The 102,804-nt window shown below is 37.7% G+C and overlaps 2 protein-coding genes across 9 annotated transcripts; one reads left to right on the top strand and one right to left on the bottom strand.

Annotated features, from left to right (window-relative positions):
• The first annotated feature begins 410 nt into the window (after positions 1-410).
• USF3 (upstream transcription factor family member 3) lies at positions 411-27,527 on the top strand. Its single transcript, XM_026713330.2, has 6 exons — positions 411-547; positions 13,203-13,264; positions 15,078-15,106; positions 16,347-16,429; positions 16,934-17,030; positions 18,510-27,527. Exons 1-6 carry the CDS (start codon positions 437-439, stop codon positions 24,872-24,874), a joined length of 6,747 nt encoding a protein of 2,248 aa, XP_026569115.1. The 5' UTR covers positions 411-436; the 3' UTR covers positions 24,875-27,527.
• Positions 27,528-31,335: 3,808 nt separating this feature from the next.
• SIDT1 (SID1 transmembrane family member 1) lies at positions 31,336-97,305 on the bottom strand. Of its 8 annotated transcripts, none has more exons than XM_087926179.1 (27): positions 97,078-97,190; positions 96,392-96,976; positions 91,575-91,696; positions 88,353-88,523; positions 82,321-82,366; positions 76,315-76,416; positions 74,583-74,666; positions 72,069-72,162; positions 71,262-71,333; positions 70,699-70,792; positions 68,476-68,510; positions 65,537-65,608; positions 62,977-63,125; positions 61,391-61,464; positions 56,535-56,601; positions 54,797-54,870; positions 53,802-53,925; positions 52,912-53,029; positions 51,516-51,652; positions 50,040-50,145; positions 42,199-42,213; positions 40,383-40,459; positions 38,864-38,910; positions 37,087-37,192; positions 36,271-36,381; positions 35,322-35,435; positions 31,336-32,647 (listed from the first exon to the last, which is right to left on the bottom strand). In XM_087926179.1, the coding sequence occupies exons 2-27, from the start codon at positions 96,596-96,598 to the stop codon at positions 32,585-32,587; spliced, it is 2,481 nt and encodes an 826-aa protein (XP_087782305.1). In that variant the 5' UTR covers positions 96,599-96,976; positions 97,078-97,190; the 3' UTR covers positions 31,336-32,584. The 8 variants fall into 8 exon arrangements, with proteins under 8 accessions (XP_087782305.1, XP_087782304.1, XP_087782309.1 ...); XM_087926178.1 differs by having other exon boundaries at positions 68,473-68,510; XM_087926183.1 differs by lacking the exon at positions 96,392-96,976 and having other exon boundaries at positions 68,473-68,510; positions 97,078-97,305.
• Positions 97,306-102,804: the final 5,499 nt, after the last annotated feature.

A 102,804-nucleotide genomic window follows, 5' to 3' on the forward strand; every position in this document is an offset into this window, starting at 1 on the left:
GAGGTTGAGAAACGCCGTTTTAGAGAATGGTATGAATCAAGTCAAATATCCACTACATAAGAAGCAGAACGGACTTGTGCTTAGAACTGGGGACAGCCAAAAATTGGCAAAGAAACCGAATCTGAACTGACTTCAAGGGCTATCTCCAAACACGCTTCCGCTCCTCGTCTTTCAGAAAGGGTCTCCGCTCCTCGCTCCGAATCTCCCCGCGACCTGCCTCCGAGGCAGTTCCGATTTCTCCTCAATCTAACCCATTGAACGTCAATCTCAAACCTGTGGGGCGCTCATTGGCTGGCGCTTCGACCAATGAAGCGCTCGTGGGCCGGCCTCGCCTTTCTCCAAGCTCGGTGGCCTTGTTCTGGATCGCTGATTGACAGAAGTGGGCGGGGAATCGGTCGCGCATTGGCTGTTCAGAGAGGGATGGGTGGGATTTTGTATGAGTGCACACAGGGATACGGGAGTGGGGGAGGGAGCGGCGAGGCCTCCCCGGAGGAGGATGGTCCCCTCGGTGGGGCTGCAGCTGCTGAGCCCACCCTATACTCCGTCGGTGAGTCCCTCCGGCCAGGGTCGCAGCAGGAGGACCGGGTGGCTGGGCGAGAGGCCCTCCAACAGCCTGGGCCTGGGGGGTGGATGGGAGGTCTGGCCCAAACTACAGTGGCTCCGCACCCGAAATATCCGGGGTTCAACTTCTGCCCATTCTCCGAGTGCAGAGCTCCGCGGGAAGCCTCTCTGGGTTCGTACCAGCAGGGCTTTCCCCTTCAGTCTCCGCTTCTGAGGCTTCCGCAGACCTGGTTCATAGAGCAAAAGACGTTGTCATCTTCCCTCTCTCCGGAGCCCTGTGGCAGGACCTGGTCTGTCCTTTCAACTGGAAAACCTCGGGAGCTCTCCAGAGGCCCGTAGGAAATAAAGGGAGTTGAGCTAGGTCTACTATTGACATGATGATGGAGTTCCACAGAAGGCAGCGCAGGCTACACCTAAAATGAGGAGTGGATCCTAGAAGGAAGGTATCGGTAGGAAAGGTTAGGAAACACGCTCAGGTCCGGAAATGGAAACGTTTTTGTTACTCTTTATTTACGTGATGTTTATCAAATATCCATCTTGATAAAAAATGCAGTTTGAGCATTAGATCCTTACCCCAGGGAAATGATAAAACAATGAGAAATACTTCGGACAGGCCAGTAGAAGGTGGTAATCTGAAGGCTCTCAAGACCACCAAGGCAGACCTGGAAATGGAATGAGAACTCCAGGACTGGAAAAACAATGCCTGGGAATAGATAGATGATGGCAAATGATCCATGCTGAAATGTTTGGTTGTAGGCCTGAAAATGCACACTGTCGTTGAGACCTGAAATCTCAATGACTATGCATGCCTTTTGACTTCTTCCAAGGGACTGGATCCAATGACTTCTTCCAAGGGACTGGAAGAAGTATCAGAAATGGGATAGGAAAGCTTCTGGGAAATGAATGAATCCTTAGGGATGGATATATCACTATTCCCAAGTGCAAGAAAGGGCTGGTCTTTTCAAATCTATATTATTTGGTGCTAATCTCTTATCTAGTACATTATATCACTGGGTTTACGTATTCATTCTCCAAAATTTCTTTCCCGGTGACTATTCCAAATATCACTTGAAATACGCTGCTTTTTAGAAGATTGGGGCTGTTATGTTTTTTAATCTGCATTTTGACAACTTGGTTATAGGATGTGGCAGACAAAATTTTCAAAAAAAAATATATTTTTAAATAGCAAGATTGAGTACAAGTGGACATACACCTGTGTCACAGTCAAAGTAAGACATTATAAGAAAATACTATTTTTCCAGAATACTGATTTAGAAGTTAGTAGAAATATACATCTGTAAATTTCCCAAACAGCATTAGTAAATCTCATTTTACTACTATAAGCCATAAACACTCAGAATGAGGAGGTACTGTACTGCACATCTTCCTTTATTAGGTATAACATCTTTAAAGCTGAAGGAATTATTCTAAAAAGAGACAAGATTTGATTGATTGATTGGATGGATGGATGGATGGATGGATGGAAAGATGTTTTATTACAAGCACAAAACCATATGTAACAAAGTCTGTAGCCAATCCAATAAGGACAATGTTATCCGTAAAGCACGACTAGACAAAACATAAAGCCAGAAAACAGTAAAACAAGACTGAAATTAGTGTGTAAAATCATGTAAATGCAGTAGCATAAAAATGGAATCTGAAATGCAAAAATAAAATATATATTAAAAGGCAACTGGTTAGTAAAAGGGATCACTGTTTTAGTAGACAGCAGAAAAGCTGATGATGATAGGTAGGCAGCTAGGAAAATAAAATATTATAAGCTATTGCCCAGTTTGGAAAATGCTTCTTTGCCTTAAAGGTTCTGTTGCTGGATCCCACCAGCAGATTTTCCCCATTCATTCCTCTGAATGCTGCATGAGCCTGTTGACATGATTTCTTTCATAAAAACCAAGGCAAGAAGATACATCGCCTATCTTTTTTAACCTCAGGCTTTTAAATAAGCATTTGGTAACTAGAACTGAGAGGAAAAAATGTTTTGAATATGGGCACTTGAAACTGAATATTCAAGACAAAATGGAACTTAGTTGGTACACACTTGCCTCATGTTTTGAACTAAGCTAAATGATAGCTTAAATCACTTTATCTTGCTTGGAGAGATCCTGTTGAGGTGATCTTGTTAATACTGATTTGGGACTTCATGATAATCCTGTTCTAATTATTATTTAGCTTCAAAAACTCAGACTAGATTTTTATTAATATTTTTGTGTTAGATGGGATAATGGTGAGCAAATCCTGGAAAAAACTTCTATAATTCTATTGCCATGGAAAGACAGATATTTGGTACATTTTAGACTTATTGGGGTTCAGATGTACTCCATCTGGGGGAACCTGGTGGCTGGTATAACAACAGAATTAATGATTAGCCCCAGGATATCGATGGATCTGGATTATTTTCTGATAGGTTCAGTGGCGCCAGACTAGGAGACTGGAGTTTTGTTTCTACTTTAGGTATGAGCCAGCTGGGTGACTTTGTGCCAATCCCACACTCTCAATTCGATTCACCTCACAGGGTTGTTATAGGAAAATAGGAGGAGGAAGGAGTATTAAGTATATTTGTTACCTTGACTTATTTATCATCACCATTCTAACCATTGTCTATCCATTGCAGGATGAAGACCTCTTCTATATGTTTCCAACCAATACATTTTTGAGCTTTCTTTTGCCAGTTGGGCCCACAATAGTTGCTGATGTCATCACTCCATCTTGTTTAGGTCTCTTGTGGACACTTTTTACCAAGTGGAATGCATTCTATGATTGCTTTAGTCCACCTGCCATCAGTTCTTCTTGCTATGTAACCAGCCCCATTTCCATTTCAATTCTTTTACTCTTTTAATGACACTGTATATTTCCTTTGTTTTCTAATTCATGTACAGGTCTTCCTATCTTGTCTTCTGATGCCGAGTATGTATCTTTCCATGGCTCTTTGTACCACTCGTAGCTTTTCTTTGTGAGGTTAGTGTCCATGTTTCACTGGCATGTGTTAGAGTAGGCAGCACACACTGATCGAAAATGTTTTTCTCCAGGAATAGGGGGAGGTTCTTGAAAATTACTCTTAACTTGCCAAATCTCTTCTAACCACATTTAACATGCTGTTCAATTTCCTTTTTTGTATCACCTTACATTGAGATCTGTTGGCCGAGGTCTATGTACTGGTCTATTGCATCTAGTTCTTCTCCAGATATTAAGAAAATATTTATTTGGTGAATTTATTAAATATAACCTAGCTCTTTTTCAGGTTTATTTTTAAGCCAAATTGTTCTCCTGCTTTGTGCAGCTCTTATATGTGTCTTCGTAGCTCTTCTGGGTCATGTGAGAAGAGAATGCCACCTACAAATCTTAAGTGATTCAAATAGGTGCCATTGATTTTTATTCCATCTTTTGCCCAGTCTAGTTTGCAAAACACATCTTCAACGCAAACTGAGAAAAGGATAAGTGATAATTGTATCACCTTTTCATACACCTTGTTGTATGTTGATTTCCACTTTAAGATAATTAAAGCAAATTGTCACTATTGTTTTTTCATATATTGATTGTAGTAAGTTTATGTAAGCAGTGTCTATGCCTTGGTTGAGCAATGCATTGATTATTGCTTGCTGGAATACTGACTCAAATGCCTTTTCATAGTAAATGAAAGCTATGCATGGAGGCATGGTATACTCATTGTGTCTTCCAGTGACTTGCTGAACAATCCATTGATCCATTGTGCTGTAACTACTTCTGAACCCTGCCTGCTTCTTTGGCTATGCATCATTTAATATTCTCAATACACTTTGTTATTATTTTAGTGAAAACCATGTAGATAACTGAAAGAAGGCTTATTGGGCAATAATTATTTAAATAATCTTGGGTCCCTTTGTTGTGCATAGGAATCATTTCAGCATTTTTCCATGCATTGGGTATTTTTTCTTCTTTGAGGCATCAAGTATAATTTTGCCAGCATCTTGTATAAATTACGACCACAAGACTCAACACTTCAACTGTAACACAGTCATTTCCTGAAGCTTTGCCATTTTTCATTGATTTTATGGCACTTGATACTTCCCGTACTAGAATATTTGGCATTTCCTCTTTTGTGGGTGTTGTTACTTTTGAATGATGTTGATCCTTGTATAGCTCTCAATAGAATTTTACAATTATTTCTAACATTTCCTGTCTTGTCCTACGCAGAGCCATCTTCATGTTTTAATGAAAAACTTTTTTTGTATTTTATAAGCTTGCATTTTGCTCTATTAATCCCTTTGTTTTCTTCAATTGCTTTTTTCACAAGCTTCATGTTAAACTGATGTGTTTCTTTGTGGATATATTTTCTTATGTTCTTGTAAAGTTCTACATATTCCAGTTTATTAGTTATTTATAAAAACAATAAAGGCAAGATATAAATAAAATCAATAAATAATCCTAACAATCAATATGTCTAAACTTTATAAGGAGAAGTCTGATAAGGAAATTGTAGCTATAATAGTATTAGTACTATTTGGAGCTATTCTTAAAAATAATTCATGTACTTCGATTATTTCAACATCTTAATTGGCTACTGGTTTGCTCTACTCCATAGTTTGTAGCATTCATTATGATTTTTAAATACCTGTTTGACTTTGGAACATACCATTTGAAAGGTTATATTCTCCTTTATGATCCATCTGAGTTGTAAGATCCTCAAAAGAGTCTTTTTTGGTTGACCTTTACCATGGTATAAGGAATGGTTATAATTGATAATTGATTGCAATCACAGATGCAAAGAAGTGGTAACTTTCCATAGTGAGTAAAGAACAAGGCTTGATGGCCTCAGGCAGCATACCGATACAGTTATGAGAAATTTGCACAATTTTTCAAGGATAAAATCATATAGAATAATGCTGGCATTGACACTGTATTGGACAATATAATTATCAAATTTATATACCTGGGGTGTCTAGTGCACCATATGAATATATGAGTCAGTTTTATTTTTTCCTTTCTTAAAGAAGGGGTGATGTTAATGGAAGTAAATCCACTATTTAGTTATTGTACCTATTATTATTGTATGTTCCTGCCTAGAATGCTCATTCTAAGTATTCCACTTTGCAAGTGGAACACCTGTCTTTAACAAGAAGAGATCCCTACCTTCTTAATAGAGACAGTGATAATCTTAATTAAGAATTTGCATGCTTGATTATCTTTAAAAAATAGTGATTTATGTTCAACATTCCTATGTATCCAAGCTATTGAGAGAATGGGGAAGTTGTATCTCTTAATTCCTGGGAGAATATGGATAACCTAGATTGTTTCCACTATGGGTTTAGATCTGGCTTTGTGCAAAGATGGCTTTGACCACTCTGAAGGATAATCTGTATTAATTATACAGATAGCAGGCCCAGGATGACACTTATGGAACTTGTTAAAAAATTAGATGCAGGTGGGACAAAAGGCAATTGCACTTTATTAGAATTAAAATTATTTTATTGGCCAAGTGTTATTGGACACACAAGGAATTTGTCTTGGTGCAAATGCTCTCAGTATACATAAGATACATTCATCAAGACTCAAGAATCATAAGGTACAACACTTAACAATAGTCATAGGGTACAATAAGCAATCAAATCATACTAGGAATCAGTCATTATAAATCGTAAGGATACAAGCAACTAAGTTACAGTCACAAGTGGGAGGGGAGGGGTGATAAGTGATGAGAAGATTAATAGTAATAGTAGTGCAGATTTTGTAAATAGTTGGACAGTGTTGAAGGAATTATTTGTTTAGCAGAGTGATGGAGTTCGGGGAAAAAAACTCCTTGTGTCTAGTTGTTCTGGTGTGCAGTGCTCTATAGCGTCGTTTTGAGGGAGGAGTTGAAACAGCTTATTTAAAAATTCCAGAATTAGGAGACGCACAATACAGTCTCCATCTCTCTTACCTTGCACTCTTCTCCTAATTACAGCATTTTAATACAAATTCAAATATTTGTCTTATATATTCTGTTGCAGCAATGAAGGATAGTGTCCCACAACAATTAACAATATTTTTATACTCAGTTAACAAGTTTCAGAAGTGTAAATAGGAAGATATTTAAACAATGGTAATAAATGTAAATATTATTGTAATGGAGATCCTTTAGTGATTGTGGTGAGGAAGTACCTAAATGGAGAGAGTAAAATTCAGTATTATTGAGGATAGATAACAATGGAAGAGCAGGGTGGGGAAATTGAAGAGTAAAACAATAAGAGAGAAGAAAAATATATAGAGATACAGGCTTTTCTTTTTCTAAAACCCAAAATGTCCATGAATAAATGTAGTAGTATAAATAGGACAGCAACCAGAGGGGTGGGGGGGGGCAATAAAAGAAGGAAAGATAAAGAGGTATATAGAAATATAAAATATCTCAATGTTTTTTAATTCTTTGATTATGGCAGTGTTTCTTAAACTTTTTGCTTTCAGGACCCCTTCCAATTTTTAAAACCTATGGAGTATCACAAAAGAGTTCTTGTTTTTATGGGTTATATTTATATTTTCTGAATTATAAATTAAAATTGCTGCATTTGTAGAATATATATTTATTGAATCATGTAAAAATAAGATTAGCCCCAATAAGTATTAACATAAATATTTTTCATGAAAAACCTATTTTAATAAACAAAAATAATGAGAAGAGTAACATTGTTTTAAATTTGTGCAAGTATCAATATCTGGCAATAATTTTGATTTTGCAAATCCTGAGAAGGTCTTGAGAACCCTCACTGGTCCTCGAACCACTCTTTAAGAAACACTAGACCATAGCATTTTTGAGAGAGAAGCTAGAGAGGACAGTGCTGCTTTGCAGTAGATTCACTCTATTGCTTGAATGTTATCAGAAGATAGTACTGAGATACTTCTGCTGGGTAGAATAGTGCAGAGGAATCTTGTTAGGTTCCATCTCAAGTTTGTATTATTTAAAATCTGTATGAAGCTGATGGGAAAGTTCATGTCACTAGTACGTCAATGATACACAACTATAGTTCTTGATTGGCGAGGTTAAAATGAACAAATAGGTTTCAGAAAGGGACAGATCACAATTGACCAATACTTTTATTTTACCTTGCTTCAAAAGATATCAGCAGTATTACAGAATGTTTTAATGTAGCATTTGTGGATTAGGCCTTTGATTCAGTATACAGTAGGTATGGACATTAGCCAATATTGATGCAGATAAAGATTTAGTGTATTTAGTATACTCAGTTATATTCTAATACATTTGCCCAAGTGAAAATAAGTTAATCTGTGTTGCTAATAGTATCAATGAAATGAATACTACAAGAAGGCTATATTGTCATAACCATACTGTGTAATCTTTATATAAATTCAGTAGTATGTTATATATTGGGTTTAGAGTTCTTCCCTCTATCTTTAGGTTCTTGGAATTTTTATTATATGATGAGGATTATGATTCTTCTTTCAATAATAACAATTGAATAAAATAATGTTTTCAAAACGTAGGTTATTGTGCTGAGAAATATCTAGAGGTTAAGCATATAAAATCCAAAGTTAGGAGAAATGATCTAATATTTAAATAGTCTATTGGAGAAGCCACCACAAAACAGTTTAAACCACTTAAATATTTAGAGTAATACTCAATAAAATTCTTTGTAAACTGTATATAGTAAAATGTTACCAATTAAAACAATTTGGACTATCATGATCTTTTTGTCCTACAAAAGGAGAACAATTGCTGGCACCAAGCACTAAAATTGTTCTCCCACAAATGCTTTAAGCAAAAAAGATGGAATGCCTATTGCATGAGATCTTTGGAAAACACACAAATTCAGTACTGTAATGTACTGAAAAATTATTTTCCATAACAATGTCTAATCATTTTGTTTTTTGATTACTGTTTCAGAGAGGACTTGAGATATATCTGTTGGCCCCACTAGATAAATCAGGCTAAGAATGAACTTGACAGGATAGCTAAAACTACTTTTATTGAGATTTGGTATAAAATAGAAGCTTGAAAGTCTGTGTTGTTTCTTCTCCTTTTTATAGTTTAGTGACTTAGGGAAGCATCTGTCTGACCTATTTCCAAATGTTATTTGGACATCCTAGACTTTAAAAATGCTTTAGCCCCTTTGGTTTAAGGGCTATATATCTCTGTCAAGGTAATATTCAGTATATAAAATACTTTTTTCAGTATTTTACAGTGTTTAAGTGTTTACTTTTTCTATTGCTGTTAAATGTCTGACTAAGCTGTAAATAAAGTAAATAGTAAAAATAGGCCTTGTAGATGCCTTTCTCATGTTCTATAAGGGAGATCAGTTAGCATTTTGGGAAAAGATTATCTGGTCCTGAGAAGGCGGAAAGATTAAGAAACAATTTGTTTAGTATATAATGGAGACTGTTGGAAGAGCTGAAAGATTAGGAACAGTTTGTAATGGAGAAAATATGTCTGTATGGTTACAACCTAATGGGATCAATCACAATCATCAGATGGAGCAGAAAGAATTGCTCTAAACTGGAAATTTCTAGACAGCCTACCATTAAATAATTGATCTGCAATTATTTTTTTTCTCTTATGAAAAAAGTGACTGATAAAATTTAAAACTGATTTTTTAGAGGAACAAGTCATATTTTATCAGCTCTGGAAAGATTATACAAATGCTAATAATAACTGTTCTATTGATAAATTGAGTGTTATGTGTAACTTGTGATTGAACATTGACTGTACTATTCTGGGCTATTCTATTATATTCTTTACAGAGTATTAAAAATGAAAAATACAATTAAAAAGTAATAGGAGAGCACTATGCCCTGTGTTATTCCACATCGATGAAATTACACCCTTAAACACTGTTCCACCTTGATTATAGATTAGAACTGTCCACTCAAGAAAAAAGCCACTGTAGAACAACCCCTAATTCTTGCTGACTAATGATGCTATGATCAAGACAGAGTATCAAAAGCAACTAAGAATTTTAAAAGGACTAGGAAGGATACAGTTTTCCCCATCAAGGGTTAGATGGTCATCAACCAATGTAATAATATTAATATTATTTCCATCTCATGGAATCTAGATAATCCATATCTTCTACCAATATCATTATCACTTTTTGAAGCTTGAGTTACTCCCCTCCCTTCAGCAAGTTGGTGATTAAAAGGAAGTTTGGCTGTATTCAAGGAGAGCTTTTTCAAGAGATATCACATAAATGCCTCTTAAAACAAGTGGCATTACAAGCAAGCATTGTCAATTCCCCTAATCCAGCCAATTCCTTCCTGCCTGGGGGAACTAGGAAAAGCATGAATCAAGTTGCATTTGGCAAACTCGTCTCATAGACAGAATCCTATCCACTTCCTTGAGCTTAATGAGCTCAAAAGTATCCTTGATTCACAAGACATGCACAAGACCATGTCTAATTGACATTTAGCTCTAGGACTTTCTCCATCAAGAAACCTGCAAAATTATACAGAGAGCCTGCAGATACCTTATCCCATCTTTGAGCAGGGTGGACATATAAATATCTTGGGATGTAATCAGGACAGAGAAGAATACACACTACCCAATAAAAATCTCCTTGGGAGCCTCCCAAGTCCACTAAAAGAGCAGTGAGTTCAGTAAGAGGCTCCCTCCCCAGCTGTCACTCAGTGAACATACTTCAAAAGTTATTGATCAGTCTGGTAGCCCTGTTTCTTCAGCATGTCACCCTGAACCTTAACTGCAGTCAAGCCTCACCTTCACCACAATGCCAATTTTCTGCCAGTATTCTTCCCTCGGTGATAGCAGAAGCAGCACTCTTTTGTCCTCTAATGAAAAATTCCTCTTTTACAAACTGCAAGCCTGGAGTAACATACTACAACTAGCCACAGATTAATAACCTAATAGCTAACTAAAATATCATCTTAAAAAAGAAGCCATTTTGATTTTCAAGAGATGGTGAAATAATAACTGCAGTTCTCTCTTTAAAAAATGTTCTTGGCTCTGTCTTGGATTCCGTTTAACTGTCACTCTTGTTTTCAGGACTGAGTTTCTCTCCCCTCACCCCCTTATTATTATTTTTCTCTTTTTCCTTTCATTTGGTCCTCCTTTTGTTGTTTTCTTGTGCACTACTGGCACTACTATATATTCTTTTCCTTCTTGCTTCTCTCTCAAAATAATTTCACAAGGGATTGTTTCTGTTCCTCAGTCCCTCTTGTATGGCTCTGGGAAAAAAATCAAAGATGAAAAAAGCACCCTGAAAGATCCCAGAAAAGGTCAAGGCAGAACCAGCATGGCAGCTATTTGATGAATGTATGCATAAAAATAAAGGTATGACTTACTTATGCATGAATGGGCTGAAATATATGTCCTAAAACAGGAATTATTTCAGCTACATTATTTTAAATATATATGAAAGTAGGAATGTATAGGATGGTAATAGTTGTTGAATGCTAAGCTCCAATGAATGGTGGTAATGAAATGCAATTCTGCGCGCGCGCGCACACACACATGCTTTAAACTGTGTACATGTACATGTAGCAAATTAAAAAAATCTGAACATGTGATTGATTTGATTGTTTCTGATAAAAGATTAAGAGATTGATTTTTTTTCTTAGAGCTCCAAAGAGCCCAAGATAAATAGAATGATAATTGCTGTTGATAGTATTGTATTCTTCTCTATATGGATAACTGGGAAAAATAACTCTTGGTGAACTTCATGAAACTTGGAAAGTACTTGTATCTGCTATGCTTATATTTACATTTATCACACGGACCATAATTCTGTCCTTTGTCTTCTTTCAGAAAGTAGTAATGCTCTCCTCTTCCAGCTCTGTATTCTTGCTGCTTTATACCCATTGTCTTGTTTTCCTACAGTAGCCTAAAAGTGATTTATTAATTGCATGGTAAAGAATATCTTCCACTGAGCGTGTTCCTCCATGTGATAGTTCTCTTTAAGGAAAGTTACTTTCTTGAATAATTTACTATTGCTCTTGTATTCAATTCCAAAAACCCTTGTCCACTGTTGTGAGCTGAAGAGTGGCCACTTGTTTATTCCATTCTCCTTATTTTTTTTTCCTGTGCTTCTCTATAGATTTTCATTTTATAAATGCTTTATGTATGTTCCATTTCTTTTAGGCAGGGAAAAAATAATAATTTTTCCTTCTGTTCCTTATGTACCCATCACCTGTATAAAGATTCATTTCTGCATGTTTCTTTTATTGGCTAACAGTTAAGCTAAATACAAAACACTTAAAAGGAACTTTTAATAGGGATTTCCCATTTATTTTCAAATTATTTTCTAACTGAAATTTGTCCTTTGTTCAGTTATGTATAGTTTTGGCTTGACTTCTGTTGGTATATTTAGCATGAAAGTGCATATGAATTTCAATATCATGTTATTGTTTGTTAAGTACATATATCTATGTTCTATTATGGTTTATGGAGTTTTTGATCTAGCATTATTTATGGTAGTAGATTCTTGATATGCATGCAGTAATAATATTTGAACTGATTTCTTTTTAGATAGAGAAGCATAGAGAAGCATATAAGTTTATCTAGTAATATATTAGAACTCCCTGAATTGTTTGATTTGTTTTTATGTTTTCAGGCAAGTTTTTCCTTTTTATTTTTTTTTCCTGATTAATATTTGCATATCTGTATTGTTATCAAGCATTTCAGATATATATTTTTTGATTATATATATATATATATGTGTGTGTGTGTGTATTCAAAATAGTGTATTTGAGAAAATGTTAACAAGAATCAGTGACATGAGTGCCAACCAATATGCCATTCTTATGTAGATTAATATTGGGTGATACAGGTTTTATTAACTAATAAAAATTAGACTCACTAAAGTTCCTGCACACATTTTACACTAAATATAAAATTGAATGTTGCTATTACTTTAAACATTCATGACTCAGAAATAGGGCTTTTTAGTCAGCCTTCTCATGCCTTTGTTGTGACCACTGGATGCAGTATCCCAAGCGTGGGCTCACCAATGTGTACTATCACTTAATATAATCCCTCTATTGATGTAGCCCAGGTCTGTGTTGGCCTTTTTGACGGTTGCAGCACAATGCTGGTTCATATTTCTGAAGTGGTAGTTCTACTAGGACACCTAGATCCCTCTCATAGGCACTACTGTTGAGTCAGATGCTGCGTATATATACCTTTGCATTTTTTTTCTTGCCAAAGTGCAGGAAACACCTTTTCCCCCCCACTGAACTGCATCTTGTTGGATAGGATCCAGTGTGTAAGTCTGTCAAGATCCTTCTGAGGATATCTTCTGAAGTGTTAGCAGTTCCCCCCAGCTTTATGTCATCTGCAAATTTGATGAGTTCCCCCCCCCCTAGATCATTTATGAAAATATTAAAATAAAATATAAACAAGGCTTTGGTATTTCAGACACGCACTAGTAAGCCAAATGGTTTGGTGGTAGGTACAAATAATATATGGGTAGTTAAATAGAGATACTTTACATTGTTGCTTCTGCTTCAGTGTTCAGTGAATAGGTATATTAACACCTTTGACAGTTTCATTAATAAGTTGATTGTGCTAATGTAAAATTATTTCAAAATTGTAGTGAAAGATTGCTAGAAACACAGATATAAAAGCTTGCTGAAAAACCATGCATTTTCAACTGTAATGAGAATTGATATAGTAGCTTCAAAGATGGTGATGAGTTTTTATGTTTTCCTAGATTCTTTTGCCTCAAACTATGACAGAGATGACAGAGAAAGCTCCTCTTAAGAAGCAGCACCGGTATGTTTTCAAGTTGCAAATAAGTATATGGTACAATCCTATCCTTGCTTCAGAGGAATAAATGATACTGATTTGAGTGAGATTGCATTGACCCTGTGCTTTGATTAATTCTCCGTTCCAGCCTCTGGAGGAAGAGATTGAAGACTAGAATAACCACAGAAAGGAGGGTGTTCTGACTGCAGGTTTCTGCTCACCCCATTTTTTTAAAACAGCCTGTACATTTGAAAAGGATAAAATAGGCATGAAAGAAGTAGGGCTGAGGAGGGCTCCAATTTTAATTAAACTATCATATTCTATTATTTTTAACAAAAATGAAAAAATACTGAGGTGGCCAGATACTACAAAAGTAGAGGAGCTATCAGTCAACATGATGAATAGTGGTGAACTATAACAGACTATGCTTTGTTATATTATCTGAGCTGTTATTTATCTGGAAGTGGCTTAACAGTAGTAGCTGTTAAGTAGCAGTACTGTCTGACCTGGTTTAATGTAGCATGCATACATATCAGTAATACTAGAATTTAATCTAGCAAACAAATCCATTTATTAGTTAAATGGTTCAGCAGGAATTTACTGCAAAATATGGGGGAGGTGGGAGGTGTGTGTGCAAAAATATACTGCATATAGCTCTCCATCCATTCCATGCCAGTGTGAGAAATATGCCTTTGTGATATAAACAGTTATTGCATTTTTTTTTATATGAAGTTTCTTGGATTTCTTAGAAAACTGAATACAAAAGCATCTCCTTTGAAACAACCCTAAAATCAGATTAGTGTCCATTTTGCTACATTTTAGAAAAGCAATTGCATTTTTAAAAAATAGACATGGAACTGCTAGTAGCGAGCCTCCACCCAGAGTTGTTCTTTGCTGCTTGCTTGTTCTTCAAATGCAGATGTTTTTGTAATTGCAGATGTAGCTATAAATTGTTTTGTACTTTCTAAATGTAAGCAACCCAGAGTCCTTTGGGATTGGAGGAGATAAACCTAGATCAGTTAATCAATCATGTGGTATTTGTGTACATGTACATATACATACACACAGTCGTTTTAATAGATTTGCAGGGACAGTAATTGAAAAATAAATTATTTGGTGTAGCATCTATCAGGATAATAGAGTGTTTTTCACATGACACCCTTCTTTAAGAAAAAAAGGAAATGCAGTAATGAAATGCCAAATCTCACAAGGTTGCCAGTTACCAGTACATTTCTGCATTCCTGCCATGACAGGGCCAAGCTTTTCTAAGGTCCAATACATGATTTCTATTCTATTCAGATTTAAGAATAAATGTCATTGAAGTAGGGATATATGGAACATTGGCAGGAAAAATGTTCTGTAAACTTGTTTTTATGTAAGAAATTTATAGGTATAAAATTATATTTTAAATTTATGTAACATAATCCCCTACTCTGGTACACAAAAAAATCTATCGATTACATATGCATTTATAATGTTTCCCCTGTTCCTTATGTCTATAATATTTGCTAACACTACTGGTTAATATTTGTTAACACTACTGGTGACATAATAGTGATCCTTATTGTAGCTTTTGTTCATAGCTTGAAGTTCCACAAGAGAATCAATTTTAAAGCCTCATTTTGTGCCTGTTTTATGTATGCAATTTTGTGCATATTTTGTGCGTGTATGTTTTAGGGAATATATATTTTCTTGTGTTAAAAATAAACAGGCTAATTAGTTATATGCTACAATATTCACTGTGTATAGATGGTTGTCAGAATAGAAGAATATTGTTTTACAAATGGTTATGGATTTAATACTTTAAATAGCAATAAATAGTTCATATTTTTTTAAACAGGAAGAAAAACCGTGAGACTCACAATGCAGGTAAGAATTTAGTAATAATTTTTATTGAACTTTAAAAATACAAAGACAAACTAATACAAACTAAGAAAAATGCAAAAAGACCAAAATATGTGTGGGTATGTGAGACTTCCTTACTCTTCTGAGTTGAAATCCACGCATATATATCATTTTTCTGAATTATTATTTATGTGTCTCTTTTAGCTATTGAAACATCAATGAGTTTCATTGTGAATCTTGTGTAACATCATTAACGAATCCTATCAGTTTTAAATCTGTGTTCAAAACAGCCTCATTCTCAGTTCTATCCTTTTCTATCTCTTCTTTTGAACCTGTTTATATATTCACAAGCAATCTTAAAAGAAAATTCTGAGTACACTTTCGCCAATTATCCTTGAGTTCTTCCAGAGTTAAAATACTTTCTGCCATTGTATATTAATGTGTCTGCATCTTAGTTATAATTTTTAGTTCTTTCTGATTACCTCTAGTAACCAGGTCTTAAATGTTCTTCTCTAATCCTCATTTTCTAAGGGAAAAATTTCTTACACTTAAATTCAAAATCTTCATATATTTTTATAAGATTTTAAACATACCATAAGAAATATTCTTGTAATTATTTCTTAATTTTTTATGGTCAATCTGACCTCTTAGCCCATTTAAAAACTCTTTAAAATCAACTTTCTAATAACCCCTTTGCTGCTTATTTCTGATTTTATTCTTTAAGCTCTTAGACTTACATGAAATTTTTTTTACCTAGGAAAATCACCCAGCATAATAAAAGTTGTCCTTCTGAAATTTCTTAATATTCAAAAAGCAGTTTACAAGTCACTTCCAGGGGAAGTGATTAAGTACAGAAGTAGGCAAACCCAATATCTCTTTGAAGGCTCTGAACCGCAGTTTGGACAAAATGAATCTTCCAGCATCCAGAGCTCTAAAACCCATCAGAGACACCTGATGTATAGTCTCATTGCAGGGAGCATCTGTATGAAGAATTATGGTAGATCCCAGAGCCTCTCCTTATTCTGAAGAGGAATTCAGGGAATTGATTCATTCTCTAGCTCCTTTTTCCACTGCATCAACTCCACAATCATGAACTCATCTTCAGCTGACCATGTTTCTCATTTGGAAGGAACTTTAATATTGGTGGAATCCAGATGATTCTTTTAAGTATGCAAAACCAAAGACTATCAAAACAGAAAAGAGTTATTATTTCCAAGCAAACTGTAATTATAAATATACCTACAATGGGTTCTGTTTTTTATAGTGGAGCGGCATCGAAAAAAGAAAATCAATGCTGGTATAAACAGAATTGGTGAGCTAATTCCATGTTCTCCTGCACTGAAACAGGCAAGTAGGAACTTATATTAATACCAGCTGTATTACCAGCTTTAGAGTTGATTCTTCTAATGTCCCTATTCAAACAATCAAGACTTGGGATTAATAAATTGAAAATATAGTCAAGTTTTAATTGTGAAATACAATTAAATATAGTGTCTTATTACAGTTAGCTTGTTTAGTGACTACCATTGTGACTGGCAGTTCTGTCATTAAGTGAAGTGGCTATCAATCTTTTAAAAATATATATTAACAAAAAAGATTATGTGGAAGTTGGATGAAATTGATTATAATTTTGAAATTGTCTAAATCAGTTGCAATAGGAGATATATAAAAAACTTCTAAGCAAAAAAGCTATGAAAAATTTTCTGGAAAGATTTTTGTTTTGTGAAAGTTTTCATTATGTAATACATTATATTAGCATGGATCGGTGGTAGTGTTAGCTTTATTAGATTTAATGTTTTGTTACTTTTTCCTTTGGACATTATAAATCAATTCAAAATCTCTCCTTTACAGAGTAAGAACATGATTCTGGATCAAGCATACAAATACATAACAGAAATGAAAAAGCAAAATGATGAACTCCTGTTGAATGGAGGAAACAATGAACAAGGTGAATAGATTATTCTATGAATGTAACGTTTTATAGCCTTTCCTTATTTATCTGGGGCTGCTGCAGAAAGCCTTATGGACCATCACCAAACAAAATGAAGTACCACACTGTCTTCCTTCTGTGACTGAATTATTTCAAACTATTTCCACTTTAGGAAGAAGGAGGCTCTGTTGCTACAAGGTGGTAAGCTTTCAGTTTATAGCATTGATAAATATTCTAAAATATTCCACTGTTACTGTATATCTGTGTTAATATTTAATAAAAGTAATTAGCAAATGAAGCTTTTACTATTCTCAACATTATATAAAATTGGCACACTTGTTTTTATTGCATACAGGTTTTAAAATAAAGGTTTGCGCTGCTCCTCCTTTGGTTTGTAACTATTAAAACTTTCCAGCAAATTCAGCACTGTTTTTCCAAATCTTTATGGTTCAAATTATTATTTTCTTTGATCTAATAATCTAATAGAAATAAAGTTACTACTAATATTTTAATTAAAATATTGGCTCATTTTACTTCTTACTACATCTGCCTTGGTATGAGCTAGGATTGTTGCTTTCTTGGAAAGAGTTTTTATGTGAAAAAAATCATACAGGTAATCCTCGACTTACAACAGTTCATTTAATGACCATTCAAAGTTACAAGGTGATTTATGACCATTTTGTACACTTATGACCATTGCAGCATCTCCATGGTCATGTGATTAACATTTGCATGCTGACAACTGATTCACATTTATGACAGTTGAAGTGTCCCGGAGTGATTTTATCCCCCTTTGCTATCCTCTGAAAAGCAAAGTCAATGGGAGGAAAAGATTCACTTAACAACTGTGTTGCTAATTTAAAAACTGTAATGATTCATTTAAAAAAATGTGGCGAGAAAAGTCGTAAAAAGAGGCTCACCTCACTTAATAAATTTCTCACTGAGTAACAGAAATTGTAGGCTCAATTGTGGTTGTAAGTTGAAGACTACCTGTAGTTAAAAATAGGAAAGCAGATCTAAGTCTAATGTGTAATTAATAACTGAGATTAACAGCAATTTAATTATTTTTAAATTTTATCCCATTGTATTAGATCTATATTTTCACCCAAATTATATGCCAAGAATAGGATCACTAATTTCTTTATATTAGAATCTTTAGGATTTATTAGATTTTACTGCATATTGTCATTGATTATCCTGTAACATTTAAATAACCATTTTCTTCAATAGGAAAGTCCAATATGAATTTGAATAGTAATAATAAAAACAACAGAAATAGTTCCTTTTTAAGAGGGCCTCTACACCTGCACTTTTTCACACATTAATCAGGAATGAGGCACTGGATTAAACAGGAGAATGAATACAACCCCAACTTCACATAGCAATTTGGATAATAGCAGGGACAGGCTCAGCCAAGTGCCATCAACCATTTAATCGACTAGATTTTTCTCCGCTTTTTCCTAATTAGCATTTAACTTCTTACAATTCTCTCTGCAGCTGAAGAAATAAAAAAACTCCGGAAGCAATTGGATGAACTCCAGAAAGAAAATGGGCGCTACATAGCATTGTTGAAAGCTAATGACATTTGCCTTTATGATGACCCTACCATCCATTGGAAAGGGAATCTTAAAAATTCAAACGTTTCTATTGTAATTCCGAATGATCAGACACACAAGAAGAAAGAAAATCTGAAGAATACAAATATTTCTGTTGTTATCCCCAATGATCAACTGCAAAAGAATATCATTGTATATTCCAATGGCAGCCAGTTTGGTGGAAGTAACCAGGGGCCATCAGTCCAAGGAATAACTTTTAATATAGGACATAATTTACAGAAACAGACAGCTAACGTTGTTCCTGTCCAGAGGACTTGCAACACTCCTGCAACCATTTCTAGTATTTATTCAACAGCAATCAAATCAGGTATTCAAACTTCAGTTTCATCATTAGTATCAGGCCTACCAAATACAGACAAAAAAACTCTTGAGCAATCTACCTCTGAGGACAAGCAAGGCACATCTACCTGTACAAGTGCTGCCAGTTCTGTGAATACCTCGCAGCTAGTAAGACTGCAGAGTGGAAAACAAATTTCATCACAAGATGAGAATGACATCTCCAAATCTAAAAATAAACAAGGGAGTTTGAAGCTGATTGAGGAAACAAGTGTACCAAGCCCCAGCCTTTCTTCCAGTGTTAGTATAGATGTGCTTCATTGTCAACAAGAAAATATACCAACAGAAGTGGGTTCAAGAAGTGGGTCTCTAGGAAGCTGTGTAATTTCTGCCGCTGACCCAGCCTGTGCTGCATCTATTGGAAAGGCATCCACAGGAAAGGTCTTCAAAAGCCTAGATGATAGAGCTCCAGAAGAAACCCCAAAGGCTGTAACAGAATTGAATATAGCGCCTGCTACTACTGTAGAGAAATGGTCTTTTCCCAGTTCTTCAGGTGTTGGCATTCCAGAATCAAAAAGCATTGGTAATCTTATGAGAATCACTTCAGCTGGAAATACCCAGACCACCTGGACTACACTGCAGCTAGCTGGAAGCACTGTTCAGCCTCTAAATCATACTCCATCCAACATAATGACAGCCCTTTTAAATGAGCCAATTAATGGTGCTAGTATTATAGCTTCCACTCCAAACAAGATTCTGGCCAATGCCGCTGGTTTAAATAACCCCCTAATTCCAGATGAACACCCAGTTGACCAATTGGTTGTTGGCTTGCCTTCCTATCCATCTTTACCTATTCAGCCACTAATTAGTAAGACACAACCTAGAGCACAAATAGCAAGCAGCCTCCTTCCCGTGAATCCAGCCATGCAAGTGATTCAGGTGTCTCAGCCAATAACCTCCCCTATCAATACATCACCTATTAATCAGAACATTGTAATTCTCCAGCCTCCTAATGCTAATTCCTGTCCTCCAGTGCTGAGAGCTGAACTCCCAAATCAGACTGTTAGCCAACAGATTGTAATAATACAAACTGCTAATCCAAATCCTCTCTCTTTTTTCTCAACACCACCAGTTGTTAAAATGCCTGTGAATGGAACAAATTCTGGCAATCTTATACAAAGTGCCTCTGGCCCTCATATGTTTGGTGGGAAACATCTTGTTCATATTTTACCAAGACCCTCCTCTTCAACATCTTCTTGCCTGACACAAACATTTTCTGTTTCAATGTCTAACCAAAAGCTTCCACAAACCATTTCTTTAAATGGACAGTTGTTTGCATTAAAGCCTATGAAATCCTGTTCTGGAGATTCAGATCAAACCCCTATGCAAATTATTCAGCCTACCACCAGTGAAGATCCAAATACCAACATTGCCCTCAATGCATTTGGTGCTTTAGCTAACCTCAATCAAAGCATATCACAGATGGCTGGCCAAAGCTGTCAACAAGTGTCTGGCAATCCATCTACCAACCCCAAAACTGTTAGTAGCCAAACCACACCAATATCTCCTGCTTTGCTAACAGTGACAGTACCTTCCTCTTCAGCTGCTGAGAGTTCTCGATTAACCTGTACTTCAACTTCACTAGACATTTCTCCCCCCAAAGCTGCTAGTTCGGGTTCAAAATGGTCTAATAAAAATGCAGGTACTAAGAAAACCTCAGTAGCCAGCAACAGCCTTGCATGTCAAGTAGATCCTGAGAAAGAATGCAAAAAAATTGATAGAAATATGACAACTGCATCTGAACATTCAGGAAGTGACATATTGCTTGAAAATATGCCTGTTTTGCAGTGCTTAGCTGTACCACAGGCAAACTGTAGAATATCACAAAATGATATACATGCTTCTGATCCTCACACCAAAGATAGACTGAGAGCTGAACAGAACATGGAATCTACTCTGACACCTGATCTGAATGCAGCTGGAGTGCCTAGGTCATTGTCTCTTGAATCATCCTTGTTGGGTCAATTTGAGGTAGTTCCTGCAATTTCCACAGACCGTGCTTCTCCACCTCTTCAAATATGTAAATCTCAAACCAACTCAACAGCAAATTCTAAGTTATCAGAACTATCCAAATGTATATCCACCAGTCCTTTACTACCCTCTTCTTCAGATTCTCCAGTGACAATTTCTCAAATTTCTGAGACGTCAGTTTCAAATAGAGAAACAAATACAGAGAATGTTCCCAGAACAGAAGTCTCAGAGATCTGCAGGATGGAACAAAATTGTTCCATTGTAATGCAGGCCTCAGATTTATTGGAAGAACAGGGCCTAACCAAAATGTTTTCAGAGTTTAATAAAGTAGGAGATGTACAAAAATCCTTTTCAGTAGAGCACCCCAGTTTTTGTACCCAAAGCACAAAATCAAATATCAGCTCAGATGATAATTTGGGAAGGAAACAAGAACTCTTGCTGATAAATGCTGAAGAAGAAAACCTCACACGCTCTAATTCTTGCACCTCCGACCAGGAAGCTATCACTGCAAATAGGCAAGTAGATTCCCCCATGTCAACTAGTTCAGGTAGCAGTTGTGGGTTTTCTGTTGCATCCATGTTGCCAGATACATGTAGAGAAAATGTTTCCAACAGCACTTTGGTGAACACACATAGCACTTGTTCATTTTCAGAGCAAACAGATATTGTAGCACTGGCTGCAAGAGCAATTTTTGACCAAGAGACTCTTGCAAAAAATACAGGAACAGTGTCAGGAACCTCTATTTCCAAGGGTAGTAAAGTAACACCTCTAGGAAGAGACCAACCATTCAAAGCTCACCCAGTGAAAAACACTAATCAAATGGAAACGGGGCCAAACAATTTCAGTACCCAGAATTCAATGCAAATAAACATTGAGTTGTCTGCAGAGAAAAGTTGTTCTGTTAGACTGGAAATGGCTGATACAGCTTTGCAGATTCCAACTCCACAACCCTCAAACACCTCAAGCTTGAATGTGAATAATCTCATCCATCCAACGTGCATCATACATCCTCCAGTAAGCTGCTCAGGTGTACCATCATCTTCAGATCGAACAACTGTTTCTGTATCTGGGACTCCATCTGTCCCTGCTAATTCATATATGACTCAGTCTCCAGGACATTCTCCAAGGTTGATGGCAGAGTATCCTTCAGAACAGTTATCTGCTCTTCAGACTAGTACGATGCAAGGTCCACAGATATGTGAACCCCATTTAAAGCAGCAAAGACAAAGCCGCAAAGAATCAGCCAAGCGTTCTGTTCAAGATGATCACATGCTTTCTACATCAAAGAGGCAGAAACATTGCCAGACAGCTCCTCTACAGCTTGAAGACATGGCTCTGTTGAATCAAACAGCTGATGATATTGAGGGTCAAAATCAAATCCGTGTGAATCCGATCGCCCCCAACTCATCTAATCTTGCAGTATCAGTGAGTAATCAAGGACATACCAATGGCCATAGCAGGTTATTTCAAGCCAGCAATTTTGTGTCACCTACTTCGAGGCAAGCTGAAGTTCAATGTAATTCTCATCCACCTATCCTTGATCAGGCAGGACAACATCTGCAGCCTATCCAACATGCTCTCTCTCAGAGTATGGCTCATCTTCAGGCTAATCACCCATATATAAAACCGCAGCAACAGCAGGCTGGACAGCTAAGAGAAAGGCATCAATTGTATCAACTTCAGCATTATATTTCTCCTGCAGAAAGTTCTGTACACTCTCAAACCCATATTGCCCATCAGCAAAGACTATTGCATCAAGAGGCACAGCTGCAGAAAAAGAGAAGTCTAATTCAAGCCACTCAGCCCACTGCACTTACTTTACAGCAGAAGCATCATGGAAATGACCAATCACGGTCAAAGAGTAGCCAGCCACATCCCCATCACTCCCAGATTCAACAATTGCAGCAGCATTATCCTTCTTCCCAGCCTGAGAAGAATTGTGAGAATTCTGCTTTGAGTAGAACTCATAGCCACCCACGGAGCCATCCAAGTCAGGACATTCTGCATCAGCAGTCATCAGATGTGGGCAGCAGACAGCCAGGTTCTGGAGTTCCTTCTGAACATGTCTCAGGACATAGTCAGATGCATAGAATGTTGAACTCTAGGGCTTTGGAGCAGCAGATAGTGTCTCAACCTAGTATTGTCTCTAGACCAGATGTTCCCTGTCTCCCTCATAGGCAAGAAAGAAATAGAGTTAGTAGTTACTCTGCAGAGGCACTTATTGGAAAGTCTTCATCTAATTCAGAACACAGGCTAGGAGTATCCATGCAGAGCTTCAAAGTGTCAGATCATCTTGAAATGAGAAACTATGCTGATATATCCAGGAATAAAGAACTGGTAATTCATAATACACAAAGTCGTGTATCTGTAGATCATCCACTTGGATCAGACATTCAAAGGCTCTCTGAGTGTCAGACATTCAAGGTGAATGCCATTAACCAACAGCCTACAGGTAATTTTGATGTGCAATCTTCAAGAAGTAATGAAATAAGTAACTCTCTCAGGGGTATGCAGACACAGAGTTTTCGACTTGCCCAAAATGCTGGACCACCAATAGACAGACAAAAAAGGTTGTCTTATCAACCAGTTCAAAGCATTTCAGCAGGAAATCCTCTCCCTCCCCAAAGAGACAATGAGAATACATGCCACCAAGGATTCATGCAGAGTTTACTTATTCCTCATCTTGGAGATCAAGCAAATGGAAGCCAAAGACCAATTTCAGAGCATCAGAGAAATCCACAGTGTGCCAGTTCCTCAAATGTTGATTATAATTGTGCCCCAGCAAGAGAAAGTATTCATATTCGGAGGGAAGGTGATGATCAGAACAGAGAAAGTTGCGACATGTCTCTTGGTACTATTAATAGTAGGAACAATGCTTTAACTATTCCCTTCTCAAGTTCTTCTGGAGATATTCAGGGCCGTAACTCAAGTCCCAATATTTCTATCCAGAAATCTAATTCCATGAGAATAACAGAGAGCCATGGAACAAAAGGTCACATAAATGCCTCAGCTTCTAGCAATGTACATGGAGCTACGCGTCTTCTTCACTATGCACCAGTTTCTCGTGGGAATGCTGACCAGGTTCCTCCATCTGTTCGTCAAACCAATTCTTCAGCCACTGATCGATCGAGACATCCTTTACAGGATAACAGTGGCTCTAAAATTCGCCAGTCTGAAAGGAATCGTTCTGCAAATCAGAGGCATGGGAATGTGTTTGAACCTTCTCTTCCCCAAATCCCTTTATCCACTGGTGGAGGAATGATCCTTGGACGACAGCAGCCTACCCTTGAAAAAAGGGGCAGCATTGTACGATTCATGCCTGAAGGGCCACATGTCTCTCATGACAGTACAGCTGTTGATCAGCACACTCTGTCTCAAAATTTTGGATTCCCTTTTATTCCAGAAAGTGGAATGAATCCCCCAGTAAATGCTAACACTTCATTTATTCCACCAGTAACTCAACCCAATGCTACCCGAACAGCAGCTCTGATTCCAGTTGATCCTCAAAATACATTGCCATCTTTCTATCCACCATATTCTCCTGCACATCCCCCCCTGTCTAATGACATTTCAATTCCTTATTTTTCTAACCAAATGTTTTCTAATCCAAGTACAGAGAAGCCAAATGGTGGAGGTTTAAACAATCGGTTTGGTTCTATTTTGTCACCTCCCCGACCAGTTGGTTTTGCTCAGCCAAGCTTTCCTCTTTTGACAGATATGCCTCCAATGCATGTGGCTAATTCATCACACTTGTCCAATTTTAATTTGACTTCGTTATTCCCAGAAATAGCTACAGCTCTTCCTTCAGATGGATCAGCAATCTCACCATTGCTCTCAATAGCAAATACATCTGGTTCTGACTCTTTGAAACAATCATCAAATCGGCCTGCCCATAATATAAGCCATATTCTCGGTCATGACTGCAGTTCAGCTGTGTGAAAAGAACGGGAAGGGGTGAATTTTTTGGATGCCCATTTTTATCTGTGTAATGCATATATACTTGTATAGATTTGGATTAATCATTTGTAAAGATTTATAACAATCACTCTGGAATCCTTTCATTTGCAGGTTATTCTTGGGCTTACACATAAACACTCAGATTGCTTATGCATCTCTAAGTGCAAACTAGGTGTTAAAAATTTAACCTGTTTCAGCAGCCTATGATAATGTGACACTCTTCACCCTTCTATTGTAACCATCTCTTTGAAAAATGGGACTAGGAAAACAAACTGAAGAATTGTATTTATAATCCTTGGAAAATAATGTTTTGCACGATGTATGGAGAAAATTTAGATCAATTTTAAAAACTGATATAAGCATCTCTTTGTTATAAATTATTCAGTTTCAGTTTAATGCCATGCTTAGTTTCTGATAACCTCTATGAAACCGTATGGAAATCATTGCTTCATTTTCAAGATTTCTAGTTAACAGGAATAGAAATAATAATGTAGTAATTTCCTCCCAATCAATATAGAATTCATTCTTTTTGCCACTGATTACCATGTGCTTTCTCAGGTATTGGGTTGTTGTTGTTTTGTCTTTTGTTGTTTAAAACCCTCTTAGGAGATTTCCTCCCCTCCCCTTTTTTTACATTTATTATTTTAAATTTTCTCTAATAATAAGAAACTAGTAAATGTTGATATATGAGGCTGCAAAATGAACAGGAAGTTATAGATGTTTGTAGGCAAACTAATTACATATATAAACATAATTTTGTCAAGTCAAAGGAATTATGATGAAAGAATCACATGGTATTTAGTGGAATGATGGTCTTGACAGTATGAGAATGAAAGTGTCTCTGTCTCACACACACACGCACACGTACATACGTACACATGCACCCAGTTGATTTAGCATTCCAAAACACTGGGTCAAGCAACAAGGAAATATTTTTGTCAGGCTCAAAACAATTTTAGTACACCACTTTGATTTTTTAAACACACTATTATTGTTTCTATTTGTCTCTGCACACAGCTGATGGCAAAGTTATGATGGCATCAGTACATCACTCTCTAAGGTATTTTGATAAATTGCTAATTCTTTGTTTCTTTTATAAGGTTCTACAAAGCCCAATTTGAGGCAGAGACTTTACTTTTGATAGTAGGAATGAAGAAAGTCTTCCTACAATGAGTGGCTAGAGATGTTTGCTCTTAAAAGTATTCTCCTGTATTTCCAGGATTTACTGGGTTAGAATTTTTGCAGAACATGTTAACAGATCAAAGAGTTTATACAAATAGGGCTAGATAGTGTATAGTTTTACTTTCTTTTTCTTCCCTCTTATGAGTTGGCTATGCTACTGTTTACAGAAAACAAATTCCTGCAATCATATTAAAAGGATGAAAAAAAAACCCAGATAAATGCATAACAAGTAGTGCGAATGAAACAGTCGGAAGTGAATTGGATAAAAATATATTGACCAGCTGAGGAAATCAGTTTCTTGAAGAAATTTTCTATGCAATAATGTGTGCTTTTATGATTTCTGAGAATTATTTTTTTTTCTGAAAATTTATTGGAAGCGTCTGATGCACAGATGAAAAAAAATGCACGTAAATGGCAGAGTATTTAATTAATAGGAGAACCTGTATTCCCTTTTCATTGAGACAGCTGTTGTGCAAAGAGGGAGCCTTGATTGAAGAATATGATATTCTGCATATTGGCTTGTGTAACAATTTTTGTGACAGTAGATTAAAAAAAGTATTGAGACTTTCATATGTATTTATATAAACCAATAGTTACTTTCTGAGCATTTATCAGTATTTCTTGTTAGAATTTTTGGTAGATGTCAGTATAGACTATTACTAGTATTTTGCAAGTGCATTTTCATGCGGAAATATATTTTCAATATAGCTCTTGGTATTGCCTGCAGTGGTAAAACTGCTATTGCAGATAAATTTAGTTTTGATTATTAAAAGGGATTGTGATAAGCAAAAGAGCACCAGCTCCCTAATGAGATTCCATGTACTCTGCAAATCCCTTTTTTCTTATTTCAGGTAATAGTGCCCTTCAGTTAAAAATGGCATGAAGAAATCTTTAAAGAATGCTTTTAACATTTTGAAATTATTAAAATATTAATATTCTGTCAATTTATCTTAAATTATTTCAGGATTCTAACTTTAATACAAATCTCCCATTGTATGATCTCATAAATTCTGTGATCTTATCACATTGTCTTATTGACACTGATCTGATTTGAAGCTTCTCATATGCTAGAAAAGCTCATAAAGCATTGGGGACTTCTGAGATTTATAAAATCCGTAAGATGTCAATTTTTGGATGCGTTGATTGATCTTTACTTACTACTTGATTGATCTTTACTTACTACTAAGTTGCTATAGGATGCAATAGTGGATGAATCAGTTGAAAAAATGGAAGCTATAGATCACATGGGATGTATGTTTATAATACCTTAGAGTTTCTGTTGGGTATAGATAGTCACACCTTGTTCTTTTAATGGGAACAGTTAAAGAGAACTTGCTGTCACACAGCACAGTAGCCTACAGGTTTACATCCTGCAGTCACACCTTTCTTTTGCTGCTCTCCTTCAAGGCAGTTTCCTTGTGCACATAGAAGACAAATAAAACTTTTGTCTAAACTTTCTCTTGTTTTGAAATTAAGAAATGTATGATGATTGTGCTACACTTTTCAGCAAATTAAGAATGTATGTTTATTGTACATTCTGTAATATTCTATCTACTACTTAAGGTCCCCCAGAAATTTTCAAGATTTTGAAGATAAACTTGTAAGGAACGTTTATTATTGTAAATGAGGTTTTTTTTTTATTTTAACATCTTTTACAAGTTGAATGCATTTGTATGTAAATACCTGCAACATTGATTTTTTAAAAAAAATTCTCAGATTTTTATTACATGTAAAATTATATTGATTGTAAACATTGTATAGATATAAACAAAATAGTATTTTATTTTTAAACATGTACAGTTTGTGCACTATCATTTTGTGTTCTGCTTGTGCTTTGTAATTCTTCCCCTACAGGAAAAACTAAAAGCAAAACCAATTATCTTACATTTAAATACCCAAAGTTTAAGATTGTAATTTTTAAAAAGGTAAATAACTAAAAGTCGAGCAATTCTGTCTGTGGTTTCCCATTAGTTTGTTCCAATTTTATTTCTCCAACTGCTCGGCCATAGTGAGAACCTCAAAATAGCCAGGCTGATTCTTGGACACAACATAAAATGTTGTCAATAGTGGGTCATTGCTTTGATTGCTATGCAAAGACAGCATTGCTTTGATTGCTATGCAAAGACAGTCAGTAGTTTGCTGATAGTTTTCAGATCTATTGATCAGCAAATTGTTTAAGGGTAGGAAAAGACATTTGGGGCTGCTACATTTTTAGAAAATGTGATTTGGAGTACAGTGTGTTTAGGCTGTATAATGCTTTGGCTTGATTCCAAAAAGAGACCTAGAAAAAGTGTTTTTCAAACGTGACAACATGACTGGCTCTGATGCAGGCACTCACTGGGTTTTTCTTCTCCCTAGTCTCTGCGGTCACTCTAGCCTTCTCTGTGCACTGGGCCTATAACCTGTCAAAGTGTTTGCAGCGTGACTACTATTGTGAGACAACCCAGGAGCACAATACAGTGCACGCACAGAGGCTTTGTCTTTTAACAGTGGTTTATATACAAGACTGCTATATATAATGTGTTTATATACATGTTAGGCACACACCAGGCAAGCAATCAGTCTTCATTACTCTGCACAGAGAACTACAATGGAAATAGAACACAAGTAAAGAGAGATCTCCTCTCATGGCCACCTTTCTATAGACAGCTTCTTCTTCTTTTTTTTTTTGTATATTTTATTTGAGTTTTCACAAAGAGAAAAAAAATACAAATAAAACATCTTTTTTGAAAGCAGCATAATCCCGGGTTACATTTCTTCGTACAGACACAAATTCAGGTTCATGCTCATTTTTATATTCTATTCCATATCTTATTACTATTTTACATTACATTCAAATCATTGTATTTATATTTTTTGTCTGTCCTGTTTCGATTATCTATTATCTTTTCTCATTAAACAAAATTTCTCCTGTAGTTACTGATTGGAGTATGACGCCTTTATATCTTTTCCCTAAAGTTGTAACATTCAATATAATAAATAACTTCCATTCGGATTCTGCTTGGTACATTCTTAAAATACACACTGTATTCTTAAAAAAAATAGAAAAAAAATTATAAATGTATATAATTAAAACAACATTCCATTCCAATTCAATTAATTAATTAATTAATATTAATATTAAAGTCTTAACATCTTTAACATTACTTTTCAATTAAATATCATACTTCTATGGGAACAATTATAAGCTTATAAAAATTATAAGCTTTCCATAGTTAATTCCCCCCCTTCACTTATATTTTATAAAACATTAACTAATTAAAATGTTCCCGTTCCTTCCTAATTCAATTTTCTCATTTATTTTATTTCACTTATTTTATTCACAAACATTTCACTAAATTACACTATTTTATCCCTCATTTTAATCATATGTTGTTTCCAATTTTCTAAAGTTATTTCTATTACTAATATAATAATACAATCTTATGTACCTTTACAGAATCCCTTTTTCAGTTAGATTTTCATCCTTATCTCTAAATAGGTCCTGTTTCTCTATATCTTGCTCCGGTCCTTTGTAACTTCTTTTCCTTTCCTTCTTCCCTCTCTTCTTCTCTCTCCCCTTTTTACCCCCTTGTCTCTCTACCTCTATTTCTCTCTTCTGTATTCCCCTTTTCTGTTGCTTTCCAGTGTTATACTTATTTTTTGAATTATTTTTCTTTTCTTTGGTTTTTTTTTAAGTCTTAAATTCTCCATTCTCTTTTCCCCCTTTCCTTTTTCTTCCCCACATAGAATTACTTGTTCATTAAAGATGGCTTCTTCTTTGTCCCAGTCTTCTTGTTTTGCAGTCTTTTCTTGTTGTTTCTCTTAGTTCCAAATCTCCATTTCTAAGAATTGAAAGACGAAGCTTGTGCATCTTCTTTGTACTTTTTAAGTTCCATTTTCAATTCATCTAGAAGTGGTGCCATTGTATAAATTTTTAAACAACCACCCAATTGATTTTAGTCATTCAAATATAATAACCAAAAATCCAAAGATCACCAAATAATCCAAATACACGCAAGCTGGGTTTTTTTTTGCTCTTTTTTTCACTTTCTCTTCCTGGGGTTACTATTTAGTTGCAAAGTTTCAGTTAAAATGTATCTTTTAGAAGTCTTGTTGAAGTTTTACTTCAGATTCTTTTTAATTCCAGGCAGTCTCCTCCCTCTTCCAGATCCTGCCCTTATTCTTTTTCTCTCCCTTCCTGCTTATGAAAAAGAAAAATTTTAATGTCCAGAAATCTTTATTATCCCTTTGGCATTTTGTTTTATTTTCAGCTTAATTACCTATTGATGTCAAAGCGGATTTTTCCGATTTCTTATTTAAGTCTCTTAGTTGTCAGTATAGGGAAGGAGAGAGAAGGGAAAAAAAGGCAAACCTTTCCCTTTTCACTTTCCTTTGCTGCTTCCAACTCTTCTTTGGGAGCGATGTTATTTTTTGTAAGTTTAAATTCCAGGGTACCTTGGTAGTTGCTTTTACAATTTAACCCGGTCAGCCAAAACTTTCACTTCTATCTTCCTCCTGCACATTCTTTTCTGGTCGAGTTCTTCTTTGTTGTGGCCATTTCTGACCACTGCTGCAACCGCCTTCGGGAAAGGGAGTAATGGCCAGCTGAGGAGGAGAGATGTGGCTCTCCTCAACCCTGCTGGTGGTCTCCCCCCTCTTCACCACCTCTACAGGGTGGCTTAGCCCTGAAACCAGCCAGCTCGGGGCGCTCCAGTGGCAAGGCCAGACAGAAACCGCGCACGATCGCGGATTTCTGTCTGTTGCCGAAGCCCTTCAAACCGGAAGTCTCTATAGACAGCTTCTTAAAGTGGCAATAACTCTGCTGACCCAACTTCAGTCTTAAAAGCAGCAATACCCTGCTGGCTCATTCACATTGCATCAGCATTTACAGCAACCTTACAACAGCTGGTCAGCTATTGACTCTCCGGCTATTAAAACAAAGATGCTAACTGGGAATTCTGGGAGTTGAAGTTTAGGCATTTTAAAGTTGTCAAGTTTGAAAAACACTCAAAGCATGCATTGGAAAAGTTATGGTTTCTTTCTGCACACTCTCGCACCCTTTTGGAATCTGATGCAAAACACCACCCAGGAATGCATTAAAGACCTGGGGTTGGGAAAAAAAAGTCTCCTTTGTTCTTAGATTTCCTTTAAATATACAGCAGGTTTACCCTAGAGAAAAGCAGATGCAGAATTCTACTGTTTAACATTTTTTTTAAACCGAAGTTAATTGATAAGACAATTGGGCTGTCATTAGCTGCCAAACAATCATTAAGAAAACGTCCAAATATACTTAAAGGTTTATAAACATCTTTAAGTAGTTCTTGTTGATAATACTGAGACATGCTTTAATTTAAATTTAGCAAAGCGTGGCACAAACATCTATACAGCATCCTCTGAATATAATTCTGGGATTAAGGAATAAGGTAGACAATTGGATCTTTTCTGTCTTACCCAGACAATTGGATCTTTTCTGTCTTACCCACATAAGTTATTTTGCACGAGCTTAAATGAACAGCAAATAAGAGCCTGTAGATTATCAGAAAATAATTCACTACTAGCAATAGTGATAGATGACTAGAAAGAGTAAGTAGCATTGTAATACTGCATCTGGATTACCTGTCGGAGAACCAAACATAAGTTTAAAGAAATAATACAATGCATATGACAGTCTCATGGAGAGGAAAAGCATCTTCCAGCTGAGCAGAGAAAGTCTGTTTTCTACAAAGTATATTCCAAGATACTATCCTCCCCCTGAAAATGAGGCAGGTTGCACTATTCACATTGGCTAAAGATCTATAGGAAGAAAAGGGATGGTGTCTCCAATGTGTCTTCTGGTACAAAAAGAATGAGTTACTATAATTTTATGTAGTAAATGCAACAGTTGCAAAATGTTTACATAAGGATCTCCACAATATTTCAGTATTGCATAAAGTAATTCTGACTAATCAAGCAACAGAACATAAGTACAGTGGAACCTTCATACTCATCATTAATTGGTTCCGGGAGGCATGATGAGTACCAAACACAATGGGTGCCAAACAAATTTCTCCCATGAGGAATAATATAGTGAGTCACAAGGCAACTGACCCCAACAAGTTCTAGCTTGTGCATCGAGTACCAAACAAACATGAATATTGGGATAAAAAAATTGTGTAAAAATCCATTGAGTACCAAATTCATTGAGTTTCAAAGCATTTGAATACCACTGTGGCCAAAAGGGCAATCATTCCATGTACATTTGGTAAATTACAAACTTGAGAAACTACAATGCTGGGAATAAAACTTATCCATTATAAGAAAGTGAAGAATGGCCTCAGCCTATGAACACCCCAGCTTGATTAGTTTCAATATAATGTATTATTATACTATAGATCTGATCCAGCTGATGTTGAGGACATGATTTTGCAGTGTTTTCTATATGGGAATTGTTTCAAATAAGCTTTCCAATGCGTACTTGGTGCTCTGTTCTGACTGCTCCACATAGCAAATTTTACTGTGAAGCATCAAATACTGTTCTTATCCTGTAGCTCAAAAGACAGGAATCTTGTTCCGTGGCACAGTATCCAAGTCATCATCCAGGGTCAACAAGCCCTAGAGCAAGAAAGTATCACACGCATGTCAAGAGATTTATTTTTTCTTGGTACAAAATGAAAGAATAAGCAGAAATGTCTTACCAGTTTTATAGTCAGGATAGTTCTGACATGTTATTCCTAGAAATCTGAATAATAGCTGCTTTTCCCACTGCACATAATATTTAGGATTTGGTGATGCAAATACCATATTGTAAGATGTCACTACAGCAAACCGATAGGGCCAAGAATCATGTAGTAATACAATGCAAATACCATAATAACTTTTATGTTTTGTATTGTACACTGCCCAGAAGTGCTCTGTGAGGGAGATGGGTGGTCCCCAAATTTAATATATAAATAAATAAGATTATAGTACTTGCATTCTGATGTCTTATGCAAGATGTAAGTCATAGCAATTAATGTGATGAGTTCAATAATAATTTGTCTTTTCCCTGGACACCCATGTTACTTCAGTTCTGTAAAAAATCTGAGATACAATCTGGTCCAATTGGTGACAAGCGGAAAATTATTTATATTGTGTTAACATTTTCTTATGTGGAAGTTGTTTAAATCATAAACCTTTAAATGCAGCCCAAACAAGTTCTGCAAGTGTCCCTTTCAAGGATATTTATCCAAGCCAAGAATAATAACAGCAACAACAAAAATCCAGCTGGCTAAATAGGAGTGAGAAGTGGTGTCTAGAGAAATGGGATCTTTTCAAACCATCAGAAGCAGCCTCTGGCTTCTAAAATTAACTTCAATTCCCACTCTAGCTTTGCTCTACTTCCCAAAGTGCCACTGCTGTCGCATTATTTCTGTCTGTCCATCCATCCATCCAAACGGTCTGCCTGTCTGCCTGCCTTTCTGTCTACCTACCTACCTATCTATCTATCTACCAATATAGATCTATCTATCTATCTATCTATCTATCTATCTATCTATCTATCTATCTATCTATCTATCTGTCTGTCTGTCTGTCTGTCTGTCTATCTATCTATCTATCTATCTATCTATCTATCTATCTATCAATCATCTATCTATCTATCTATCCATACATCCATCCAAAATGTCTGCCTGTTTGCCTGCCTGCCTGCCTACCTGCCCAACATGGCCAACATGGATCTAGCTACCTACCTACCAATCTACTTACCTACCTACCTATCCATCCATCCATCCAAAAGGTCTGCCTGCCTATCTACCTATCTACCAATCTATCTACCTACCTGTCTCTGTCTGTCTGTCTGTCTCTCTCTATCCATCCATCTATCCATGTTCGAAGCACGAGCCCCGCAGGCATATTGGGAAAGTAGAGCAAAGCCAGTCTGGGAGGGAGGGAGGTGGGGGGAGAGAGAGAGAGAGAGACAGACAGACCTGATGCATCTGATTGAAATGAGTTTAGACTGAGGCACTTTTCCACATTGAAACATCTTTGGCTTCTATTAAAAGTTTTGTGGACAAAACATGGTCAAGACTATCAGGAAACTCTCACATTTTGTTGAGGCTTTAAACAGGATCCATTGGACCAGATCTCCACCCTAAAAATTACTTTTCCCTAATGTATTACAGTGCCAATCCTGAAGAAGGCAAAAGCAAAATGTACTGGTAAATTACAAGAACACACACACACACACACACACACACACACACACTCCCTTGTAACCCTGCTGGAGAAAGTGATTGGACTAGAATAGATATCTCATTATCTTTCTTCTCCCTCCCTCCATCCTTCTTTATTTCTTTTTCTTTCTGTTCCTTCCTTCCACCACCACCCCTTTCTTTGTCCCTTTTTCTTTCTTTCCCTTTTCTCTTTCTTTTCTTCTCTCTCTCTCTCTTTCTTTTCTTTCTCTCTCTTTCCCTCTCTCAGGCTCACCCCATTGACTTGACTTGCTTGGGTAGGTCCCTCCAATGCAGTGGATTCAATGGGGTGGTCTTGTGGGGACACGGCAGTGTCGGCATGTTTGAAAAGTAGAGCAAAGCCAGAGGTTGGTAATTTTTGCTGCAAGGAATCACAAAAGCTTCTGGGTTGTGCACAAGAAGGGACACACATGTCAATACAATTCAGCAACATAAAATAATGAGATACAAATAAAACAAATCAACAAGAATTGGCAAAGCATCTCTGATTAGATTTTATTCACTGCTAGAATCTAATCAGAGCTGCTTTGCCGATTCTAGTGCAATGACCTGCTCCAGCAGGATTAGAAGGGAGTGTGTCACGTGTATGTGTGCATGGCTGTCAAAACTCCAAAAATGGGTCACGTATCTCTGGGGAGGCCAGTCATAAATTAGAACACTTGCTAAACAACCGGCCACTTATATTTGGATTGCCAGTCACCTGGCCATGCCCACCCAGTCACATGACCACCAAATCACACCTACCCCGTCATGTGACCAGCAAGCCATCCCCAGCCAGCAAGCTACGCCAGCCAGTCACGTGACCAGCAAGCCACGCCCACCCAGTCATGTGATCAGCAAGCCACACCCACCCAGTCACGTGATCAGCAAGCTGCGCCCACCCAGTCACGTGACCAGCAAGCTACACCCCAAAATTAGGCCACACCCACATAAATTTGAATCCCACCCCTGGGTGGGGGGCACTGAGGATGAATTTGTAGCACCAAGTGGGCGGTGGACTGAAAATGTTTGGGAACCACTGCTTTAGAACATTATTTTGTTATTAAGAAAAATCTCACCAAGAATGAAAAGAACAAGGCAGCAGCTGAGAGGAAGTGCCAGATATCATGGTCATCAAAGAATCCCAGAAGGATACATGGTCGGTTTTTTTCACGAGACTGTGCTGGAGTTTCCTGGAGGAAATGATAAAACCAGTGAATTTTAGATGTTTCCCAACCAAAAATGTAACCTTATATCTAGCCTTATATCTCAGTGATCCAATGATCTTCTCTACCTATGAAAAGCACAGTAAGCAAACTCACTACTCCAATTGAAGGAGGAATGAGTGGTGAAAAGGACAAAACTGATGAATGAATCTATTAAGGCTTCCTATGTAAGCTGCTCTGAGAATTTCAGAGGGCATTTAATGTAAGTAGCTATGTAATAAAATAAATATCAAATATAATTAAAATGATAGTACCAACTATATAATGCCCATGATTTTCAAAAGCAACATGTCAAATAATTTTCTTCATCAGCATTAATAAAAAGGTTTTTATAGGTAATTGGCGAAACTGAATTGCACACCAAAAATACGGTTTTGCTTTTTTAATGCTGTGCTCTGGCTTTACCAAACCTTTCAGGAAAATAGAATGGTCCCTATATAGGTAGAAATTTATATTCTTTGTGTTAAAGAATGGTTTCAAGAGATGTGTTCTTTATAAATTTTTGAAATGTATTTATAAAAAAGAGAAGGAGAAAAATGGAATATGTTTCTAGATGACTTAGATTCAACAGTAAGTTAAAGGATCACACTAGTTTTATATTAATATTCTATAGATCTTGGCACAAGAAATTAGGTCACAGTGAAGGAAGCTAAAGCTGAGTTTTAAAACAAAACAATTTTGATTCTGAAATTTTGTCCATATATTCTCTAATGCTTCTTTGGCTCCTTTCTTTCTGGTAATCTATGATAATTTCAAATACTCCTGAAGTGGAACAGAAGCAAATAGAAAGGAAGGAACCTACCTCCCAGCTACTGGGGTTCTGGAAAAAGAAATAAAGAGCTGCAGCCCAAACTACAGCTGTGGCCACAATACAAAAGAGAGGGAAAGGCAATAACTTCTCTGAACTGCGTAGCTGGAAAGACAAAAAGTATAATATTTGAATGAGCATTTCCTATGAGATGGGCTAATTTTTTTTAGCAAAAAGCTAGCATTTTCACGTCAAGCCAGTCTAGCTTTCTTTTCAAGCCAGTCTAACTCCAGCCCTGGTTGAAAGGAAGAGAAACCTGCCTGAATTTGTTCCATATTACCATGTTCTTAGCATTGCTTAGAAATCTAAAATGTGCAGGTATCCTAAAATGACAGCAGTTCATTCCTGGGAGGGGGCTAATCTCATCTTTGACTGCAAGTATGGGGCCTTCCCCTTCCTTCTTTTCATATGGTATTTCCATATAAGGAGCCTGACCATAATTGTAAACTTTGATAAATTGTGTTTTCCTCTTTAAGTTTGAGGTTTTTAGAATGTAGTTAATACCTGTATTTAACTTAATATAATAGTTGATTTGTGCTTTTCCAAGTTTATATAAATCATATGTACACTGATTATTCAAAATATGTAATCTCTGTCTCTGAAGAATAACTTCATCATAAATTAATAATATTCTCTGAGGTCTCTTATCCAAAGGCTTAAAAACCTGTAGTCAACTCTTGAAGGGCAGATCTGAAAGCTGAGCACTGAACAAAACATATTCTACCATACAATGATCTACTCCCCGCTTCAAAGCAGTCTAAGTTTGGCAATATAACTGACATTAACTAACAAGTAATAAGAACCACTGACCTTCATGATGACATAAAAGGCAAGATATAACAAAAGATTGCAGATAAAAATGCCCAGCATGTAAGAAGCAAAATCCCTTGGCCGATATACTAGTCCAAAAATTGCACTAAGAGAGAAAAATAAAGGCAATGTAATCCAAGACGGTTGCATGCAAAACTGATCCAGATTAATTTGTTTAGAACAATTATGATTTTCTGGTCAAAAAAATATAACTATGTTTTAATGAATTATTTTAATTATAGTTGTAAAACATCTTGATCTATAATGATTTCATTATAATGCAGAAAATACTCAAGATACAAATATTAATAAAACCTGAAACTTTTATTTAGGTATAATGGATATATCAATCAAAAAACAATTTGGGACTGTATTTCTTTACATGGTGACCATTGCAAGGATTGTACTTGCTAAGCACTGGAAAGGAAAGAAGATGCCGATTGTTGAAGAATGAATTTTAAAATTGACCGAATTAGCAGAGATGGCAAAATTAACTGCCTTGCTTAGAGATAATGGACTAGGCAGCCTTATAAGAGACTGGAAGCCATTTGTGGACTTTCTTCATGTTAAACATAATAACAGATGGTTAACAAAGGAATTTGAAGACTAGTGTAATATTTGGGCGAACATGTTGACATTTTTCTTTCATATAATTGATATATATATATCAATTATTACCTAGACCCCTCCTCATCTGAAATATTTGTTTATATATTTTTCTTGTTAAATAAGGACGAGAAAGTTTATACTTTCATAAGTTTCACCTTGCCCTCATTATGCAGACCCATTATGTAAGGGGAGAATTTATCAGGTATTTTTTTAATTTTTTTTTCCAACATCCAGCCAAAGTGCTTTTTGTTTGTTTGTTTGAGTCATTTTTTAAAAAACATTCCCCTTTTTTGGACAAATTTTTTTGTTGCTATTACTGTTGGATGTATTTTTTCTGATTTGTATGTTATTCCCATTGATAAAACATAATAAATATATATTAAAAATGGCTCCAGAAATCAAACGATTTTGACCATGACTCCCAGGCACTGTAGAAACAAGTCTAAATCAAGCTTAAGTCAGAGTCACTAGACTTATTCATGCAGAGGCTGTTCCTGAGTCCCTGTTGGGGTTGGCAACACCTTTAGGCTTGATTAGGACTTGCCCACAATCGTGCATAGTTGTCAACACATACGCTATGAAGGGGCTGATGGGTAAGTGTAGGTTGTAGATTGCAAATCTCAACTATGTGTGTTGCAGGGAAGTGTGTGCTCTACATACTGATTGGTTGAACTAATTTCCTGCTGGGAGGCAGGCAAAGGCAAAACAGATTGTTGTTTGAATGTCCCTTAGCCAGGATATTAATATTCATATATTAATATAAATGCAATAACAATGTCACTGTCTCCGAACAACAGACACATACATTCCCTGCATGTGCAGTGACACAGAAATCTAAATCAAACTTAAGGCTGAACTATAAGGGGAATGGGGAAAGGAAGGAACTAGAAATTCCTTTAGAAGGAACTATGTGTTCTAAATAGTTACCAAGTTAATTCCCTAATGAAGTCTGGTTCCTATGCTGCAATAATCACATTAAGAATTCTAGAATTTCCAGGGTGGGAAACAAGGAATGGGAAGAAATTGTTAAATATCAGATAATTTGTCAACTTGAAAAAATGTTTTAAAAATAGTAGACAGAACTATTTCAGAGACAGAGCTTCTCTAACATACACTTGTATCTCTTGATTGTCCAAAATAAATCTACAAACATACATTTGCTACTTACAAAGACCAATTAACCAGATTCCCAACAACAAGCAAAATCATTCTGTCCTAGAGAAAAGAAAGAATAACCAAAAATGAACAATTGAAATCAAATCATAGCAACATTTTTCTGTTTTATCCCAATGCTTACAACAGGAAATAATTAACAGCATACTTAAAATTATGTGGATTAAATTTAAAAAAAAATCAAACTGGGAATGTATAGAGCTCAACCAAATGGTGAAGAGAAATTGCTGTGAAGACAAGAAAGAATGGCTGGAAAGGCACTGAGGCACAAGAAGCAACAAAACTCTTTATTACATTTCTACTGAACAGACTGGAATAAGGAATAGCTCCAATGTTCTGATCAAGGATAAGAGTGCATCAACTGGCATTTCATTCCTCTCAGTGCCTGAAAAGATTTTTCACATAGTTCCCTTAGGCAGCTGCAAAGTGCCATATACCAATGTCTGAGAGAAGAACAAGCTGGATTTCGGTGTGGAAGGTCCTGCTGTGAACAAATCTTCACCTTATGAAATATAGAACTGTGCACTGAATATCGGCAACCCACTGGCCATCAACTTTATTGATTTTAAGAAAGCATTTGACAATCTCTGCCGAGAATCTCTCTGGAAGATCCTACATTTATGGTTTACTGACAGTCTTCATTACTATCTTTAAGGATTTATACTATCAATACTGTGCAGCATGGGAGGATCTAATGCTAATGTTAATACTTAAAGTTTATGATGTGAAGTTGCATATCTGATATACATTTGCATTTGCTTTAGCATCATTATAAGCTTTTAGAGCATGTTGGATCAATTAGAAATTTCAACTCGCATTCCATGTATACCATGCACACACAGATCACCCTCCATCATCCATAGTAGTTTTGTCATCTGAATGCAGAAATTAAGTTACAAAAACTTATAAAAAAATCATAAGGAGTGCTCTAGTCCATTGTTTCCAATCCTGAATCCAGATTAAAAGATATCTGAGAAATGCTTGCCCAGTCTTTGCTTCAAAACATTTAAGGGGAACTTATTATCTCTATTAGGATACATATATTCTTATGTTAAACCAAAATCTACCATTTGGTAACTTAATTACATAATAACTATTCAAGGAGAACAGGATGATGTATCTTTTTAACATGCACTCATATATCATATGACTGTGGGGGTGGTACTGCAATGATCATAACTTCAGGGACTGGGTATAAGTACCATTGTTCAGCAGCTGAACTTCACTGAATGAATGGTCAGATTTTGAGGACTATCTGCACAGGGGAGAGAGTGGGCCTCCCACTAGGAAAGTTCCAGATGGTGGTTCTGAGCAGGCACATCCTCATACGAGAGCAAGAAAAAGAATTCCAAGTGGAAGTCAAAGTAATTTCTGAAAATACTGTACATTACTATTACAGTGGCAAATAAGACCATTGTGTTCATTTAAACTAATCTATATGTTTTCAAACGAGAAAGAAAAGCATTTTCATAATCCATCAGAGATAACTTCAAGGAACTGAAAAAAGTACTTACCATGTACATGGGTCGGCTGCATTGTTGTATATAATCGGTGTACAATACTATAGCTATGCGTCGAAAAATCCCAAGGTCTATGGCAGAAAACAACAAAGGGAATTAAAATATGGCAATCAGCATTTGACTGAGATCATGTTGAAGCAAATATATAACCCAGGACCGAGAAGCAAGAGCTGGCACAAAGTAGACTGGAATCTATTGGAAAATGTTTGATTTTCAGAAAAGGACAAAGGATCCTTGATGACTAGTTACTTTCACACTAATTTTATACGATTACTAGGCAGCTGAAAGCTAGGAAATTTTGAGATAATTAAGAATGGATTTTTGTAGGAGATGATTGTAATCTCAATTATGGACTGGTAATCACAGGCTACAGGCCTAACATTCCTTTTACATCTTCCAGAGCACTTCCAGAATATGTAGCCAAAAATTAGCAGCAAAAATACTAACTTTCAAGGAATATAGCTTTTCCCAATTTGTTTGCTACATGGCAAACCTTCGTAAGAATTTATCTACTCATTTGACCCCTAAATCATCTAAATTTAGAAATAGGTCCTTCTAACTAACATTTCAGTCCCATCTACAATTAGCATACTGTCAATCTGGTCTTTTACCCTGAGGCTGAAAAAATAGAAAAAGAAAGTTAATTCTACTGATTCCTGTAAATTGCTCATTTCTACTATAGTAGAGCAATAATTTGAATGGGACTTATCTCTTAAAGATACATTCTGAGACATGAACTGCTTTCTACCAGCTCTGGCTGATACATAAATGTTGATTCTTTCGGAACATAGATAACATGGAATATCCGGATATAAGATAAAAGTAAAGGTTCCCCTCGCACATACGTGCTAATCATTTCCGGCTCTAGAGGGCGGTGCTCATCTCCGTTACAAAGCTGAAGAGCCAGCGCTGTCCAAAGACATCTCTGGGGTCATGTGGCCGGCATGACTAAATGCTGAAGGCGCACGGAACACCATTGCCTTCCCACCAAAGGTGCTCCCTATTTTTCTACTTGCATTTTTATATGCTTTCGAACTGCTAGGTTGGCAGAAGCTGGGACAAGTAATGGGAGCTCACTCCATTACATGGTGCTAGGGATTCAAACCGCTAAACTGCCAAACTTTATGATCAAAAAGCTCAGCATCTTAGCCACTGAGCCACTGCGTCACAATCCACACAGTGGAAAACTACAGTTTTATCAAGAGGTTGGTCAAATCTTGACCAAGACAGGGTGAATGGAAATGTTTCAATAATTCCCAATACATTTTTGAATGCAAATAGATACTTGCTTTAATACTGTACTTAAAAGTTTCATGCAACTAAGAGCATGTGCATCTGAAGGGCTATCTTTTCTTCTAAGAATTGTTGGTACCATTATCCAAGTCTCAGAATAGATGCTTGTGTCAGCTATGCTGTCTTCACTATGCCATGCTCCTATTTTCTTAGGTCTTTTCAATGTTTAACTAGAGATACCATCATTCTATACGACTCAGCTTCCCTACCATTTTTTTTGTAGGTTGCTTTTTAAAATCAGGCCCTATGAAAGCATTTTATAAAAAACATATCTGCCAGTAAGTTTGCTGAAAGGTGCTCATTTATGCCATCTCCAGCAACCAGCATTCTTGAGAAATAATACAGTAATTATGCCATCTGGTTTGTTTTACAATTTCTATTCAGAAGACTAAGGGGATTCAAGTTATTTTTTATATCCATAAAAATCTAGAAAAATTAGCATGCTTCTTAGTCTTGCTGCCAAAATCCTTTTTTGCTTAGTCCAAAAGGGGAAGGTTTAACACCAAATGCTAGTTACCTGGATCAGAGACATCTGGCTCCAAGTGAAGCAGAAAAGAAAAGAAGGGGGAAATGCTTGTGAGAAGAATATATTGACACAGCAAGGGGAGTATAAGGCAGCTAGGAGGTGTCCTCAAACACTTGCCAACCAAAATGTACCTACATACACAATTAGCAGCTCTATTCTTCCTGTGGAAAGCACTACCTGCTGAAAACTAACTGTTGCTTTCAGTAACACAACACAAATAAATACATGTGCAATGGGTCAGTATTAGGTAATGCATAAAAAGTCAACATGGTGTCAGCTTTAAAATTCAGCTGACACATTTTTTAGAGTGTTGGAGGAGTTGAAAAGTTCAAGATGATTCTGTACGTCGTATTAAGAAATTCCAGTGGCAGTTAATTGGGTTTTGTGATTTATGAAGTGTAGAAGTGGGAGGAGAGAAGGTGGATTTGGTGTAAAGCGTGAAAGTAATTTCACTTGGGAAATTGCCTTTGAGATGCCAGATCTGTTTCTAAATAAATCAATTGGAGAGAAATGTCTCAGAGTGATTGACATCATAGATACTTTCTGGATGCCTTACATTTATTTCCCAAGTCATTCTTTTAATTTTTGAAGGGGCTTGGCTGATACCTCCGAGTTCTTTTTCCTGAGATGGAAAATTATCAACAATCAGCCGAAGTTGGAGAGCTGCAAGGGGGAGAGTATGGGGGCCCTCCCTCTGGAACATTAATTGAATCTGCAAGCCTTTGTTTGGATGAGATGATGGATGCTTTCAGAATGACATTAGAAGAAAGAGGTTTGGGAGCTATACCGAAGTGTTTCAACTCAAGAAGTTGTTATAACCCAGAGGTAACCCAGCCGGTTGAAGAGAAATCTTTCTCGAGCCCCAGGCAGATTGCTATTCTGTCTGATTGGAGGGAGGAGACGATACAGATGCTAGTGGGAGGAAGCCAGAAAGACACATCATCTGACAGAGGGTATGTGGCAGCCTCCGAGGCAATCCCCTCATTTTCCAGAGGGAATTTTGCCCCCTGCAGAGAGTATCCAGGGTGGGGATTTTATCCAGGCCAGGGGTGAATTCAATGCCAATGGCAGCCAGCACTAACCCAGCCTTGGTCTGAAGGAGGATTACCCAGACAAAAGACAGCAACCACTTCCCCTCCACCTGACCAGGGAAACAGGCCACACCCATCTTCCTCCTGGCCACCACAAATGCAGCCCCAACCGGCAGCGAGGCCATAGAGACCCCTATTCCAGAGAGGCACCACCCAGCCAGGATACAGGGGGCCTACCCAGCCTACATACGCCACCAGGCCAGTTCTTTCCATTCCAGTACAACCTGCAAGGACCTGGCCTGTGCCACCTCCGCAACCACGACCTAGGCTGGACCAAATACCTTTTAAGACCATATTCGATGGCCGCCATGAACATTTCAATTACTTCTTCACTCAAATCTGATCCCATATAGAACAATTTGGAGATCAATACACCACAGAGTGCGATTTGATTACGGCCATAACAAACAGGATGAATGAAGGGGGTGCTTCAAACTGGGTGGCCCAACTACACAATGAACAAGCCCCTGAATTACGTGATGTAAATGCATTTATTCAATTATTAAGACTCAGATTTGAAAATCCAGACAAGGTAGCAGAGAATGAAGAAAAGTTAATGGAAATGAGGCAAGGCAAGCAAGCCTTGCCAGAATTCATTTGGGACTTTAGAAGGGTTGCAAGCCACCTCATGGATTGGCCTGAAAGAATGACTTTACACTATTTTAAAAACACCATTGATCCAGAAGAAAAGAAGGCCTGTGAAAATAGGGGAATCCCAGAGACCTTACAATCATGCTGTCGCATCCCTCAGCTTAGATCGCAGCATCAACCCACACGGGAAACCCCTTCCAGCAGCCCTGCCTAAAAGAATTGTGACTAGGAGACCACCAAGTGGATCAGCTGAACCTGCTCGTTCCAAACCTACCAGGGTGCTGAAATGTTACCGATGTGGCCAAGCCGGCCATAGAGTAGCAGACTATCTGGCCCCTGCTCCTCTACCACAAGCTCCACAGTTGAAGTCTAATCCATCTGTTAGAGGTCGGAAGAATCAAGAAAGACCTCTGGCCAGGGGCGGGTTTGCCAAACACAGCTGGGAAAGCCCCCTCTGTGCAGACGGGAGCAATGGACCAGACCACCACATCCCCAAGGACCCGACCTGCGAAGATGACCCAATGGTGAGTGATCCCATCATACCTTTTACAGTCAAGGTCAAGTTAGTGGTACCAAACACGGGGGAGGTCGGGGATTTAGAAGCTGTCATTGGTACTGAGTGTTCTAGATGTCTTATCGGACTCCCCATCGTTGAACATTTGGGCATAAAAACTAACTCGCTAAAATGCCCAATCAGATTTGAGCAAGTGGATGGAAACTTAATTGGGGGGGGGGCACTCAGATGACTGAATTGATCAAGATGGAATTAGGGCTCCATCGCGAACTCATAGGCTTCATAATGGCCCTCAAGATGTCAGAATCAATCATACTGGGACTTGCTTGGCTAGCCAAATGGGCCCCAATGATCAAATGGGAGGATGGATTCAGAAAAATCCTCATTGGACCAGGCCAATTGCCCCTTCTTTCACTCACTACAAAGCCACTGGTCAGCTTGAACCCAGAGCCTGAGCGAGCATCCATGGTTTCCCACCTTCTCCCAGATAATCCCCAGGTCCACGACCAATATAAAGACTTGGATGAAGCATTCAGTGAAGAAGAGTGTAATGTCTTACCTCCTCATCGAGCCACTGATTGTGCCATAGAATTAGAACCCAGGGCGAAATTACCAAAACCAAAGATGTATTCCATGGCGCCTGCTGAAATGACTGAATTAAGGAAATACATTGACAGCAATTTGGAACGAGGTTTTATTGAGCCTGCCAAATCAAGACTAGCTGCCCCTGTGTTGTTCAAGGAGAAGAAAGATGGATTGTGATTGTGGGTTGACTTTAGAGGCATGAACGCCATATGCGTCAAAAACATGTACCCCCTCCCCCTTAAGAAGGACTTATTGAACCACCTGTTGAAGGGCAAGATATTCACCAAGCTAGATCTCAGAGAAGCTTACTATCGGGTCCGCATCAAAGAAGGAGATGAGTGGAAAACTGCTTTTAACTGCCTACTGGGTAGCTTCCAATTCATAGTCATGCCTTTCGGACTTCAGGGGACTCCTGCAGTGTTTATGCAGCTCATCAATGAGGTGCTACACCTGCATCTTTATGGGTGAGGGGGATCCTTGTGTACCTGAATGACATCCTTATCTTCAGTGAAACCATGTTCAATTGGCCCGACAAGTTCTAGAAAAACTTCTAGCCGCCAAATTATATGTGAAAGAGTCGTTGGACTACTTAGGCTACCGAATATCCAACCCGGGGATTGAAATGGACCCCAGAAATGTGAAAGCAGAGCTGGACTGGCAACCCCCCAGAACCCGAAAACAACTTCAAAGTTTCTTGGGGTTTGCCAACTTCTATAGACAATTCATTCCGTCCTTTGCTGAAGTTGCCCTCCCGTTGACAGAGCTATTAAAAATGGGCCCGTCACCCACCAAACTGAAGCCAAGTCAACCCCCGGCTTGGACTATGGACTGTCAGAAAGCTTTCAAGGCCTTAAACTGCCTCTTCACAGCTGAGCCCATCATCCAGACATGACCAAGCCTTTTATTGTCCAAACAGATGCAAGTAATGTAGTGGTGGCAGCTGTTTTGCTGCAAAAGGACTCTCAAGGCCGATTGATGCCTTGCGCTTATGTGTCCCAAAAGCTGACAGACATAGAGCAAAGGTGGGCGGTCTGGGAGAAAGAAGCATTCGCCATACGATGGGCTTTGTTGACTTGGAGGCATTTTCTAGAAGGAGCGCCAGAGGCCTTTGAAGTATGGACTGATCATAAGAACCTCGAGGCTTTAAAGACCCCTAGGAGATTATCACCCAAACAAGTCCGCTGGGCCCAATATTTCAAGTGATTCAACTTTAACGTTAAATATATCCCCAGAGGGAAAAACGTACTGGCGGACGCTCTGTCCAGAAAACCTCAGTTTGAAAGCCATCGAGAGGAAATAGTACAAGCCTTAATTTCAGAAGGTCAATTGGCAGGCCAAGTGACCACTCGAGCCCAAGCCAACCGCAACCCCAAACACCTGGAAAATAAGCTGACTACAGAATTGAAAACAGCCCTATTGACGGACCCTTGGTTCCTGGACCATCAAACCGAGTTGACAATGAATGATGGACTAGCTTGGAAAGGGACTAAGCTTTATGTACCCACAACCCTAAGACTACTGGTACTAAAGCGTAGCCATGACTCCTGACTGGGAGGCCACTTCAGATTCCTAAAAACCCTAGATTTACTGAGAAGACAGTTCTGGTGGCCAAAAATGAAACCTGATGTTGAGGACTATGTAAAAAGTTGCTCAATTTGTGCCACAATGAAACACAGAACTGGAAAATCCCCTGGCCTCCTGCAACAAGTTGCTGAACCAACCCAACCTTGGGAAGAAATCGCAATGGACTTTATTGTTGAATTTTCTAAGAGTGAAGGGAATATGATCATTTGGACTACAATTGACTTATTCTCTAAACAGGCCCATTTTACAGCCTGCAAAGGACTTCCATCTGTGAAAAAACTTGCAAAGCTGTTCATGAAACGTATCTATAGACTACATGGAGTACCTCATAGAATAATATCAGACAGAGGAGTACAATTTACCGCAAAATTTTGGAGGGAATTTCTGAAATCAATTGGTTCAACTCAAGGGGGATTGATTGAAGAATACATTAGATGCTATGTAAATTATCAACAAGAAAATTGGGCTGAGTTGTTACCTTTTGCAGAGGTTGCTTACAATAAGGCAGTACATAGCAGCATGGGATTGACCCCATTCCAAATCAACACTGGAATGGATTTTGTCCCAATGCCAGAGTTACCTAGACAACCTCCCTCATCCATGTCCCTAACAGAATGGATGAACTCATTAAAGTAAGTATGGGAAGATACAAAAAAAGCTTTGACTGAAGCTGCAAAAAGTTATAAAAAACAGGTGGATAAACATAGATCCCTTCAACCACTTTTTAAAGTAGGGGACAAAGTATATTTGTTGATCAAGTATCTTTGGTTGAAACTGCCAGTAAGAAGCTGGGTCCATTCCCAATTTTAAAGATAATCAATCTGGTCACTGTCCAATTAAGTCTTCCTTGAATATTGGGGAAAATTCATCCAGTATTCCATTGTAGTTTACTAAAACCAGCTACTACATCAATGATAAGATCACCACCAATCGCTCCCCCTAAACCGTTAATGGTACAGGGGGAAACACATTATGAAATTCAAAAAATTCTAGATTCTAGATTATACCATGGCCGATTGCAATATTTGGTCTTATGGAAAGGATACCCTCTCTCGGATGCTAGTTGGGTAAAGAGTTGGGATGTTCATGCTGATCAATTGGTTAACCAATTCCACGAGGATTTTCCCCACAAACTGAAGGATCCTCGGGGGGGAGGGGGTTAAGGAAAATGTGTTAACCCTTGTATCTGGTTTTTCTTTCCTTTCTTTTAGGAGGAGGAGTTTTCAAGGGGGGATGCCTGTCAGCTTTAAAATTCAGCTGCCACATTTTTTTAGAGAGTCGGAAGAGTTGAAAAGTTCAAGGTTATACTGTAGGTCGTATTAAGAAATTCCAGTGGCAGTTAATTGGTTCTCTTGATTTATGAAGTGTAGAAGTGGGAGGAGAGAAGGGAGGAGATAAGGTGGATTTGGTGTAATGCACAAAAATAATTTCACTTGGGAAATTGCCTTTGAGATGCCAGATCTGTTTCTAAATAAATCAATTGGAGAAAAATATCTCAGAGTGATTGATATCATGGATATCTGGATGCTTAACACATGGATTCTTACTGCAGTTCTATTTCTCAACCTGGCTGGCAGGGGAGTCCTGGGAGTTGAAATACATGCATCTTAAAGTTGCCAAGATTGAGAAACAAATGTAATCCATCGGAGGAAAAAACAGTAAGAAAGAGTAAATCTCATTCTCATATCCTGTCTGTTTGAATGCATTTGAATGCATTAACCTATTAATAATTAGAGGTAGTAGATGTAGAGGTAGTTAGGAATTCTGTTTTTCTTTTCCTATCAAAAAGACTTGCTTTGCATGTCTCTATGTAAATGCTTTCTATTGGTTAGGGCAGAGGTGTCAAACTCACGTCATCAAGGCAACATCACATGACATATCGGAACTTTCCCCCCCTTTGTTAAACTGGACATGGGCATGGCCAGCGCATGACACATTGGCCCAAGGGCCAGGAGTTTGACAGTCCTGGGTAGACAGATATTCTCAAGGCTTTCATCTGTTTCCTTCTTCACTTCTGACTCTGATCTCTGCACTTCAACTATTTACTTGGCTCACTTTCTCTTCATAATGGACCTACATCAGCAATAGGGATACTATGCAGGAAGGTAAATGCATCAACAAAGAAAGATCAGATGGAATCAAGATAGTAGAAAGACACCTAAGGAGAATTGCAGATTGAAAATTAATGTTACCTAAGGACAATAATTCCAGAGTAGCAGCTCAGATGGAGATATAAAGGACAGAAAAATCAACTCAAAAATTTGTTTTACTATGTGGAAAGATGAATTAGCAAAAAGCAGTTCATAGTTCTCTCAATCACAAAATATGTATCTGCCTCTGTAACATTTTATCTCAATATGTATGTGTATCTGCAGCATGTCAAAAAAATAACCTGGTTACCCAAATGCATATTGGACTTTGAGATAGATAAGCTGAATTATAGTTGAGAAAAACAAAAATTTCATTTTGATTTCATATACAAAGCACAATGATACCAAGTACCATCATGTGCAAGATGCATTGCAGGATGGGTTTGTTGAACACAAGTATTAACCCTAAGGGGAGATAGCAGCTGAGATACTCACCAAGTCATAGTCAAGAGATCAGTTTAAAAGCTTTTGTGAAGAATCAGAATCATTAACTGGTGCGATAGCCATTGTGAAGGAAATGCATGCACCAGCTTTCTGTGCCTATAAATGTACTAACCCCCAGAACAATGGATGTAGAGCTAGACTCTGCACTTTTATCTCCTTTTTTAATCCAAGAAGCCTTTTTTTTTTTACTTAGCAGGTCCTTATATAACATGTAACATAGTCTTATTAACTAGGCTGATATTCTCAAAGTTTTTATTACTTTCTTCCTCTCAGTTCATCTATATTTTTCTTTTAATTCTGAACTGAGCAATTTACTACCTCGGCCAATTGAAAGATAGCACATTATACTTGTAGATAGACTTAAGTAACTGGGGTCTCGTAACACTAAATAAAGCTAATCTATTTTTCTTTCATGCAAGCAGCAGTCTTCAGGATAATTTCTTTTTAAAAAATATTTTTTAATTAACTAAATAAAGAAAACAAAAAATATTGTATATAGTCATGGATAAGCCCATCCAGAGGTAGGTTGACCCTCAATTTTCATGTTTTAATTTTCCAAGTTTACCTGACAGTGGCACATTTTCATTTTATTTTAGTTCAAACTTCAAGGGTTTGCTTCTTCACTGATTACCTTATATTTGACTTTACATAGAATATACACCCACACACACACCAACATATATCCATGGATGATTATATTAATCAGTTTGGCAAATCTCTAATTTCTTACAAAATTTATACATTGCTTAGTATATTGCTTATGCAGCAGATTCTCCAAAATATAAAACTATTGTGTCTGCTATTCAACAATGTTTGGGCTAAAATCCTAAAATAATTGGATCTTAATTAGATTTACTTCCAAGTAAAACTTACCTATCTTAAAACGACCCATATAGTAAATCTGGGTGCTAAGACCAAGAGAGGCCACAACATGGATGATGGAGAAAAGGACCCAAAACCACACATTTTTCCCAAAAACCTTGGAAGGAATAAATAAATAGTTATCCCAATATCGGACACGAGTAATATATCCTGGCTTTCAAATAAAAAAATATTAAAAACTTTATAGTGAACTTTTTTCCAACTTAAACTAAGTTTGATGATTAGAAAGGATTGGCGAGACATACCAATAAACCAATAATTAACATAATCAGAAAAATCTAACAGTAACTTAGTAATGCAGCTGTAGAATAGGGATGGGAATAGGTAATTGTCTAATTTATATTTTAATATAATCATACTCAAATTGCATTTCCATAAATCTAAATGCAAACTAAATGTAGATGCAGCTTTGGATTATTTTATTAAGGCAATGAGTTGTATTTGAGCTGTAAATAGTTTATTATTACAGTTTATTATTTTTACTTTTTTTGAACTGTTTTTACTTACTGATTGGATAATTTCATTAAATCAGGGACTGATCCTGGATTCTGAGAAAAGCACTCTCTAGGCTATGATACTTAAAATACTTTCTACAAGAACATATGACATTGTTATTTATTAATACATAGTTCTATCTTTCATTCAGTCAGAATTTTTTAACTGATGCATCCATAACATATCTCTATGCCTGACCAGATGGGAAGCTCTACAATACATCATTGGGACAAGATGATTTTCAGGTAACCTGGTCCCATGCCATGAAGGACTTTAAGGGTGATAATGAACACCTTAAATTGGATCTAGAAGTAAATTGGCCCCCAATGAAATTCATACAGCATGCACAATCCTTGGGGTATCTAGAACTATTCATGCTATTTCTCCTATTTCTATACTATTTCTCCACCAGCTGCAGCTTCTGGATATCCTTCAAGGATACCCCAAATTTTCAAATGGATGGGGTTGAGCACTTATAAAGGTAAAGGTTTTCTCTATCTAGTTGTATGTGATTCTAGGTGGCAGTGCTCATCTCAGTTTCTTAGCCAAAGGAGCCAGGGTTGTCCAAAAACACTTGGTCCATGGTCACATGGCCAACATGACTATATACATAGAGGCACAAAGAATAATGTTACCTTCCCACCAATATGGTACCTATTTATCAATTTGCATTTGCATGCTTTTGAACTGCCAAGTGGCAGGAGCTGGAGCAAGTAACAGGCGTTCATACTGTGCAATGTTCAGGTCTCAAACCCAGGCTGTCAGGTTTCCAGCTGACAAGCTCAGTGCCTTTAACTGCTAAGCCATCGTACCTCTACTTGAGCATCTATAGCTGCTTTTTTTTCCTGTTTGGCATCAGTGAAAGTTAAGTTTAAGTTCATGAGTGTCCACAGAGGTGTTCCCCCCCTCCCGAAATTCTGCCTTACTTGGACTCTATGTACAATAGCATCATTGCATAAGACACAATCCTACCACTCCAAGTACAGCAAGGCAAATAACGACTGCAAAGGATGCATAGGCTGAGTAAGCACTGGCGTTGATGTCAGGATGGCGAGTCTGATATAGTTTTAGCATACACAATCCTGCAATCATATACATGAAAGAGGTGTCTGCCAAAAGAAGAGAAAACAGAACAATTTTTATCATGGTTACTTCTGTTAACATTAAAGAGATAACTATCACTCTAGACCAACTATTAACTAATAATATTAATCATTAAAAGATCTGTTGTTGTAGAGGGCTGAGACTGCCAGAATGAGGCCAGATACTAAAATAAAACCCACTCTCCAGATTGCAATGTTAATTTCAGAGCAAGACGTCTAAGCCCTTTTGATTGTAGCATAAAGACCATAGGAACTAGTGACTAAAGGTATGAGGAATTAATTTTTCAAACCAATAGCCAGCAGAGGAACCTCAAGACCTCTTAGTTATAGTAAAAAACTGGTTACTGTATAAAAACACATTTTGTTTTTGTATATTTATAATTGTTTTTTAGAATTGGTAACAGCACAATTTTATGCATCTTACTCAATTAGTTTGTTAAAATCAAGAGGACAGACAGCAATTTTAAAATACAGATAATCCTTGCTTAACAACCAGACCCATCAAAACCTGACCTGTTGCTGGAGTTCTGATGGTTGCACGCATGTACATGCATGTACATACACAACATATACACATATCACCAGCTCACCTTTATTGCCAGTTGCAGCATTCATGACTTACAACAGTTGTTTGCTGTTTTTTGGCCTTTTTGTTTGGTTTCTGGCAAAAAGCATCCATAGGAATCTACTGGTTCACTTAATAACCACAGTGTTCTCTTATGAACACATTTACTTAATGACTGAGATACTTGCTTAAAGATCTCCATTAAAAAATGTAAAATCAGGTCTGGTCACACATGGGTGCCTTTACTTATGACCATCATGATTTATGATGGAATTCCAGACTCCATTATGGTTGTAAGTAGAGGATTACCGGTATAAAGCAAGACCCCACTCCTCCCCTCCTCCAAAAGAAAATTACATACATAAGCTGCGTTTGCACAATATATACATCTAAAATGGAGAAGGTTTGATTGTGTTACAGTCCGTTCTGTGAACGAAGCCACTTATTCAACATTCTTATGTCAACTGAACATCTCTTGTAATTCTAGTTTTCAGAAAGAAAACAAAAAAGCTGGGTTTTTTTAGGCTAATAGCATGCAAACCTAATACAGTGATGAAATGTTAGAAACTGATTCCTTAACTGTTTGCTTAACTCTTTTGCTTTTCTTTTTCTAAAATCTTGAGATGCCACTAAACCCAACCTGCTCAAAAGGCCAGAAGGCTTTGACAGGTCTTGACTGGAAAAAGCCCCCTCCACTTACCAAACTGGAAATTAGTGTAATTTGGACAAACGTGGTAGCAAGCACTGAGGACACCTTCCATCATTAGAGCAACACCCATGGCATAGAAGAGGCCAAAATGCTTAGGGATCCCATATTCCTTAAAGGTAAGAAAAGACAGGAAGAACCAAGCACTATTTTATAACTTATTTCTTTCATTCAGAACAAGTAATTAAATGAATAGATAAAACAATTAACACCCAATTAACAGCAACTAAAATTATTATCAAATAACTAACTGAAGAAAGTAGACCACACTTTACCATACAAACAGTACAACTTGATGTGGTCTTTTACTTCCATGTGAAAAATATGAAAGGTGAATTGCCTTCTTAAAATAAATTTACTGTTTGATGTGTTTTTGCAAAAATTTTCTTGATTTTGCCCATGCTCCCACTCCCTCCCACCTCTCTAAAGTCACCCCCTCCTCACCCATATTCAGCCTCTCTTTCCTGCCTGGGGTTTCTTTGCAACTCAGTCTTGGCCGCCTCAAACTTCTCACTAGTTGCTCTCAATGCTCAGCCTTTTCCCCACAGAAACTTTCTAGTTTGAAGGCAAGTGAAACTCAGAGATCTCCTCTCACTGAGAGAAAAGAACTTAGGGAAAATAATTTTGAGCAAGATGCTCCTAGAGGAAAATTAAACACCTTCCCCAACACAAATGCCAGGTCTTTTTAATTCAACTGCCTGGTTATTAAAACAAAGTCCTTGTAAAATAACCATGAGATTGCAATCTGCCCAAAGGCATAGCTCTATGAAGGAAAAATAACAGAAAGGATCCTTTCCTTTAGCAAAATCCTTGGCTTCACTGGCATTGTAAGAACCAGAAAAACAGAGGCCACCTTTACCCAGCAATAAAGTAGGGGGTTATACCATTGCACAGATATCTTTCATTTCCAAGGAGCGACGATGAAGAAGGTCTCTACATAATACAATCAACAGGAAAAGGATACCTAGCAGCATGTGGCCAATGTTACTGAGGATGTTGTTGAAAGCACTGCGGAAAAGTAAAAAAGCCATATAGTGTCTGGAATTGAGCATATAAAGTAATTGTAAGGGAATGCAACTATGTAAAATAGTATTTTTTTCTGTTTATTTAAAGGGTCATCCTAATCCCATGTGCAAAGCTGTCTTTTGCAAGGCCATGGAGCCAGCAGCGATAACACTGGCTTTGCTCGGCTAACATTGTGAGAAAAAGTGAGGAAAATGAAATAATCTGACACCCCAGGCCCCAGGACTGCAAACCCAGGTACAGCCATCTGAAATGTTTTCATAATCAAGAACTGAGGAAGAAATATAGTTGTATATAGTTGTTCCAATTTACAGTATTTCCCCCCAAAATTACTATTGGGGGTGCCTTGGGGGAATGGAATCCAGGACTACACTTGCCACAACCCCATTTCCCAATTATACAACAAAAAACTCAAATTAAAACCCAAGTCACTACTATCAGACCTGGAAATTTTGCCCCCACCCACTAAATGTGCATGTAACTTGCCTCTATATGTGTGTGTCAAATTCCTTCAATTCAAGTTAAAAATAGTAAAGTCAGAGCTTCCTTTTGTTTGGCTTTTGGTTTTGTCAGTATTTCTTTTACAGGATTTTATTCTGTTTTTATTAAATGATGTTATTAGTCTTCAATCAATACTGCTATAGTAATGGATTCAGGAGTGAACAGAAAGTTGGACTAGAGATGCATTCCAATCCTTATATTCTACAAGTCTATAAACATTAAACTTCATGCAAAAAATTATATTCATTGCAAACCACTTACCCCACAGAAAATGTCCACCCCCATTTCCCAATTACACAACAAGAAACTCAAATTAAAACCCAAGCCACAAATTAGGAACGATCTTCATGCACACCTCAGGACTCCCAGTGGATGAGCACAAAGGAAGTTATAATAGCAGATGTCCTGATTTCCAGTTATATTCACCACCTAAAAAGGGGAGGGGGGGGGAAAATAACAACTCGGCATAACGTTTTACTTATATTTATTGCACATCTCAGCTAAGACAATCAACAGCCAAGCAATATTTGGTATATCTGAGCTTCATCCCAAGCAGCAGAGCCACTACTTTTAGATCCCCACAGATATTCCAGTTATATTTGGTGTACTGGATGTACTTTAACAACAGTTCCATGGTTTGGTATGTTTCTTTCATGTGTGCAGCATAGCCAACAGGTACTGAAGGGTGTAAATTGCCATTGTGTAAAAACAGAAGATTTCTGTAGAACAGTATGTGATAGATTAAATTACAGATTATTTTCACAATTAGCAGCCAAAAATCTGTAAGATACACTCCAAAGAGTTCAGGAAGCAAAATCTTTGTTGACAAGTGTTATTTCTGTGCCATCTTAGTTTTTCCACCACAGCAATGCATTTCCATTTCCTATGCACATGCATTCAATTTTTTCATGAAGAAACATAAATACGTAACAGGCATTATAGGTCTTAATTGGGGAATTACTTCCATTCATTTCTCTTCCTATTGTCTAAATATAGGGAATATTCATTTGAAGCTACAATGCTCTCCACTACTCCATGTCCTTACCATCAAGACAAGGAGATGCATAGTTTCTTTCCCCTCTCCTCCCTCCTTTTATGTCTCCTTCGGACTTTAATTAGAAAGCTTGAAAAGTAAGGCAAACAGAGACAGAAATAATTTGCTGGGAGAAATTGGAAGTCAGAGTTGGAGGAAGCCAAGCATAACCACTTTTTGTGGTTATTTTCCAATTCCAGTGGCCAAAGCAAGGAGATCATATGGAAGGCTTGGGTTAGGTGCAAACAACCAGAAATGACATGATGAGATGATCAGAGTATGTTTATTGTTGTTTGCCTATAGATAGGGATCTTGCCAGACTAAAGCATCTACTGTACAACCACTAAATAAATATTGTGAAGTTTTAGAGAGGGTCACCCTTCAATCTCTTCCTCCTCACAAGGGACTCTGGCTACTCAGCCTCCTCCCCTCAACTCAAAATCAAATTCCACCACAGATACGGTATAATCAGCCTCTTCTAGAATCATATGGCTGGATGTGACCACCGTAACAATAAATAAGAAGCAGAAACTCTCCATAATAGGGCCTTCTGCTAGGATTTTTTTGAGTGTTAGGGACCAAGCAAAAATTGGTTACCAAGAAATTTGATGACAGTTGTTTAACTTTGTTGAGTATCTTTTACATTAAACCCAGATTAATAAAGGAGAAAGGAGCATTGCAGATTTGACTATCAATAATATTGTAGCTTTCAACTCATTTTATTTCGATACTTCATTTCTGTAAGAGGTCAAATAAAACACAGGTTTTACTAATCACTAAAATGAACAGACTAAAATAAAATGCTCTTGAGGTAATAGGCATTCTCATGCAGGCCTGGGTGAAATGTTGAAAATGCTGTTTGTTATATCCTTTCAGTGTAGTTTGTCTAAGAGTGAGATTCCTGCTCTCAGCAGTACATGGCATCGCTATAAAAGCCAAAACGTATATAATTGGAACTGAACTTAAAAACAGTTTGCAAAGCAATAGGGCTGGGGGTAAAAAGTAGAAAAAGATATTAACCTGGAAACTTAGTCTGTGCTCAGAAGGCACAGGAACTCACCGTTTGGTATGTGATCACCAACTGGACCACAGGTAAAGCATAGAAAACAGCAATTGTGATGATGTTCCTACAGAAAACAAAGCATCTTATTTAATAATGTGTGTGTTTCCACTGAACTTTAATAAATGGTCTCATTGGAGTAAAGAAAGCAAAAATTAATTGCTTAAACCAAACATAGAGTTAACATGACTATAAACGCCAAGGTGATCCAGAATTTATGATAAGCCCCCTCAGCAATAGGAAAAGGGTGGAGAAAAAGATAGAGACATAAAAAACACAAAAACCCACATTTCTAAAGCTGTTAACCTAAAGTTAAAATTCCAACCAAAGCCAAACTGCCCCAAATAAATGCTTATGTGAAATACATGCCTGTATGTATATATAAGTGTCAGAAGCAATGACAATAATAATTATTTCTTCTATTCCTATTGTTAATTACAGTGATTCTCGAAAAACTAAGCAGGGTCAGACCTAATTAGTATTTGAATAGGAAGAAAACAGGTCTTTTCTACATTTGGAGACCACACTAGAAAATTTTACTTTATTTTGATCTAATTCTAAAAACTATTTGGACTATTCAAAATGCACTTATCTGCTTGGATCAATTCAGCAAAGTGGCACATATTGAGAGCCACGGAAACAACCATGGAAAAACTGTGCAGTTATCAGTTAGCAAAACATGTTTTTAAGCCTAGGAAATGAAGAAAACATTAGAAACCCAGAGTGTCCCTGCATTAATTCTCTGGGGAGAAGGCAACAAAGAGAAAATCTCTGTTACTATAGCCTATATCAGCGTTTCTTAACCTTTTTCCTCACAGGATTTCTTTCCACTTTAAAAATGATGGAGGACCCCAAAAGAAGTTGTCTTTGCATGGGTTATATTTCTTGATACTATTTAACAAATTAAAAAATAATGATGAGAAGTGTGTCTTTTTCAGTTTTTGCTAGCATCTTTAATACCTGGCTGTTAGGGATATACCCTAGCAGAATCTGCACGGCAGTCAGGCAAAATATGTGAGATAAACGTTTTTGTAGCTTACACTCAGTAAAACAGATACACTGTGCTAGTTAAATAGTTTATTCCAATAATAGTTATAGCATAGTCAAAACAGTCCATATATCATTCAGTTGCAAAGTCCAGTGTCGAAAAAGAGAGGTCAGTAAACTTACAAATATCAGTCCAGTAATATATCTCCTTGCAGTAGAGATATGAAGAAGTCAAACCTCCTTTCTTCCTTCGACGTTCAGCAACTCAGCAGTAGGGAACACGCAGTTAGCAAACCATCAATCCATCAAACCAGCAATAGTCAGCAATCCAGCAGGTTCTATTGCTCCCTCTTATGGCGGTTTCACACCGCACCCAAAATTACATGCTTTGCAGTTTAAAGTGACACACACTTAAACTTACAATCATAGTTTATATATATTATTTTACCCAAACTACGTTAGGTAACCTTGTTATTCCTAACACTGGCAAATAATTTGATTTCATAGATCTCTAAGATGTCTTGTGGGACGCTCAGGGGTCCTTGGGCTACAATTTAAGAAACATTGGCCTGGGGGACTTCCGGTTTGGGCTTCTTCGGTGATGAACCAAAATCGCGATTGTCTGCAATTTTGATCCGTGCTCGCCGCTGGAGTGCCCCGAGCTGCTCGGATTTGGTGTTGAAGCCACCTTGTAGACCTCTACGAAGAAGGGGGAGCCATCAGCGGGGTTGAAGAGAGCCGCATCTCTCCTCCTCGGCTGGCCATTACTCCCTTTCCCAAAGGCAGTTGCAGCGGTGGCCAGAAATGGCCACCTCAAAGAAGAACCCGACCAGACAAGATTGTGCAGGAGGAAGTTTAAAGAAGAAAGTTTGACTGACCGGGTTGAATGGAGAACATCTATTTAAGGTACCTGGAACCTGAATTCTAAAGACTAATACTATTCCTAAAAAAGATTTTAAGCGGCGAAAGAGAAAGGGAATTAGCTTTTTTTCCTCTCACATTGACAGTTTTAATTGACTTGGAACATTAAGAAGAAGAGATTCGAATAAGAAATTGATACTAATCCACTTCGACATTAATAGGCTATTTCTAGCTGAAAATAAAGTGTCAAAGGGATAAAGATTCTTGGATAATTTAAAAACTCTCTTTAAAAAAAGAAAGAAAACAGAGGAGGGGAACAGGAAAAAAGAGGGTGGAATCTGGAAAATGAAGGAGACCACCTGGAACTTAAAAAAAAATTGACAGTGGAATTTTAACAAGGCTTCCAAAAGATACATTGTAGCTGAAACTTTGTTACAAGATAATAAAGCCCCTGGAAAGAGAAAGTGAGAAAAGAAGCTAGAAACAGTTTTGGATTATTGGATGATTCCTGGAACTTGGGATGGAGGATCCTAATGAAATAAAATAAAATCAATTGGGGGTTGTTTAAATTTTTTTAAAATGACATCACTCCTTCAAGAGTTAAAAATGAGACTTAAAGAACAAAAAGAAGAAGCACAAAATGGAAAAGGATCTTTTGGCTTCGTATTTCAGTTTTTAGAAACAGAGAACTTGAACTATGAAAAACAAGAAACTCTGGCAGAACAAGAAGGGACAACGAAGAAGCCATCTTTAATGATGAAGCAATAATGATTTAAGCGGGATAAAAAAGGGAAAGCGGGGAAAGGGAGTTAAAAACTTAAGCACTGAAGCAACAACCAAAAAAAAGAGTAATTTGAAAAGTAATAATATCAAGAAGAAGCAGAAGGGAGGATCACAGAAGGGAGAATCAAATAGAAAAGGGAATAAAAAAGGGAGGGAGAAGAAGAGAGGGAAGAGGGAAAGGAAAAGAAGCTACAAAAGATAGAAACAAGATATAGAGGTACAGGAAAAGCATACAAGAATTAAAGGTATAAACCTATTTAAAAGACACAGAGACAATGGTTAAAATTTAACTTGAGAGGATTCTGAAAGGGTGCATGGGATAGCTTTGTTATATTAGAAACAGAAAAGGGTTAGAAAATATGTTAGATGATTAAAGTGGTAGAAAAAATTTCTATTGATGTGTAGTGGAATATTTGTTTGTAAAGAGAATAAGGCTCTCAATGATTTAAAAAGAATGTTTAAAAAAACTGAAAAGAAACATGGAAGATTTTTATCAGTTGACAAGATAAACTTGAATAAGAATAATAACTTTATTGACTACTGTTAATAACTATTGTTTGGTTTTTATTTAAAGACAGTAATAAGTAAAATATGAAATATAGATGATTAAAGTGAAAGACAACTGATATTACTAGGTAATGTTTGTTAAAAGAAATAGAAATGTAAAAGATTGTTATTAATATTAATGGCAGAGCTGTACTTGAATAGAATATTTATTCCATTGACTATTGTTATACATATATATACACACACACACATATATAAATCTCCACACCACAAGCCAAGCAAACACCTGGTCACAAACAGACCCCACCTGATACCTCCAGCTCAAACACATCCCAACCAGGCATCCAGATTAAACCTAGCTTTCTAATAAATGATAGCCGTCCTTTTACCCGAAGCCAAGGTGCACTAAAAGCCTCCAATACAGAAACACAATGTTGACAGCCAATCAAAAAATGCTACAAAACAGACAGAAGATATTAGAAACACCAATCAAGCAGAACACAGCAAACTCCAAGACCAATAAACACAGACCAAGACTCCCAACCAATCAGGATGAAGAAAAAAACCATTCTAACACAGCAGTAGGCTAGCACCAAATTTAAAACAGAAACGGCTATGAAAACCTGACTCGCAGATGAACACAATACACAAGCCTGATATATATATATATATATATATATATATATATATATATATATATATATATATATGATATTCAGCTTTGTTCGGGTATTTTCCCACGATAAGGAAGTTGTGCTTTATATATATACTTTTTTCTTTTAAGAATTCAGTGTGTATTTTAAGGGAATGTACCAAGCAGAATTCGATTGAAAATAGGTATGTGATATAAAATAGAGGTTAGAAAATGAATCTTATAACTGTAAAGATGTAACTTAAATTTTTAAATAAGAGTTGAAAAAAGATACAAAGGTGTTATATTCCAGTCTAGTAATTACAGGGGAAAATTTGCTTTATATAATATGAAATTTTAAACAGGACAGACGAAAGTATAAAAACATTGATTAGAAAGATTTTAAAAATCAGAAAAAAAAATAATTTAATTAAGAAAGGTAATAATTTAAATAATAAATAAGATAATTTAAAATAAGGCTATAGGAAGTAAAGAAAGGGAAAAGCTATTGAAAAAATTGTGAAAATAGTTATAAGATATGGATTAGTATGTATAAGATAAATATGTATCGAGTTTATGTCTGTATGGAGAAGTGATAACCCGGGGCCACGCTATTCTCAAAAAAAGATATTTTATTTGTATGTTTTGTGAAAACTTAAATAAAACTTTTATTAAAAAAAAGAAAAAGAAACATTGGCCTAAATCAATAAAATAGCATTCCAATCATTCCTGACCAGGCCTAAAGGGCTAACATTCATATTGAGGTTGGCTGCCAGTACATTTCTGGTTACTATGCAGAGTGCTGAGGTCATTGCCTCTAAAGCTCATGTCCCTGTTACTCAGTATAAAATCTGCCCATTCTGGGCACTCACCCCAGAAACAATTAAACAATGAAATCTACTTCTCTTCTAGGTTCATCAAGGCAAAATTATCCAATTTGGCCCTGGGAAACCCATATTTAACCAGTATGAGACTCTTATTTCACAAAGAAAAATTCCTGAAAGGATTCTGTTTAACTTATGAGAAGAAGAGAAAAATGAGTTCAATTTTTTTAAAAATGAGTTCCATTAACTTGTTAGTAACTTACCAGAAATAAATTTTATACTTTTTGCTGACAATTCTCCGATCCTTTCTGGATAGGTCTGACAGATAAAGGAACATCTAAAAAGAAACAGGACAAGCTCTTCATGGTCTTTAAAAAGATTAAAAGAATTAAAATACAATCTAGCTTTTCAGCTCAGGAATGTCATTCAAACCTGTCAAGGCAAGCACATGAAACCAAATTTATTCCCTTAAAGTAAGGCATCTGAGCACAATCTCCTGAATTTTAACATACTGTATTACCAGTGTGACCAGAACCATATTCAAAAACTCTGCACAATATAAATTAAGAAAAGATTTATTTCACTCCAGCTCTTGACAGTAAATATTTTGACAGAAAAGATTGAATCACACAGTTTGTGATTAAACAGAGTGGTTCACAGTCACAACCATTAAGTTGGACTAAAATCTGCCTGACAAAGATGATGCTGGAAGGATGGGAAGAAGAAAGAGAGGGGGAGAGAGTGAGAGAGAGATTGGAGATTCTGAAACTTCTTGTGCTGTTTCATGATCACAGGTCCCTAAAAAGAGTGTGGAGAGTACAACCAGCCAGTGGTGGTATGAGAAGGAATTTGTATTGTTTTTAATTTCATTTATACTCAAAACAGCAAGAATTCACATAAACCTTGTACCTGCTGTCCTATGCTACTGTTTGCATAAAACACAATTACCTGAACTAATAGCTCATATCCTAAAATTATAGTTATGATGTATTTATTTAGGTTATAACACTGTAAAATTAGATTTTGGGAGCAATTAATAATAAAATGTGAAAATATAGGGCCAATTTGGTGTACTGGTTAAGGTACTGGCCTAAAAACCAGTGGACTGTGAGCTCTAATCCTGCCTTAGGCAGGAAAGCTGAATGGATGACTTTGATAGAAGGATGAAGGATTATTAGGTATATTAGCTGCCTTGAGTTATTTATAGAATAATAGTGGGATTAAAAAATATAATAAATATGATAAATACAAGGAAATAAAATAAGCAATACTATTCAATTCTAATTATAAATAACAAATGAGAACCTGATTAATTAAACCTTCTTTGGGGACCAGACATTTATAGCTAAGAAGCTTTCTATCAACAAATCTTTGCAGAAACACTCTGATTAAAAATGATATATTTTGGTGTCTTTATGTTTTGATTAAAAGTGGGTTAATTTCTGGGCAAATTTCCTTGGTAGAGAATAGCCTGTTCTATACTGCTTCCTCACATACATCTGAGCTAAATATTTACAATCCATCATTTTTCAGAATATTTTATTCTTTGAACATAGAGAAAAAGCTGACAATAACATGTAAATACGTTCTCAAGGCAAAGCTTTAGATCAGGGGTCTTCAAACTTGACAGCTTTAAGACTTGTGGCCTTCAACTCCAGAATTCCGCCTCCAATCATGTTAGCTCAGGCATTCTGGGAGTTGAAGTCCACAAGTCTTAAATTTGTCAAGTTTGAAGGCCCTTGTTATTAGATCTTAGTTTGTTGCATTTCAAATATAACTGCAATGATGTAGAGAAAGGATACGTTAAAAACATTCTTATAAAAATGCAAAAGCCATTTGCAAGAGAGACCTTAGTGCGGATTACATTCTTGTTGCTTTCAATTTCAGGCATAGTGTCAAAATCACTCTCCTCTTCCACTGAGCTGTCTGTATCACTGCCACAAGGAGGCCGGCGATCTAGAGTTGATAATTCTTGACCTCCACTGGAGTTTGATTCATCTGAAAATGAAAAATGTGGTGCAAAAGTTGGTTGTTTTGTTCATTTTTATGCGAGTCAGTACACAACCTTATAGTAATGTTGAAAGTCTTTCTCATAAGGTTTGAACAATGAATATTGGTTTTTTTATACTGCCAAACAACAACAAATTCAAGCAGGTAAGGAGCATCATGTCTCTCCAATGTCTTTAGTGTCGCCGTCAGTTCATATCTTCATAATTTTCACTTTCATCTTCATTTCTGTTTCCTACATGGGTATGAATTCTGCCAATGTCTTCATTTTCTGCTACATCCCTTTGCTCAGAAATAATAATTTGTATGAGAACTCCCCCCCCCCTCCATAAGTAGTAGTGCTTTTAACAACAAGTTACTCGCTCAATTTATATTTTGGAGATAAATTTCAACTAGGAAAATTTTTAATTCCAGTAAGGCAAATGCCAAGGGTCAGTTGTAGCACATAATACGATGTGTTGCTTTGTCACCCCACGCAGAAAGCAGGCAGGGATGAATTTTCCTTCTAACCATGGGTTGAACCATGGTGTTGAAGTATTCCTTCCATATAAGAGAAGGGGACATGGGCAAAGGCTGCAGAGATATGTTCGCCTTGTGAAAGACATTTTTCTGCTTTTGAGAAGATATTGCCAACCAGAAGCAGTGATGACAGCCCAAAATAGGCAAGAATTGTTGAGGAAAGGTGAAGAAACAGTTCTTGTCAGAAAAGAGAAAGAAAATCAAAGAAATCTGAAGCATATTTTAGAGGAACAGAATTTGTTGAGGTTGAGTTCTTAGATGGAATTTCTCTTTGATAAGTTTCCATGTTACATCTTGTCTTACACTCAGGTGCTTTGGAGCAGGGGTCGCCAACCTTTTGGACCTCAGGGACCACCAAACTCATAATTTCAAATCCCGCAGACCCCTAATGTGAATTTTGACTAACAGTGGCTTGTTAATGTTGGTGGGAAAGTCAATCCCATATTCCAGAGCTGCAGTAGTCACAGGACTGGTGAAGGGCGGGTGGTGTCAGATGCCCAGACCAAAAGAGCTCCAAGGAAGACGGGCTCCTAATAACCAGGCAACACCCCCACCTTCGTCCTCCAAACAAGAGGACTCCCCGAGGCTGAGCTCCAGGTTTCTCCTGCCACTTCCAAGCAGAGAAGGGTCCCTCCTTCCAGGCCTCGAAGCCTCTCCCCAGAGCATGTGCGTGCTGGGCTCTCCCCATGGGGCAAGGGCATCTCCTGAGGAGGACCCCACCCACCAGCAGCAAGCCCAGGTCAGAGCAGAGCACCGAGAGGGACAAGAAAACTGATGACGCCCCATTCTGGACCTCTGAACTGAATGGTGAGTGCAGACTTGCCCACTCACCTACTCCCACCATCACCAGCCAGTACTTTTCCTCCCCCGGGCCCTCCCTACAGCCCGCAGACATCGAGGAAGAGCCCAGGACAGGACAGGCAAGCTAGAAGGTGTGGGAATGCTATGCAAATGCAAGTAGCACGGTGCTCCTGCACCTTCCAGTCGTCTCCATCGCTGCTTCAGCCAGCCTGTACTGCCAGCCCCCTCTTGCTGCAACAGCACAATGTTCATTATATGTTGCTCTTCTCTGCACTCTTCCTAGAGTCTCAACATCTTTTTTGTATCATGGTGACCAGACTTGGATGTGGTATTCCAAGTATGGCCTTAACAGTGCAGTATATACTGCTAATACCTTGCATGATACTTCATGTGATACCATTCGTCTGTTGATACAATCTAGGACAGCATTAACTTTTTTGGCAGCTACAGCATATCTCTATTGCTACTCTGTCTCTTTATATGTGTGTGTGTGTGTGTGTGTGTGTGTGTGTGTGTGTGTGTGTGTTTATGTGTATGTATATATGTGTGTGTGTGTCTATCGATATAGATAGATAGATGATAAATAAGATAGATAGACAGTCAGAAAGCCAATCAAACATGATAGATTATGATAGAACTGTTTGATTGGTGGTGCTCTCTGAGCTTGGTCGTGTCCATGCAGACATTTTATTACCTACAAACTAAGTAACATCATTCAAGCTACTGTTGCTGTAAATCTTGACTCTGTCTTGTACAGCATGTACCATGGCTCTTCCTATTTTACATGATTCTGAGACTAACAATTATCTTTCCAGCTGCCAAAAGCTGACTCCCTCCACATTAGACAAATAGTATTTTAAAAAATGTGTATGTGAGAAAAGGAACATAAAAATTTGGACAGAAAGGGATACAGAAATGGACTACAATAAAAATACAGCAGAAAAGAAGAGAAACAAAACTGAAAATGACAAGTTGATCCTCAACTTCAAGCAACAGCTCATGGACATAAATGCACTATTTTTACTAGCTAAATAATGGATACAGACATAGCAAACATCTCTGAGACTGAAGAATTACTATACCTATAGCTCCATAGCTGCTTCCTTCAGGGGTGCTGGCAGTGATAGGATGAGAAGAAGTCATAGTCCCAGGACCTACAAAGTAAACCAACATGGAATGGCTTTTTACTTTCAACATGCCCAATAGAGAGGATAATCAAATATTTAGAATTGAGAAGAGATGTCTCCTTCCATTTGGCTTTAGGCATTGCCAAGCACTATGTTATACCCTCTGTTTCTATCAGATGATGAAAACCCAACTTTCTGATAATAGCAAATTTCAAAAAATGAATCCTTGAGAAGGAAGGTGGAGGGCCAAGTCCAGAGCAGAATCCTTGAGCTATCTCAAGGATTTAGGGATGGACCATTCAGGCTGAGAAGCCTTCTTAATTGCCACATTTCTATTATCTTGGCCTAACCCAGGCAGCAGAAAACAAAATTCCCACTTTGGGGAAATCAGAATGCACAAGTCACCTAATGACTCTATTTAAGCTTCACATTATAAAGAGCTTATGAATTAAATGTTTATAGTTTTCTGTGTTGTAAGAAATAAATTTATTTCTTAAAAGTTACTTTATTACCTAAATTATTTCCTGTTGTCTATAAAATTGATTACTTCTATTTAATAGAAGTATGAAGTTTTCAAAATTAAAGATTTTCAAATACATTATTTAGGTGTAATTGTTACAATAGCCTTGTATAATTCCAACTATTAACCTTCTTTAGCAGGGAGTAGCCCAAAAAGTATACACACATGTGAAAGGAATCACAAGAGTCAAAGTGTATTGGATAATATTTTCATTAAAAAGCGATGTGAGAGGAAGTTAGCATGCTCAATGTTGTTGTAATACAAAAATTGCTGGAAAAATACAAAAAAATATATGCAATGTCAACAAAATAAATATTTTGTAAAAGGGAACATTAAGGGACACAAATATATAACAGCATCTGAGTTAATTGCGACAGCACAGAGCCACAAGATTCTGTAATACAACCACCCTGAGATAGTCCCAAAGGTGCTTTTCCATGAAGCAACTGGACTTTTAAAATTTTTCTTTGAAGAAGTTTTGCTTCTCATCCAAGAAGCTTCTTCAACTCTGACTGGATGGTGGGGAATAGACGGATTTATATTTCTTGTACACAGCTGGTCATTTGCATTCTTTTAGTGAGTCGTTAAGGCCACATGAAGGTTTATTTGTGTCATCAGGGTCAACTAAGTGGTGCAAATGAGTGTGGAGCCTTCTTGGAAATGTTGAAGGGACTGTGCTGTGGACTGGAGATAGATGACGTCGTATTTGTTGAGAGAGGGATGTTCAATTTTGACATAGATGACCCTTTGATCCCTCTTTCAAGCCAGTGGTCCTCTCTGTCCAAAATGTGGACTTTGCTGTCTTCAAAAGAGTGGCCTTTGTTTTTTAAATGCAGATGGACTGCTGAAGGTAGTTCTGATGGGTTTATTCTTCTATGTTGTGCCATGCATTTATGGTTATTTTGTTTCCCCAATGTACTGATCTGCACATGGCTCACAGCATTGTACTGCATATACCACATTGCTAAGTTTGTGTCTGGGTGTTTAATCCTTGGGGTGGACAAGCTTTTGCCTTAGTGTATTCTTGGATTTGAAGTGTAGACATATGTTATGTTGGCTGAACATCTTCCTGAGCTTTTCCACTATTCCTGCAACATATGGAATGACAACGTTGCTTCATTTATTGTTCTCTTCCATATGTTGCAGGAATATCAGAAAAGCTCAGGAGGATCTTCAGCCAACAGAACATAGGTGCACACTTCAAACCCAAGAATAGCTCAGGCAGAAGCTTGTCCACTGCAAGGATAAAATGCCCAGATACAAACTGAGCAATGTGGTATAGATTGAGACAGATTACATGAGAAAATAATGGTGATAGAGGGATGAAAATACAATATCCCCTTTTCTTGCTCATATAATTTCATAGATTTATCATCTATACCAAGGAGAATTATACATCTCAGTTCAAAAAGAAAAATGAAGAAAAAGTCAGGGCCATTGAGATTACAAAAATCCCTTGATAGCTGAGGCTGCTTGTTCTTTGGTGAAAAAGTGTCAATAAACACCTTCCTCAGCTTTCCAGATAAACAGTTGGATTGGGCAAGGAAATGGAAAAGGCCGCCTTGAATAATTCATATAAGTTGGCTCATCATAGCAGAAGTGACAGAGATGAAAATCAACAGAATCTAAGTCTAAATAGAATGAAATGGAAGAGACTTCAGTTGTAGGGATATTGTAGATCCCCTGGATACACTACATTTTTGTACCATGTAGAGTTTTGAGTAGACCTCTATGTTAAAATTCTGCTGATTTGTTGTCTGGAAAAAATAACAAATTTTAATAATATCCAGGGTAGTATCTATATACTGTAGCTGATGAATAAACATCAGGTGGGAGTTCTCCTGATTGGCATGCAACCAAAGAAAATTAAGTAGTTCAACAAAGGATTTTGATAAATTAGATGGAATCTCTGGAAGGAGGATGAGAATAGCTTGGAACAGGAGGGGTCTTCACTTAATGACTGGCTGAGATTTGATTAACAACTGATCATGGATGGACAGGATTGCCATCACTAAGTGATGTAGTCAGTGACTTTGCACTTTACAACCACACGGCTTAATGATGAGACAGAGAAAAGATGGAAAAAGAATCAATTTGATGAGGATTCCAGATTTTATTTCAGAAACTGCATGAAAGTTAGGAAATAACTGAATTTAAAGATAAACATTCATATCTATAGTCACTAATCTGCACTTTCTCTAGGAAGTTGGCTCCTTCAAGGCATCAACTCACAGCAATGATGGTACAGAGCTTAACAGTTCCCCTAACAAAACATATTTTGACATTTAGGTCCACATGGAAGACTGAACTTAATAACTCACGACATGTCTTCCAACTCTACAATTGCAACACAATATATTAGCATAATTACCACCATTAAGTCCTCCTATTGATGTTTTCCTATGAAATCTGAAATCAAGCACAAATATAAACATATAGATGTCATCAATGTCTCTAAATAGTAAGAGGCAACTATTTATCATAAAATTATAACTTTTATATAATAGTTATTTTAAAAATTGGCAAGATCATTTTGAATTGGGTGAAACTATTGACCATTTTCATTGTAAAACACCGCTGCTAAGAAATCAACAGCTACTTTGGCACAAAAGTTCAAGAACATATCCTGCATAATTTGGATTTATAAAAAGATTTCAAGCATCTGATACTGTTTGATTATTAGATTTATTATCTTGGAAAAAGGTAATTGCAAAAAGCCTTTGCTAACATATAAACTGTTTTGTTTTTGGGTTACATGATTTTTTGTTACATATTAATTCTAATTATCATCAGGTGATTATGAATAGGAGTATTTTTTGCTATGAAATGCAAAAGAATACATGTCAAGGATGCCATTTATGTTCATCTATATTTAGTTTGGTTTTGGAACCATTGATACTTTGAATAAATCAATGTGATGACATTCTAATGGAACACTATATGATAATGTATGAATGTAATCTATTATATGCAGATAATATTTTGAGTCTTTTAAATTCTGTATCATATTTTGTAGAGATTTTTCAACATATGGTAAATATTCAGAATATATAACAAATAATAATGACAAAATGACAAAAATATATTTTTTAAATTCAGTGCTGACACTCTTACATAACTTATTATGTAATAATTTATTCCCAATAAAGTATTTCTTAATTGACATGAATATTTCAAATTGTTTCACCCTGGTGAAAGTTGAGCTAGAGAGATCGATGAAATTAACCCTGAGTTTGGGGGATGAGTAAATGTAGTGAAAATGATATAGCTTCTACATTCACATTTGAGAGTTATGCCTACATTGGTTCAATTTAAATAGTTTTTAAAACTTAACTGGATCTTAAAAAGGAAAGAATAAATATTCAAGATGATTTCAAAAATACATCCTTCACAAGAAAATTGTGATTTTACTTTTCCTGATTTTAAGACATACCAAGACTGCATTAGAATGAAATTATTGGATACATCTTAAATATGTTTCATTGTGGTCTCATGTTAAGATATGTTATTAAATATCTTTAAAGTTCCTGTATGTTCTTAGAGCTAATTATAATAGAATTTTTATGATGTTTCCAGTATTTAATGTAGTTTGACATGTATGGGCCTTTCTAGGTAAGAAATTAAAATCTGATTTTCATTATCATAAAAAATATACTCATTGGAATAATGTTTATTTAGAAATGCAGGAAAAGACTTTGGATTTTTTATTTTTTGAAAAATGTTTTTAAACTAATTAAAGACTTTTTAATTAATTAATGTAAGAATATTTTCAAACATTTAAAAAAGTACCCCAAAATAAACTGCCAAATTACAATATCCTCAATTGAGTCATTTGTTATGTTCCTTATTTGGCACTGAAGTGGAATTTTTATCTGTACTAGACAAAGTTTTGACCAACAACGTGTTTACCTAGACTAAACCAACAATTCAGTATTATAAGGAAATTAAACACTAGTATTCAAATAAATTTCAATACTATATAGGTAGTATGGAGTACAGAATTAGTATATGTATATAAGAAAACCAAAGCTTTAAGAAATGCAAAATTAAATATTTTATTATTTAAAAACTCAATCAAATCAAATCTTTGGGACATATTGAACTCTTCTTATTGGCTGTCCCTTTTTCTATGCTGGAGATGCAATAAATATGAAGGGACATTACTGAATATGCTTTTATGTCTAATGGTAATTCCTTTTTGGCTAGAGATGAATACTGTGGTGAACCACGTTGTTGGAAGGAAATTAACATTCAAAGATGTACCACGTATGGTCCAGACAAACAGTTTATTATTTCTGTGGCAGACATTAAGTAATTTGAATGCTTGTAGATATGGAAGAAGGACCATCAGAAAACCCATTTTGTCTCTCTACTGTATTATAAAAGCAGTCACATTAATGATATTGTTATTGTGCTAATGTCATCACAACCTTTCATCTACATACAGTACAAGACTTTCTTAATTAGTCTATTGTAATTTTTCATAATCCAAAGCAGGTGTTGTGCCTTGATCATATGTTATACCATCACACAGCCCTAAACACTTTAGTAAATGGAAACATGCTTTATTATAAATAGTGTTAAATGGTCTATGTACCTGATGTACTGCACAAATCCAACCACTAGCGCACCCAGGTAGAAGGAGAAGAAAGTCAGAAAACTGAAAAGGATGGCATGTATATAAACAGTGCCTAGGAAAAAGACACAAGCATATACCATTAGTAGTGAAAAAATTATAGCTCACTCCTCTGCTACCATGTTGTTCGCTCCTCCAATTTCATGCATAAATGGTAAATGCTCACTTCTTCCTCTTACTCTATGCAATCCTCAACATTATTCTCCACTTGGAAGATAGATTTGTAAGGTAACTTGCAATCAAGACTTAGACATCTGTTCTATTCTGTGGTTCTAAGAAAAAACATTTCTTCAAAATCCAGTATTTGTACTGGAATGAAAATCTGTGCCAAATAGGATTACAGCAAATTGAAGAATGAGAGAATCAAATAACCAGTTAGCACATGCTAGTGTGCAAACTCATAATATTACCAGAGTATGTTATGCCTTACTTTGTACTATTTTAATAAAACTGTAACTGTAATGATAGTAGAGGTTCATTGGTTTTTGTTAACTTTAGGAAAATACAGAATTATGTTTCAAGACCTTTAACTGAAGGTAACACTGTCATTTCAAGATGCTTCATTCGTTGAAGGTTCCATGTGTAGTTAGTCTTTCCTGAAAAGGAGAAACATAATACATACGTGCATGTACATACATATGATTTGATCATGCAAAAAGTTTGCAGGTCATGAGAACTGTACTAGACCATGGCTTCCAGAAAGAAAGAAATCAAAATAGTTGAGAATTCTTGAATGGAAAGAGGGAAGAGAGACAGTGAAGTGGAGGGAGAACATACATTTGCACTTCCTATTACACTTCCTATTCTGGAAGGAAAGCCTTTAGAGGCTGCTAATTGAGATTTAAGTATCTCAAGGTAGAGTTCCCAGCTAAATGGCCTTTCCTCTATCCTAAATAAGAGGAAGCCACCTTAGCAGGCCCAAAGGTTCCCCATTACTGCCATAGAGATTTGTGTAGGTCACGCTCTGTTCCTGAATTAGAAAGATAAAAAACTGAGCCACGACTCCTTATATTGTGAAGGCATCTTGACTAACACCGTCTTACATGACCAGATCAGCATGAAAGGTAGTCAGAGCAGAAGACACTGCATTTAAAGTGACAGCTTGAGTGGCCTCACTATTTCATACTTCAGTCAGTGTGTCTTCATAGAAGGGTGCCCATCTGGAAACTCTTGCTTCCATTTCCCAGAACCTAGTTTGACTTCTTTCAAGGAAATTAAATATATGTCTCATTGTGATTGCCATAACAGTCTAGGTCTAGGATAACTACAATCCAAAACAGAAACTCTGAGAGACAGTATTCTTCTGGCCTTCTTGATCATAACTCACCTACCTTGAATGGAGGGTGGTATTGAACTGCCACAGGTATAGTCCTCTGGCTTTATGACAAATACAACAAAAAACTGTTTGCTTGGGAAGTCCTTTTTCTGTGCGATACAAAAAAACAATAATTTGTAATGCTGTTAGACAACTATAGTTAGGAAAGATAATTGAGCAGTGAGGGAGGGGAGGAACAGGAGACATTGATCTCCCAAATAAGTCCTGGTCTTCATATTCTCCACTTGTCTTCTTTAAAAACAGCAAATTTTAATCCTTCTAGAAGGTATTGAAATAAAAGCAATTATTCTGCTCTTTCACTGTTGTGAAGTCAGTTTTTTAAAAAGATCTAGGCAATAAATGAAATCATAGCAGAGACTGACATACACAATGCCCAGAGAAAGGAAATCCTTTTATTTTGTTATAAAGACTTTTCTTGCGAAAGAGGAAATCATTAGGTAGAAATTATTCAGAATTCCAAAGGTTTAGCATGCAGTAGCTATGTTTGGCCAGTAGTGAGTCTAAAACAACATAAGAAGTAAAAAAAGGAGTCTACTTCTAAGCTAGTTCTTATAATACAAAATGAAAGATTTCTTATATTTAAAAAAATAAAATAAAATCCTGTCAATATGTACAGATAAACCAACATCAACATATATTATTATGCACATTGCAAAAGCAGGTCCACAAATGTGACAAACATGCAAGATGTGCCCATTATTTATTATGCCCATGTATTATGGCACAAAAATCATGTGTCACAAATATTCTTTGCAGAGTTGACTAGATCCATATGAAATCAAGTGACCTTAACCCTAACAAATGTATCTTTCCTGGACAAGCAATACTGTACCTTCTTTAAATTGCCTATAATGTAAGCAAAATGGAAAGAAGCCTAAGAAGATTGCAAAATTCTTATCAATGGTCATGGCTGATGCGCTTTCACATTGTTTCAGGTTTTTAATGTAATTTAATGCATTTTTTAAAAAAAAAGATGCAATATTCATTGTATTTTGGATTTATGATTGTTGATAACTGAACATAAGCAAATCAATAACATTATTTCAGTTAGGATTCTTACTGTAATATATATATAGTAACAACAGCTGCATATCTTACACAGCTCCTACCCATTGAAAGATCTGGCTCACTACCAATGCCTTTCTTTTGCTGTGTTAGATGGAAGATGAAAGAAAGATCTTCTTCCAAGAACATCTGTGCTTTCAAGATGCCACCAACCATGTCATGGAATGAAGTCTTCTGCCTTGGGCTACATTAGGCTAGAAGACCTCCCAAGTCCCTTCCAGCCTGTCCTCCTTTCCTGCCCATTTTACACAACCATTTGTATTTTCCCAGGCCATACTGACTTATTGTATGTGCTCCCCGAGTGTAATTCTCTCTTAATGTAACGTTGCCATGTTTGCATTGCATAGTGTGTAAAATTTGCCAGGTAGTCAGTGCCAGCTAAGCTAATCAGTCGTAATTATTATCCTGCTATTTCTTGGTTATTCAGTTCTATAACTTCTCGCCACAACTGAATTTTAATGAGTTTTTTTCCTTTAAATGTTTTTGCAATTGTAGTATATTTTATTCAGCAGTTAATTTTAATTAAATTTTCATTTTAGTTTAGAGGTTTTTTTGTAGTTCTTAATTTTATAAACATTTTAAGCTTTTATTTTGCCATCTTTTAACTTTATCTTTTAATACTAATTGCTATCTTTTAACTCACTATCTTCACAGATTGTTTTCAAGACATACAGTAGCTGTTAATTTCATAATGTCTACATTTTTACTTTATGCTAGTAGAAGACCACAATAAACTACTGTATAACTAAACATTTAAAATACAATTGGAGTTAAGATCTTATTACAGAAAAGAGGGTCTCGAGCTTCCAAGAGGTTTAAGTTACCTATTTTGACCCTAATTCTTTTCTAAAGAAGGAAATCATGATCCTGAAAAGGGCTATTTATGCTTTCAAAAATTGGAACACCTGGTGTCTTCTGGAGCTGCCAAAGAGGTCTAGGGGGCCATGATGCTTCCCTCAACATTTTCTCAAAACTCCAAATATGCTTCTTGACCCAAGATTATCGGCTATCTCTGGTTTAGTGACCATGCTCTCACTAGTACTCCTAATGAAAATTAACTCCTTGAGACTTCTCAACTGTTTGCAGGTATGTTTTTGTGTGCGCGCATAGCATCGACATATTCAAATTCAAGGAAACGTACAATATTCTGATATGTTTTTCCTTACATTTGATTCCTTCTCCCTCCCTTTGTTGGACTTGTCCCACATTACTCAATCATTCCTTATCTGCCTGCAGTCAACTTCTCCTGGCCTAGTATTGCCTGTCCTCTATTATGCTTGCCAGCTTCCCCATGCTCTTCTCCCTAAATATGGACAGATGTTCCCAGCCAAGCTTCTACCTTCCAAAATGTCTCTATCCATCCACATTATTGACTGCAAATTGGTTTAGTTGGTCCCCTCCAACAAAAGCAGATTGACTGCAGTAGACAGCACCACCCACTCACCTGCACAGTGAGGGCTGCCTGCTTTGTCATGGATTGGTAAACTCCATTAAATTCCACGTTATAATCCAAATCATAAACTGGACACTGCAACAGATGAAAAAGCTGATTAGAGAGCTACCTCTGCTTGTGTATATTTGATTATTGGAATTGATTCCTGGCAGGACTTCCCGATTCTCTCCTTCTCTCGATCACAGTTCAGAAGAGGGCCATTCAAACTGTTTCAAACTTTCAGTTTATTCCCATGTTTCATTACACCACAGAGCAATTCAGTTGCTCCCTGTTGGAGCCACTTTGAGCTTGCTTAATTTGTATACCATTTTTAAAAAATGTTTCTGCCTAGAAGAAAGAAATATTAAAGAACACATGGTACTATTATACACCACCTTTATCAAAATGGAAGATGACCTTGAATTTCAAAGAACCCTTCTCCCAAAATGAATACTAGAGAAGAAACAAATGACACACACAAAACTCCTGTGCAATGGGCAGGTTTCCCACTTTCTCAGCATAGGGTTGCCAAATTCAGGTAAACCACCTGCAGAAATGCCAACCATCCCTATAAACAAGTAACAATAAATAAATAAACAAACAAATAAGATAAGGAGTTCTACACTTGTGAGTGTACGCACACCCAAACAAACTCACATAAAAGCCATACTCTAGAAAACAATTGAGCCTACACAAGGAACTCTCTGCACATACTCACACAAATATGCATGTATCCACAAACATTGCTCTCCCTCCAAGCAGCAGAAACAGGGAAAAGAAAAGGTGAGATGGGGATGAAGCTAAGGGTTATCTGACCTGGGAAATGGGGAAAAGGAACAAACATGGGAAGGGAAGAAGGAAATGAATAGGGGAGGAATGAAAAAAATACCTTCTACACAGAAAGAATGACGGTAATAAGGTAGTATCATTTCTGCCTTATGGAAAAGGGGGACAATACAAGTTTGGGCCATGCAGAGTCTGTGTCTCCATCCCACGTTTGTACGGCTGCCACTCTCAATAAGGCAGAAACAGCTTTTCCTCCTAAACAGCACCTGCCTCTTCTTTGTGAGACACTTCGAAAGTAAAACAAGACTGTTTTATCATCACTGCTCTTGTTCATTATTACTGGAAGTTAGTAATGTCACTAACAAAAACAATGCCCTCCCTTCCTCCTCAGCCAATTTGTCAGTCCTCTGAGAAAAGTCGAGTCAGGAAACAGCCTCTACAATGGCTACTGGAACTCTGTTGCAAGGTGTAATAACACAATCTTGAAATCCCGACAAGGGTTTCTCTCTGTCCTTCTCTTTATACCCAAGAAAATCAAGGTGGGACAATCTTGAGCTTCTTTCTCACGGTCTCCTTTCTTTCATAGCTAAGCAGATGTTAATGTAACCCTTCCTTGAATTCCTTTTTCAGGGTTATCTCTGCATGCCTCTTCTCTGAACTGGATATTTGTCTTCTTTGGATAAAGGTTGCCAAGAAATTAATCAGTTTTCAGTCGAACTATTTTTCTCTCTGTGTCCTAAGTGAACACAAACAATTTTGGGAGGATTCAGGCTTGGAATCTACCTGCTTTGAAGGCACCTCAGATCTGTCTGAGCTGCCCAATTTGGCTCAGAATGCAGGAATGCTCCAAATCTGATTCACACCACATTAAATATTACAACTGAGCAGCAACAGTACCATAAGCAAAGACAAACACTGCCAATATTCAAGTAGCCTATCATAAACTAGCAGGACTTACCACAATATCTTGGATGGAGACCACAGAGCAGGGATAGATTGTCTTAGAAATCACTCTGACAATGACAGAATCCACATCAGGAGGGAACTGGTACAAAAAGTACTATGAAGGGAGAAAATATGTTTATGATCCTATCTGCTATAAGGATAATCTTTAAGTATGAGTGAGACCCATTTATCCAGGATAGTCATGCTGATGCCATCATGCCTTCTGAGTCTCTACCTGACTTGCCCTGTTGAGTGGTAACATTTAAAGTAGAGCTCCACCTGGGTTTATTTAAATGGGAGTAAGGATCTCCACATAATTAATCAGCATTAAACTCAAACCCCAACCAAAAATTAATCCCATAAATATGATCAATAAATAATCCCTCAACCAATAGCAGCACAAATTCCAGAGTGACTATCAGCCACCAGAGACCCTATGAAAATGTATATTATGTATGAGAAGGATGCTAAATGAAGCAAGTTTTTCAGCTACTGGCCACTCAGGGAACTGCTCTCACATCCACACAATACAACAATTTCACCACAGTAAACCAAACTTTGGGCTGGTTAGTGCCTGGTTGGAAGAGTTCCAGTTTGTGAATATATAATTGCTTAACTTTAATCTAAAGGGAAATTAATCTTTAATCTAAAGGGAAATTAAGAAATTAAGAATAAAATAAAAATTATTATATCTCTAATGGCTTGGAAGAGATGACAAAGCTTTTACTTAATGAAGGAAATGTCTATGAGGATTCTCAGTCTGTTCTGACCAAGGCTTCCTGAGACCGTAATTAAGCACACGCTTAGTTAAAATAACTCTTGTTTTTCATTCCCAGCCGGTAATGAGTCCCAAACAATCCCTTCAAGATAAGCACCCACCTTTCTCTCCTTTGAATTGCTGCCAACAGCTAGAGTGCCAAATGAATTATAAAAAAAACAATGGAAGTACAAAGTCCACACAGAGCTTCAAGGATTAATCCGAACAGAACAAATGACATTGCTTCCTACAAAGATTTATTTACCTTTGCCTGTCCTTTATACCTTATGGGAGGGGCAATCACCTCCAAGCCTTACTCCTGAGTCACCCTTTTTGTCTCAGCTGCTCTTGCCTTCTAGCAGCTCTGCGCACACACGCACTGGGAACAGGCTCCCCTTGTTCCTCAGCCTCGCTGCTGCCAGACTCTGAAGGCTCCGGAATCAGCACCCCATTCCCAGATGGTCCTGGCCCCATCTCTGCATCGGATGCAGACCCTCGTCTGCATCCTCTCCAGACTCCCAGACTGATCCCCATTCTTCCCCACTGTCCGATTCCACTGCCGTCTGCACAGGCTGCCGGCGAACCAGAACACAGTCATCCAGGTCATGGTTGACAATAGGGCAAGCCAGGCACAGACTGAGATGCATGGTGGCATCAGCATGACTATCTCAGGTAACTGGGGCTCCCCTTATATTTAAAGATTTAAAGAACTTCAGAACTGAAGAAGCAAAACATCTTCAAGGAAAAACAAAGTCACCTGCCTTTTGAAAAGCACCTTTGGGGTAATTAAGGAAATGCCTTCCTGTTTTCCACCATACCTTTATAATGCTCAGTGCTCTTCTGGCACAGTTATCAAAGCTTCCCCACCTCACTTTAACTGCTGAATGCCTATTTTTTCCCTTTTGGTAAAATGAACTGATTTTTTCCAGAACCTCCTAATTACAGATAGTCCTCAACATATAACCAGAACTGGGATCAGAATTTCCATTGCTAAGCAAGGTGGTTGTTAAGTGAGTCATGCCCAATTCTATGGCCTTTTTTGCCACAATTGTTAAGCAAATCAGGTATCTTTGGGGGTACAAAACCAAGGACCAAATCAGCCTTGTAAGGCATTCTAAGGACCCAAAATGGCCCACTTTCATTTTATTGATTTTTATTTTCATACTGGATTTTACTATTCTCATTTTTAAAATATTTAGTTGGGGAAATAACTCACAATTAAAAGCCTACTATTCCCATCAGGCCGTTCGTAAAAACATTTAGTGATCACTATCTGAAGGCTTCCCACAGCAAAGTCAATGGAGGAGGCTGGATTCACTTAATGACCATATTAACTGCACTGATTTGCTTAACAATTGTGGCAAAAAAGGCCATAGAATTGGGCATGACTCACTTAACAACCACCTTGCTTAGCAATGGAAATTCTGATCCCAGTTCTGGTTATATGTTGAGGACTATCTGTAATTAGGAGGTTCTGGAAAAAATCAGTTCATTTTACCAAAAGGGAAAAAATAGGCATTCAGTTTCCCCTTTTTTTTGAAGGGATGGCAATGCGGCAACCTTTTAACAGGTGAGTGAGGCCAGATATTGCTGGAAACTGAATGAGCAGAGGATAAGCACAAACTAAGATGGGGGATGAAGGCAAAGAAGCCCATAAGTGTCCCCTGCCAGGCCAAACCCTGCTCCTCTGCTTTTTATTGTCAAGGAAATACACCTTCAGCATTGCCTCTAGAAGCTTTCTGATTTGATAATTACCACACAATATACTGAAGGTTTGGAAACCATTGCCTCTGAAGAATGGTTTAAAAAGTCTACTTATATTTAACCTTCAAAAGAAATAACTGAAGGAGAAATGACACCAGTTTGCAAATATTTGAAGGGCTAACACACCCATCAAATATTGCTGTCTACTGCTATTGTAAGCAAATATTGCTATCTCTCTTGCCTCAAGGGCAGGACCAGAATCAAGAGGGTAATATTACAAGGAAGTTGGTATAGGCCAGGCAGAGGAAGAACTTCCTGATCACAGCAGCTGCCAGCTAATAGAAGAGGATGCCATATATAGGGGAAAGTTATTTTCTGTTGGAGATCTTCAGAGGTGAAATAGTTGTTTGTCAAAAGTGCTCTTCCTGAAAGTGTACTAAGCAGAGGGTTGCACTAGTTGACTTCTAAAGTCACTTCCAATTCTATGATTTGATTACTTAGTTCAAGCTCAACTCCATGCTCAGTGTAGAAATTCAAATTAAAATATGGACAGATGCCTATCCAAGTTTTACTTCTGCTGAACGGAAGGAAGGAGTAGAAGGAAGTCCTTCTATGCCTGAGTAATTGATTATACTATCAAGTGGAATTCACTTTTTTGGCTTGCATTGTGGGATTACATGGCACACAACATGGCCTTCCTCTAAGAAACATTTTACTTAGTTATCTGTGCCCTTACATCTCCTGTTTTAAGGCTTAAACCTACCATTTCTTTCTAATTCTGCCTTAGGCACAAAGCCCACAGGGTGACCTTGGGCCACTCACTTTCTCTCACCCTTAGGAAGGAGAAAATGGGAAACTACTTCCGAAAAAACCTTGCCAAAAAATCAGCAGGGACTAGTCAAGGCAGAATCTCAAGTGACTTGAACAGAAGGAAAAAAAATGCAGTTTACTATGCAGCTTTCCTTTCAGTCACATCACATTGGTGAAAATCAGAAAAAATCTGGTTGCAGCTTTTCTTACTGACAAAATTTTGTTAAAAGACAGAAGCTGCTCACTTCATCAGGCATATAGACAGAGTAGGGTTTAAATTAGGGTGATATGTTAAAATATTTTTATTGAGACTCTCTAGTAGGTGATAGTCTACATAGTATGTAGATTGCAGGGGTGCTTCACTTTAAAAAAATATATTTCATATTGTTTTCATTGGTTAAAAAAATGATGTCTGTTTCTGCCAATTTTTTGGTATATTTTGTAGATTTCTACTCCATCCATTTGGATTATCCTAGTCCTGATCCTAATGTCCACCTATTGACCATTTGTTACCAGACTATCCCTGCTCTCCTACAAAAGACTGACTTGTCTCCCCCCAGAGAGGGTCTGATGGTACAACAGTGGTGGGATTTATCTACAGGGGGGATGTGTCTGCCTACCGAGATGAGGTGGACTGGTTGCTTTCGTGGTGTGGAGACAAAAACTTGGTCCTCAACACCAATAAGACCAAGGAGCTTATAGTGGATTATAGAAGGAACAGATCAGACATCCAGCCCTTGCTTATCAATGGAGACTGAGTGAAGCAAGTGGCCAGTTTTAAGTTGCTGGGTGTTACCCTAAAAGAAGACCTGACCTGGGATGCTCACATTGCAGCCCTGGTCAAAAGGGCCCAGCAGAGATTATACTACCTGAGACTTCTCAGAAACAACAACTGAATGAAAAACTGCTGGTGACCTTCTACCACTACACCATAGAGAACATTTTAACATACGGCACCTCTGTAATGGTTTGCCAATTGCACAGTGGCAGATAGGACAGCACTCCAGAGGGTTAATGTCATTGCCCAGAAGATCATTGGTTGCCCTCTCCCCTCTTTGGAAGAGCTTTATAGCTCCTGCTGCCTTAAGAAAGTTCAAAACATTCTCAAAGACCTATCTCATCTTGGGAACACTTTTTTTTAACTATTACCATCTGGCAGACGGTACAGAATAATAAAAACAAGGACAAATAGGCTGAAAAACAGCTTCTATCCCAGGGCAGTAGCTCTTTTGAATTCTGCTGTATAGTGCAGTGTTGGTGTGGTGTTGGGTATTTTCGGTTCAATGTGTGAAGGGTGAAGGATGTGTGTTTGTGTTTATTTTCATGGTCATGGTCATGATGTGCCCTGAAGATTGTGTTTGATTTCGTTGTACGAGGTGCAATGACAATAAAGGTAAACTAAATTAAATTACGCTGCTGAATGACTCTAGCTACCTGTCAAAACCATCTCCTATTCGCAACAGTTTTGCCTATTTATTTAGCTATTACATATTTTATCGATGTTTATTTATTTTTATGGAATTGCAGTACTGGAAATTTGGAAAACTTATATTGTTGCTGATTTCCACTGTTAGATTTTCCCTGTATGTTTCAGTGGGACATTATGGGTCAGAAGCTGCACTGGATAAGCAAGACATCATGCAGAAAGGACCTTTCTTTCAAAAACTAATAGCATTTAAAGAATGAAAAAGTGTAGTAGAAACCACATTTCCATTATGTCTTATATTTCTGATTCACTTTATTAAAGAATGCTGTTTTGAAATTATATTTTTTGCTATTTTAATGTTTCTGTTGTTCTACAAACAAGGGTAATAGGATAAATTAGATGTGGATAATATATGCCAGGTTGGTTTCTTCATCCCTGAGGAAATCATTATTGGCATCTCTTTTATCGTCAACTGATGTAATGATCAGAGACTGATTGCCAATACAACCTGGATCTTAAAGAGATTTAACGTATTTATTCAATTTTGTTATCAGGTTCATGCAGCTTCTAATACTAATACTGCAAGATCAAACCAATGAACCTTGTTCTTCCCTGGCTTAAATATCCACACCTGAGTACTGTAGAGGACCTTGTTGAGTTAGCATTGATGTCATCCAGCATCAGATACCCAGATACTAGTATAGCATTTATCTAGATTGGAGTATTAGAGTTGCCATTATATATAGGCATTCCATGTCCTCCAGGGGAGATTTATCTAGTTTGGACTCAAGAATCCAAGAAGACAGAAGAGAGATTTTATCAATTTACACATGCCTCTCTGCCCATTATATAGAGGTAGTTAGTAATGCCAAAGTCCTACACAGATATTGACTTAAATGAAGAAGAGCTGCTTTTGTACCTTCTTGGACTCTTCTCTTCATCCTGTCATTAAGAGCTGCCCATTACTGTATATAGTAATGTACAGCATGGCATGAATGCAATTTCATTTCAGTGCCTATGAATAACATTGTACAGTTGGCAGCAATAGTGACTTCCTTCCAGTATGAAGATCTGGCTATTTATACAAACATTTGTGTCTTACTGGAGGCTTTAATCTATGTATAAGCATTGATTTTATAATGTTGAGGCTTTTTTATTAATAGCTGTTTAATTTGGCTCCATTCTGCCCTACAATTTGTAATATAGGGCAAATACGTCCAATTGTAATAAATAGCCAAAAATAATATTCTAACACCTTGGATTTAAATTAAACTTTGAAAAGATGGTATTTATCATTACCATATATAATTATTATCACTTACCTGTGGCTGAGAGGGGCTGGCAGTGAATGTAAAAGTAGTGTCCATGCTGCGAAAAAAAGGAAATGTGTCCAGATATTAAGATAAAATATGAAACATACAGGTAAGATAGCAGTTAGAAACTGTAGGGTAAGAACTTCATTAGATATCCACAGCTAGGTTCATTTTTCCAAATTAGCTTCACCCATGTGACTGATGAATATGAATATAGATGATTTTAGAATACGCAAAAACCCTAATGATGAATATCTTGTATACATTATAGAGTTCAAATATTTGGTTCTCTCTCTTTATAAGGAAAACACAGTGAAGTTCCAGAAGGACACCTGTTTTTGCCGTATCAATTAGACTAAGGCTTTTGATTGTGTAGAACGCAACAAATGGACAGCCTTTGAAAACTGTGAACTCGGCTACTTTCTATGCCTATTGAAGTATGATGATCAGGAAGCAACAGTTAGAAGAGAATACAGAGCAAGTAAGGCAAGATTGGAAAAGGAGCATGTCTAGGTTGTACATTGTCTATTTATTAGCTTATTTGCAGACCATATCATGTGAAATGTTAGACTAGAAGAACAGGAATTAAAACTCTGGGACAAAATTCAACAACATCTGATATGCAGATATGCTATGCTGATAGTAATAAAAACAGATGACAGAAGATAGACTTAATTCAATGCAAATAGGGAAAGTTGAAGCACTAACATCTTTATCTTCCTAGACTCAAAAATTCACAGGGAAGATGACTTTAACCATGGAACAGATTTATATTACTTGGGCATATCTACACAAAATACAGTACTAAACAACAGAAACCCCACAGCGACAATCAAAGTAGATACTGTCGCAGCCATAGGTTTCCAAATATAACACATGGCTGTAAAAGCTGGATCATTAAAAAAATGAACAAAGAAAAATTGATGCTTTGAATATTGATACTAGAAAAAAAATTTTGGGAATACCTTGAACCACAAAGAGCAAATTATTCAATACCAGATGAAACCAGATTGCTTTCCCCAAACTCTAGCCATGAAGCTAAATACTTTGGATACATGATGCAAGGGTAGGAGTTATCAGAGAAGATCCTGATACTTGAAAAAACAAAGATAATTGAAAAGGAGACCAAAAGTAGACATGGTTATTAGATACTTTCACTGATGACACATCATTATTTCACAAAGAACCTGAAGTTGCTTAAATCATCAACAGTATATAAAAAATAGAGGATTAAAAAAATTAATCTACAGAAAAAATAATAACAAAAGGATTTTGATACAGAGGGAAGATTTGGAGGGAATATAAAATCACTGCCGCAGTGCACCATGCGGACATAAGCCATCGTAACAGCAGATATGCACTTGTGGATTTTACCTAGTAATTCTCAAGTGCATTAAAATAATACAAATACCTAAAAATAAAGCATAAGCAACAACACTTGTCTTAAACCTTTTCTTCAAACACTTGCAAAACAGTACCATAGTATCAAACTACCCTGAAAAAAATTATTCTGTCTACTTGCAACTGTAAAGAGGTCATAGGATGAAAAAAAATTAATGTGTTTATTTATTTATTTATCTGTCATATTTAAGAACTTCCATCTCACTCTTAGAGGGACTCTGGATTGTTTTCCTTTAAAGCTACAAGGAATCCATTAATTTTTTTTAAAAAATGTATCATATTTATTTGATGCAAAACAAGTTCCTCCTCTGCGGATAATGACTTCTTCTATTGTCCTGAATATGAAGTGTTGAAAACAAAGAACAGAGAACATAGAATAACAGAGTTGGAAGGAACCTTGGAGGTCTTCTAGTGCTTGAGCAGGAGACCCTGTACCTTTTCAGATACCATTCCAGGTTCTTTTTCAAAGCCTCCAGTGATAGAGCACCCACAACTTCTGAAAGCAAGCTGTTCCATTGATTGATTGCTCTCAGGAAAATTTCTCCTTAGTTGCTTGTCTCCTTGGTTACTTTCCAACCATTGTTGTCTTGCCTTCTGGTACTTTGAAAAATAGTTTGACTCATTTGTATTTGTAGGAGACACTCAAATATTGGAATCCTGCTATCACACCCAATTCCTGTAACTGTTCTTCATAAGTTTTAGTCTCCCGCCCACTAATCATTCTTGTTGCTCTTCTCTGCACTCTTTCCAGATTCTTAACATCTTTTCTATATTGTGGTGACCAGAACTGGATACAGTATTCCAAGTGTGGTCTTACTAAGGCTTTGTAAAGCGGTACTAGAACTTCACAAGATCTTGATCCTAACCCTCTATTAATGCAGTCCAGGATCGCATTCACTTTTTTTGGCTGCTGCCGCACATTATTGGCTGGCTCATATTTAAGTGATTGTCCACTAGGACTCCAAGATCCATCTCACAGTTACTGGCATCTGCCAAGTTTCACCTATCCTATACCTATACAGTTGGCTTTCTTGCCTAAGTGTAAAACCTTACTTTTATCTATGTTAAATTTCATTTTAGGGGCCAGTGTTAAAGTCTGTAAAGATATTTTTGGATGTTGAGCTTGTCTTCTGGGTGTTGGCTATTTTTGACAGCTGAGTATCCTCTGCAGATTTAATGGATTCCCCTTCTATTCCCTCATCTAGACCGTCGATATTGAGGAGTACTGAATCAAAAAAATACTGGGATACCCCACTACTTACTTCTCTCCATGTATATTTAGTTCTTCCTGTGAGTGGCATGGTGCAGTTCGTGTTTGCACAGTGTGATGTGCTTGGGTGGACCGGTGTGTTCTTGTTTGGCCTACCTGGGGGTCAACGGTGAGAACGAGATGAGTTTCCATTATAACACCCCAGCTCTCGCTGCGACCGTCTGTCATTGGTGAGGCGATGGACATCGTTCTCATCGTTGTGGGCTTCCTCCGCTTCCACCTCTTCGGAATGGACTGGGAACGATGCTAGCTTGGCACTCTGGGCCCTGAATTTCGGTGTGGCTGAGTTCGTTGCTTAGCTCGGCTGCTAGGGCCTCCTCTACTACGCTGGGCCATGCGAGGTTGAGGTCTTTTTAGCTAGCAGTCGCCTGTAGGTTGAGATCCTTGACCCCACAAACTAATTGATCGAGGAGCATGTCCTCCAGGTATGTTCCAAACATCGCAGTGCAGGGCTGCTGTTCTGAGGGCGGCCATATATTGATTGATGGTCTCCTTACTTGATTGCTTCCTCATACGGGCGTGAACCTCCTGGCGATTTGTGAAGGCCTGGGAGCGTAGTGGTTAGTGAGGATCTCAAGCAACTTCGGACCACGGAACGCTTTTTCAATTCTCTCGGCGCTACGAGGGCTGCGGCGGTATAAGTAACGGTGGCTCCGCAGTAGATTAGGAAATAGGATTTTTTCCGATGCTCTCCCGCATCCGCCAGGCCGACCGCATCGATGTAATGATTGAAACGGTTCTTATACGATTCCCACTTCTCTTCGTCTGGTTTAAACGCTGGAAATACTGGGTTGGAACTCATGGTGCTGGAACGGCTGGGCTACCTGCGGAAAAATCTCTCTGGGACTACGTAGCGCTCGTGAGTTACCAGTGATATCAGCTCTGGAGAGGCTTTTTCCTACCCTCTCTTTCTCTCTCTGGGTTACCACGTTGGCTGCTAGCCGTTGGAGGTGTCTTGATTCGCGCCAAAAAGTGGGCGTTAGTGACTCTCTACAGCGCTGTGCTGTGATTTCTACTCGGCTCGAAATTCAAATGACACCCGCTTGAATTTCGCGCCAAATGCAGAGCGGCTGCGGCTCGCAGCGCTTCACTTTCCCCGTAGCGGGGCTAACAAGCGGCTACAGACGCTTTAACTATTTGACTCAGACCGCTTTCTCTGGCTGCGGATCTGCGTTTGCTCTTTTTGATCGCTCGTTTTGTTAGCTGACCGCTCTCTCTGGCTGCGGATCAGCGTTTCCTTATCACCAGCCGATCGCTCTCTCTGGGCTGCGGATCGGTGGCTAGTGACTCAGCGGTTGCAAGGTGCATCTGGTAGCCATCCCACCTTCGTCGCCAGTGTTAAGTTTGAGCAATGAGAGGCTGAACCAGAGCATGAGTGCAACAGTACTTTATTTTACAAATAAAGGGCTGACCGTGCTTGCCAAGCCTGGAACTGGCTCGCAGCAATCAGCAACCAGTTGGACCCCGCAGCCTGCTTTTATAGCTGGCTGCTGGGGAGAACCAACCAATGGGAATGGGGGAATATCGCCCACACAAAGTGAGTGGACCTGAGTGAGAACTCCCTGAGTCCTCAGGACATAACACCCCACTACTTACTTCTCTCCATGTATATTTAGTTCCATTGAGGACTACGCGTTGAGTATGATTTGTTAGCCAATTACAAACTCATCTAGTGGTGATGCTCTCTATCCCACATTTTTCTAGCTTGCCAAGAAGTAAGTTGTAGTCTACTTTATCAAATGCTTTACTGAAATCTAAGTATACTAAGTCCACAGCATTTCACTGATCCACTAATTTAGTCACTTTGTCAAAGAATGAAACATGATTTGTTTGGCATGATCTGTTTTTGACAAACCCATGTTGGCTTCTGATTATAACTTTGTTTGCTTCTAGGTGTTTGTAGATTTGTTGTTTGATTATCTCTTCCAACATCTTCCAGGTTTTTATGTCAGGCTCATTGATCTATAATTTTCTGGATCTGTTTTTTTTAATATGGGAACTACATCAGTTCTTTTTCATTCTCAGATAGTTCCCCAGTGCTCCAATAAATTTTCCCTTGTGATCCAAGAAATGCAAATAATTGCAGACTTCATTACTGTGCTCATAGTATTTTCCCCATTCTGCAACAGCATTCAGGTGTTTGAAAACTGCTGTTGTATTCAAACTCTCTCAATTACTTTTTCTCAAAATTGAACTTTTCTAACCCCTTCATTCTGTCTTCATAAGACCAACTGTGTAATTACTTTCTAATTACCTGATAATCCTCATTGTCCTTCTCTAAACCTTCCAAATTCTTCTTAAGAATGGTGCAAGAATTGGATGCATGCAGAATTAGCACTCAGAATTAAGTGAGGCTAAAAGGTGAGGCAAGCCCTTGGACCAATAGGCAAAAGAATCCTAACCTGAAGGAAAAATTGGGTGGATGCAGATAGACAGGGTGATGCTACCAGCAAGCTGCTGACACTCAGGCTAAACCTTTTTAGCTTGCATGCCATATGTTAGCACTATGTTGCTTTCTTCACTCTGTTTCTGGTCAGCTTTGCATATAAATTGGTTTGACACGCAAAAGTGGGGATATGCAGCATATATAATAGAAGGCTAATATTTTTAGCAAGAAGCCTTTGCTGCTTATAATATAGCTTATTGCCTAGATTGATAAATGTACTGCTAATGTTTTTTCTGTGGGTTTGGCTCTAGCTGTTTCTCTTCTTGTTCTTTGTGTTATTCCTGTCACATTTGTGGGATCCTCAGTTTTGCATTTCGCCCCCTACTTCAGTCTGCAGCATCAGCGGGACATATGCCTACAGCTTGCATTGTCTCCATGCAGGCAATCTAAACAGCTTGTAATCAATTTTAAAAAGTGTTTTTTTTTACTCTGGCCTCCCATTCCCCTTGTCCATGGGAATTTTTAAAATATAGAGGTTTTTTGTTTTTTTATTTAAACAGATGAACAAACATTGAAAATAACAGCATAAGAATAAAAACAAAATGATATATAAATGGAAGTATATAATAATCCTTTATAATCTTAAGGGAAAAGAACACTTTAAACATTGATATTTAATATTTATATCCCAAATCATATTTGTATAAGGATAATCTATTGAGAATTGCTGTGTTATATATTTATAAAGTCACTTTCTAGGAGATAGGCATCCCTATGAATTTGATTAATAAATAAATTTAGTTGAACATGGCAATCAAATATGAGTAGAATAATCCTTACCTAAAGGATGCTTAAAGATGGATTTCTTGTGTTAATTTTTCAGCCAATGCTATTTTTGATATAGTGATCCAGACAACAATAACAACAACAAAACTTTAGTTTTCCATTGTTTTGAAACGGTAAATCCAGAAACTGACCACTCACCTAATTTGGAAGTTCTTAATCTTGGTAACTTGCAGCTGATAGTGGGCATCATAAGGAGCCATGGAAGCTACATTTATAAATACAATTTGCTCGGAAGATCCATTCATGGGTACAGACTCAGATGGGCAGAGTGTACGACTGACTTCTGTGTAGTTGTAATTTCTTTGGTAACTGCCAACACAAAGCAAAATCTGACATTCAGAATAAAACCTGCATTTTAAAAAACCCACATGTTTTGAGTATAATGCTTTGGAGAAAAACATATACTTAAATACTAATTATCCATCCTCTACCAGCTGGGATCATAAATCAACCTGGCCCTGGACTCTTCAAACGCCAGGTTTTTAAAAAGCGTTTCTAAAGGACAGCAAGATGAGGTCAGACAAATCTTCGAGGGTCCTATAGGTCCTGCACTCAGACTCCATAAAATATTATCTAAATGAAGATAATTTCATCCAAATATTTATGTCTATGTTATAAAACAAACTGCCATTTAAAACAGAAGGGAGGAGATAAAAATAACTCCTTCACTCAGAGCAGAAGTGTTACTGTGTCTGGAATATGTCATGAACTAGGAGCCAATAAGTGGCGTCACAAGGGCTCTATTCTTTCAGGCATTGAACAGTTCCAGCACTGTGGGTGAAGAGTATCTCTTGGCCTTTAGTACTACTCCGAATATAATCCCTGCACTTTGTTGACATCCAAGTTAGCTTTTTAGCCTGAACAATTTCCATAGCATACATCTATCATGCCTTTTGTCTCATTGCCTTATCTTCTGTTATCTACCTTCACTAATCCTGTTTATATCTCGTTATCTGCCTATTGACTGTTCTGCATCAATTCCTAATTGCTGGTGACCTTTTCTCTTTGAAGTCTGTCCAGCACCAGTCAGCCTAGAATCCATGTTCTGTACTTGAATTTGGCCAAGAAAACAGATGCAAGGTAATGAGTGAAGTCTTCAAGTTGAGTTCAATTTCTGGTGATTTTATGGACATATCCCTGCAGTTTTGTTGGCAATAATACAGAAAGGGTGTCCTCTTGTTTTTTTCTAAGGTGTTTTTGACTTCGCAGTTTAGACCATAGCTCTGGGGTTTCCTGGTGGTCTCCTATCCAGATATTTAACGGTGTCTGACTCTATTTCTCCTTTTCAAGATTAGTTAGCCAGAGAGTCCCTAAACAAACCACTATTGCACAAATTTTTTGATGAGTTTTGATAAGTCTTCCTCTCTTCAGCCAATTTGAAGAGTACAGATTTAACACTCTGGAAATTCTGATATGCTTTGCTAGACAGGAATCTTTGTTTCCAGCTATGAAACTGCTAGACATATTTGATTACTAAGCAGTTACATTTTGATCCTGAATCACTTTGATGATAGGAAATCATATTGTTATAAATTGTTATATTGGTGTTATGGAATAAGCCGAATTTTGTAATAGCAGGAAAATATATTTTATTGGAATGCTCAGATCAACACTTTAACTCAACTGATTTCAAATAGCTATTAAAATATTTTCAGAGTTTATGTGTTGAGTATAATTTCTCTCTAGTGTTTGTTTGGCAATATATATATAACAGAAACAGGTATTAATCAAACAGTATGGCCCAAATGCCCTAGCAGCTTTTGAAATACTTGCAGTCTTAAGTACCTTAAAAGATGCAATGCTTGAAAAAAAAACCCAGCAACTGAAGGGATTAAAAAGTAAAATTACTCATGTAACTGAGTTTGGAAGGATGAATTGGAATAATCCAATTTTGGAGAATTATATTGGAGGTCCAGGTGTTTAGAAAAATGAAATTAATATATGAAAAATATTATTTCATATTTATTGTACCTTTCAAAGAATATTTTAACATGGATTTATTTTAATCTGCAATATATCTAGGTGTTATTTCTTTACTTCATAATTATTACCTGGGGTATTTTTTGTAGTTTGTGGACTGGTTTCCAACAGAAATAAGAATCTCTGTTTATTCTCCTGGATTTCACAAGGTAATGGCATAATCAAAACACAATATTCTTCTTGCTAGATATCTTGATTAGAGACCTGCAGGCTTCAGTTCGAACAGAGAAAGCTAATCCCAGAAAGCTAAAACAGGTTCCTATTTTTTATACCAATCTACAATAAAGGCTTTCATTTTGTTCTCCAGTAGCTACCTGAAATCATTTTAATTGAATGCCAGCCATTGACACCCATTTCTTTTATTTCCAAAATGAAGCAGTAAAAATATTAAAACAGTTGTAGATGGATAATAAATGCAAGCTGGTGGTTAGAGGTTTTTGGTTTTTTTTGCTCAAGAGGTGAAGTTTTTGAAAAGAATGAAATTACCCTGACAGATCAAATATAAAATGTTGGAAAAAATGGATATCCTGTACTACAAAGCTTATATTTCTGTTTTTGCCATAGAAACCCCAAGAATTAATGTTCTGCTAACCTCCAAATTGGGTTATCACAGGAAGATAGTCTGAAAACTAGCTTGTTCAGAACAGTTTCTTAATTACTGAGTGGGATCAGATAGCGGGCTCTTATCTTGACTGTGCTGAAACAAATATATTGTGCTCCCATTTCTTTCATTACTCCCATTGTTCCTAACATATTATATCAGTACTTTACTACAAGCCAGTTTGGATTCATTTTAATATAAATATATAAATTTAACAAATACATTAAGTATAACACAAAAGAGGTATAATTCATTTGTCTATTTTACAAAACTCCAAAAACAAAACAGTTTTCACACATCCAAAATATATCTCACAAAGCTTTTTAGCAGAGAAAAGGCTGGATATTTTAATAATTTTTAGGCATACTTTTTAGGTAAATACTCAAATGACAGCTTAAGGTAATGCCCAAGATTATATGAAAACCAATATTGTAAAAACAAAAGTTGTTTAATCAGAAATTACTATCAACTTTGAATAGCTATTAGGATTCAATTAAATATAATTAAAGAGATTAAACCGGCAATACTGAATTATTTTTTAAACTTACTATCTGTCCTTATCTCTACACACTTAACTCGGTAAATTCTCTGTACAATAAAGAATAAATAGACGACAAAGTAATGTTGTGAAAAAAAATGAAGGAACGCTTCTTCTCTAGCAGGGAAAGAGTAAAAAGCTCCCTTTTAAGGAATCTTTTTAGAAGGAATTTGAGGTAAGAAGTTGGAATAAGAAAAACTAAACAGGATAGAAATAAATATGACAGGAAGCGATTACTTACAGCCCATGAAAAATGAGAGGGAGCTGCCAGGACAGCACCCCTTTTTGCTGCCGAACTACGAACAAGACAGGGTACTGGTCATCTTTGGAGTCGCTCTTCACGGTAACACGGAGGGCATCTGCCTGCACAGACAAAGAGACATCCTGGGTACTCCCATCAGTGAATGCCTACTTTAATCCTTTTCTGATGGGAGTAAGCTAGGATGCGGCTCACAAAGACAAGAAGCAGACTTATCAAGACATTATGCATGCTCAGAGTTTGGGTAACAAACAGGGATAACATGAAATCCTAATACACGAGGGCAGGTACAATGCTGTTGTAATTTCTAAAACTTAGTTGGATGGAACCAGTGATAGGAATATATGCTAAAAGGATATAAATTGTTCAAAAGAAACAGAGCCAACTGACTCAAAGAGGGGGAGGAGTTCCTTTGTATGTAAAAAATTGCTACACCACTATAGAAGTATGCAATACTAGGGATAAAAGCTTTCTTGAAAGTATTTGGGTGAATATTGGAGGAAAAAGAAACTACAGGCCACTCAATCAAGCAGAGGAAATACAGGCAGTCCTTGACTTATGATCACAATTCAGCCCAAAATTTATGTTGTTAAGCGAGACATTTGTTAGGTAAACTTTGCTCCATTTTACAACTTTTCCTGCCACAGTTGTTACAGTAAGTGAATCACTGAAGTTAGTAATCTGGTTAAGTGAATCCGGCTTCCCCATTGACTTTGCTCATCTGAAGGTCACAAAAAGTGATCATGTGAGCCAGGGAAACCCCAACCATGATAAATATGAACCAGTTGCCAAGCATCTGAATTTTGATCACGTGATCATGGGGATGCTGCAACGATCATAGGTGTGACAAACAGTCATAAGTTACATTTTTCAGTGCCATTGTAACTTTGAATGGTCACTAAACAAACTGTTGTAAGTCAAGGACTACATGTAGACAAACTTTTTGCTAATCAGTTAACCAAGGTGATCAACAGTAGGGAACTTTAACTTCCTTACAACAACCGAGAAACAAATTCTGCAGTCAATGGATAATCTAACAGGTTTCTGATGTGCCTAGCTGACAACTTTGTCACCCAAATGGTGGAGGAAGGAACTAGAAGCTCAGTTATACTCAGTGGCGAGATTCAACTAATTTAACAATTGGTTTGCCCAGAGTCAGGTTGGCTGTCATGGGAGGCATGGCCCATCCTCATCCTCCAGCTCCGCTGCACATGCAGATGAGCCTCCTACGATGGCTAATCTGACCCTGAGTGAAGCAATCGGTAAATTACCACTGTCTTGATATCAAAGTGAATCGTGGATGCTGTGCTATGCTGCAATGGGGAAACAGGCAATGGAGCCAGGAGTGGGCTTCAAATAATTTAACCGGTTCTCTGCCCAGTTGCTGGGTGGGTGTGACCATGGTGGCCATGGCCTAATTGGCCTCTTGCACCACCCAGGGAGAAAAAATGGTCGCGGGGCCCCTATTTCACTCTCCCCGGACTCCATAGACTTTTCTTGAGCCTCTGGGAGGTCCATTTTCACCCTCCCCAGGCTCCAAAGGCTCTCCATAGGCCAGAAACGGGCCCATTTCTGGCCTTCTGGAGCTTCTGAGAGGCCCGTTTTTCACCCTCCCTGAACCTCCGCACAGGCCCTGCACTTACCTGTGATCTAAAATGGTCCACATGGGAACTTCTGGGAAGGGTGGGGCAGGGCAGGCAGGGCCAGCCAGTTCACCAAACCAGATGTAAAATTAACATCCGGTTCGGTTGAACCTGTGCGAACCGGCTGAAGCCCACCCCTGAATGGAACAGCCAGCACAAGGGAAGGAGGAGGAGAAGGAAGAAGAAAGAGGGAAAGCGGCTTTCTCCTCTTCTCCGCTGTCCGCTCCATTGCCCATTTCTCCATTGCAGCGCAGCACCCACAATCCACTTTGATAGTGGGGAGGAGGGGGAGGGGTAATTTAACAACTGGTTCACTCAAACCAGTACGAACCGATTGAATCACACTATTGGTTATACTAATTAATAAGGTTAGATTGGTTGAAGGAATGGAAATTGTAGGAACTTTTGGGGACACTGACCATGTCATACAATTCACCATAGAGTAGGAAAAAGTGACTGAACAAAGTCAGCCTGTTGTTTTAGACTTTAAGAGAGCTGACTTTAACAAACTAAGAGCAAAATTAGAAAGAATGTCCTGGATGGAAATCTTAAAAGGAAAATCAATTCGACATGCCTGGGAAACCCTGAAAAATGAGATAATGAACAGTTAAGGAAAGTTAACTATAGCTAGCCTAAGGAAGAGAAGAATTAGGGGTGACATGATAGCTTCTTCTGGTACTTGAGGGGCTGTCACAGGGGATGGACTTATTCTCTAAACCAGCAGAGGGCAGGACAAGAAACAATTACCGGTAGTGGAAAGAGAGATCTAGTTTGGAACTAAGGAGAAATTCCCTGAAAGTGAGAACAATGAATGAATGGAGCAGTTTCCTTCTGCAGTTGTGAGTGCTCTATCACTGAAGGTTTTCAAGACAAGATTGGACAGTCATTTGTCTGGAATGGAAGAAGGACTCCTGCCTTAGGGAAGAGGTTGGATGAGAAGACTTCCAAGATGGAAGATATGTGAGACAGAAGGTATTCCCCCAAAGACAAAGCTCCTCAGCAAGTACAGGTAGTTCTTGACTTACAAGAGTTTATTTAGTGACCGTTCAAAGTTACAATGTCACTGAAAAAAGTGATGTACGACTGATCTTTTTTTACACTCATCACTGTTGTGGCATCCATATGGTCACTAATCAGAATTCCTACGCTTGGCAACTGACTCATAGTTATGATGGTTGCAGTGTCCCAGGGCCATGTGATCAGCTTCTGTGAGTTTCTGACATGCATAACCAATGGGGAAGCCAGATTCATTTGACAACCATGTCATGAACTTAACAACTGCAGTGGTTCACTTAACAACTGTGGCAAGAAAGTGTGTAAAATGGGACAATACAAATGTATCACTTAGCAACAGAAATGTTGGGCTTAAGTGTGGTCATAAGTCAAGGACTACCTGTGTAGGCAACATATTTCACCATAGACATTTTTCTCAGGTGTAGCCTGACGCAGCTTCTTCAAAAGAGGAGGGATCTTCTTCCAGGAGGCTATTCTTTTAACTGAGGGAGTGTAGGGCTTAGAAGATGCCATTCGCCTAGAATGCACAGCAAACGTTTATGCTAATGCTTTAATGTCACCAGGAAGACATAATGCTAAATGGAGACATGGGAACAATGGACACACCTTTACCCCACATGGCCTGTTCAAATTAAGGCTTCACTTGTGTGTAAGGGATAGTAACTAGGTAAAAGTTATAGTGAACTGGAGAAGCTCTGCAAAAGCAGAGTTTATGATCACAGGAAAAATCAAGAACCCGGTGAGTAGATCAATTCTTTGAAACCTCTCTAGACAATGAAAGAAAGGGAAATCACCCACATTTGCTCTAGACAGCTGCTCCTCAAGGGAGGCTGCAGAACAGTAGCTTTCTGTGAGTTTGAGGCCACACAATGAGACCTTGAGTTTTTTGACATCAGGATTGAAACATTTCTCCTTTATTTATTGGCTTATAATCTTATACGGAATGAAAAATTATTAAATTTATATTTTACACACACATACACACATTGACTTGTCTATAAGGTTGGCAAGTTAAATATTTACATGTTTTGCTTTATTATTTTTATGTTTTAGTTCAGTGAAGGATTTGTTCTTTTCACATTTCCAGGTAATTGTATTTTTTTCTTTGCTGATAAAAAGAGAGTGGGTAATAAGGATATTACTGCAAAGACTGAACGTGTATCAAAATAAGCAAATATACTGAATACGTTGCCCTCTTTCTTACATAGAACTGAGATTTGGAGAATATCAGGAGAAGCAAAAGTACTTTGAATGCAAAGCGAATGGGTTATTTTGGTATATGGTAAAACAGAAAGAGTCAAAAGTACGTAAGTTGGATGGAATGCAAAAGCAAGTGATAGACATGAAAGAAATATACTTAAAGAAAATGAATGAAAGAATATATATTTCTTTCATTTGTGCATTGTCAGACTTCAGGGTTTACACATACACACACACTGATGTAAACCTGACTCTGCCCAATTGAAAGAAATACATTGAGATGCCTTGGTCATTTACAGAGAATGAATGAGCATCTCTTTAATTTAATCTCTTATTAACACATTTTCTTTTATTGCACTTTGAATAACATTGCTTATGCCCCTCAAAACAAAACAACCACCAATGTGATACATGGATGGAAAAATAACCTGTAATTACCAATGTGGAGTTAACTGTTATGTAATTCCATGATAACATGCGCTCTGACATTATCTCAAGGAAGCAACAGAAGCATTTGTCATGACTCAGAAAGAACAGGGAAATCTGAAGTTTGTTTAAATGGGAGTTTTATTTGCAGAAACAATCACATAAAAACAAAGCAAGTTCAGAAAAATAGCTTAGCTCCTGGGAAACTGCCAAAACCGGAGGCGGAGGGGGACCTGAAAGGGATAATGAATGAAGAACCCGACTGGTTTTCAATTCCGAATCGCTAGGCCTTGTCCCTCTCCTCCCTTCCCCATCATCTGAGCCCCGCCGCAGGCCTTCAGCCGTTGTTGCCCCCCGGAGGTCTCCTCCCGCCTCGCCACGGGAGCCCGCCAGCCGAGCCGAGTCTCCCCAGCCCTCCGCTCCCCCGAGTCACCCCCACCCCCACCCTCTCCGAGCAGCGCAGCCTTCCAGGGCTCCAGCCGCACCTGCCCCAGGGAGCACCTGCCGCCACCTTACCTGGCCCGCCTGGCTGGTGTAGTTGAAGGAGTACAGCCGCTCCGTGCCTCGGTTGACCGTCCCGTTGAAGACGTGGTCGAACTGAGCGGCATGTTCCGCGGCGCCAGGGCGAAGGCTACTCCGCGATGCCCTCGGCGGCTGCAGCAGCTGCCCCTGAGCTCCAGCCACGGCCAGGAGGAGCCCGGCCAGCCCTGCCCAGCCGCTCATCTCCGCCGAAAATGGACGAGGCTGCCGACAGGAGAGCGGCCGGGGCGAGTTTCCGCGAGCCCGGGGCCTGGCGCCCTCTGTTTACTCGCTACCTCGCTGCCTTCTAGCCGCCGCCGGCCGCTCGCCGCGCCCGGGGCTTCTCCCGCCCTTCTTCCTTGCCACCTGGCTCATTTCAGAGGGACATCCGTAGCGGGTCGAGGCGTGGTCAGTGGGTCTTCGCCTCTGGGCGGCGAAGCGAGGCCGGGTTTCCCCGGACTTCGGAAGGAGAACGCCGATCTCCCTGGACGCAACTTTCCACGAGAAAAAAAAACCAGACGAGGAGGGGTTCGGCAGCTGCGCATCCAGCCTGGGATGGCACGTGCGGAGACCTCGATCCGTCTAGGAAGGAAGGAAGGAAGGAAGAGAAGCTGGCAGGTGAAGCGCTGCCTGCCTTCCTGCCTGCCTTGGCGGAACGTGGAGAATGTCCCGGTCGAACTTACCAGAGCCCAGGAAGTGAGCTGCCTCTGCCGCCGCCGGCGACCCGCGTCCCCCGAGTGTTGCCTCTTAGCGCGGGAGCGTAACCCGTCCTTCTGCGCCCCCTCACCCGCCGTGCTTGGGCTTGGCGTGTTCGCTTCGGCAGGGGGACAAAAATTACAAGTTCCGTGCCTTTTTCATAGGAAACCTCCTAAGTGCGTTTCGTTCAATCTTGTCCGGTCTATCTTGTCCACACCTTTGGCCTTCTGTAAGCAATGCTTTGGACGGGGGTTCGTTTTTAATAGCGAAGTTTATACCCGGGTTTACCCCACTTTTATTGCGGGATTCAGCAAGGTAGAGTTCTGATGGTGATACTGATTTGAGATGTTAGTCTAGGAAGAGCCCTTAGGAAATCGTGCAAACTTTATTCTTTACTTCTATTTATTTATATACTGTATCACCACCCCTCACCCTCTCCTGTAAGGCCTTAAGAACAAAGAAGAGATGTGAGGACTAGAATTAATACAGAATTTGGGCCAATTACCAGCCCTGCATGCTTACACAGGAACAAAGGGGGGGAGGGGAGACTATGAGGAGACATAATTGTTATTTTCAGGTATCTAAAGGTTGTTATTCAGAAGACTGAGAAGAATTGTTTTGTTTCCGAAGACAAGAAACAACAGCTCTAAATTATGAAGGAACTGATTTTGCCTGGGTGTCCAGAAAAAGTTCCTAATAATTAGAGCAGTTCAGCAATGGAATAGATTCCAGGGTTGGAAGCTTGTGGACTTTCTGACACTGGAAGGGTAGTTAGCAATTTGGCAAGAATGGTGTAATACATACAGGATGTTTTGCATTGGACCAGTATCGGACTAGATATCCTCTAAAATCCCTTCCAAGTTCCAACCTATTTATTCCATTCCAAGATTAGGTGCTTCCCAAGACAGTTTCCTTCTGGCCTAAACACTAGTCTAGTGGGAATAATTCTAAATAATCAGTTTGCCCACTTATGCTACCAGCATTATGATTTTACTTTACTTGTCCTCAAAAGGACATTAGTAAAAGGTCACTAGATATTTAGGAATCCCATGAAGATCTCTTCTGAAAGCGGTAAATAATGCCTTGTTTAGCGGTATAGGGATCTTCTTTCAAATAATTATTTATGGACCGCACTATCCAAAAGGTCCTTTGCTGTTTGAGGCAGGACAACAGTGTCATCCTACCCTGCATTCAGCTGCGCTGGGGGAATCCTTCAAAACAGCAGAAGGCAGCAGAAACAGAGAAAAGGCAGAAGAAATCACAAAATGGCTTTGTCTTCCTGGATGCTGTTCTCTTATTGGTTGCCTGGAGGCTGTTTATGGTCTGTGGCCTACTCAGGGGAGCAGCTGCCAGTGTGCTGCCCATCTCTGGCTTGAAAGCAGGCACCTTGCTCCATAAGAGAAAGCAGATGTCACATCACCCAGACTGTTAGCCGCTATTCACAAACATCACCATGGCTGAGGAAACGGGTGAATAATGACCTTGAAGTCACGGCTGTATCTTTTACTGCCTGATCATGGATATACCTTCCTGCCCCCCTCCCCCGAACAATAAAACTGCGTAATTAACCCCAACAAGGTGAATTCAGTATATTGTATAACTACGAGGCATGAGATGGAAAAGCAATTGTCATTCTGTTATGGCTGTGCGTGGGCAATCTTTTCCTACAGTTACAACTAACTCTACGTTTGAGTGGTTGCCACATAATTAGAAGTTATGAAATAGCCACCAACATATGACACAGATTGTGACAACAGACTTCTGAATTGCAACGAGGCAACCGGCTTCACTCAAAACTCCTACCTGTAATAGAGCACCGGGTTTTGAACCTCCCACTGCTTGCTGTTTTTGTTCACCAGAAGTGGGAAACAGATTGCACAGGTGCAGGGAAGTATTCGAAAATAGGGTCTTCCGTCTTGTTGCAACCACCACTAACAGTCTTCTGTGTCTTCAGGACTTCTTTATCTCTGGAGGGGCTCTTGCTTTCCCTGCCCTTTGGGGAAGTGGGGCGGGGGGGGGTTTGTTCAACATAGAGCTTCTCAATCTCAGCAGTTTTTTTTTTAAAAAATAAAGTTTCTTTATTTTTAAACACAAACATACACATACAAAAACATAAAAACATAAAATCCTCTTCCATTTTATATACATACAGTGTGTCAGTTGGTTACGTATCTTTTGTGCTATACTTTTGCAGTCATTTAACTCACAATTTATATCAGTCTTCATATTGTCAAACTAACATATGTTTATATATTCATCAGTTATTAATCATCCATGACTAAACTATTTATTCCATCGTTTTATACAAGATGTTCCAAGTTTTATCTTAAAATTTATGTTATACTTTCAACCAGTGGTTATATATATCTATATTATGTTTTATATCAATCTATTAGATTTCTATCATAAAATTATCTAGTCTATTATATTACCATGCCTTTTTATCCAACCATTGATAAAACAAATCCCATATCATATAAAATTGCTTATCTTCTTGTTCTCTAATTTCAAATGTCAGTTTACTCATTTCAGCACAGTCCATAATTTTTTTGATAACTTCCTCCTGCATAGGTATTTTGTCATTTTTCCAGTTTTTCACAAATACAATTCTAGCTGCTGTTAAAACATTTACAATCAAATATTTCAGTTCTTTATTGTATATGTCCGGTATGACTCCCAATAAAAAGATCTCTGGTTTAAAATCTATATGTTGTTTTATCATTTTTTCCAACCATGTGTGGATTTTAGTCCAATATTTTTTTGCGTCCAAGCATGTCCACCACATATGGCAATATGAACCAGGTATCTGATGACATTTCTAGCATTTATCCAATTTATTCTTAAACATTCTTGCAAGTTTCGTCGGGGATAGGTGCCACCCGTAAAACATCTTATACAAATTTTCTTTATACGCAGTTGACGTCATTTTATAATTTTGAGACCACAATTTTTGCCATTTTTCCAAATCAATCCCATATCCAAAATTTTTCCCCAAGCAATCATTGTTTCTTTAACTTGCTCCTCCTCCAATTTAAATTCTAATAGATGTCCATAAAGTTTTTTAATTACCTTTTCATCAGTACCCATCAAAATTTTATCTAAGTCAGTCAGCTTATCATAAATACCTTCTGCCTTGGAGTCTTTATCAAACCTAGATTGTATTTGCAAATAAGAAAACCAATTCATTTTTACACCTTATTCTTCTAATGATTGCATAGATTCAAGTTCAGCCTTTTCATTCAGTAATTCCCCATATCTAACTGTTTGTTCCTTTTTATATATTATTGGATAAGAAAAAGCTTCAATAGGTGATATCCATGTTGGAATTTTTAAGTAATATTGTCTTTTAATCTCCCAACTCAAAAACAGTGCCTCATGAATATGTCTTCTAAAATACCCCTGTGTTTTAGTTCCCTTATACCAGAGAAAGGCATGCCACCCCAGCAGTAAGTCATGACCTTCTAAAGTCAATAATCTACTGTTCCTTAGTGTTATCCATTCCATTACCCACATCAAACTTGTTGCCTGGTAATACAGCTCCCAATTGGGCAAGGCAAACCCTCCTCTTATTCTTGCATCTTGTAACAGCTTTAATTTTATTCTTGCTTTTTTACCCTGCCAAATATATTTCAGCACAATTCTATTTAAATCTTCAAAAATCTCTTTCCCTAATCGAATAGGAATTGCCTGGAATAAGTACAGTATAAAACTCTAGGCAATATATTCATCTTAATTGTGGATATTCTCCCAATCAATGATAGTTGCAATTTTCCCATTTCATCAAGTCTGTCGCAATCTGCTGTTTGAGTTTAACATAGTTATCTTCCTTCAGGGTACTGCATCTTGGCGTAACATAAATCCCTAAGTATTTAACCTTGTTCGTGACTTGTATTTTTAAAGTTTCTTCCAACTCTTTCTTTTGTCTTGTTAACATATTCTTTGTTAATATCTTTGTTGTGTCTTTGTTTATTCTCAGACCTGCTACTTTTCCATATTCTTCTATTTTTTCTATTAATTTGGGTGTTCTTTCCATTGGGCCTTCTAATATAAATACCAGGTTATCTGCAAAAGCTTGCAATTTATACTACTCCTTTTTAATTTTCATTCCTTTTATTTCTTTTTCTTCTCTGATATTCCTGTTCAACACTTCCAATGTTAACACAAACAGCAGAGGCGACAATGGACAGCCTTGCCTTGTCCCTTTTCTTATATCTATGGATTCTGTTAATTCTCCATTCACCATCACCTTTGCAGTTTGTTCATGATATATTGTTTCAATGGCTTGGATAAATTTCTTACCAAAAACCATTTGTATCAGTTGCAGTAAAATAAATTGCCAACTCACATTGTCAAAGGCTTTTTGAGCATCTAGAAACATCAAGGCCATTTGCTTCTCAGGGTGTGCTTCATAATATTCCAGAGTATCCAAAATGATTCTCACATTGTCTTTGTCAATCTCAGCAGTTTCAAGGTGTGTGGATGTAGGGGAATTAAGATGTTTAAAAGCTGAACATCTTAAAGTTGCTGAGGTCAAGAAACCCTGATTTAACTACAGAATTTAGCCTGTCTTCATCATCACCAATGTTTTGCCTCTCTTAACATCAAATTGGCCACTGCAGGATAGGCATTTCAGACAGCAAAGGCTAAGCCACTCTGGAGGGCCTTGGTGGCTATTAGTTGTCATTATAAATTGCAGTGTTGTATCTGAAGTAATTTATGTATGGTCAGGGTCAGGCTATGTTTATTTTATTACGATGTCATTGGGGACCTTTTGTAGGGGATGTGGTGACCTAGTGGTTAAGACAGGCTGGGCTTGTCAATCAAAAGGTTGGCAGTTCAACATCCAATCACCATGTGACAGAATGAGCTCCTGTTACTTGCCCCAGCTCCTGCCAACCTAGCAGTTTGAAAGCAAATGCGAGTAGATAAATAGGTACCACTTCGGTGAGAAGGTAAAAGTGTTCTGTGTACCTCATTGTATATTCATGCTTCCATATGACCATAGAAAATATCTTCGGCTCCCTTGGCTAAGAAACGGAGATGAGCATCACCCCTAAAATTGGATGCTACTGGAGAGGGAGAGACCTGTATCTTTTGTGGGAGGGCGGGGAGAGAGACACATTTACTGGTTGCTTTCCTTAACATAGGTGCTTTATTATTTTCTCACAAGTGAAGGCGAATATGTGTGTCCCAGGATAATGTAGCAGGATCCAATCTGGGCTCCAGTACGAGCCTGAAAGCTCAGGAGACAAAACACCTGGTCCCGGTGACCGACCCAGATTGGTTTATTATTATTTTCTATTCTTTATTTGATATAATGTTCAGATCCCATATCAAGTATTCTGTCCAATTCTGGGTGTTGCATTTTAAGAAGGATTCAGCTGAATTACAAAAAAATGCAGTGGGGATGAGGAGGCAGCTAAAAACCAAGTCCTATGAAGACAAATGGTGGGGGGGGGGGGAATTGGGAAGAAAATTGAGGAGAGGATATGATAGCTCCCTTGAAATATCTGGAAAAGGATATGAGACAAGAAAATCAAGGTCCTGCTGTCTGTTCTTACAGGAAGGCAGAAATGTCATGAGAGATTTTAATTACAGGAAGAAAGATTAAGTCCCCCATTGCTGTTCCTAAGCCTGAATCAAAAAAGAACAAGGCTGGGTGCAAAACTAGCAATCCGATCCTGTAAACGTTTTTCTCTGCTTCTGAAACAAAA

Source organism: Pseudonaja textilis, chromosome 2, assembly GCF_049901715.1.
Source record: "Pseudonaja textilis isolate UNSWEBS1 chromosome 2, rPseTex1.2, whole genome shotgun sequence".
Lineage (NCBI taxonomy): Eukaryota > Metazoa > Chordata > Lepidosauria > Squamata > Elapidae > Pseudonaja > Pseudonaja textilis.

Coding starts and splice junctions, on each gene's coding strand:
- SIDT1 (XM_087926178.1), bottom strand. CDS start 96,598: ATGAGCGGCTGGGCAGGGCTGGCCGGGCTCCTCCTGGCCGTGGCTGGA. Junction 54,871..56,534: donor TGGTGATCACATACCAAACG/GTGAGTTCCTGT, acceptor TCCCCTTTTTAG/GTGGTGAATATAACTGGAAA. Junction 53,030..53,801: donor TGAAAGATATCTGTGCAATG/GTATAACCCCCT, acceptor CTTACCTTTAAG/GAATATGGGATCCCTAAGCA.
- USF3 (XM_026713330.2), top strand. CDS start 437: ATGAGTGCACACAGGGATACGGGAGTGGGGGAGGGAGCGGCGAGGCCT. Junction 548..13,202: donor GCCCACCCTATACTCCGTCG/GTGAGTCCCTCC, acceptor ATGTTTTCCTAG/ATTCTTTTGCCTCAAACTAT. Junction 13,265..15,077: donor CCTCTTAAGAAGCAGCACCG/GTATGTTTTCAA, acceptor TTTTTTAAACAG/GAAGAAAAACCGTGAGACTC.